Raw genomic sequence first — 144,179 nt, 5'->3', positions numbered from 1 at the left:
GTATATATAACATTCACAAAGATACATACATCACAATCATTCAATATATATTATTTAAAATAATAACTATTTACTCTTATTAAAAATTAATTTGCGGCCTCTATTAAAAGGCCTTATATACAATATATTTTAATTAAAATATATTGTATATTTGGATACCCCCCCCTCCCCGGAAGTGGAAATTTTGCCGACCACCCCGACGGCCATTAATTAACACCATTTAATAAAACATTTTAAAAATTTTACTTACTTTCGTTTATCGAACGCAAAAACGCTTGTACAATTGGTTCTTGCATTATTCTTTGAAAATTATTTGGCTGAACACCTTGTTCAGTACTCGATTAATTAATTATTTAATGTGGTATGAGTCGAAGGTGTTCGTAGACTCATTTTATTGTTTCTTGAGTCGAAGATGGTATGATATGGTCTAATTAATTAGTGTAGTTGAAGCCGAAGGTTTCTAGACTGATTTTATGTTTTTTTTTTTTTTTTTTTTAATTTTAGCAGCTGGTGAGCCGTTATTCTTCCCCCCACGCCGGCACATGCGTGCGCAAGTTGTCAGGCGCTCGGCAGGGAATTCTGGTCATCTTCATCCTTGTTTTATTTTTGCTACAGAGCCGTTCATCGTACATGGGACATCGTTTCAAAATAAATAAAACAAACTTAATTAGCAAAATTCCACTTATATTAATAAACAATTAATATACCAAGATATTAATATTGTTACAATATTGTTTCATTCTATTGTAAACATTTTCAAACAATTAATCCTAATCATAAAATCTGTTTTTATAGCAAAACAAAAAATATGTCACAATAGATTTGATAAACAACAGATTAAAACAGTTATAAAATAGTACAATTATTTCAATGTCAATTAAATATACAAAAATAAATAATATTTATGAAAATTAGAAAAATTATGGATTTTACATGGACTAAATAACTCACAGTAGCCAAATTAATTGTATATTTGTACTATAAATATTATTATTAATATTTTTAAATTAAATTAAGTTTAAAATTGAATTGAATTAGAATTTGAAAATTTTATTTAACACTTTTATTGTTTCTTTTCATTTAAAGAATAATTATTAAGAATATGTATATTTCAGAAAACACACTTATGGTGTTCCCCATGTCAAACCGTACTTTTCTTCAAAATATGTACGGTCGTAAACATCTTGCAATTCTGAAAGCGCGTCTACCATAGCTGTAGTAACTTCATTAAATGCTTTATGAGCATCGTTCACATCAGCATACATTTGAGTAGCCACTTCTTTTGTTTTATTACCCTTACCTGGTTCTTTGAAATCCAAACAACCGCGCAGTTGTTAAAAAGGCTGGTCCAATTTTCATATGATTCGCAAACGTATAATTCGTATAAGGAAACGAGTTTTCTTAGAAAATGGCGCCTCTACAACAGCTTTATTCAGAAACACGAACATTTGATTTCTAGACTCGACTAAAGTCCATTTGAATGTTCGAATCTTGTTCAAAACTTTTTATAAATCTGACTGTTTTTACCAATCAGCAGCTTCCAAAGCCTTAACACATATACTATAATTTTTGTGTAGTTCGTCACCTATTTGCGCTGGTTGGATGTTCAAAACGCTTAAATCAGGCAATAGTATTTGTTGATTTTGTGATGACGTTGGTGGATTTGATGGGTCTACTGAATTTGATCTTTTCTAAAAAATTGGTGTTCGAGATCTTTTTTCTTTTGTGTCTTCGACTCTTATTATTTAAAGTTTTACCGTATGTAATTTTGATGTAACAGAATTGGTAACAGAATGGTGGTGAATTCAATGCTTTAAAAGAGGAAGGCTGTTACCTAAGTTTACAAGTTGGAGTTCTAACGATGTTTTCAAATGGATTTAAATACACCGTTGAATCGCTATCACTACTAAAATGATCTGTAATGTTCATTTATAGTATTTACCCTTAAACTAAAACGGGCGTGAGTTAAATCGTTACAGATCAGATTGAAATGCAAATAATTTATTTATTTCTTAAATGCAACAAACGTTTTGAAGTCTTACGATCGTATTTGATTTTATCTTTCTTTCCTAAGCCGGTTTTTACGAAAATATCCTTGTTGTCCAAATAAACATCAACCTTTTCTTGTACATGATCAAAATAGTCCAACGTTGAGAAAAACTCCTGAGTTGCGACACTCAATGTTGCTATTTCACACTCGTCGCTTGTTTTGTACCTAAATTCAACAAATTTCAAAAAATTCGGTTTTAGAAAAATTAGTGGAGTCGTTTACAAAAATATACACTGTTTTAGTGAAATGAGCAGACGTTTTCTTAGCTAATGAAAAGTATACAGCCCCGCAGACTGTGTTATTGCATATACTTCAAATGTCTCAAAAACCGTTTATTTCAAATATTTGGATGCATTAATACTTTTAGTCAGCATGTTAGGCAAAGCATTTAACCGAAATATTTGGTTGCGTTTGAATTGTGCAAGATCCAATTCGGGAAAATCAGTTCTTTCAACTATGTCTCTTTTAGTCAAAGGTAATCTATTGTCTCTAATTTCTCAAAACAAAAGAATTATCAATTATAAAACAATACATAATTATAACAAAGACGACGGGGATGAAAAATCAATCAGCACATTATCAAAATATAAATAATATAAAGTCTAACTCAGATGATTAATCAATAAAAATTCCGATTAAAAAAATATATTTAAGAGCGTTTCACAATTCGTGTAATTTGTATTTGTTCGTAAAGTAGTGATAAGTGTTCAAAAAAACCTAAGATGACTGAATTTAATATTGAAAATTTTTTAAAAACAACATTAATTCCTGATATTTCAACGGCTACAAATTTGAAAATAAATGAAAGTTCATTTGAATTATTAAAAAGTGATACAATTGTTTTCACAGAATTCTATTTAGTGAACTTAAAATGTAAAACTAAAAACTTAAAAATTATATTAAAGTTTGCTCAATCAAATGGGTTAGTAGAAATTTTACCAATGAAAGAATTTTTCCAAAATGAAATAACTTTTTATAAAAAATATTTACCATACATCACAAAATTGGATTCGGAATTTCAAGAAATTGTACCAAAATTTTACAATGGCCAAGTTGATTGTATCACTTCTCCCGATTATATTGCAATTGAATTTTTAAGTGACTATCGTTTAACGGATGATACAGTATTTTTATCAAACGATCATATCGAAATGGTTTTACAAAAGTTAGGATACTTTCATGGCATGAATTATGTGATTAAAGAAACTGATTGTAGACAATTTGAAATGTTTCGTAAACAGTTTGTGGAAACACGTTTTAAGAAATTTTCATTTGATCGACGACGGATGTTATTTGAGTGGTACATTAATGCGGCTATGATGCGTGGTTTTCGGTATGTTCCAAATTTGAATCGATTTTCTGGGAAAATTATTGACATGCTCCAAAAAAAATTCCAGGTAATTTTTTAAAAATTGATTATTTTATTTTATTGGCAAATTTTCAGTTCAAATGGTAGTAGATGATAGGTTAGGTTAGGCTATATTGGCTGTCTACGAAGAACACATTTAGGCTATAGAGCCCATTGTGATACCATATATGTGTTTTACCACCTTTCCGCTGATAATTTCATTTATCAGCTCCTCAATTTCAAAGGCTGAGTGCACCTCCTTCATGCATATACCATGCACTACACCAGTCTATCACAACTATTAAATTAATATTGTTGCGACGGCGGGATTCGAACCCGCTACCCTATGCATACCGCGGACGGAATTGGTTACGCCTTAACCAACTGGGCTAATAGGGCGAGTAGACGATAGAACAGGTTAGCTTGAACGCAGAACAGTTCGAATTAGCCGTCGGTCAAACCTCACCCAAAAGTCAGTTCAAAAATACTTAGAATGGGTAAATTTGTTGATATCAATTTAATGTATCGATATTCATTGATGATACAATCACATTAGGATTTCACCTCGGAATAAGAGATAATAAGCTGTAAACTCGTATACACTTTCATTTTGGTGTATCTATTGAAAACTGTATTAACTCAACCCAACTAACAATTTATTGAGCTAGCTCGAATTAGACCTTTTTAAGTAGTTCGCATTAGAAGAGTCATATTTATAAAAAATTTGATATTTTCATTACCTCATAATTAATTCAATTCAAACGGTTTTCCACCAAATTTCGAGAATGGGGCTTTAAACAAAAAACAAAGTCTTGGCGAAGGAGCTGCGTTACCTAAGCAAATTCCCTTAGAGATTGAAAAATATAACATATTTGTTTTAAAATCGTATATTGCATTTTCAGTTTTGCAAGAATTTTTATTTCGTAAACTAAGCGTTTATCTAATTTAAGTTTGAGAGCGTTAATTTGGGGAAGTTATTAACATTAATTAAACACATTTTATTTGCTTAAAATCCACTTTATTTTGTGGATTTGTGGATAAAAAATAAAGTGGATTTTAAGCAAATAAAATGTTTTTAATTAAGCGTTTATCAGTCGATTTTTCTCATTAACGAACTTGAACTTTCAAATACCAAAACCCTTCTTGATACAAAATTTTATTCAAGTCGAATTTAAATTGCGACCGCTAGAGAGTTTACAGACAAACACACACACATATATTTGCAAAATTTAAATTGAAGTGGTCAAAACATTCCCATCGTTAACAATTCATTCCTAAACTGTTATCTTCAGTTCGTTTTTATCTCTGCATATCCACCTTCGTGTTACATACATGTAATTGTTCTTTTACAAAAATGTTTAAATACACTCCTACATATCTCGGGAGTGATTTCTTGAACCGTCTCCCTTATTATCTTTTCAAAATGGTATACATTTCTAAACGACCATTAACATTCCTATCAAACTTTCTCAATTTATAGACAGCCTGTATATTCGATGCCAAAAGTGAATAGCTGAATGTTAATATTTTTGAAGTTAGAGCTTTTTCAAAGAATAAATGATTTTCGTAAACCTTAAAATTAAAATTTTTTCAATATGTAGCCAATTTAGCTAGACACCCTGTATATTGTATAAATTTTAACGATAGTCATTTTTGACATCTATTAGATAGGATCGGTGAACATTTGAAGAAATTTTTGCGAAATTCCACCATCAGTACAAAAGCAACAATAGCTCCATTTCGGCAAAATCTAAAATTTATCATTCTATTAATTATTATTAGTATTAAGTATTATAGGAGCCAGGTTTAAAAAAATTCAGAAATGCTTTATGTACCTACAATGATGTAAAAATGTTAAAAACAAATAAAAAAATAGATTTTTTATTATCAATGAACAAGTCTTATTGTCATTGATCTTGTTTATAGTCGTGTCATTTTAGCATTTCAAAGAGAATTTTTTTGTACCTAAACCTATCGGGCCAGTTTTTTTTAATAAATATTCAGGAAGGTCCATATATTAATTGCTGTGGGCCAAATACTTCAATCATTAGAATTCATTTCTGAAGTGATTTTTGAAAATGTTCATAATCTTGAAAATATTCAACAAAATGGGCCATAAAAGAGTACTTGTGAATTTTCGGAGTCTCTGATCACTATTCCGAAGTCAGGATTTCGATATATTCCCTCCTCTTTGGGTAATTCGCCTCGCTGGTTCAAAATTGCAATATTTTGTAAATATTCAACAGAATGGAACAAAAAAGTATAGTCAAACGTTTTTGGGGTTAGTGATCACGATTCCGAAGTTAGAATGAGGATATACTCCCCCTACTAGGGTTATTCGCCCACCGCTGGTCCAAAACAGCAGCATTCTGTAAATATTCGACAAAAAGGTCAGAAAAGTATACTTGGAAGTTTTTAGGGTCATTAATTACGATTCCGTAGTTAGAATGGAGACTCCCCCCCTCTTGGGGCATTCGCCTTTCGTTGGTCCAACACAGCAATATTTTATTAATATTCCAAAAAATGGCTCAAAAAAGTATACTCGCGGATTTTTGGGATTACTGATCACGATTCCAAAGTTAAAATGGAGATATACTCCCACCTCTTAGGGTTATTCGCTCTTCGCTGAACCAACACAGCAATATTCTGTAAATATTCAACAAAATGGACCAAAAAAGTATACTCGAAAGTTTTGGGAGTTGCTGATGACGATTCTGAAATCAGAATTCCGATATCTCCCTCCTGGGGCAATTCGCCCTCACTCGTCCAAACAGAAAAATTCTGTAAATGTTCGACAAAATGGGTCAAAAAAGTATACTTGCATCGGGATTACAGTTTTGTAATACACACGTCACACTCTTTTATTTAATACCTCACTTGACTGTATTTGAAAATGTTCACACCCACTTCCACCCTTCCTCTCCCCATATTCTTTTGCACCGGGGTAACAGTTTTGTAATGTACAAGTCACGCTCTTTTATTTGATACCCCACTTGGCTATATTTGAAAATATTCGAGTCAAAAAATTATCGCGTTCTCATTTATAACACATAAAAAATCAAACGCACTTTTGCGTCTAACTTTTCTGAAGAAACTCATTTTTTTAATAATAAAGTTAAAATTACCATCTTTGACTTAGTTTTATGCTTGAGAACACGAATAAATCAAAAACGTTCGATAGTAGTAAAAAAAAATAGTGCCCTGGCTCCTGAATTAAACAGGATGTTCAAGTCTAGACTACAATGTAATCTATAATACTCATAAATACGATACTTTTGTTTACATTTTGTAAACAAATTTTCAATTTAAAAACTCTACAGATGATTCCACACAAACTTCAATCCCAATAAAATTTCACAGTTTTTGTCTACTAAAATTTTGAGTCTGTAAAAACTTTTTGTCCTCGATTTCAGTTTTCAATCCAAAAAATTTATATGCGAATATTCGTTTCAAACCATGTGCATTCTAAGGCTCGATCCTCACTATAATGCCGTTCACAGTTTGTTCTCGATACGATTTCGGTCTGGTAAAGTCGTATCATGTTCACATTTTACAATCTGACTCAGTTCAAATAATCAAAGTCGGATGTATTTGGCTCGTAGATAATTAATAATATTAGAATATTTGCAGTGAAAAATGTCATTGAACTTTTCGATTGAAGAATTAGCGATTATAGCTCTTCTTCTTGATGAAGAAGATAATATTATCAAGACAAGAAGAAAACATAAAGCCATGAGAAGAATGTGGGTGCATCCAAGTTTATTGCAACGAAAAAAAGAAGGAGAATATTACACTCTCTATCCCCATTTAATTAATGATGAAGAAAAATTCTTACAGTATTGTCGAATGGATTGGACTACGTTTATTTTTATCACTTAGGATTACTTTAACTACAATATAATTCAAATAGAATTAAAATTTAATTAAAAGTAAAATATACTTGAAGTATTGAAGTTAATTACATTTGATGTACTAATCGCTTCAGCGGGTAATAGCTGATTGAACCCGAAATAAAGAATATTCACACTATCGGTACATGTCGTGACAAGTTCGATCTCGCTCAAACAAAATATTCTTCGAACCTGATCGTGATTGGACTGGGATTCGAGCGAAACTTGACTGTTGCGGATAGTATGAATGTACACATATATTTTTTACTTTATAATATTTTATCAAACCGAGATTGAACCGAGAACGAACTGTGAACGGCATTATAGTGAGGATCGAGCCTAAAAAACATATCGATTTTATTGTACTCTGTATATGAAATAAATCAGAGTAGGATAGACCAGGATTTAAAATCATATTTTCATTCTTTTGCATTTTTAATGCAGTAGTCTTAGTATAGCATTGGCATTTATACATCAATGGACAGTGTATCTAATGTAGTTTAAAAATAAAAAATACATTTTTGGCTATAACATGTCCCATTAAGGAAGTATTACATTTTTGAGAAAAAAAGAAAAATGAGACCTTTATCCCCGTGTCAGGGATGGTTGTCAAAGTAACTGGTGTAGGTAGTCACATACTAAATAAAGCAAGGGAAATATATTTAAAAAAACGTGTATATAAATCAAATGAACAGGCCAAGCAAAATTCTTTTTCATCTCCGTCCTTGTAAACTGCTTTCAATTTAATCTGCTTTGCTTTAGAGAATTTTTTATTTTCTTTGTTGTCGTTCAACAAACTTCTACATAGTTTCTCGACTTCTTGTTCTTTTCAGAGTTCTGTCAGAGTTGCTGATTAACATTATCGTTTGTCAGCACGCTGTGACTTGCGTGGTGGAGCTGATATATTGCGTGGCTGAAAACTATGATGTTTAATTCCCAATTGAGGTTTATCAAAAAACTTTTGAAATTATGTGGACTTAAACTGGTGGCTCGAGCCACACTAGTAACTTTAGGTGTTCTAAAAGACAGAGTAGAATGGGGGCCAGCTAGTTTGCTTGATTTCCAAGACTTTGGAACTTTCAAGTCATTGGAAATAGCTTACTCGTACGCTATTTTTCGAATATGCTTGGGAGATATTCCGAAATAAATACTGGAAGCTAGAACTACGTATATTTCAAAATAAAAACCTATCGATTTCTTTGGTAGGCAATTTTTTTGTAAACTGCTTTCAATTTAATAGCTTTTTATTTTCTTTGTTGTCACGCAACAAACGCTTAAATAATTTCTTCGCTACTCGTTCTTTTCTTTTATGTGTCAGAATTGCTGATTTACATCTTCTTCTGTCAGGGTATTCAATCCGTGGTTTTAGTGAAATGTCCATCGTCTCGTATACAAAAACTAATTGTTGGAGAGTCTGAAGGTAAATTGAAACAAATCACAGCAGTGGCGCAACGAACATTAATTAGAGCATTTCATTGTAATGTTCATTTAAAAATTGTTACAACTGTATAAAATAAAAACTAACCATAATAGTAACTAACTGAGTTTATTGTTTATATACCTAGCAGTGTCAATAATGGGTGTTTCCATTCAGGGTTAATTTTGAAATAAGAAAATCAAACAGTTAAGTTTCTACATACTCGTACAAGGCACTATTTATCTTAATATTAAAATACAAATAAAAATCAAAGTTGTCTTATTGTCTAACAGCACGCCTAAGCACATTATTATTAGGAAGTTTACTGAATTCAAAATGCTTCAATGAACTTGTATCGTTTAAAGTGCATTCTAGTTGACCATTTTTCTCCAGTTCAGCACGAAGAAAAAGGTTAAAACATTGATTGCTTTTAATTGGATACTTGTTATCATTAAACTCTAAAATAAAAAAATTGATTAGATCTCGTAAATACTCAAAATCATAAAATTCATTATACAGGGTGATCATTTCAAAAGTATCCAGCTGTAATAACTCTGAACTTGCAATGTTTTTCTTGTTAGAACAATGTGGTGTCATCGTACGAACGTTGAGGTTAGAAATATCATTTTGTTCAGTGATTGCGATATCTTGTTCAAGTGCGATAATTAATTTGATAATCCTTCTCGGCAGGCATTAAAGATTTGCCATGATTTTGTACTTGTCTTGCAGCTCGTAGCACCAAAGCTGGTGAAACAGTCAGATGTTCTCTGTAATACCGTGGAACTTTATTATTACTATTTCTGAAACTATCAAAACTTCAAAAAGCCAACAACAAAAAGGCAGCTAATGGTGTTAGTTATCACATGTAACTACTAGCCCCCGACAATCTGAGACAACCTGCCCCAAAACACGTTTTAGAAAATAATCGATGCGTATTTATAAAAACAATATATCGATATAATGAGCATATATTTAGCATTATACATACATGAAAAGGGATATTCAAATGCCTTTAAGCAAGTTACAAGAATCGATACAGATGCACAAAAAAATACTAATACTGTGTGAAAAAAAGAATTCATTTTTCTCTGCCTTGGTCTTTCTGAGCGGACTGAACTGAGTAGAGAGATGGTTCTGTTCGTGATTCTTCGACACCGATGAATGTTCATATTTATATGTTCAGTTTTTTGTTATGAGCGGTGTGACAACCTACCCGTGAGACAACCATACCCGGTCTCCCCTAACCGCCGATTCATAAATTTATTAAAAATGTGTTACTGATTTTTTTTAGGATCCCCACAATATGTGTTGTGACTTAATTCAACCAAAAAATGATATTGCCGTATTATGTCATGGCGATTTCAACCGAAACAATTTAATGTTTAAATACACTGACAACAATAAACTTAAATCATTAAAAATAATTGATTTCCAAACAGTTCGTTACGCTTCACCAGCTACTGATTTATCATTATTTCTATCAATGAACGTCAACTATCAATTATTAGAACAAAATTTCGAAAGATTCTTTAAAATTTATCACAATGCAATAATGCAGACAATTAAAAAACATTCACCAAAAACAGATTTACGAAAATATTCACTTGAAGCATTTCTAAAAGATTATGCTGAACATGCGATCTATGGTTACCACATAATTGTATTTTTTATGGAAATTATGGATGATCCACAAAGTGATTTTACACGTGATCCAGAATATATGAAATGTGATACGATTGAAGAGATGCGTAATTATATGAATAGACGTCAAGTGAAAAAGAATATTTTAATACATCATGGACATATTTTAAATCATTGTTTAGAATTATATACAAAATATTGTTTTTAATAAATTTATTTGTAATTACGTTTATTTCATCAAATTATTTGTAACCCTCAAGAGAAGCATTTCAGCGGCTGTACGATTCAGAAGCACATAATGCCATACCCGTACATCTTTGACTATTAAGGATGTATGAGCACGGTAGTGCGATTTAAATGATTGGGGTGCCAATTGAATGTTATTGACACCTCAAATCAAAAGAAAAACATACCATTTAAAAAATTAACGATGGCAGCCGAATGTTAAGAAAAGTGTGTAATCTCACATCAATTTCAACAGTCTAGTACAACTACGACCTCAGTCCTACTCCCTACCCCTTCCCCAACTTTCCCCCTTCCCTAAACTTGAAGTTGGCTAATTTTAATTTAAGAAGTGCATTTTTAGATACCTTCACCCACATCAAATACTCTTACGTTGTACACACGATGTGATGTCAAGACTATTGTTTTGCTTTGCAGTTTCAACGTTTTCATTATTAATTTTTTTGCGATGCTCCCTTGAAATGAAATATTAAAATATATAAATGAGATTAAAGTCAACTTTTGTTATATCAGCAGCCAATTGCGGGCTTTCAAAAAAGCTTCTGCCTGTACTGTCATCATTGGTATTGCCGAAATTAGCTTTCGGAATGTCTACTGCTATGTAGTTGCCCTGGTTCCCAATTATTGGTGAACTGGTGTTGGAGTTTTGGGGTCCGTCACGTGTGAGGGTGTTAAATGTGGAATTTGTATGGGACACCCAATTTCCCAGAGGTCCTTTGAGGCTGGTTCACTAGCAAGCTTAGATGTTGACAAACCTGGGTTCATGCAGGCTGAACGAATTAGACATGAGTCCAAACGACGTCGACTAAATGTTGTTCAAATTTGGGTACGGTACTGTCCGTTTGATTCGCATATGGTTCAACTTATGTGAGTCCGACTTTACTTATTGACAGTTGTTAGTAATAAATTTCAGAAACTCAAATGTCAAAAAAATATGTGTACGATGAACGTGGAATTTATCGTTTGTATAATTCGACGTCGCGATTTGGATGAATGTCCAATCTGTTCTTGTGTTGGCGAAACTTTTAGGTGTGTTCGTATTAGTGGGATAATTACAATCAAATTTGGACTATGTTGGATAAAATTGTAGGTTATGTTTACCTGTAAAATGTTGAGTGTTCAATCTCTTGGAGCGTAGACTTGTCGAAAACCGTTGTATAATTGGAGTTTTAATTTAATATCCTCCAATTCTTGGATGACAAACTCCTAATTGAAACCCACGTGTTGGACGTATCTTCCACAGGTAATCTCGTATTTTGAATAATAAAAAAAGATGAATTTGTTTAAAGATAATTTATTTTGTTTTAGGTATTTATCCAGAAAGTACAAAATCGAAGCACAGTTGATTGAAACAATTTAAGTAATGCTACTCGATTGAAACAATTTAAGTAATTATTTTATGCGTGTCTTCACTACGAAGTTCAGATAATAATTGAGAAAACTGTAAGATCGTTGTTTTTCTGTTTTAGGATGTAGGTGGGGTTTTGGAGGCAAAATTGTCACCAACCAGTTGAACAAAAACATAACTATTATGTTTGTATGAAGTTATGTTATGCAGTGACTCTGATGAAATTTCCCTATAAATAAGGGTGAATCTACTAATGTATTTTTAGTAGATTCACTACATAACACTACCAACAATCCAGTTTCTAACCGAAATCTCTTAAATTTTTTTTTTTTTTTTTGTTTTGGCTTCTAACTCTTTTTCTTCTTCTTATCTCTCTTGTCTATGCTTTTTGACTGGTAATTTGTACGCCAGATGTAAAATACTTACAAAAAATCGAATCCTGGCGTGGAGTACAGACAGTCCAAATTCAAAAGCTTTGAAGCTTGTCTGTAATTTTTGAGTGAGATTGTTAAAATCTTTTGATGTGCCAGCGACCATTGTCATCTTAAATATTTGTTCAAAGATGAATTTGCTCTCATGCAATAGAACTTCTGTAAGCGTCAACTTTTTAATTGCATCGTCGACATAAGTTATTACCTCCTTTGTAACATCCATAGATTCTTTAACAAATCGAAACCTTATGGGTCTACAATATCTGAGCGATGACGGTGTAGAGTTTTGCCATATAATTTTTTTCCTTTCTTTTCCACAAGTTATTCTAAGTGGAACAAAAGAGCTGAGAAACATATTGGAGTCTGTGTCTGTGGCATTTTCGAATCTTTGCTTATATTTTGCCTGTTGAGATCCGTCACAACCCCACTAACAAATTATTTATAAGGAACTCCGTTCATTATTGTTAAGGGAACAGAGGATTTCTTCAAGCGCTATAGATAAGCGCGTAATTGTGTTATCAATAAGGCTTTGTAAATCGCTTTCCGCACAGGTGCTTGTGATCCTTATACAATCCTTGGGTGGGTAAAATTCTTTTTTTGCATTGACTAACAGGTCATAGCACGGGTTAAGTGATTTATTTGTGTTGCTAATAATTTCATATTGTCGCTTACTTAAATCCGCTTCAACAAACATTGATAGGGCTTGTTGTGGTATAAGACAAGAAAATTCTGCTTAATTTTATTCTGCTGTTTTATATGAGAATTCGTAATATCTCGAAGTATTTTCGAAGCGTTCCTTTTTCCTCGAGACTGTAGTGTAGTGTTTGCTGCGTGACCTATGGCGTCTTCACTGATATTAATAATCGTCGTATGTGCAGCCGATCAAAGGTAGACCAAGTTTCTCGGAATGTAAAAAAGTAGCAAAAAAACGAAGGTTTTGTCCCTATAACCATATTTATTAATATCAGATCGTCACGGAATTCATCCAAATCACCTTTACATAATATGCTCTTTGTTCTTGTGATGCCATATTGAATATTGTAGCTATGTTTCCTATCCCAAGTAACAATTTATATGCTATTTAGTTTTGTTCAGTTATTTTAAGGTTTTATTAAGGTTGTGAGCATGTAAAATGGTTGTATCCTGGATTTTTAACTTGCAAAGTTACCTTGAGAGTAATTGATTTTTTGAAACATTCTCCAAAGCATCTTACGTACCTAATAATAAACCCATGTTGCTGATACAGTCTTTTATTTTTAAATCAGTTTTGAAAGAGTCATTAATAAGCTGTTATAATACCATGATAAAACTGTTGTGTCTCAAATCGTTTTTAATGATATTTAGTTTTATGGTGGTAATATAATGTCTTATCTAGAACTATTATACAACCGTTATAAAACTTAAAGGTGTAGTTTTATTCAAGTTTTATAAGATAATCTTTAAAACTACTTCAAATCGAAGTAATACAATTCTTTGGTCTGAAGAACAAATTGACTCGGAATTATTCTTTATAAAACCTTCATTAAACCAATAGAAAAAAAAATTAAGATTCGAATATGAGATTACATCTGACAGTTGACATTTTGAAGTATTCGTGCATCGTAAATACGAATAAAATAACTTTCTAAAATTGTCAAGTAAAAAAAGTTGGGGAAGAATAAAACAAACGGGACATTTCAAGCGACAAGTAAAAATAAACTATTTCAATATTATAAACAGTAGACAATCAATTAAAAACACTTCTTTGGATAATGAACCTAGTACTAGTAGTGAAATCGTTGCAGATTCGTTATTAGTTAAAGAAAATGGATCAATTCCAGCAAGTGTTACTATCCCTTCTATGACTTTACAAGCTGCGGATACTATAATTTTGCCGAATCATTGGAGCATTGAATTAGAAGATGACAATGAAATACTTTACGATGAAAATAATGAGCAAGCGAAAAATGAAACATTACGAAACGAATTAAAAACATGGTCTAATAAATTCAATATTAAGCACAATGCTCTAAAGGAGCTTATGAAAATTCTAGACCAACGATTACCCAATATACTACCGTTAGACCCAAGAACATTTTTTAATACAGTGCGAACTATCACTCTTCATCAAATTGGAAACAGCGGACAGTATTGGCATCAAGGATTTCAATTTTGTATTCAGCGCATTTTGAATTGAATAAAAGAACCAATAAATATTTCTATCAATATTGGAATTGATGGTTTGCCTACGTATAAAAGTTCAAAAGATGAATTCTGGCCAATATTATTTAATATCCACGAAATGCCGGAAATTAATCCAATGATAATTGGTTTATACTGTGGAAAAAGTAAACCAGATGATTTGAATGCTTTTTTAAATCCTTTTGTCGAAGAAATGAAGATTACTCTTCATGAAGGAATTTATATAAACGGGTACAAAATAAGTGTTAAAATTAGATGTTTTATTTGCGATTCACCAGCTCGAGCATTTGTTAAAGGTAAACAAATTTATTTGAATTATATATTTATTTGAGATATTAAACATTTTGTAGGTGTAGCTTATTTCAATGGTCAGCACGGTTGCCAAAAATGTACCACTGTTGGAGAATACTCATATATTTCCCATACCAATTTTTTTCCCACATACACTGTGATAAAAGAACAGATGAAGGCTTCCGTTCAAAAATTTATGGATCTCATCATAAACAAGATTCACCTTTATTGCAACTGCCAATCGACATGGTTCTTGATTTTCCGATAGCAGATTCCCTTCATTTAATCGATCTTGGAATTATGAAAAGGTGTTTGTTGGGCTGGAGAGATGGGTCTTTAGGAAGTTACAAAAGAAAATGAAAAAAAATAATAAAAATAAAATATTATTTCTAAAATCCAATAGAGTATTTATTTAATTATTTCTTCATTTTCAATTTTATCCGCTATACAATTTTTGTATTTTAAGTTTTTAGGTCTATTTTTATGTGTTGAAATGATTTGGTTCTTCGAAGCCAGTCTTTGTTTACTGTTTTTTAAAATTCTTTTAAAAAACTGGTCACATTCTACTTCGTTAAAAACACTGTCTGCTTGCACAATAATTGTTAAAAAAAATTTTCTAAAATTAATATAAAATTTTAAAGGCACCTTATTTTCAGTTTCTTTTTTTGAATTTCCTGTCCATGAACAAGCAGTTAAAAACTCTCTATCTAGCAAATGATCTACTAAACTATAACAACAGTCTAGCCCTTTACATTTTCCGCTAGACCCGCAAATGTATGTGAAGTGTTTTACCAAATTGTTCATAAACCCATAAATAACCCTTTAATGCATGATTTTTTTTTTCATAAAAAAATTTATATCATTCGTAAAATTGACTGGTAATCACGAAAATAATAAAAAAAAATCTCTACCTTCAATAGTTTTGAGGAAAATTCAATTTTTCTACTTGATGCATATTTGCATCACTATGCATTGGGGACATAAAAAAAACTTGATAAGTATAAATGTTTTTTATTTTACACATAGTGAGTGAAATGTTTTAAAACAATTTTTATTTTTGTTTAGGCAAAGCGCGACATTACATTTTGCGCATTTGATTTTTGACTGACCTTTATAGTCGGGCATTTTACACCGAAGGCGCGTTTCACTGAAGTCCGGCCAATGTTGAATACTATCTGCCCGTACATCTTTTGGAGGGATATGTGCAGTATTCAATTTTCTTTTTTTTGCTTCCATTTCAGGGGTTTTTGGCGTCCCCCGTTTTGAAATTATAGAAGTGCCAAATTTGCATAAAGTTTCAGCCACATCCGTTTTAAATTCCGCCAATCCGACGTCGGGCACGATATTTTTCTCTTTCATCGTTCTTTTATAAAGAACCCACGCATTTACCATCGCCAAATCCACTAAGTGATAAAATATTCTCATATACGACTTCTTGGATCTTAGTTTAATCCTATAGCGGCCAATTAAGCTATCGCACAAGTCCACCCCTCCCATATGTTTATTATATTCCTTCACAACATTTGGGCAGTTAATGGTTTTCATTTGGTTTTCCTTTCTAAGAAATCTTTGTGTACTTTGCATTGGCATTTGACCGGCATATGTGAAAAGAAGTGTTACTAACTTATTATCCTTCCACACCAATGACGAAATATCCACATCGTCAATTCTCGTCGTAAATTCATGGGAAGATCCACGTTGTTCGTTTTTCATTTGTTTTTCGTTAGGGAGCTTACAGTTTGGTATTCTATTCCGGCGTACAGTGCCAACAAACAAGATTTGCTTCTTTGCCAACCACCAGAGGAACTGACGTATAATAGTTATCACAATATAATTTGTGATTTAACCCTGCTGATACATTTCGTGCAAGACGAATAATGACATTAGCACTTGCACCTAAATCTACCTCAGAGGCCAATCTTTCTTCTTCATTATTTTCTTGTCCAGTATAAATTTCGAAATTGTAAGTATACCCGGATACACTCGATAAAACAAATAATTTGTACCCCCATTTATGAGGTTTTGCGGGCAAATATTGTTTCAAATAGCTTCTGGCTTTTGTAGCACATATTTGCTCGTCTGCTGATAAGCGTTCTTCAAAATTTACTTTTTGAAAAATTTTAATTAATTTATCAATAAGTGGACGGATCTTATACAAGCGATCTTTATTAGTTGCTTGTAATTTTGAATTATCATTAAAATGTAAGTACTCTCTAATTTTTTCGTATTGATTACAGGTCATGGTATTCTGTATCAAAATATTTCCTACTATTTCTGACCAATAATTTCTAACATTGGGCAATTGCACAATAGATGTTAGAATTGAAATACCTAAAAATTTTCTTATGTCATTCTTTGTGACTATAAATGGCTTCGAAATATTTTTTTGGGAAGCATGTTTTTGAGTTTCTACAACAATATTGTCAATAATAACTTCGTCAAAAAAAATTAAAAAAATAATATGGTGTCCACAAATTTAGAATTTCTTCGGATAATTTTTCACTTCCTCTAAATTCTATATCTTCCGCATTGGGGGACAAATTATTTTTTTTTTTCCAAAATATCTTTTGGTACTTCATTTTTAGATTTTTCATCATAATTTTCTTTTCAACGTTTTGATCACCAAGTGTATTTGGCGCTTCTCCAGAACACACCGGACCTTCCTCAGCATCGATCAATTCATCATTATCTCAAGACTTATTGACTACTAATTCATCGTCGATAATTTCCATTTCGAAGTCAGAGTCTCCGTCGTATTCAAATTCATCTTCGCTGCAATCTTGTCAATTTTCCAAAATACTTTCCAATTCTTTGTTGGTTTCCATTATTCCAAATTGCTTCTAAATTATTTGCAAATATGCATTGCAGACTCAATTGGCTTCAAATATAGAATATTTCAAATAAATCGTTTTTATTTTTATATAAAATGATAATTTCGATATTATTTTATAAAATAATTATTACTTACATTTCAAATATTTACAAAAAACCACTTTTTCAACAAAATGTTATCGCACAATATCACCAGTAACTTCGTGTAACAAAACAGCTATAAACAAGTTCAAATTTGAACGTTATTGTCAAATTGATGTGCATAATGACATTTAGACACTTTAAAAAATATTATTTTAAATTTTTACCTTCAGAATTGGTTTGAAACCCATATTTATTTAATGTTTTGTTATGTGATTCAAATCTGCATCAGTATGCACTAAAGGGATAAATCAACCAAAAATATTGAGCTTAAATGTTTTTACGTATTGTGTATGTGCTTCTTTATTGTTCAGTAACAGTTGATTAAACTGCGTTAATGATTCAAAATTCTTGATAGCAAAGTCAGGCAAAACATTAAGAACAAGACTTGAAGACATTTGTGCAGAGCTTGGAGTTTCATTAGAATTGACGACCCAAAGTATAGTGTCTAATTGTCAAGACATTTGATCTAGCTTTAATCGACATGCAGCTGTTAATAATAAGTGAGACGTCTATGCCTTTCTAATTTATTGAAAAATAAATATTGTTTTGTAATTAAATATTGTTTATTTACTATTTTGCTTATTAAAAATTAACATAGCTCACATAAATAGGCTTTAAAAAAAATTTTCTCTTGGTACGATAAATTGAAAAAAAAAACGATAATTTTACGGCCATGAACACATAATCCTGTCGGCCAACTATGCTAACACTGGGCGCATCCAATCGTTTGGTAGTATTTTGTTTTTATCCCTCAGAACCAGGCTGAGTTCCATAATTGTTAGTAATCACCGTTTTTTCATCGTCATTCAGATTTATGACCTCATTAAGCATCTTGTCTTTAGAAGCAATGTCTGCTTGAGCTAAATTAATTATTGTTCTTGTTATCATCATTACTTCCATTATTTTGTTAATAAAAAAATGTTGTTGAGCTTGAGCAATTGTCAAACTTTTACCAGTTTTAGTAGGCACAAAGGGTAAATCTATATAGAAGCAAAATAATTATTAAATTTGGCATGATGAACTTTAAACATATAACAATGAGATTTGTGGAATACTTACCAACGGCTTCAACAGTAATCACCGATATCTTTTTATTATTCTCTTCGTCGTCTTTTAAATGATTGTTGTCTGAGTCGTCAAAAAAACTACCATAATTTAAGGGGTGAGTTTCTAACAAATCATCAGTATCGGCAACGACTTTAGTGGCCTTATAATAAAACTTGTTTTCAGGAAGGCTCTTATGACTGTGGTTATTATCATTAATTTGTAATTATTGTTATAATCGTATATTGTAAATAAATACTACACCTTCTTCATTATCGTCGTAATGACTCCTCGGAAACTATGTAATAATAAACATTTCTGCTCTTAAAACTTATTTTTACCCCACAAAACTTTATTCAAATCGCTTAAAATTTCTGTACCTTCTAAACTATATTTATAATATATTGCAATTCCCTCAGGATTTCTACCTCGATTGAATAACCTTTTCCCACATTTACAATACTATTAAATCAATTCCTACGGTTCAATTTCCTACGGTTTATCTTTTGCTGATCAAGTTTTAATCAAAACTAAAACATCAAATTTTTAAAATAACTTATATATACTATAATATCGTAATTGTTTAATTAAGAGAAAAGTCCTTCTATATTCCAAAAAACTAATTTATACTTATTAACTACATAGGGATAATTTGTTTTATTGCTTAATTTTTTCTAAATTTTGAAATACTTTGTCCTTCTCTGCTTTTCTTGTATTCAGGTTGAATTCCGTAAGTTTGACTATCTCCTTCTTATGAAAGTGTGATGATCTGGTTTATTTCTTTTCTTCTTTACATTTAATTGCTCTTTCAGTTTAGATCTTTCTTTTCCTAGTTTCATTCTTATTTATCGTGGTAGATCGTTGTTAATAAAAATTTTTGTTCCTTTCAGCATCCTGCGATTTTTACATATATCTTGCTTCGTCTTAAAACTTGTAAACTTTACTTTGATAGGAGCTTTTGGATCTTTTCCTAATCGAAAAACTTCATCAATATCTGTTTTGTTAATATTTACATTCAATTGGTCTTGGAAAAGAGTAATAACTTCTTCTTCCAGTGTCGTTTCATTTTTATTCTGCTTATCATGGCCAATAATAACTATGTTATTTTTGTTCATTTCCACTTGCATTTTAACAATTGTTCTATTTTGTTCCGCCAGCAAATTTTCTAATTCCTCATTCTTTTCTCTTACATATTTATTTTCATCTTTTATTTCTTTTAGCTGCGACATTATTTTGTTTCTCCTCGGATTTTGGTAACGCAAAGGTACTTTTCCCTCGCGCTTGGGTGGATTCTTCTCCTTATTATCAATATTAATAATAATAATAATATTTATTTATTCTTAAATTTTGTACAAAGTACATAGAACACGTCAAATACAAGATATATAGTTCAATGTGTACTATAAGCAAATTCATTCATCATAAACTCATCAAGGGTGTAATGGTTATTTATCAATAAAAAATTTTTTAGAACTTTTTTAAACAATGTTACGTTTAGTTTTCGTATTTCTTTGGGTATTTTGTTATATATACGTATACAGGTGTTCAGCACACCATTATCTATATATGCTTTTGAAGTTTGCATAACTACCATATTTTGCTTGTGTCTTGTGTCATGGGCATGTTCGAAATGGTGGCTCTCAAATAGATTCACATTATTTTTTACGAAGAGAGCGCTTTCTAAAATAAATGTGTCAATCACAGTCAAAATTTTCAGATTCTTAAAAATTGGCTTTGCATGTTCGCTTGGCTTAGCATTGACCATTATTCGCACACAACGCTTTTGTATTTTCAATATTTTGTCTATGTTAACCGAGTTTCCCCAAAACAATATTCCATACCTAATATTGGAGTGGATATACGCATAATAGGTTTGAAGTACAATTTTCAGTGGCACTATATCCCTTAATTTGTACAGTAGATAAGTTAATTTAGAAATTTTTTTCGCTAGATTATCTATATGTAGAGTATTGTTTAGGTTCTTATCTATGTACAAACCAAGAAATTTGGCATGATCTGATGCACTAATAGTTTTTGACATTTTGTCTAGGGTTACCTACCTGATGTTATTTCTCATAAACAACAGTCGTGTTTTATCAACGTTTAGTTTGAGTGAGTTGTCTTGGTACCAGTTGTCTAACAGATCAAATGTTCCATTCCATAAATGTTCCATATTTAATAAAAGACTATCCTCTGTCTTTTCGTGGAATAGTACGGTTGTATCGTCTGCAAAAAGGATCAGGATATTCACAAAGGATGTTTCATCACTAGTTGATTAGTTAATAGCAGCCATTTCTACTTGTCTTGCTACATCAAAGGTTTCTAAAAGAACCAAATTTTAAGTTAAGATAAAAAATCTGGGAATTAATAAATTTTGCTTTCAACATAGAGCTCAAAGTATTACATAATTGTTTTTAACATCGATTAGTTTTGTTAATTTTTCATAATAAACATTAATTTGCTACAATAATAGTGAACGTACTGTATGGTCCAAGCAGCCTTGTATATTTCTTCTGCAGCCAATTACTCTTGGTGTTCATTGCTTTTTTTAAGAGCAATTGTCGAATTTTCGTTTTTAGGGGGCCATTTGAATATTTTTGTACTGTCATCGACCAAACTTTCTGGTACCGTTGAGCACCTCACAAAAAACAAAGAAATACATCTTTAAAAAAAATTAAGTTACTAATAAAACTAAATGTTAGATTAGTTTTTCCTTTTTTTTTAACCTATGTGTGTTAAAACATAAAATATCTATGAGAATAAAATTGTAATATTAATTATCATGTGTTATCAGAATAAAATGTAAACAATCATTAAAAAAACTTTAAATTTACATTATTTTTCGTTAAAACATGAATGTATAGTTGTCAAAGATTTTTAGGTTCTGGAAATTACACATGGACCGATCAGAGAGAAACCTCTGAATCGATGTTTACTGGTACTTAAAAATAAACTTAGATGGCATGTCAGTAGTACAGTAGTACAGATTTTGGCACGCTTAAAATCGTTTGACACTCAGTCTATGTAATGTAATGTCAATGATATTTAAATAAGAGTGTTACAGTTCACAAATTAGTATGCCGTTTTAATTAAATGAAACAACATATATGTATTACCTTCCACTAAAAGTTTTAGTAATTCGTGATACTTCAAACTAAATCGAAATTTGGTTAAAATAAAGTATAATTCATATAATTATAAACATTTTTATAATTCAAAAAAATTTAAGGATATAATAATATATACATAACTTATAAAAAACAATAAAACAAATAAATAAATATTTAAATAAATAATATACATAATGTAATTTTAAAAAATTTCTTCATAATTCAGGCACCAACTTCATTGCTGCTTCTTGAAATGAAAACTTCTTGACCGCGTTAACTGACTTTTGGTAGAATTATAACTTATGCATTCGCGCCAGCTTGTAAGAGACATGCATACCACATTGAAAAAGTGTCTACAAAATAGCATTAAATATAATAGTTAGAATAGTAAAAGAGTATTCGATATAAACTTCTCTATCCTTCTCTAATAACTTGTTTAGATCTCTATCCAACTCTTATTACTTTGGGCATTTTTTTGAAAACTTACACTTTTGCTACAGCTACGCCATCCTTATTTAATGCTTTTCTGTGTACACTTTTTGGTATACTCAATTGGACAAAAAATGCATCAGATTACATATAATATTATATGTAAAAAGAGCATTTTTTGTGACATTAAGATACATTAAGATGGCCCTTCTTTACCTCCACATTTATGTAGTTATATGGATTAAAAGTTCGAGCAGTGAAACTTTGGGGTTTTTCTTTTAAAATCAAAATAAGTATTTTTTGAAATTTTTTACTTTCCCGGAGTGGTGCAATGTTTAAAAAACAAAATGGCGTCAAAAATGAAATTTTTTTCAGAAATTTTATCATTTTTATTTTATATTCGCAAAAGGAGACATCAGTGCATATCCAAATTTGGTAGGTTTGTAGTCAATGTTAAGAACTACTCCTCATATTTTGGTGGGGTTTCGTCCCTTCCCCTCCCAGTTATATATATATATGTATACATACACATGGTAAAACAGTTCATCAGAAAAAAAAATTGGAATGCAATTGTTTGTCATATGTCTGTTCGAAAGGCGTCCTTGTTTTGAAATCTCGAAATTGGTGAATTTTACAAAAAAATTCACTAGAGACCTTTTTAATGAAAAATAATCAGAAAATCTAGAAATACGTTTTTGGTTTAAAAATTATTAGAAGAAAATATCAAATGTTTTTAGAACGGAATTATGCAAAAAAATAAAATAAATTCAATCCGAAATTTTCCGACGATGAGTGCGACCTTAGGTAGGTACTACGCTATTCTAAGATTTGAATTGCCTGAAATTGAACTGATAAAATATTATATGAACAATACATACTTGGATCCTTGATATCGGCAATCAGTTTGCTTATCCATTTAGGTATATTTTTTAATTCTGCTAATATTTCATTTTCCGTTACTTCAAATCTTTCGTTCAAGTAAAATTTAAAGGCATCTAAAAAAAAAAAAAAATATATATATATATATACAGTAGAACCTCGATAAGTTAAAGTTCAAGGGAAACACAAAATATTTTAAGTTATAGAGGTTTTAAGTTATCAAGGGTCTATGTTAGGTAAAGGTTAATATAGAGGTATGTACATGTTTCTATGTACCCTAGTTAATATAGAGGTATGTACATGTTTCTATGTAGTTACTGAGGGCCTATACAGAGATTATTTATTTAAGTTATAGAGGTTGCGTCTTTTAAGTTATAGAGGTTTTGGGCTCTGATGGGAAGGGAACATAGTATTTTTTGAAGTAACAGAGGTTTTTATGTTACCGAGGTTCAAGTTATCGAGGTTCTACTGTATATATATATAATAACTACAAACAAATTAATTCATTGTTATCAAAAACGAGTAAAAATACCTGTTATTATTGCTAATTTCTTATCATCCAACCGCATCGGTTGAATATCCTTTTTTGAGCCATTGCTGGTCCTTCCAGAAAGGGTGCTGCTTCTTAGCACCTCTTCACCAAACACAATTCTAGTAATTTTTTTTACAAATTGTGCTGGCTTGTCTAGATTTAGCCAAGAAAAAATACCTGTTATTATTGCTAATTTCTTATCATCCAACCGCATCGGTTGAATATCCTTTTTTGAGCGATTGCTCGTCCTTCCAGAAAGGGTGCTGCTTCTTAGCACCTCTTCACCAAACACAATTCTAGTAATTTTTTTTACAAATTGTGCTGGCTTGGCTAGATTTAGCCAAGTAAAAATACCTGTTATTATTGCTAATTTCTTATCATCCAACCGCATCGGTTGAATATCCTTTTTTGAGCGATTGCTCGTCCTTCCAGAAAGGGTGCTGCTTCTTAGCACCTCTTCACCAAACACAATTCTAGTAATTTTTTTTACAAATTGTGCTGGCTTGGCTAGATTTAGCCAAGAAAAAATATCTGTTATTATTGCTAATTTCTTATCATCCAACCGCATCGGTTGAATATCCTTTTTTGAGCGATTGCTCGTCCTTCCAGAAAGGGTGCTGCTTCTTAGCACCTCTTCACCAAACACAATTCTAGTAATTTTTTTTACAAATTGTGCTGGCTTGGCTAGATTTAGCCAAGAAGCAAACACTTCCGCTATGGACACATTTTCACCCAAATAAATCTACAAGGGATTAAAAAATTAAATCAACAAAAATGATATATTTATTTGTAAGAGTAAAGAAAGATTTCGAATGTACTTTTTCAGCAACGGTTTTGACGGGTTGTAGCAAAGTTTGTTATTAATTAAATTTATTATTATAGGGCTAGAAAGTAGTTAAAATTTGATGGTATTCTTCTGGTTAGCTAGTGCTAGCGACAAATTTCTATTTGAATGTTATGCTTTATGGAAAAGCAAACTTACTAAATTCGGCTAAAATCGTTTGTAAAATTCTTATGTAACATTCTATTTCTGTCGAATTTATACGGAAAGTAGGTTCTCTATAAAGATTATAATTTAAATTTTGTTGTCCTGATATATAAATTCTCCAAACAGATAACAACGTATGCAATTATTTAGCCCTGTGTATAAGGTAACACCTATACATTAAAATTCTAATTCTGCATTTTGAATAGTCTTAATTTTGAGTACCGAAAAGGTAAAGCTGTATTATGTCAATTCATCTCCTATTTAAGATTGTTTGATTTATAGTATTAATTTTATTTACCTGGCCCGTGTCCTGGTCAAAACTGCCAACTTCTTTTTTAACAACTTTGGCAGCAACCGGCCTTATGTGCTTGTCTGAAAACAAATAATTTAATATTATTATTCAACAATTTAATATAAAGCAAAAAATGAAATAAATGAACAGCAGCCCCCCCCCCTTTTGACGACATCCATGCTTACTCTAATGTATTTATAAATAAAAATTGGAATTTTAAGTAATTACTAAACTGTAATTTGAATATATAAATATATTACTGTCAACTGTAACTGTAATACACAACACGTCTGTTCTTTTTGCCCCACTCTCCAACTTATTCAGAAATTTTGAAACCCGTTGTACATAGAAAAAAATTCGTATTTTTGCATGTATTGGGAAAAATAGACCGAAAATTTTATAGACCTGGAGTATTGTTGTGATTATTTTTTTTCTAAATCCCTTTTTGCAAGATATACTATACTGTGTGAATTTTCTATTGTGACTCTCTGCGGCTCATTAATTTACACTTTTTGTGTTTTATATTATTACACTAAATGTTATTATAAAATGGTAACTAAGCTATGTAATATAAAAGAAAAATGTATCCATTACCAACAATAAAATTTTTTCTACGTAACTCCTCTTCGAGCTTTTCGCATCGCTCTTCTAATTTGCGATACCGCTCTTCCAATTCTTGATATTTTCGTTTGGACTCAATGTTTTCAATGTTTTCGTTTGGACTCTAAGGAAAAAAAAAAACAAAAGTTATTAAGAACCCACATATTTAATTTTTATTTGCGTTATTAATTTTTTGAAATCAGTAAAAATTAGAAAGTGTTTGAATCGAATAATTTTCAAAATAAATATAAAAAAATTAAATAAAAGGTATAAAATAAAAATAAAATAAAGTATTAAGGCGGTTGACTTATTTTAAAATAAAGTACAGTTTTTAGTAAGCAAGTCGGTTTCAAAAAATTACGCTTTTTGAAAAAAGCAAGCACCGATTGTGAATTCACTTATTACATCAAAAATTAACATGTAGCGAACATTTTTACCAAATTTTGTATTAGTCCTCAAAATATTCAAATAATATCAGTGGCGTAGCGTGCCTTGTCGGGGCCCCGTATAAAAATTTTTTTGGAGGCCCTTATATGGAGGTAAAGATTTTTCACAAAAGAAAAAAAATATTGTGAGAAGTAATATTTATTTATCACATAATTTACCCATTTTACAAATAAAAATCGAATTTTAAATATTCACTCTCCTTGCCTTTTTATCGGCAAACTGATTTATTAAGTCATTTATGGCTGATGATGATTTTAGTTTTTCTAAAGATTCTGCCTCTATGGACAATAGTGAGATGTCTGACAGCCGTTCTTGTCCCATCGAAGTTCTTAAGTAATTTTTTATTAGTTTTAATTTTGAAAAACTTCTTTCTGCCATTGCGGTTGTAACTGGAAGGGTCAAGAATAAAAAGCATGCTGTGATTACCTCGGGAAAACTGGATGCAAGACTATTGAATTTTACTAGCAATAATTCAATGAGTTCTTTAATGGAATAAATTTTTTTAATTTCAGAATTTAAGCATGTTTTTAGAGCCTTTAATTGGTCACAAAGATTAAGTGAGATGTCTTTACTGTATTTAGCAGACAGTTTTCCGGAAGCGTTTAATATCTCTTCGCTTGAAGAAGATAGGAGTTTCTCCGGTTGTAATATGACACCTTCAGTCTGATCAGAAGATTTCGGATTCTTATAGCCAGTGGAACATCCCAACTCTCGTATTACAGTTAATTTTCCTTGGTCATATAATTTGCAATAATATTTCCATCTTTGATCAAAATATTCTGAATGCTGGGCTGAAGGCGGGAAAAAAAGGAATTGCTTTATAGAATTTTGTCATTTGTAAAATAAAATAAATTAGAAAGTTTTTATTCTTTTTCCTTACACACTTTGGGGGCCCCCGTGGTCCGGGGGCCCCGTATAATTGATACGGCAAATACGGCGGTAGCTACGCCCCTGAATAATATGTGTACAATATAAGTAATTAAGGAATAAATACTTACATCTTCTTCTAGAATTAATCTATTTTCTTCGGTGACAGCCTCAACATATCTCCGAGCATCAACCACATTTGTCATAGTTTCCTCGTCAATTTCATCGATCATTTCACCCTGAAAAATAGTATAAAATATATACTTATAAGTGAAGTCGCTTCTAATTATTAATAAATTTAAATAAATCAAATCAAACAATTTGGAATTGTGTAAATATATACCTATAATTTATATTAAGACATGGTGTTTCAGCAAAAATAGTAAATATTTTAGGTACGTATTCAGAGACTTAAAAAAGTTCCTATACAAATGATATCTGTACTATTCTCAAACGTTGCTTAAATAGAGCCTATAGAAGGTTGTTATTCCTATGAGTTTAAGAATAGGGTATGTCTTTATAATAGGTTGGCTGATAAGTCCCCGGTCTGACACATATATGGCGTCGCTAGTATTAAATGCATATTATTTTTATATAGTACCAACCTTCAAATGATTCGTGTCAAAATTTGACGTCTGTAAGTCAATTAGTTTGTGAGATAGAGCGTCTTTTGTGAAGCAACTTGTGTTATTGTGAAAAAAATGGAAAAAATGGAATTTCGTGTTTTGATATAATACTGTACAGTGTCCGAAATTTGTTGTTAAATTATACAAAAATTGTAATTTTAGTTAATATTTTAGGGAAACTATATGGTGAAAAATTTTATATTTTATTTTTAAAGATTTTTTTGTTTTGTTTTTTTTTTTTGAAAAAACGGTAACTCTCCTTTACTAGAAAAAATTAATTGCAAAGATCTCATGTTAGGAGTGTTAAATTGTCTTTAAATTTTAACAGCGTGTGTATTCTCAGGCTTTTAATTACTTATATTAAAATTTTGGAATATTTCTTAAGATTTTGCTTGAATGACCCAACCATGTAATCAATTATTTGCTTTATATTTATAAAATGTATGAAATGCATACCTGTGTGATGCTATCCATTTGGTGTTGTATCCACTCCTCACTCATGAACCCGTTACTGGTGGGTATTGGTGAGTTCGGCGTGTTGACACTTTGGTCGGTGTCACTCGACGCAGTTATTATTGTTTTTGCAGTGGGAATGCTTATCCTCTTCCCCGTATCAATTTTATTTTTAACATCAATTCTATTTTCTGAAAATGATTTTATAATTATCTTCTTTTTTACTGTGAAAATTTTTAGGATTACTTACCCCCTAAGAACAAAACAATCCCTTTAAGTACTTTCCTTCGTACTTGAAGCTTGTACTTTTTTTTTTTACTCCAAGATTCCTCTTTAAATTTATGAATGTAGCGCACCTCCATAGGGAATATTTTTTTGGACTCAATGATCTTTACACAAGCCCATAATTTTTTGCCTGGTGTGGCTAAAAAAGAATGAAGATTTAAACTAAACAGTTTTACTGATAACAAGGATATCAATAAGCCTAAAAACCCACTTTAGTTCTTTCTATGGTAATAAAAAGAAAGACATTATATGGAGAGCACAATCTACATGGAGAACTATTTTTAAGTGATCCTAGATTTTAATTTAATTTGCTCCCTTACGGGTAAATAGTGATGCTAACTAAAAACTGTTTCAAACAAAAGTTGTTTTATTTATAATATATAGTTATATGTTTTTAATTTTTAAGGGACATTTTTTTCTATTGCTATTTTCAAAATTTCGGGCAATAGACGTCTAGTTTTTTCACAGGTGGGATAAAATGGTTTTTTAAATTTTCACTGCATCAGTTTTCTATTACAATAAGAAAGAAACGAGCAATCGAAAATTTTATTATCTCTGTAAAAGAGAACTGAATAGAATTTTCGTAGAGAAAAAACTTTTAGAGGAAAAACCACGCGACGCGTCCTCCTTTTTCATGTCAAGATTTTGTATGGCGAATTTGATTACATTTTTACAATTCTCTTTTGAGTATTTTGTTCCCAGAAATTGATAGAAATTCAATGGATTTTAAATTAGAGATTGTCTTTAATATAGTGGTCTCATTTTTTTATCAATTCTCCTTAAATGGGACGATTTTATTACATCCTCATTTTATCTAATAACCGAAAAATACCCAAACATAAAAGATTTGTTAATTATTTACTTTTTAGTATGTTTGTACTGGTCATGCAACTTCTTCGCGATTTTATACAAGCTACTACTATTGAAAGGCAAAGATCTTAAATCTTTACCGGCCAATATACTATTAAATCCGTTAAAATAAGTGAACACAATCATCTTGCAAAAATTATGTACAATATTAAATTTCAACTTCGTAGAATGCTCGCATTCTTTGAAATTGAATTTTACGTTCTGAAAAACCATTTTCCTAATCACTTTTAACAAATGTTTTTTGTTTGGGTCATTTTTCAAAATAAATTTAGCGATATTATAAGCCTTAGTCATATTTAATAAAAATTGACTATTTATATAGTTAAGCCTAGTAGCAACGGCCCCCCCAAACTCTTTTTCGCGCACAAAATTTAAAAATACATTATCCTCCTCCTGCTGCAAAAACACATTATATTTACCCTCCTCACACTTTTTTATTTTAATGTTTTTTAAAATGCACCCCCCTACATAAGCAATAGCATTTTTCTCTAAATCATTTAAAATATGACTCAAAACTTCAGATGGAATCTCAACCGCTGTAATCTCCGCTTCTCCTCTCTCCTGATTTTCACTCTAATAAGAAAAAAAGAAACCATTAGTAAAAAATAAAAGTAATTTTTTGTAACTGTTTTCATAAAATTTTAAAATCGATAAAAATAACAATATTCTAACTATAATTTTTTAGAAACGTAGAAACATAATCAAGTTCTTAAATAAATTTAACAAAAGTTATCAACAATTGTTAATAATCAAAAGTTATTATTTACCTGTAAGATAAATGTTTGCAATGGAATCAGCAACTCCGACCCATCATCTTCACAATTCCCTCCCACAGAATGTTTACTAACTAAGTTAGTGACCAGAAGAGATTTGTAAAACGGTCCAAAAGCATGGCACGATGGATTCGACCACCGACTTCCTCGTTGACGAACTTTCCCGAAAAAATTCTCTAAGGGATCTTGGTTCAAAAACCTGGGAACCAACGTCTCAATTCCAAGATCCTTTAATGTATTCGTCGGTAAAATTAAATTTTCCAACGTAAATACCCAATTTTTGAAAGTCGGTGGGCGTGTGTCATTCGTCTTCCACTCGAGTCGAGGCATTCCATACTTTTGAAAATGGGGATAGCCTCTCTCCAAAACTTTACTTGTAAGCTATCCCCTTCCTTAAGATCTATCTGAGTTTTGAGTTTTTTTCCTCCTTCGTTGAAAGGTCCGCAACCATTGACGCTATCGAACACATCATCCATAAATTTTAAAAAAACTGCCGTTTCTGTAGCGCGCCTCTCCATTTTCGTTTCACCAATAGTGAATTCTGAAAAATAAACCTCATTTAAGCTTTGTTTTATATTTACACTTAATTGGCAATAAAAGTTTTACGCAAACACTTACACACTTTGCTAGTGATGGAATCATTAAATTGATTCCTGCCGCAACTGAACGACTAAAAATTTGGGCACAAACAGAAACTTTTTTTAAATTTTGGGATTGACATGATGCTCCGTCAACTTGTGCATTACTCTAAGATCGCCACTTGGAGAGTCCAATATCCAAGCCTTCAGGATATCGTTCCACTTCGCCACTTTTTTTTCACCGTCTTTCTGGAATAAAATATTTTTTGATATCAAATTATTTCTTATTCCTTTTAAGAGATGGGGAGTGTCAAAGAGAGGAATTATTGTTGATTCTCCAATTTCAAAAACTTGATGTCTGAGTTCCTCACCTCGGGCCAAATATTTTCCCCGCGTATCCTCTAGTATACGATGGATCGCGTTGATATTATTTGACCCTTGGTCACAAATAGTACCTACAACATTAAATCCAACATTTTGTGCAGCCAAAATAATTTCTTTAATGGCCTTTACTATTTGTGGCCCTTTTGCGGCTCCATTCACAAACTGGTATAGCACCGTCTGTTTCCAATTTTGTACAATTCCTCTTAACATAAAATATCATAAAAAAAATTATTATATAAGATTTTTAGAATAAATGAAGAGTTGTGGGTACAATGATTAAATTACAATAATATAAATCGGAATTTTTTGTCAACAAATTCGATCTATAAATATATTTTATTATATGAGTGAGTAACAAAAAAGATTAAAATGTATACAAATTACTAAATTACAACATAACCAACCCTTTGTAATTCTAAACAATTCGGTATTATTTGTACTGCCAAAAGCAATAAATATTTAATTACGATTCTTTGCTTTTAAGTTTTAATTTTACAAAATATTTTGTTATTACAGTTACCTTTCAAGTAGGCATAATTTTATTACTAAAAGTGATGACGATTGTTATGTTCGGGACGTGTTGTCTGAGCAACTGTTCTTTATTGAATAATTATTATTACAAAAACAAGTAATATTTATTAGGTAAATAACAAATAGATAATTCTAGAATAATTATATAATACTTAACACAACATCTTCCTTTTTTAATTAAACTTTTTTTTTTGACTCTTCATGAAATTTGAAAATCTAATTGAAATTCCAAATTCCTCTTTTTTATTTATTCATTCACTTAATTTATTTTACAAATTCATTCATTCATTCACTTAATCTATTTTTAATATTAACACAACAATTACTTTCAAAAGATTATACAAAACTTTTGGTTGTTTGTTTGTTTGCTTGTTAAATTCAAAAAATTATCATTATGTTCATAAAAAATAATCCTTGATAATTTTTCATAAAAATTAACCTTGCACTATTGATTAATTGTCATCATTTAATTGTTAACTTTTTCCAAGAATTTCAAAATAACGGTCACTAAAATAACTTACACTGTCTAAAAGTGTAATTTTTTTTTATCGTTGTTTTAAAATTCTTGGAAAAGTTCTTAATTATTTATTTATGTATGCAATCTGATACTTATTTAATCTAGATAAATAAATTTCTTAAAGAAGTTAATTATTTGTATTATTTACGCTTTTGACTCCAATCGAAGTGCGATTTACACTTTTACATTTTTCAGGAAAAATTGAAAAAAATGATACTAACAGACTTCTGAAAATGAAAAGCTGTTAATGATGAATGAATTTATGGAAAATACTAACATCAGCGATTGTGATGTAGCAGATTTCGAAAAATTTTATTCTTATTTATCGTCTACATTCATTAAGTTATAACAAAATTCATCATCACAACAAGTCTAAACTTTGCCTTGGCGCTCGTATTACCTTAAACATGCTAGGCAATGATTTTTTTTAACTGTGAAAACTGATAATATTATTCTCAAAAATTAACAAATGATTCTCAAAAGAATTTTTCAAAAATAATTAATTCGAATTATGAAAAAATTTCGGACACCTTTAAAAAATGAAAGTTTTAAAAAAATTCTTTTCTTCCTAGGTATGTACTTGTTCGATGAAACGCAAATAAATTCCGAAAATAAAAATTTTACTATTAAAATGGTCAAAATTAAAATCGAAAATAAGTTCAATTTGACTTCATGATTCATTTCCAAATTACAAGAAATTCACTATTAAAAATTGTAGCACTTGTCTTTGCCAGTATAAAAATAATTTGTCTGTTGGTAAAACAGTTTTTATTATACAAACTGAATTTTGAACTTATACTTAGACTGTGACTTTAATTGACGAGAAGGACATTCACAAAATATGTATACACCAGTTTCTATTTATTTTCATTGTGAAGCATACCAGAAACAGAATCAATACACCCAAATAGGTAGTCACATCGAAGTATTATACAATGATTAAGATAGACAAGGATAGACATAGACTATCAAGCCATCTATTGATGAGCTATTTAACTTTATTAAATAAATTACAGATTTCTGTAAGTTATTGCCATCTATTAACGAATAACTCTATTGTTGGTTACACTGTTACAGATTTCTGTTTGAGTTGAATTAGATGGTAATAGATGGCATTAATTTACAGAAATCTGTAATTTATTTAAAAAAGTTGAATAGATCATTAATAGATGGCTTAATAGTATATATCTATCCTTGTCTATCGTAGTTATTGTATAATGCCTAGAAGGTGACTTCTTATATGTTTGTGTTGATTCTGCTAGTCTAAGTATCATTTCAAAATTCAGTTTGTATAATAAAAACTGTTTTACCAACAGATAAATAAATTATTTTTATACTGTGAAAAAAAACCAAGTGTTACAATGAAAATAAATAGAAACTGACATATACATATTTTGTTAATACCTTTCTCGTCAATTAACCCTTTAGCTACTAGTGGTACTTATCAGTCCTGATTTTTACTACCTCTGAAACCCCAGCATGTGAAATAATGGAAATTTTTTGGTGCTGCTTGATGTTTTGATATCTCGAATAGTTTACGAATACGGATTTCTTTAAAAAATTCAAAAATTATTTACCAAACCGGAGATAAAATTTGGGTACTTCAAGGTACCACTAAGGGATTCATACAACAATAAAACTCAAATTATTTAAATTTCAAAAATAATTTAATATTTTCTTATTATAATCTTTAACAATCGAAATAATTACCAATAAATAAATTAATCCTGGTGGTAATGAAGGAAACAATTTTTTTCCTTGTTACAGCATAAAAAAATTCCACAAGCTGAGCACTTTGAAAAAGGTCTTGATTGTATTCCATAACAGCGGCACTGTTCACACCTTCCTCTTTGATTCCCAAATCGTGCCCAATGAGCACCTCTATTACTTAGTCGTAAGTCTTGAGATACCGAATAATTATATTTTCTCTTTTGCGGACGATTACCATAGCTGATGCGTGAATTTGACAATCTTGATGTAGAAGGTAAAGTAGCACCTTTTACTGCTAGTCCATTTGTGACAGCTCTACGAAACTCCAACACGCTCATTTTAGTTCGAGCTTGGCAATAAATTATATATGCATTTATCAAAGAAATTTCTATCATTCCAAAAAGTAAACGGTGCCACCATTTCTTAGATCTTCTGTCTAAATTATATAAACTGCGTAGATGATCGGCTCGATCGACACCACCCATAAATTTTCCATAATCGCATATTACTTCGGGACACTTTATTGGATGTTTTTCCCCTTTTTTATCTCTTCTTTCTACTGTAGTTTCTTTACTACCATTATAATTTGAGGCCAAGAGAACTGGTCGATTATCCATCCATTTACAGAATGTAATGCCTGTGTTACTTGTCTTGTGATCGAAATCGCCTCTTTTCATGTGCTTATCATTAATGGTAGGAGGAATACCTTTTCTATTTTGTCGTATAGTGCCGCAGGCGAAAGTTCCTTCAACTTTCAATTTTTCCAACAATCGTAACGATGTGAAGAAATTATCGAAATAAATAATTTTTTGTTTCCCCCAATGCTCTTCAGTCATTTCTAACACAACGCGTTCACCTAAATTGTAATTTTCAAATTTTTTGTCAACTTGACCGGTTTTCCCTTGATATACATCGAATTTCTTTACGAATCCACATTTATCCGCCAAGATCCATAACTTATAACCTCTTTTCACAGGTTTCATTGGATTATATTGTTTAATCGTGGATCTTCCTTTGAAAAGGATCATGGCTTCATCTACAGCCAGCTCTCTTGAACCATAGTAATAATGCTTAAATTGTTCGTTCAAAATGTCTATCAAAGGCCTTACTTTGTATAGTTTATCATTACTATTTGTTATAAATGTATTGTCGTTGATATGAATATTGGAAAGTATCGTTTCAAATCGCGTCCGTGTCATAATATTCCTTACAAACGGAACGTCATAATCTTTATCGGTTGACCAATAATTTTTAATGGAAGGTAATTGGTGATACCCCATAAAAAAATTCAATGCAAAGAACGATAAAAGTTCATCTTCGGTAAGTTTTAAGTTTTTATTTTTTTGGGTGGCATATAAATTCGATTGGAAAGTTATGTGTTTTATTGCAGGACCCATTACCTTTATAAAAAAATCAGTGGGTGTCTCACAATCGGAAATTTCGTCTAAATTTACACCTGCAAGAGAACAGAATTTCAATACATACTAAAATATTATGATGGTTACCGTATACCTTCTGGCAAATAATAAGGACCAATATTCTTATCTTCTTCAATTTTTTTCCAAGTCCTGCATTCATGTAAAATATTTGTAATATCTTGTAATGTAGATGGTACCGCAGGTCCCATTTCAATATCTAATTCTTCGTCTTCATTAAACATGTTATCTAAATTTCTTTCAAAAACATCCGTAAAGTGATCAGTATTATTATCCTCCTCCTGTTCAAAATCATCCTCTTCATCGGTTTGTTCAGATAAATCGAATGGAATATCTTCTTCAAGTATTCTTATTAACTCATCATCAGTCATAGCTCTATTTCTCGAACACATTTTCAATTACTGTACTAAAATCGATTTATTTCAAATACTATTTTATTGTTTCAAAATAATATCATAACAATGCTTACAAAAGCATTGTACTTACTTAATGGTACTTACGAGTCCAGTTTATATTTTTTGATATTTAAAGATGAACAATTTAATAAAATAAAACTATTTTATACAGGCACATTCAAAACACATTAATTATTAATAAAAATCCACATATTTAATTAAAAATTCAAAATTATACCTGAATTTTGTTCGATAATTTACACTAAAATACGCAATTATAACCTTTGACAAGAACTGAGTCTCAATTAGTGTAAACATGCTGTTATTGCAAGTTTTTTCAAGTTTTTGAATCATAATCCGTATAAGAATACATTAAACTTTAAAGTACCACCAAAATATCTAGAAATAAATATTGTTAATAAGTTTTACAGAGAATTCAAATAGTCGGTACACTGAAGTACCACTAGTAGCTTCCTAGAGAAACAGTGTCGGTAGTTAAGGGGTTAAAGTCACAGTCTAAGTATCATTTCAAAATTCAGTTTGTATAATAAAAACTGTTTTACCAACAGATAAATAAATTATTTTTATACTGTGAAAAAAAACCAAGTGTTACAACTTGTAATAGTCATTTTTTTGTAATTTGGAAATCACTCATGAAGTCAAATTGAAGTTATTTTTCGATTTTCGACTAATTAGTTATATAATTTCGACCATTTTGATAGTAAAATTCCTACTTTCGGAACTTTTTACGTTTCATCTAACAAAATACATACCCAGGAAAAAAAGATTTTTTTTTTTAATTTGAAAAAGCTCACTTTTTACTATTTTATAGCCAAAAGTAAGGGAAGAACTTCTGCATAATTATACCTTAAAAATGCAGTACTTATATTTTAAGTGCTTCGTATTACCTTGTCAAAGCCGCTAGAACATATTTTTTTATTTCACAGAACATACGTCATTATGGCTGATAACTTTCAAATAAAATAGGACAAATGTAGGGGAGGAGACAGAGATGATTTAAAAGAAACGGTATTTTTCTATCGCAATAACAGTAAAATAGTACAAACTCTAAAGTAAAACGATAATTAATTAGGGTTCCGTATCAAAAAATTAACGATTAAATAACTAGATACTGATCTGATAAAATAACTAGATGATTATACTGACTAGATAAAGATCTGATTTGATCTTTACAAGGGTTTAGTTTTCGAAATGAACAAGGCCCCTTTTACGGTAATTTTTTTTCTAATAATACATGGTGTCCCAAAAAAATGTACACACTTTGAGTAATTATAAAAACAGTGTATAGTTAGATAGATTGCAGATAAAAATTGCAATTTAAAGAAGATAAATTTGATAGAATTTGATTAGTCAGTGCAAATGTTCAAATTTATGCCCACTTTGATCCAAACATTGCTGAAAATGCGAAGCAATGGAATCGCAAACGTGGTGAATAATTTCATTAGGAATTTTGTTGCATTTTTTATGAATTGCCGACTTCAATTGATCGACTGTTGCGGTTTCGACAAATAAACCATTTCTATGATGAGTCCTCACAAAAAAAATCTAGTGAAAAGTCTGGAGAAGACTTGTTGAAAATAATAGTCGTCTTCATCCTCAAACTTCTCACGAATACTTGACATGATATTTTCGTTTTTGATAGCCTAGGCTCATAGCAGCCATTATTTTAAATGGATTAAAACTAGAAAAAAAATTTAAAATTAGAATAAATGAGGTATTGAAGTGTGTATACATTTTCATGGGACACTCCGTATTGATAGTCCTAGCTCTGAGGCTAAATTTAGCTGTGGATCTGTGAGGATGTCCGCTCTTTGGAAGTATATATTTAATATGTGCCCTAGGCACCTAGTTTTTGATTTGACCGAGTAACAGACATTTAAAGAAAAATAATTTCATGATTCATTTCCAAATTACAAGAAATTGACTATTGAAGTTAAATTCCATTTTTTTTTTTTTTTATGTTATTAAAACTGGCTCCAGCAAATCTGCATTAACCAAAAAAGTATAGTTACATAAATAAAAAATTCAGAAAAGAGAAAAAAATAAAAAATAATCTTCTGGATAAGTGAAATTTTTAGTAACTCATGTCTTTGACACTATAAAAATAATTTATCTGTTGGTACAACAGTTTTTATTATACAAACTGAATTTTGAAATGATACTTAGACTGTGACTTTAATTGACGAGAAAGGTATTAACAAAATATGTATATGTCAGTTTCTATTTATTTTCATTGCAGCATTGTTAAGTCTAGCAGAATCAACACAAACATATAAGAAGTCACCTTCTAGGCATTATACAATAACTACGATAGACAAGGATAGATATATACCATTAAGCCATCTATTAATGAGCTATTCAACCTTTTTAAATAAATTACAGATTTCTGTAAATTAATGCCATCTATTACCATCTAGCTCAACTCAAACAGAAATCTGTAACAGTGTAACCAACAATTGAGCTATTTGTTAATAGATGGCAATAATATACAGAAATCTGTAATTTATTTAATAAAGTTAAGTAGCTCATCAATAGATGGCCTGATACGTATATATCTATCCTTGTCTATCGTAGTTATTGTATAATGCTTAGAATGTGAATTCTTATATGGGTGTATTGATTCTGCTAGTTTTAACAATGAAAATAAATAGAAACTGGCGTTTACATATTTTGTGAATATATTTCTCGCCAATTAAAATCACAGTCTAAGTATCATTTACAAATTCAGTTTGTAACTTACAAACTGTCTTACCAACAAATAATTTATTTTTATACTGTCAAAGCATGTGCAAAGAATAATATTATAGCCTGACAATCTTGTAATTTGGGAATGAATCATGAAGTCAAATTGAAGTTATTTTTCGATTTTGGACTGGTTTGTTAATTAATTTTGAACATTTTAACAGTGAAATTCCTACTTTCGGAATTTTTTACGTTTCATCGAAATACCCAGGATTACCCAGAACATACCCAGGAATAGATCAAGTTTAAAAAAATTTAAAAAAAACTTAATTTTTCACTATTTTATAGCCAATAGTTAGTAAAGCTCCACTTTTGCATAGGTAGTTACCATAAAAAATGCAAAACTTATATTTTAAGTGTTTCGTATTATTGTCTAAATCGCAATAGGTAAGCGGTTGGAATTTTCACAGAACAAGTGTCATAATGGCTAATACTTTTAATTGAAAAAAGTTAATTGGGGAAGACGTAATTTTAAAGAATCGTTTTCTCTCCATCGCAATAATAGAAAACCTCAAACTTCATGTGATTATAGTGCAAGTTCTAAAGTAAAACGACAATAAATTAGGGTTCAGTATCCAAAAAATGATGCACTCAAATGACAATATAAAAAAGTAAAATACTTTCAAACTTTGCAGGGGTTTTTATTTTCAAATTGAACAATGCTTATTTTTACTGTAATTTCTTTCTAATAATATTGATAGTCCTAGCTTAGAAGATAAATCTAGCTGCAGTTCTGTGAGGATGTTCGCTTCTTTGGAAATGTATATTTAATATTGGCCCTAGGCACCTAGTTTTTTTGGAATTGAATAGTAAAATTTTCAATCCTGACTTATTATTGAAAGTTCGAATTTGTGAAGAATTAGAAGCCAACTTTTCCTATGAACCACTCGTTTGACATTAAAGTGCATAGACTGAGCATCGCCTATCTTTTCGTACAGTGAGAGATGTGCGAACATCTGAGGACATTAACCAAAAGAATATAAGGACATTTACCAAAAAAAAAATATGCATTGAATAAAGGAACATTTATCAAAAAACATACATCGAATGTCAAATTTTCATACCAAAAAATGTTTTACTTAAAACATCAAAATGTCGCTGAACTTTTTCGCTTTTTGACATAAAAAAATACTTATCACGTATCACTTTACATTTTTTTCTTACGAATCTACAATGACAAGTATGACAACAACACTTTGTTTTGACATTTCTACGCCGCCATGATGTATTTGACCTAAACAATTACCTCAGTTGTTGGTCACGCTTAAAATTGTTTGACGCTCAGTCTATGTAGCCTAATGGTCTAAGCTAAGGAACCACCTAAATATATTATTTGATTTTAGCGAGTTACAGACATTTAAAGTTCCAAGAGAGAGTCAGCAAGGGGGCACGGTTATGTTCTCGTTCTAAGCGTTAGAAGACTTTAGAAAAAATAATTTTCTGAAAAAATTGATACACATTTTGAGGTTGTTATGTATAATATATATTTATTAATTATTAATTTTGAAATATCCCGCCCAAACAATTCAGTTGATAAGTTTAAATGAGTTCTCAAATCAACTTTTGTAATAATTTTGATATAACATTCTTTTGAAATTCAGCCAATAAAACTTTATGTAGTCAAAATATTTATTCACAAAAATTTCACTTATTTTGCACATGTGTATTAACAACAAATTTAATGAATTATTTAACAAGATATATTTGTTTGCAATGAATGATTCTTTAAAAATATTTTGTACTTTTCATTTTATAATAATCATTTTCAATTTTAAAAATTTCAAATTCGAAGATATATTCTTTAACTCCACGGATCAAAGAGTAAACGTACTTTAAGCCGTTTTAAATAAATTGACTAAACTTCAGATCGATATTTAAACTGTTAATTTTACTATCTTAATCTGATTTCGCCACTAAAATTAAATAGAAATCAAAAAATTAACAGGTTAATAAATTTTGAAAATGTGGATATGTCTAAAATTTGAGAGGGAGAGGTTGGTACATAGAATAGTGGATATGATTAAAAATTATAATTGTTTTTAGAGAATAAAGGGACTTGATTCTAACAGTTTTTTGAACGGTTGCGTCAATAAGCAATAAAGAAAATAAAATTTTAAGAAATTAAGGATTATTTTATAAAAAATTTGGTGAATACAAGTTTGTTACATACATGAAAACGCACACGTTTTAAAATGGAACTATGGAGTGTAGAGTAAAAGGAGAACCATCTCTGTACATAAAAAGTGTCCGTCGTAAAGCATTAAATAAGAATAGCGCTGTTGTATCAAAAGTGTACATTTTATAACATGTGCTCAAAGTAATAAGGGTAGGATAGAGAACTAAACAAGTTATTAGAGTAGGATAGAGAAACTTACATCAAACACCCTTTTGCTACACAAGCGCCATTATAGCCACTTTATTTAATGCTTTTTTTTGTGGACACTATTTGGTCAAACAGTCATAAGAGATGATTCTCCTTTTACTCTACACTCCATAAATGGAACCTAATTTCCGATTTTAATAATTGAAAAAATAAATAAATAAAAGAAAAGTGATCACATTCAATTTCACTCTTAAGAAATCAAAAATTATTCCACGTAATAATTTGTTAAATTATGATTAAAAAAATAATTTGCTAACGTATTTAGAGTGGGTGATATAAGAAACAGTTTATTTTCCCCTAGACTTCTTAAATCATTCAATTTCCCAATATATTAAGCTCAAATAAAGGGGCATTTCAGCTTAATATAATTGCCATATTTAGTCACCCTCTTGACGCCCATGCACTGATCCAAAACCTTTTCCTCATACTTACATTGTGATTGATTTTGATCCACAGCCAAAAAGTATAACGCGACGTCTGATAAAGAATATCTAAAATTATTTAAAAAAAACTAATGAGTAGTACATCTCCACCACTCAAGTCATATTTCCCCCTCATTTTACTTTCTTTTTTCTAGATGCTTCGAATGAAATAAAAACCGTCAAAAAACATGGTAATTTTCAATAATTTTTATACGAAACTAATATCGATTAGGGACTTGGGAAGTTGATACCCGCAAAAGACACAAACTTAAGATACTTAACCAGTCTCTGTATCAATTTACAAAATATCGAAAAAGCACTTTTCCCTTGGGAATCTCCTCCAAATTTAGAAATTAAGCATCTCCAAAATCCTATACATCCCATCCCTCTCTGCTGACCTTCGATACAGTGTAAAAGTCTATATTTTTGGAGAAATATGCCTAATAGTTTCTGACCGAGCGATATATTTTTCTGAATTATTTTTAAGATAAAGTTTAAAGTTACATTAAAGTTAATTGATATTAAAAAATATTTAAAGATTTTATGCAAAACTTACCTTAAAAATTAAAGTTCTCTGGGCTTACTAAGAATATACGAAGATTATGGTTAGTACTCGGGGTGTTGAAAATCATGCTCCCACGATTCAAGGATGATATAGCCCAAACTGAAAAGCCTATTTATGAACATTTCGAAAATATTAATTAGTTTTCGAGCACAGAAGATTTTTAGGTAAAAAGATAATCTTGAAAATGGGCTCCTCTAACGTAACAGTTAAGGCAGCACGAAACTATCGGTTTTGTCTAAACGAATTCTCGACAAACGTCAATGTAAACCTTATATGAGTACCGGGTTATAAGGACATTCCAAGGAATTGTGGAGCCGATGATTTCGGTAGGAAAAGCACAAACCTAACTGACACAAGTATTCAGGACTACTTTTCGCCAACTGCAAACTGCTCCTCAATGAAATCATCTGAGACATTCTGAAGATATTTCACTTTCAAAGGTCTCAATAAGCAATGTTGTTGAAACTATCGCTGGGAAAAAGAATTCCGAAATCTGTTGACGTCAAAACACTCTTGCTGTTCTTAAACAACTTCAAGTGGTTCAGTATTGGCTGGGAATGATCCAGCCGTATTTATCGGATATCACAACTGTTCAATTAAAAATATAGGAGAAAAAATGCAAAATATATTTATTTTTTTTAAATTAGACTTATTTAACCATAAATTTATCTGAAAACAGCCGTGCTTCTAGAGTTAAATTTTGGGGTTTCACAGACACTGGAGTCCGGATTTATACTGATGGAAATCGTTTACCTAAAAATGTATTTTCCTGCTATTTCTTTTTTCCCCTTTCATCTAATGGGGGCCCTTCTATTTATGAAATGTATCAAAGTATATTAAGTTCAGTCCCAAGTTTGTAACGCTTAGATATATTGATACTACAAATAAAATTTTAATATAGATATTCGTAAAATTAACTTAATTAATCTATTTCCGTTTGTCTGTCCATCAACACAATAACTCAATAACGAAAAGAGATATCGAGCTGAAATTTGTCTATATCGTGCTCAGGACATAAAAAGTGAGTCTAAGTTCAAAAGCCCATTTGGTCTTGGATACGTAGGACCCACCTTGTAAACCATCAGAGATAGACAAGTGTCAGTGTAAAAAATGTTTCTAATAAAAAATTACACTTTTGTTTGAAATATTTTTTCGTAAATAACTTTGTTTTCCCCTGGGGGTCCAAATAAAAGCAAAAAATTTAGTTTCTCTTTTCTCAAAAACTATAAAAGATGGTGAGGTGAAAATTTGTAGGTAGCTTCATTGATTCAAATTTCATACTAAACCCATTCGATAATATTAAGAGGGTTAAAGGGGTCGATTTTTGGGAGAAAATTTTTTGTTTAAAAATAAGTGGAAGCTTTCAACCATTTTTTTGAATCTCTCGAGGGGGGCAGCTGCTACTATCTGCTCCCTTTGACGACGCCCATGGACCTTATAGTCCAAGTGTGTATCAATTTGAGACAGCTACTATAACCTAACCTCTATTGGCTCTAACCTCTAATTGGCTCTAATCATGTTTCTTGTTGGATGAGCCTTACACGCTTTAATTTGCTGAATCCAACAAGAGTTCTGTAAAACAGTGAGTAATTAATAACATAAAATGCTTGAAACAAGGCCGAATACCAGGCGTAATAAGTCTGGGATAATTTCCTTTTTTTTAAGAGAACAACTAAAAGTTTTTAAAACGTTCGTAAAATTGGTTCCATTTTAAAAAACAGTTTGCAAAATTATTATAAATAAAAAAACTAGAAATATAAACAAAAATAAAAGAAAAAAATTAATATATTAATTAACGTATATTATTAATAATTGCTTAATTAATGTTTTACTCTACAAGTAATTAATTATAGTTCTAATGATGTTTTTTTTAGACCTGCAGCTACTAACGAAAGAATATCAATCGAACTCGAAAAACTAGGGTATATAAGCTTAGTTTACACTAACCGAATATTCGGTTAAGTCAACGCGCTTGGTCGAATCGAATATCATCATCCAATCGCAAATCAGTACCTATCAAATAATAAAATGCTTCGTGGTTCGACTGACTCAAATTTTTGTTAATAGCTGCTGGTCTATTCCGTTAATAACTAAAAAAAAAATATTGTGTGAAAAAATTCTTATCAATCATACATATTTTCAATTTTTGTTTTTTTTTTTTTTTTTTTTTTTTTTTATACAGTCAAAATCGGTTATAACAACATTGCTTACAATGACGAATTGGAAAAAACTCAACTGAATTTATATCGTTTATAACATTTTCGGATAAAACGACATATCGGTTATAACGACCAATATCGGTTAAAAAAACCTATGGGTAGTATTAACTTCATTTTGAACCGTATTAACAGTGAGGCGTTAAATACAGGATCAACTAAGCTATCCGTCCTTGGGCACAAGAAGTTTGCTCTATCACAAGTCAAAATCATTATGAATTATTTATTAATAGCTTTTTCATTAAAAGCATTCTTCTCCGAGAAAAAGTTAAAGTCCGGTCTTTAAAACACAAGTTAGAACGCCAAAAGATCGAGATGGGCTACCAAACCCTACAGTAACGAACTTTTGGGATTTCAGCTTGTGTTTTGAAGACTGGGCTTTTTTTTTTGAAGAATGGTAATATTTAGGTGAAGTTTACCCAAACCAGCTTCTAGTGACATTCGAAAAAGATTTCGTTTATAACAACCATAGTTGTATGTCACTTCAATGTCGGTATAACCGATTTTGTTTATAATTATAATTTTCTGCTACCAGCACGCAATTATTGACATTTTTATTATACATTATTAACCTAAAAATTTAGCTTTTTTTTTTTATTTAACAATATTTTATTAACTATTTTCTTTTTTAATATCTAAAAATTTATCATAATTAAATAAACAATTTTCTTATTAGATAATTTTTTTTTTAAATTATAATTTTCCATACAGGAATGGTTAGAAAGTTCGACTTTTATTTTTGAAATTACTCGATTGTATTCCCATGCAATAACAAAAAAAGTGGAATTAACACGAGACGAGAAATCATTGTCGTGAATATCTAGAATCATGATTTAATATTGAAGCTATTTCGCATCCAAAAGTCGTTATTCAACAACTTTTAATATATTCACGATTAATTTATTCGTGAATTATCGCAAAAAATATACGAGTTACTAATTCCGAATGAAAGAAAATACGATGCATTTTTGTATATTGCTTCATTTTGGAGACAACTTATTATCTCTCTTTCCGAGATTGATCCCTAATTAGATTGGACTATAATTATATTTACAAATTTAAGAAATAATAAAAATTTGACACAAATCGTTAAACCAGAAGAAGCCATTTCGAAAATTATCAAACATAATTGATATTCTCATCAGTCTGCATTAGCTGTTTTCTACGACAATCGTGAATATTTCGAATCGTGAACACACGGAAAATTGCGATTAGTCGCGGGAAAAATCAATTTGGAGAGTCGTTATTCACAAATGTAATTATCAAACATATTTCCATAATTAATTCACACATCCCTAATTAATTAAATCCCCAAAATATGCAGTTTTTTTTCTCCCCAAAAATAAATATCGAATTTCGTAACCAATTATTGTATAAACTCTTAGCAATAATATTTAAATATGAAATGAAAAATATATATTTATAACTGTTCGAATATAATCGATTTCGAAACGAAATCGAAAACAACGAAATATATAACTGTACAAAAATTTTGGACATTTAAACAATTTACGCACAAAAAAAAAAAAATTGAATAAGCCTTTAAGGAACTATTTTTATAAAATTGTTTGGAATTGATTTTCAAAATTATTAAATGCTTTTATTTTTTAGATATGCAAATCAAAAAGATTCGTTCGACATTGATTAATAAGCCTTCATCAAATAATTGAAGTTGAATTCGATTATTAACGCTTTCCGAATAATTTCGAAATAACCTAGTGTTTAGATGCTTAATCTGGCGATTTCTTTTATAAAAAAAAAAACCCATAAATTTAAAATAAATTAATTGGAATAAAAGAATGCATACTTTTTAAAAAGAAACTTAAACTAATAAATGTTAGAAGCAAGGATACATTTGGAATTTAGAAGCACGAAAACAGGTAACTTAAGAAAATAACACTCTAGTGGGATACACAAATAACCAATCGCCTTGTAAGGTGACAAAAGGTTCATAATAATTAATGTGTTGGCGTGAATTATCAAAAAATGGAGTAATTTTATTAGCAGTATATTCCTAAAAGGAGGAACTTGATATTAACAACCCTTCAGAACAGTTGCGTAGAGATTCTCTCCTGCTTATTTTAAAACGCTTTTTATTTTATATATATATATATATTTTTTTTTTTTTTTTCAAAATTTCAAATGGTCAATGGTAATGATCACTTGAAAATTATTTTACCTTCACAAAATTTCATGCTTTACAGGAAAATAAACAAATGTTTTTTAAAAACTCTAAATATAAAACAAAAAACAAATATTTATTAACAGCTGTGCGAGTTTTTCTCATCACTTTAGTAAAGTAAATTTCCATAACGAACTCATACTGTGGTCCCAACAGTTTGAATTGAATTAACTCTATTAGTGGGACGAAGCAAACCTCTATATTTGGGGTTTGTTCTTTCGATTTTATCATCATAGTTACCTCTATAACTGAGACAATTTGAGTGAATTTTATACGCATGAACCTCTTTAACTGAGGAAACAACGTCTTATTTGTTAACTTACTTAATCTTATTATACTCACAAATTCTGCACTTAACTAATTCCGAGCCTCAATGCCGAAACGAAAGCTCAAATCGTTATCAGTACGTGAAAAACTGAAGTTAATATCCGTTTATGAAAGTGGGAAGGCACGTGATGAAGTCTGTGTCGAATTTAATGTGCCAAAATCTACTATTTGTAGAATAATTCAGAACAAAGATAAAGCTCAATCACAATGTTCTGAAGGACAAGGGAAACTAAAACACGTACGTTTATCAGAATATCCTTAACTTGAACAGTGTTTGCTAACATGGGTCAAGCATTTCTGTAACAAAAACGTTCCATAAGTGGACCGAAAGAAAAAGCACAAGATTTCGCGAGAAGGCTCAGTATTGATAATTTTTGTAGCAGCAATAATATTGATAATACGCTATTTTATTTAATAATCGCACATAACTGAAATAATCTGTATTCTGACCTCTATTAATGGAATCCTCTGTAAATGAGACAGATATTTATTTATACCTGGATACCTGAGACACTGAGTAAGTGGAATACCTCTATAAGTGAGACAAATTTGCAGGTTCCTTACAATGACACTATATCTATCCAGAACATTTAATAAATAAGTAAATTTAATATACTATTCTTTCATATGAATTAATGTATTTTCATACGTAAACATTTGCAATCTAAAAATCTGTATAACAGTAAATAAAGTTTGATATCTCGCTCTTGGCACTTGCGCAATAGTGTGAGATTTGCTCTCATCAAGAATAAAAGTTGTGAGCAGTCCAAAGGGTTAAACTGCATGGATATAAATATATACTTTATCCGACTATCTCCACGCCAGTACAACGCCGAGATATTTTGGATAACATTATGTAAATTGCTAATTAATAAAATATAAATAAAGCGATTCTGCAAAACAAATCCCTTGGTAACGTTAAGCGTACGTACTTTATAACATTCGAGCGTCTCGGTATTTCCCTAGGGCAATGTTCAAACACTTTAAGGCATGAGTAACATACCGGGCAAGCCGATTGTATCTTTGCTGGACCCGATACTCCTGAACATCGATGATGAATCAAGATTCGTATTCTGAAGTGGACGTCTCGTTTGTGAGTAGCAACCTTGCAAAAACTTGCAATATCCGTAATACGTGAGATTGGCTGCTATAAATATAAAATTTTGGCAAAATGTATCCTTTACGTTAAAAGAGTTTTCATTGAATTAAATGGGTACAAAAAACATCCTGTCGTAAATCCAAATCGCACTTATAAATGCACACTTCATAGCATAAAGTTTTACTTTTCATTTTGTATAAAGAAAATTATCATCAAGAAAACTACCCTTTGATGTAGCGATAATTTACCAAAATTAACAATTTTTGTTGGAAAAATCATTTTCGATTTGAACATACCTAAATTCAACAATTATTCCTCACAAAATACTGTTTGAAAAAGTGTAGAAAAAAGGCTTTGAAAATTGTTTTGTTGATTTAAATGTCCATTACAAAAAATGTTCCAAAATTTGAGAAAATGATCTCTCAATATAATTGGTGTTATTGTCATACTTAAAATTTAAAAAGAAAAATCATTTTGTGTTTGTATAATATTAGACAAATTATCTTCAAAAAAAATAAGGTACGAATAATCCAGGATTTTTAGGTCATATCCCCTCTTCCCAAAAAAAAAAAAAAAAAACATACTAACAATGTGTATAATTTTTTACAATTTGTGAAATTTTAACTAAATTTAGGAAGAGAGGAAAAGCGCTTGACTATGCTTTTATATAATTCTAATCAAAATTTTTCTTTTATCTCGATAACGGATAAAAAGATATACCAAATATCTGTTGTAATAGAATCCCAAAAATCATTTTACCATTTAAAAATTAAATCAGAATTTTCGATCATAAAAATTTCAAACTTTAACTGTTTTATGTCAGTTGTACTTGGAATTTCTATTGTTTTTTCTCGATTCTCTACCTCCTTGATATTCTATACATATAAATGATTAAGGATGTAGACAATCAATTATCGAAAAGCTTTTATACATAGTAAGTTTTCAAAAACTCTTAGAACAATGAAAATTTTTAAATAGTGAAATTGGTTTTTGGATTTTTTGTGTGTACGTACGTTTTGCTTCTTTTTGTTTTTGTTTTTTTTTTTTTTTTTAATATATACAAATGTGAAATTGAGAAAATTTGTCTAAATTTTAGTCTTAAATATTAAAATTGAGTGAACAAATTAAGCTTATAAGTAAATAATATAAGAAATAAATTCAAAATTGATAACAAAGTTAATGAATATAAAAACAAATAATTTTTTTTTTTTTTTTTGTAATTTCTGTAAATTATTACAGCGATTACCTGTACAACGCGCGACAGTTCCACTTCCGAAATGATTTTGGACGTTTTAAATTCTTTGGAAAAATTTCGAAAAGCAATCATTGCATTAAAACATACATTGGTGAAAAATATCAAATATTGACAAAGATGAATGATTCATCAAAAATTATTTGGATAAAACTGTGAAAAATGGTGAAATTATACAAATTAAACGATCATATAAATTACCAGAATATAAAAAAAGTCAAAGTAATAATAAAAGAAAATAGTGATAATACAGAAAAAGAATTTTCCCGTAACAACAATATTTAATGCATTATTAGAACAAAATGACTCGAATAATATAAATAACGACATATACATAAATACCATAAACTTTTCAGTAACAAAAAATGATAAAAAAGAAGGAAAAACCAAAAAAGAAGGAGGAAAAGTTAGCAAAGAAAATAAACCGCCATCGGTTAAGAAACATCGACAACTTTTGAGGAGCGTCCAAAATTTAAAAAGTTACAATATTTAAAAGGTGCAATTAAGTTTTTCGTCAAGTGTGAGATTGTATTTTACTATCTTTACATTAGAACATACTAAATAATTGAAAATTAGATGTTTAATTTTAATGATCATTTCCGCAGGGCGACATATCGGACGGGGTTTAGGGTAGCATCGAACCTAAACCCGCCTCGTATACAAGAAAATATTCTGCGCCACTTAAAATGGATAACTTGAAATAATCACTACCATTTTTTTTTTAAATTAAAATTTTGTCCCTTCAAACTTTTGTATTTTAGTTAAAAAAACTCTCTCGTTTTTAAGGTTCAATTAAATAACACTCCTAGAGAATATTTTTTAAGAGTTTCTTTTCTAAGGAGTCATAAGACAATATACAGGATGTTTCAAAACATTCGTCCTATTTCCAGATTTGGAAATATGAGATTGTGTGTAAGGGATTAATTGCGTTTTATGTGTACGCGAGTTTTACAAAATTAATACATTAAAAAAATTTTTCTCGTCTTAATATAAATAACTCAGCGGTAGCATTAGCATCGTGGCCAACGTACGTTTTACAGACGTTTTTAAGAATTACATCGTCTGTAAAACAGTCGAAATTGATGTAGATTGAACAAATATATTTAAAACAATGTATTGCCACAACGCACGTTAAAAACGTGCGTTCGTTTTAACTAGTGTGATTGCAGCCTTAAGGTTAAAAATTTAAAATATCTTAGACATGAATCGTCAATTAAGATTCTAATATTCAAATATATTTAAACCTTAATTGACGATTAAACCTTAAATCGCATTAAAACAAGAAAAACGTTTATATTTTATCATTAATTTTGTAAAACTCACGCATACACTGAATAAAGAGAAATTTGCACCACACATGTAAATATGAACTTTCATTTTTTCGCACCTAGAATTGTACCCTTAACTGTGCCCTTCTTGAGACAACTGAATCACTAGAGGATGTTCCATACACGCCCTAGATATAGGGTCATCTAATATTATTAAATTATGGAGACAGTTGGGGGTCAACCTGTATATATTTGATTTATGAGTCATTAGAAAAGAATCTGATTGTTGAAATGTTGAAATCGATTTTTTTTAATTAAACAAATTCGAAATTTGCCACTAGATAGAATTCCGTTGGAGAAAATTGTATGAAACGGAACGTACTTCGCGCGTTGTACAGGCATGCACTATATATTCTAATCCTAGAAAATTAAACACTAAATCTTAGAAAAAAAAACAATTAATGTTTTTTTACAACACAAATTAAAAAAAAAAATTAACAAAACGAAAATCAAAAAAGAAGTTTTTGTTTTTTCCAAAAAATTTTGGAAAAAATAAAAACGAATAATAAGTTTTTTGTGTGTTTCTCTTTCGTTCTTTCTCTCTCTCTCTCTAATATGTACAAAAAAAATATTTAATAACAGACTCAAAAATAATTATTAAGGATAGTTTTTTTTTTTTAATTAAGGGGAGGATTTGATTATACAATTATTTAAGTGCGCACAAAAGCGGACTGATTTAAAGAAGGTTTCTAAAATTTTTGGACTAGAAATAATGAGTTTAAATATTATAAATCGATATCTCAAGTAGAAACAAAGCTAAGTACATGCATACGAGAGGTGGTTTTCGAAGTGATATTTGGGCGAGTAACTGGACGAGAAAACTATCTTTGTAATATTAGATCAGACTAAAATACTTGATCCGATTTTTCAAAATATACATATTTTTGGAGATCTACACATAAGAATCGCCCTGTAAATTTTTTCTCAAATCAAAAAATTTACAACAATTTCAGTAAAACAGTATTTGTACTTTATTTTTGGCTCAAAACTTTTAGAAACCCGCCTTAATAAATTGGCACAGAACAAAGATTTCACAACAGACATTATTTTTTTTTACTAAATCGGTTGAATAGTCTCACAGCCTAAATACACAGAAATTTAGTATATTTTCTCGTTTATTTCTTCAATTTGAAGAAGCTTTTTTTTTTATACTACAATTAATTATTTTATTTCATAGAAAAATTGAATGCGCGCGAAATATTTTTCATTTTTCCCGGGAATTTTTCTCACGTGTATTTGATTTCTCAAAAAAAATTTGCGAAGCTTTTACTTATAAACTAAAATCCTTAATATCTAAATTCTTAATAGTACCAGTTTTTTTTTTTAGGTCTCTTTAAAAATTTTTATAATTTTTTTATTTATTTTTGTAATCTTACGTCTAGGAACTTGCGCAAATTTTCGAGAAAATCATTACGAAGAAATTCAAATCGCATTTGTGACACATCAAATTCTAAAGCTGAGTTTTTCATTACTTTAAATATCAAACCTGTATTAAGTACACATATGTAAAAAGAATCGATGATTATCATCGAGTAAGGTCGGATAAGTCCGGTATTTAATTCAACTACGAAAAATTTGTGATTATCTAAATTATTTTTTATAAAAAGGCAACGTTTTGGGATATATTTTTTTGAGCTTTTTTCAAATAAAAAAAAAGCACCCGTTTAAAAAATGCAAAAATATTTTACTTATTTCTACGGTTTTGTGTAAAACAATTTGAGGCACAAAGTCGTGTCCGTTATTGTATATGCGCAATAGATTATTGCGTACATACAAGACGCTTTTTCAAAAAATAATTGTTTTCATTTATATTGCTTTAAGTGTTTTAAAAATAAAAATTCATTAAAATGAATAAAAAAAAAATTACAAAAAAGCACCTCGAAAATGTTTCTCAAATGCACCTTAATTTGAGGGATTTTGGATGTTTCTCATACTTTTCACACTAATTTCTGGATGCAAGAAAATAAGTATAAAATCAATTTTGATGAAAAAATTAATGTGTGTTTTTTTCTAGAAAATACTCGAGCAGTCAATACTTAACAGAAGATGCTCGATTTATAATTTAGAAAATCGTTTTCAATTTTTATTTATTCTTTTGTCTTTTACAAGACTGGAAATCACAATAAAACGTAAGCTACCCGAAATTTCATCGTGATTTTGGGGAACTTAGCTTCGCGAAACTAACTTTATTGTAGGGAAAATTCGATAAATACATTTCATAACATCGGCCTTCAAAATTGTTTGGGTAAATCTCGTTAGATAATTAATTTTCCACTGAAATTTGTCAAGTTGCTAATCTAAATCAATAAACCAGAATCGAAGGGCAACTTGAAAACTAACATTCGTCGCGTCAATGTTGCTATACACACAGTCTTTGGAATAGTAATAAAAACTTGAAGCCAATGGAGATGTTTATGTATTCAAAAAATATATTTAAACACTAATGGCACGAAATTATCTTCCAAATAAAGTCAATACCAATATTTTTAAGTGTTTTAAAGTTATCGATTTTTGCCATGATCTTGTTTGACGCCTCGTTCAAGAAAACGTAAAAATTATTCGTTTTGATTGTTCCGTGCATGAGATTGATTGCAATTATTCATGCACATATCGCGATTTTTTCCATTTCGCATACCTTTCCGTCAAGTATTCCTTCCTTAGGAATAAAAATGTATCTGACATCAGACATATTGTTTCTTTTTATAAGAGACGTAAGGAGGGGAGCCTTTCTGTCCCAAGATATCACATAGAAAATCAAACTAAATGAGGAAGCATAGATAAATCCTACTTTCCTCGGGCGGGTTAAGCATTTTTTACAACTACTTAGAGATCTCGGAAAAAGACAAATTTCATGATACAGGGATATTAAAAAATAATAATTCTACATCACAGCGTTTCTATTCAGAAACGACATCAAAATTGCGTAGTACAGTAAACAATACTTAACCAGTGACGGTTTAAGCATTAGGCGGAGTAGACGACTGCCCAGGGGCCCCGGAAAAGACACATTTAGTGATACAGGTATTTTAAAAAATAGTAACTCTATATCACAGCGTTTCTACTCAGAAACGATAAAAAAATTGTGTAATACAGAAAACAGTACTTCATTTAATATACATATTTCCTCTGATTCAAATTCTACTACTTTTTCTATCATTTTATTTCGGGCCAAGGCTCGAGAAAAGCCATCTATATGTAGAGGTAAATTAAAGGCACTAATAATCAGAGAACGATAATGTTTGTTTGTGTTTTATATGTGAAATAGCATCCTTAGTCTTCTGATTTTTAATCTAATCTTCAAATATTCATTGTATCTCAGTGTGACAAAAAATGCAAGGATTACATATAGTATTATATGTAATCCGTGCATTTTTTGTGACACTGAGAATACTTGGGATAAATCAGAGGCACGGCTGCTAGAGACAGACACGTCTTTAGTCTCCTGCTTTCTAAATTACCTTTACAAAATATATATATATTTTTTCTATGTTTCTTATGTAGAAACATCCATAATTCCAGTGTCACAAATGCTTCGAAAGAGGTGCCTCTTGGATTTGTATTTGTGTGGTTTTTTTTTTGGTTAAATTATTTAACAACAACGAAAAAAATATATTAAAAAAAATAAAAGAAAATCACGCTTTGAAAAATATTCACATATAAGTTTTTCAGCTATTTACAAAGTTTTCAAATGACTAGAAAAGACTTTTTGAAATTTTCAGCAGAATGTTGCAAAATCTTTATAATAATATACAGACAAAATCAGTTATAACGACATCGCTTATAAAGACAAATCGATTATTACAACATGAATTGGCAAGGTTCTGATTGAATCAAAATATATTATTGAACCATGCCGTCTATAACATTATTGTTTTTTAAATCATTTCCCATACTACATCCATTAGTGTCGGAGAGTACATATACATTAAGCAATGTTTATAAGAAAAATATTATTATATGTTTTCTTGTATGTGTTTGTAGCTTTGCTCAGTTGCAGTTTGTTTTGAATTTTATGACTGACTAAAGCATTTTGTCTTTGAACAGTAGTAGATAGTTCAGTCAATATACTTTGTATGCGACACAAAATCCTCACTCTTCAGTACGATACACCTAGAAAACTATATAATAGTATCTTTCTTGTACAAATTGCTTAATGTATATATATGCCCTCACACTCATTGATGTAGTATGGAAAATGATTTAAAAAACAAATTGTATACTATTTTGAACCTTATTCACTTCATTTTGGCTTTATAAACTGTAAGGCCTTAACAACAAAACTAACTTCAACATTAGTTATGACTTAGGAGTTATTGTGTTACTAGGAGCTCATTTGGTGGCTCTCTCACTAAAAATCATCCTTTTTCGAAGAAAAATTAAAGCCTGGTCGTTATAAGACAAACTGAAACACCAAAGCTTGTAATCAGAGACGTTTGACGACTTGTAATGGTTTCAGGCTCTATGTTCTAGCTTGTATTTTGTCAACCGTACTTTCGTTTTTCTTCGCAGAAGGATAATTTTTAGTGAAGGAGCCACCAAATTATCTCCTAATGACATTTCTCCCTGGAAGAAAATTATTCAATTTAGATAAACGCACGCTATAATGATTTTTGGTTATAATGACCATGATTGTACGGTCCCTTCAATGTCGTTATAACCAGGTTTGACTGTAGTTTATCTCAAAATATGTGAATTTTTTTGTTTTTTTTGATAAAATTTTTTTTCAAAAAGAGTCTGTGTGTGTGTTTGGGTGTGTATTTGATTTATATAACCTTTTTATAAAAAAAAATGGCAGTATTTTTTTTATTTTTTTATAATAGTTAAGTTTTTTTTTTAGTTTTTGGTTTGTTGAGATGATTTTTGTTTATTATCACTACCACTAGCTGTCGCTGTTGTTGATGTTGTATTTGTAGTTGTGGGCGCAGTCGATGATGTGGAACCGGAACCAGTATTGTTACGCTTCTTTTTCGTTTTGGTACCAAGTGATGTATTTGATCCAAACGAGGAGGATGGACCTTTTTGTGAATTGTTAGCTGATGATGTTGATGCATCTGTTAAATATCAAATATGTAAAAATCACTCCCAAGGTCAGTCCTCCGATATGTATATGCCAACGTTATACATATTGTAATTTTCGTTAGCTTATAGTTACAAAAAACCCTCCAGCTAGCGCTAACTCACCACCTATTAATGAAAATAAAATCATTGCGTTATATTCACTTCGTCTGGGTCGAGTTAGCGCGGGTTGAGGTAGTTTCTGGCCCTATTTTTTTACAATCTGACGGAAATTACAATATTACGGTGACATCAAATCTTCAAATTTCGCACTGATTATAAAGAAACCTTTCTACATTTTTTAAATCCCTGAAGTAGATCCGTCCCTGTCAATTTTTATTATATTTAATTATCGCACTAAGGTACTGTAGTAAAAATTTGCCCGAAATAACGAAATAAACATAAAAATTATTCCGTTCGTGATTTAAGGATTAAAAAAATTACTAAATGACGTGAATTTTTGCGTTTTTTCGATCTTATTTACCTTAAAAATTTTAAAAACAATGACAGCAAAAATGTTGAATTCTTAGTATCATAAAATAGAAAAAATTAGGTATCAGTAAAATTAGAAAAATCAAAAACAGTTGGTTTGCGATTTGGTTAATAAATAATACTAATTAACAAAATTTTAATTTTTGTCTGTTGCCGCGAATTTTATGATGGTTTTGCTTTCCTTATGACATGTTATTTCCAAATAGAAAATAAAGGTAGTTTTCTCACTCCTGAAGCACTACAAAGAGTAACATTGAAAAAAAGTTTAAAAAATTCAAAATTTCACCTCGGAAATCGTCTCCTGGGGGTTTTTGGGGCTGATGATTATGAGTCCTAGGTAAAAAAGCAATTGAAGATGGTTGCAACCCCATTAAAACCACCCCTAGAAGTAACAGTGATTAAAAAAGTTTTAATTTAAAATTTCACCTCGAAAATGGCTTCTCGGTGGTTTTTGGGATCGCCGATTATTCGAGCAACTTTAAATGGTTGTTGCAACCCAATTAAAACCACCCACAGAAGTGACAATGGTATTTTTCGGCTTATTTACTGTATTATTAAGAGTTTTTGTTCGTTGATAACGTAGATATCGTAGATATCTGAAACTCAAAAACTAGAACTGATCGAAAGCAACAACAGCAAAAATTTCCCCGGCAACAAATACACTGTAAACTAGTGTAATAAATAAGGAATCAATCATAAAGTTGAGAAAATAGGGTTCATTTAAATTTGATGGTTTAAGTTTAAAAAATTTGTATTTACATACCATCCTTTGTTATTTTAATGGGTTGACGCCATGAATTAGTGCGTGAACGACTGAATCCATGGAAACCACCACCATGATAGCTACCACTTCCAGAACCCGCTGATGTACTGTACGAATATGAGTCATGTCTATGCATATAAATATTCAAAATTAGTTTAAATGTTACATTCCCAAAAAAATTATTATATAATGATATATTTCCAAATTTTAAACAATGATTTGAAAACACTTCTTTTACAGTTTCAAAGATGTGTTATAGATCTAATATCATTCGATTTTGATCGTTTCAAGAACTCGATATCACTTGTTAGGTGTAGAAAAATAACTTTCACTATCAATATTTTGTGAGCCACATTTTAATACTAAATATAATATAATTGTCGTGTCTAGGACCTCCACCCACTACCAGTTATGTAATAAATAGTAAGTAGAAGTATTGCCATCTGGTAATCTAAATCGGAACTACCAAAAACAAATAATTTTCCTATTTTAATTAGTCGAATTATAATCGCCAGTTGGCATGGTTGCAACTCCCAGTTGTCTAATAAATGATAAGTACAAATATTGATATCTGGAAGTCTTATTTGGAACTACTAAAACGAGTCAACTTCTTGTTTCAATTAGTACGAATTATTTTCTCTCTGATTGAAATAAATAGAACTATAAAACTTTTCAAATCATTATTTTTAAAAATGGAAATACAACTTTTGTTGACAAATAAGATTTTTATCCCAAAGAACGAGAACATGAAAGAAAAAGGAACAAAATAATTGAATCCAATATTTAAAAAATTTGCCGACCATAGACTTACAAAATATACGTTTCAAATACTGTACACAAAAAGCGTGCAAAATGTCATTATGAGATTTTCTTAGCAGAAAGAAATGCATTGATGCGCGCCGACTTTTCATTAATAATAAAAGTGATAGAGAAATTCAATATCTAGATTAATCTTTACGCGCTTTGGCGCATTTTTCTGCTAAGTAGATACACGAAAACATATAACAATGAATTTTTGTTGACTGAGTTGAGACATAGTCATCGTCAGTAGCTAAATGTATTCATATAACACATTACAAACATTCTTTACAAAGTTAAAAATAAATATGATTAGAAAGTGTATATTATTATTAGAAAGTGTATTGATTAGAAAGTGTGCTTCTACTATGCGCACGCCCGCACGTGCTTTGAAGTTCGCCCAAGCTAATTCTACTGAAAAATCATTCAATTTGAGAAAACAGTCCTAAAACTCACCGTTTTTGAGATACAAGTTATTTTAAAAAAATCTAAATTTGATGAAAATTTAATATTGTTGAAATTAACAGTTATTGTGGTATTTGGATCAAATTTTTGACTTTTGTTGTATTTCATATTTTTTAATGATTTTAAATAATTTTTCAAGTAAAATATTTGATCAAAATAATAAAATAACCGTTAATTTCGATAATATAAAAATTTTCATCAAAATTATGTTTTTTTTTCTCAAATCACTTGTATCTCAAAAACGGTGAGTTCTAGAAAAAATGACACGAGAACAAAAATGCTTAGAATACTCTAAAATATAATGACTGTTTTATCAAATTTGATGATTTTTCCGCAGAACTAGCTTGAATTTTTAAGAGTGCGCGTGCGTGCATATAGTAAAAGCACACTTTCTGATCAATATACACTCATCCGAACATTTTGAGCCGGGTCACATAAAGTCATATTGTTTCATAGAATTGCAACCTTAAATGCTTAGTTTCCTACAGTGTTGGAATTAATGGTATATTATAACCTTACTAATTTGCAAGTGTGTGTGGGGGGCCAGAAAGTACATCTATAACAAAAATGAATTAAAACTGTATATGTGAACTTTGTAAGTCTATGAACATATATTTTTGAAAAGTGTGTATGTAGAGAGATACTAACCTCTGATTTGATACTAACACCCGTCTCCTGTTAGCCTCTCCGCCGGATTGTGAAGGAAGCCTTAACCCATTAACGCTTATTGAATAAAATTTACAACATATTTTCCTTTTTTTTTTTTTAGTAAGCACTCTGCACGTATTTTTTAAGGATTAGTTAGTTTTGAATCAAATTGGATGCCATTATTATATGTTGTAGTTTCAATTGATCGAAAGTTTTCAATGATCACGGAACTCGAAAACTAATAGTTGTTGAGATACAGAGCATGAAAGGTAGAAAAATGTACAGCCAATGAACGAACCTTGTAACTGGAAGGTTGTGGGTTCGAACCACGAAAGCAACAGTTTATCAAATATGTTTTACAGGTTGGTTAATTTATAAAACAAAATAATTATTTAATATTATTTAATAATTTAAAATATCGTTTTCTGGTAAATATTTACCACTTTCATTAACAAATCGGTTACAATCGCAAAACCTTCCAATGTTCATAATTAGTTAAAAAGAACGAATATTGAAAAATATGTTTGTACTAATCCGATAATTTAGCCGTAAAAAATGTTTGGAAATTCGATTATAGCTCAATATGAAATTTATTCTTACACAAATTATGGATTTTGTCTGATCTCAAAAACTAAAAACCTCACACAATTCCGTGACCACTGTCGAATTCGAAAAGCTAATAAAAACTAAAATCTATTACAATAACATCGAATTTGATCGAGAAACAGTTATCCAGAATAAAAAACCGTACAAAATCCTTTAAATAATCAATTAAAAAATAATATCTCCAGCAAAAATGGGTTAAAAAGGCTATTAAAATTTTGTATTTGTTTTTAATTTTGTCGTACATAAATTAATAAAGGGCAACCCTAATCTTAAATGATTTTGTTATTCGAAAATTTGCAATTTTTGTTATTCATTTATTTGTAACTACACATTTCTACGTAATCTTGGGAATTTCTTAAATTTTATACTTTAAAGAGTATCTGTGGCTATATATATATTCTTTAAAACGCACACTTTTGAGATAACATGAAAATAAAATACTAACTCGTTCCACAATGCGGTATCCGTGGCTAAAAACAGGCTAGAGAAATAATTTATAAGTAATATACTCCTTTTTATTTATAGGCAATTTTATTACAAATATGATGTACAGGTTACAAAATGAACAAAATTAAATCTTAATATTACTTCTCTAGTCTGTTTTTTCGTAAGCGGTATATTATTAAACCGTGAAGCCAATTTTTGTCATTAGCCAGCACGATAAGCTTTAAAATGAGGAGTAAATCATGGAATTTGGTAAAGGATAAGGAGGATCCCGCGTGGACAGGAAAAAACAGACTAGAGAAATAATATTATAAGATGACTTTGTTCAAACCCAAACAATATAACATGAGTATCGAGACGGTTGGCTGCTCAATATCTCATAGCGTGCGAGAGCCTTAACGCAATTTAGAAAATTGCTTAAGTGGTAGAATATTAGCCTGCAAAACTGTGGGTTATGGATTCAATCCCCGCTAAGATGCATGTATGTATTTCTTCAAATTAGGTATTGAGGAAAAAATTTTCACAATTGCTTGGATCATTATTTAAATGTCGAAATTAGAAAAGACGCTATAGTACAATAAATTAACCTAGAATTTTTTTATTCTTACGAAAAAATTGTTTGCTAGGTTATTAAAGGGGTAGTATAGTGAACAAACAATAAATTTTCACAGTTAATTGATTGTCTGTACACAGTAACTTAGTCAGTTAAACGAAAAAAAAATTTTAAGAATTATTTACATGTAATGAAAACTTTTACTTTTTCCAAAGAAGAAATTTATTTGATTGTAGGTAATAGAATATTATCGAGATAAAATTACGTAGAAATATGTATGATTAGGAAACAGCCGTGTAATTTACATGTAGTTAATAAGCTTGGTTCCAACCGCTAATTTTGAACGATTACGCCGATATCTTATTTCTTGTAGAGAATTGAAATGTTAGCTTACATTCTTCTGTAATCCCTTGTAATATATCTTTGTATTAAAAATAAATGAATCCGTTCGGTTTTTCAACGAGATAATACACTTGCCAATGTGGGAATTCGTACTTTAGTCAATGTGGTTGCGATGGTAATCGGAAAAAATAGACAGAACATTTTATAGACCCAGAGTATTGTAATTGATAGTTGGTTGGGTTGAGATTATCGACTATAGAAAAGTTGGTTGGGTTCTGAAGTTTTTAGCCCTTGCGTTCAAAAATAGGATTCTGCTACAGATAGGACCACGGACACAATACATTGATTTTTGTTTCCGGTTAAAATTGTTTGAAAATTATGGATTAAGATAGTTTTGATCGTGCCTATCAAAAGTTCTTATGGGCTCAACCTCCAAAAACTCTCCCTTTCCGAGTTACGGCAATTCAAAGTTTATGCCTTCTTGAGATAACTATGGATTAAGATAGTTTTGTGGATTTAGATAGTTTTGATCATGTTGATCAAAATTTCTTATGGGCTCAACCCTCAAAAACCCTTCCCTTCCGAGACCTTCATGTAGGCATAACCTTTGAAGGGTCTTAGCTCAAAAGGGAAGTGTTTTTGAAGGTTGAATCCATTAGGAAACTACTTTAAGCCATAGTTTTCAAAAAATTGAAACTGAAACCAATAATCAATATCTCATGTAGGCATAACCTTTGAAGGGCTGTAGCTAAGAAGGGATGAGTTTTGGAGGGTTGAGCCCAGAAGAACTTTTGATCAGCATCAACTACTTGAATCCCAAGTTTTCATAAAATTTTAATCGAAATCAAAAAACACTGTATTGCGTCCAGGATCCTTTTCTTCGGTCTATTTTTTCTATAACAGTGCTTTATGTGCGTAGCTCACTAATCGTTATAAATTATGCAGATCAACTCACAACTGATTAATCAAATACTTGTAGTGTGCAACTTGCAATGCCCAATAGGAATGCAACGACAGTTTAATGGTTGCTCTTATAATCGAGCTAAATTATAGGTTGGAAGAAAGCTATAATTCCTCATAAACAATGCTTTTAAATTTAGATGCAAGACAATTTAAAATTGAATGTGGTATGTGCTAACTTTCGAATCTATCTAAATTAATTTTGTGATTATGTATGTGTGTATCTTGTTGGGTGAAAATAAGTGATTATTTGAAAAAGTATATAGAATGTTCGATTTACATCTAGGCATATAAATATCACGAGTATGACAGAAAACATGCGTTAAGCAATGCATCTAAGTGAGAGGTATTATATACATGTGTTGAAGCTTCGATATGCGTTGAGATAGTTGTAAGACGCTTCGAGAGTGGTAGTTTATTAGTTGAATAGATGAACTACAACAGATAAGCCACGATACAAGTCACTTTTGCAATTTCATATAACACCTATAATACCTCTTACTTAGATGTATTGCTTAACGCATGTATTCTGTCATACTCGTGATATTTATATGCCTAAATGTAAATCGAACATTGTATATTAATGATTTATTCTTTTAAATTGGATTCATGCATTTGCAAAAAAAAAAGAAATATTTATTGCAAGTTGTTAAAATTTGTTAACGAAAAAAAAAGAAGCAAAACAAGCCCACTTAAAAAAACGGTTATTATTAAACAGTTTCGTTAGAAAAACATATTATAGTGGAAAAGTTGAATTAGTGATGAATCAATAACGCTGCAAAAACGGTTGTTATACGTGAGACTTTCGAACTACTTGATTAATTTAAAAGTTATTCTCAAGGATGTACGAGCGCCAGGTCAATTTTGGATAAAAGACTTGATTTTTTTTATATGAAGTTGGATTAAGTCTAAATCAATTCTGAAAATTTTGGAGGAGGTTGTCCGATTATTTAAATAAAAACGGTAGATGAAGGATATGTTTGTATACATTTCTCTAAAACTAGTAGGTTGAAATTAAAAAAAAAAAAAAATTATTTAAATTAAAGTTAAAACCTTAATAAATTATTGAAAACAAAAAAAACTCGTTGTGTCCGACTAATTAAGGATGTATGAGTACGGTAGTGGGGGCACAAATTAAAAAAATATGTATTTCCAATTTTAATGGTGAATTATGGTATACCTTGACAATATAAGTCTAAAAGTCAGAATAAAATTTTTCGCAATAGAGACCAAATGCGTGGGTCGATTTTGATAATTCTTACGTCAATCAATTTCTCTTAACGTTGCTAGTGCTAAAGATATGGCAGTTTTGAAAATTAAATGTGGCGACCATCAGACGCCATATTGAGAAAAGAAAAAAAATGAAAGTCGGCGAACTATGTTGAGTAGGGTGTCGTTGGATAGACATTTGAAAATACTAACTAAAAAGGGTAAAATAAAAATAAAAATTATTTAAATAATCAAAAAACCCGACTGCGTAAAATATAAACTAAAAAGAATAAACTACGTCCAGCAGTTTACATAGAGACTTTTAACAGTCGGGAAAGATGACCAGCCTGAAGGGCTAATAAAGATTTAAGTCGGTCAAACTATCGACCTTAGGTTAATTGCAATTTCTTGTCCAATCTTGAGTCGTTCCAGGCATTAATTTGGATTGTCTATGAGAGGGGGCAGCGTTATTAAAATTCCATCACTACTTATGAAAAAAAACATTTATATGACACCATCGACACAAAAGAAGAGTGAAACACACACACTATTAAAGCGAGATGAATGTATACGTTTATTTTTTACTTTTTAGTATTTGTAAAACACAAACTAGTGTGTATTAACTAGTTGTCACACAAAAAAAGTCAAACGAAGCTGGTGATACTATTTTCTACATTTGAATAAAAAAATGTCTTTTTGGTTTCGTAATTTAATGTTTTTTTAAATTTTTATTTCAGCAAATTTATATTTACCTGTTACGAGTGTTCCGTTGGAAACCACTACCAGAATAACAACGTTCTCGATAACTGTTGCTGGCACCAGAACGATTTGATCGTGGTGGTGAATCAATTGCAATACTTTCAGAAACACTACGATTACGCCGTGCTAAATGACTACGTCGATTTCGTTCCAATTCTTCATTTATTTTTGGCTAAAAGTAAAAAAACGATCATTACTCATATTTATGTAGAAAATTAATGGAGAGGGCAGAGCCGAAAACTCCTCCTTTTTATATTATTGTTCCGTCTATTAATAAACCAGTCATATGCAATTCCAGCTCATTTGAACTGAAGGGGGTCGCTGGAGATTGCCGAATGAAAAAGAAAACGAATAGATAGGCGGATAAAAAGATTTTAAATGCATCCCAAACCCTCTCTCAGGGCTGAAACTATAATAGGGCAATTGAGGCAGTGCTTCGGGGAAAATTTTTTAAAAGCACGAAATTATTTGCTGTCGATACTGTAAATTAAACTTAAATTTAGTGCCCCTAGCGTTTGTTGTATCAATTACTTCAAACTTCATTTCAATTGATATACATCAAATATGTATCTAAATCTAAGCACATGAGAAAATTCTTATAATGATATAAGTAAAGTTTGTTAAATAAATATTTATAACATTAATATAACCGCGATTGTGAACTATTCTCGCGGAGAACAGTGATAGCAATCTCTTAGAGTGATATTATAGTTTCTACAAGTAGTATAAGATGTGAGTAACAATTTTTTGATCGACAAAATTCTGTTAGTTTTACTTTGCATTTCTACAATATTTTAGTAATTTGGAGGGAAATCTTGTGGAAAAACGCTTTTTCTCAAAAACTATAAAAAATGGTTAGTTGAAAATTTTTAGGTAGCTTCATTGATTCTAATTTCATACTAAACTCATTCGGTAACTGAAATTTTGAATTCAGTAGAATTTCACTTTTTTAAAGCAAGTGGGTGCTTTGAGCTATTTTTGTGAATCTTTAGAGCAGGGCAGCTGTCCATACTTCCCCACCCCCCTTGGCGACGCCCATGGTTAGTAGTCAATGAACGCTGATTATCTAAAGACGGTCCTAAAATAATATAAAACTGTAGATTACTTACTTCAACAACTTTAAAATCATCCAAAGTCTTAAATCGTGATAAATATTTTCGTAATGTTGCCTCAATCTCCAAATCAGACGCATGCTTGTAATAGAAATGAAAAGCGAAGAATTTCTCTAGACCATATAATTGTCCACTTTCATAATCACGTATTGTCTCATATTGAAAATCTTGATATAGCGATGGCCTAAATCGATTCTCCAAACCATACGAGTAAAATCTGAATAAACATTCAATACCATAACGATATCCAGCCTCTGAATCCTCTAGTGCAAGCGTTTTAAATTCATTGTACATAGATCTGTTGAAATGGTCACGTAAGAAAAATGACCAAAATCTGAATAATGTGTTCATCTCTTGTGAATGTCCAATACCAAGTCGTTTACGTTCTGAAAACAAACATTAATAAATTAGAGGAAGCTATTATTAGACGGTCCGACGATGGAAATCGTTAAAATTATGATAGCTCTAAGAACATGGGTTTTTGAAATATCGTCAATTCAAAGTGGTGATACCAACCCGGGGTGGGGATTCATGATAATCTACGCTCTACCTCTTTTTCCTTAATCTATTGCTTTTAGAAGATTTTTAGAAATTTTGATAATACAGTGGAACTTGATTAAATGGGACCTGGATAAGTGAGAAAGCTCTATAACTGGAACCCATGCTGAGGTCCCAACACTTTGGTAGTAAATTACCTATGTTAGTGGGGCGAAGCAAACCTCTATATCTGGGATTAGTTCGTTCGATTTTATCGTAATAGTGTCCTCTATAACTTAGACAACGAGTGAATTTTGTATACATTAACCTCTTTAATTAAGAAATGTGATAACATCGATTTGTTTGTTTACTTATTTATTTTCATTCTACCCGCAAATTCCGCACTTACTAATTTTGAGTCTCAATGACTTTCAGTTTTAGTTTTGCTTTACTATTATACAGATGTTTATTTGAAAAATGGCGAAACGAAGCCTAAAATCGTTATCAGTACGTGAAAAACTGAAGTTAATATTCTTTTATGAAAGTAGTAAGACACGCGATGAAGTCTGTGTCGAATTTAATGTGCCAAAATCTACTCTTTGTAGAATACCATGCCTCATCTTCTTTGTCACTGCTCAGCTTTTGCCATGAGGAGATGGACTTACTTGAGCCAACCTCTCTTTGACGACCTCTCCGATTTAAAAAAAAGTCCATCGACGTAAAAGCACTCCGCTGTTCTTAAACAGCTCCAAATGGTTCATGGGATAGTGGCTGGGGATGGGCCAACTCTTTTTCGGTATCACAACCGTATGGCCTAAGTGTATCCCACCCCAGGACAGCCACTCTAACCTAACCTAATTAAAGCTAGGTACTCATTAATGTGTCAATGAGCCTCTAACTATACCCCTTTCATGTACAGATCATCTTACCTTCAATACATCTTGAATGATATTTATGATAGGCTTCCTGAGTGAAATTATTTTCTTTAAGTAACAAGTGCGATGGATGTTGGAACGTGGGCAAAGAATTTGGTACACTTCCATAACTTGTGCTTAATTGTCCATCATTTGAATGGCTGAAACAAAATTTAAAAAATTTACAAATTGGTTTATGAAAATTATAATTATTGCCATTGATTCGTGATTTATGGTTCACCCTGTAAAAGAGTGAGACAAAGTAATGTTTGGCAATTAAAAATCGAAAAATATTTTTGATTTTTTTTTTAAATGCCAAAGCTGTGACATATTCCCAGACTCGAAGAGATGACAAATATAGATATTATTCGAGAAATATCGATTTTAATTTTAATAATGACAAAAAAGGCATCAAAATTCAGCCTTAGATTTACCGGCAGGGGGAGTTACTATTTCTATATATCGAATATCGATAAATTGATAAAGAAGTTATCTTTAGCCATTCCTTGTTGCCACAAAATCACAAGGATTACTTTTTTAACCATTATAGTACGGAATTTTAAAACAAAATCCTTACCTCATAGATGTAGTTCGTGGACGATGTTCTCGGCTATCCATAATCCAACCAACGTGACGTTCCACTGGTGGATTATTTGAGTGGCGAGTTTTTCGTTTTCTTGGGGTACGTGGATCAGGTCCTTCATCTTTGGTAACAGCATAAAATCTAGGTGCTGCTTTACGTCGTGCCGCTGATGTACTTGCACTAGGCTGCCGCTGCTAAACGAAATGAAATTAAATTAAAAAAAAAGTCGAACAATTTTATGGAAAATTGTTTTTGTGAAACTTACAGTGCTTTCTGTTTGTTGTAAAGATGGTGGAGGTGGTGGAGGAACTTCAGGGTTTGGTTTTTTGGGTACTTTCGGTGCCATTTTTTCAAAATCTTCACGTGTTATTAAGTTTACTGTTTTGTAGCTACTTGAAATTCGGGCATCCTAAAAAATATAATTTTATTGTTAGAAATTCCATTCACAGCTCAGGCCTAGAAACATATGAAAAACTTGATCCTTCCTAGACAGGACAGAATTTTCTCGGAATCTTCCAAGAAGAGTTTGCATCAGTCTGAACAAAAATATATTAACGGCTACGAACGGGTTTTCTTGCAGATCATTTCAAACTCGACGAACATTTGCAAAAACTGTGTTTAGATCAGAACTTTTGTTTACAGAGTAGAGTACCTTGTGACACATAATAATCGGAAGATTATTAGAAGTTTGTAAGTAGACTACAGATCCTTTAATTTCTAAGGGAAGCGAATACTCCCTAGCTGAAAAACTTTACGCCCAGCATTAGATCGAGAACGGTCTACGGTTCTCGGTTTTCTATGTCGTAGTCGCAGATAACACCCCTTACAGTTCATCCATTCAATTATAGCTAAAAAATATATTCTGGAAACCTGAATTGCCCAAAATTAAGAGATACTCTAAGAATGTTGAGTAGTCTCATCTGTAAATTTGGCAGTAAACAATTCATTCCTGTCCTCGTTTCAGGCGTAAATTATACGATTGCATACTTAAGCACTTCTTGAAATTCAATGAAAATCGGGAACTTTGACATGGAATACTTTCCCTATTTATGGCGACATTTGTCTGAAAGCCATTTTCCATATACAGTGGTCCAGAGTCCTTTATTAGGACAGGCCACCGGATGGTTCGTGGTATTTGGGGTCCTGAAGCGATCCACGACCCTTCTGCATAGCTCGAGATGACTCCAAATAGATAGAAGTAAAAACAATTGGAACGGGTGACAATCGAATGAAGTTACGATTGCCTGAAAGTTCATATAATAGTTTATTCGTATCCAATTTTCGATTGTTTTTAAAAGCTTTCTGTATTGCAAAATTATTTTCTTAAATTCTAACTACTAGCGGCTCATCTCCTATTCATGAGACGAAAATCCTAAACCTTAGCAAACTCGTTGAAATTCCCAAAGTTCAGGAATACATTATTAGTTAATACATTAGTGGGAAAAATTTCTTTCTGACACCCTATTCAATGCAGGTATTAATCGATTGTTCCCCAATTTGTGGTGATGCACTTTATTAGCCGGTTTTTGACAAGTAACCTAGATTAATTTTTTAAAGGCAATATTCTACTTACATTTTTAATCCATAAATCTTCTTCATAGTAATAAAGACCATCGTTAATGGCCTGTTCTAAGTCTTGAGAAATTTTCACACGTGTCAACCAATTTCCCGTGCGATCATATCCTTCATGTTTTGGAGGTCGTGTCGTCGTCGATGATATTCGTAATTCATCGACATCAGCTCCACCAGCTTGCGTTACAATCAACAGCTTATTAATATCACCATCGCTTAACTCATCATCATCCTCATCTGACCACTTAGAGAACGTATTCACACGACCTTGTGGCGGAGCATCTAGCTCTTCATCAAGAGCAAACTCCAATTCTTCGACATGAAGTTTATTATTACTATTAGAATTTGAATTATGATTTGATGATTTGTTATCGCGTCCAGAAGTTTTATTGGGACGTCGACGGACTTCACACCATTGTTCATCATCTTTATCCGATGACAACGAGGAACTACTATCAGTTTTCTTTTTGGATTCATCGCTACTTTGTTGGGAATTTGTACCATTATTATCAGGGACAAATTCAGGAACATTTGGGTTTAAATTATCTGAATGTATTTCAGTATCATTGGTAGATTTGCTACCACCAAGAACCGGTGGGGGTCTTGGCACTTCCGTTAATCGATTCGATCGTAAATCAATTGGTGGCGGTGTAATCACCTCTTCTTGTGCAACTCCCCCACGATATCGACGCATAGCATCTTGAAATCCTTGTGGAGGTACGAAACCAATTGGTAAAGCAGGACCACGTCCGTCTTCGCTTGGTGGTTTCACTTCAGCGGAATTCGGATCATCCATGGGATTACCTAAATGATCCAATATGGGCCATTGTGTGGGATTCTGTCGTGTACGAACCATTGTATTTAAAGAGGCTAATTCTAAACCTTTGGATTCTTGAATTGCTTCAATGATTAAGGGCAGTTCGGTGGTTAAGGATTGGACACGATGAAAGGATGCTATTAAGGTTACTGGTAAAAATCCATCACGATTCATTTTTCGTCGCATGAAAAAATCACGAGTTAGATTTTCAGCACTGAAATAATATTCACTGAAACACAAAAAATTTTTTTAAATATAAATTCATTATATTTATTAAATCCTGAACATAAATTTTTTCGGCCATCTTACTCTAATTATTAAAGAAACGGTTACAAAAAAATATTTAAATGTCTTGGTTTTCTTAAATTCGTAGTCAATTTCATTTTCTGACAATTTTCAAAACTATTAACCCGTCAGCAGTCGCGTCAATCGTTCGGTAGTTTCTAGTCACGTGCTGAGAGATTTTCTTATGCGTTCGGCGCATGTGTCAAATATTATTTTAATTTGTAAATCATAACCTCTACATATAAAGTATAAAGTGACTTGATTCAGGTCAATTATGAATACAAAACTTTTGAAAAATGTATATTTGATTCCATAAGCGAAAACTAAGAGTTATTTTTTAACAACTTCAAAAAAAAAGCAGAATAGTAACTCTGGCTCAAAAAAAAAATAATAATAATACAAAATTCTTACATTTGCTTTCGAATATATTCTTTTAAAGTTGGCATATCGATTGAATTAAAAATTCCGCCACAATAGAAAGTTCCCATATATGGCATAAGAAAATTACCATCAGGATTCACCTGCAATTTGAGAAAAAATTTTTCCAATTCAGAATTTTCATTCATCAACAGCAAAGAAAAAAAAGGAAATTACCTGAGAATAATCTGGCGGATAATCTGAATATTCAATTGGTAACGCAAATCGAACATTAGGTCGATTAAAATAATTGGAACGTCCGCCAGCGACTGTATTACGACCACTATTTTTCGCATTACGACTATTACGATGTCCACCATTTGAACGTCCCCCAGCACCAGCTGATCTTGGTCGACCATAATTTTTATTATGTGTATCGTTGTTGCTCGAACGTCTCCAATTTTCACCATTCCGCTCTTCTGGATCACAATTTTCATCTATGTAATTCAAATAAGATAATCGAACATAATTATAAATATGTTAAATATTACAAATTTATGACGATTTATGATTCAGTTTCCGTATGATTCAAAAATACGACTTGGAATTGAACAAATGCAAAACAAAGCAGTCAAAAACAACATTGAAATTAGATAATACTCGGTTTTATTTACTTACAAATTACTAAATTATTTTGGGTTAGTTTTTAACTATTCATTCTATATTTTTAGATTATACTTCTAATTGGCGCAGCCGGTAGGTATACACATAAATACATATAACACTTGTATTAACACAGATTGTCTAGTTGAAACTGTAGAAAAAAATTTAGGAAAGGACGGTGAAAAACGTTCCAGTAACACATCCACGCATTATGTAAAGTTATAAAACTCAAATAGATTTGATTCGGGAAACGAATTTATGTCGCCAAAGAACCCCGGACCACTGTATATGATAATTGGCTTTCGATCAAATGTCGACAGAATTTGGGAAAATATTATTCTTTTTATTCTGAATAAATGTCTCAATGACAAATCTCGTCAACTTATTTCAAGATATTCCATGTCAAAGTTCCTGGTTTTTATTGAATTTCAAGAGGTTCTATATCAAATGCAATCTCATAATTTATCCTTAAAACGATGACAGGAATAAATCGGTTTCTGCCAAAGTATCAGATGAAATTACTCAATATTCCTCGAGTGGATTTTTTCCGATTTTTGTCGAGCTTCCAGTTTTGAGTTATAGCAACCTGAACTGCCTAAAATTAAGAGATACGCTAAGAGTGTTGACGTCCTCGTTTTAACTTGGAATGTCTCTAAAATGGCATGTTGGCGAGAATTACAAGAAGGATGTTTTCATCCTAGCGATATTAATCCGATAGCCATTTTCCATATACAGTGGTACAGGGTCTTTACTAGGACAGGCAACCAGATGGCTGCTGATATTTGGGGTCCTGAAGCGATTCACGATTCCTTTGAATAGCTCGAGTTAACTCCAAATAGATAGGATTAAAAAAAATTGGAAAGCGTGGCAATCAAATAAAGTTTTGATTGCTTGAAAGTTCATATAATAGTTTATTGTAATGAAGTTTTCCGCGATTGTGAATTGCTAAGTACTTTAAATTTATACGTTTAATATTCGTCTCCAATTTTCGATCGTTTTTAAAAGCTATCTGTATTAGAAAATGATTTTCTAAAGTTCCAACTACATCCCTGAAGTGTAATGTATCGCCTTTGCTAACTATTCGATACAAATAATTTAAATTCGAATTTCCACATTTTTTTTTTACTTAATTGATATACAACTTTCACGATGTAAAAGTATTTGTTGTTAATTTTTATAAGTGACTGAGACTCTTTCAGGTCTTTGAGCATCTTTCACGCATTTGAGTCAAAACTCTATCTCCGTTCGCAGTAAAAGATGAATTTTCTTTCAAAAGCCGATATCTAACAGATAAGGGGTCGTATAGAAGATAAAAATATGCCAGAGTTAAGCTAAAGAATCAGGCTAAGCTAAATTTTGTCAATTTTTCTTCACGCTATTTTCGAGTATTGTGGTCCGAGACGCTTTATCTGTAATCCGAGGTATGATTAAAAATTTCATACGAAGATTTAAAAAAAAAAAAAAAACATGGAATTTCAAATTGTTATAATGAAACTTACCCCTTGTTCTCCGAAAGGCTGGCATTAAAATTGATACAAAAAATTTAAATCAACTCAAAACTATTATAAAAAAATTTTGCTACTATTTTTAATTTTAAGCTCAAAATTTCCAAAAAAATAGATTTTGTATGTAAAATATGTGTTTCGTATGTTTTTTTTGTTTAGATTGTGAACTTACCGTAATTATTGGCGAATTTTGGTGAGCGTTCACGCTTTGTCGATGTTTTGTTCAGATCGATTTCAAGAGGGACCCATTTCTTTTTGGAAACTGTGAATATTTAAAGTACTAGTTTGAAATGGTACGTTTTTTGTGGCATTATCGTAGTACCCCATTCCATGCCAGGAAATAAAATTATTTGTTAATTTAAAAAATAAAATTAAAAAAAGGATGCAAAATAAGGTCAGGCAATAATGTTAGAATTTGATATTTTTTTTTTAGTTGGCAATTAATACATAATGAAAAATACAGGGTGATTCATTATTTTATAATAAAATTATTTTTTTCAAATTCTCATAATTTTCAATTTAAGATATCTATGTAAATAAAATAGTAATAATAAGTTGTTTCGAGAATAGGAGAGCAGGCGATCATCGTGGTAAATGATGTATCATTTACTTTTAAAATTTCGTAAACAAAAATTTCAAGTATAATTTTGCCAACTGACTAGAGTAAAATTAGTTTTTAATATTAGGCCTCAATTTGTGTTTAGAATGTTTATGTATCTATAAACGGAAATAAAGAAATAAGTTAATATCAATTTAACGGATTTTAATGAAACTTTTTTTTTTTTTAAATATTCCCGAAATCGTAAGGGTACATTTTACCAATAGTCAAAGAAATAACAACAGTATCGATTTCAAAAATTATTTTTTCTACGTATTCCATAGATTCTCAAACTTATTTTCGGTACTATCGCCCACTTCGATAGTCAATTATTTTTCAGCGCCCCCTATATATAATTTTACCCGATATTTTATGTTTTAATGTGTGCAAATATATTAATATTAAATTAAAAATTAGCCTCTTATCGCTTCCTGTAGACCTCTAGCGCTACAAGGGGGTAATACCATTAGAAACATTAACATCAACACTAACCTCTGCATTCTTAGGTCGCCCTATTAGCTCAGTTGGTTAAGGCTTAACCAATTCCGTCCGCGGTATGCTTAGGGTAGCCAGTTCGAAAACCGCCGTCGCAACAAAATAAATTTAATTAATAGTTGTGATGGGCTGGTGTAGTGCATGGTATATGCATGAATGAGGTGCACTCTGCCTCTGAAATTGAGGAGCTGATAAATGAAATTATCAGCGGAAAGGTGGTAAAACACATATATGGTATCACAATGGGTTCTATAGCCTAAGTGTGTCTTTCACGGACAGTCAATATAACCTAACCTAACCTCAGCATTAATTAATTTTTAAGTTAAATAATTTTTCAAATTTTTATAATGTTTCTGCTGTTAAAACTTCAGAGAAGAAAACGAGCTGAATTTTTAGTAGCAAATTCAAGAGTTAACAAGTGAAGAAAAAAGAAAAGTTTAAATTTAAAAAAATGTTTCTTTGTAGAAAATAATTTTTTGAGAACTCAATAGGTTTTAAAAGCTCTGATTACTGACTATTTTTGAAACTCTGATATCAAATCTGCTAATCAAATTAGCTTATGTAGAACATATAAACTTTCTAAATGTTGTAATGGCATACGAGGGCGAAAAATTTTAGGGTGAACTTTCCTTTTCGTTGAATTTTTTGTGGTGCAATTTCTGTTACTTAAGTCAAAATTTTTTCCTAAATTAAGAAATTGAGATGAGACTAGGTTAGGACACACTTAGACCATAGAGTCCGTTGTGATACCGAAAAAGGGTTGGCTCATCCCCGCCCACTTCTCCATGAACCATTTGGAGCTGTTTAAGAACAGCAGGAGTGCTTTGACGTCGACGGACTCTAGGTCGGAAAGGTCGTCAAAGACAGGTTGGCTCAAGTAAGTCAATCTCCTCATGGTAAGAGCTGGGCAGTGGCAGAAAATGAAACAATTATCTCCCCCCCTCACCACTGTGACAGCTCCTGCAGTAGTCGTGATACACTGCCAGGCCCAGGCTTTCAGCATACCTGCCGCCCAATCAGTGTCCTGTAGTAGCCGCAACAACTTTGCGAACAGAGGCCCTTGGAAGTGATATATGAAACTAGAACACGCGTAAATTTTTTTCCACGTTTCGGATCGATGAGGACTTTTTAGTTTTTATTTATGACGGTGTTTTGATCAATTCTAACAAATTTCAGAAGGGTACGAATTTTTATACCTTCAAATGCTTAAATTGACCGGATAACATGGGCTTTTTTGTCCCATAAACTTTTGATTCAACTTTAGGACCGTCTCGGTTTCAGCTCTTACTGTAGTTTGCTACTAAGGCAAGTGTAGCAAAATCGACTTATTTTGAGCTGTAATATATCTGGCAGAGTGTTGTACAGATCTTTTAGAAACACCTTCATACTTTAACAAAACTTGATACGATGATCTCCTGCGTTAAGGTTGTTATAAAAGAAATGCTATTTAATGACAAACTGTACAAAAATTTACAATCAATTAATTATTATTCATATAATAAGGAAAGTTTAGACTAAATATGAAGTCATTCCTGTTCTGGGTTTTCGTGAAAAACGATGTTAAAAGTTATTGATTTAAGACAGATTATTAAATTATTTACAAGGGAAACGACGCACTGAGAAAAATTTATGAAATCGTGTCAACTCCGCGCGGAGTTTGACAAATTCGAAGTTTAGTCAATGGAATTTTCACATAAGTCTGTCGGAATCAAAGTAACTAGGTCGCTTCTTTTAAACTAACAGCGCGAGGATATTGAAGTTGAGTCCACTAAATTTGAATTAGATGAATGGCATTTTTTTTGATACAACAAAATAAATAGTACAATAAAAAAATCTTCAATAATTGACCTGGAACTTTTTACATTTCAATCAATTTATTTTAAAATTTATTTAAAATATTGAAAGATTTTTTCCAAATTTTTACGAGGGATTGTTTGAAAAATATTATCAATGAACATAAATGAAAATATATTTTGATTTAAAAGAAGAAAAATAGCAATAATTTCTGCAGTTTAATTGACTTATAGTACTGACTTGTATAGAGAAATATATTCCGCATAGACGCTTACTCGAGGGGGCGTAGTTACCGCGGCTGATATGGCGGTAACTACGGCCCTGGTCACAATGTAACTTCTTTTAAATACATAAAAATATATTTTTAATCATTAAACTCTTCCAAATAATTAAATATAGAAGCTAATAATTAAAAAATATTATTTTAATAAAAAAAAAAGAAAAAGTAAATAAAATAAATTTTTTTAAATTAAAAAATTGTTTTTTAGTTAAAGTTGGCAACAGATACTTTGTTCTATGCATTTTGCATGGGACAGAGTGAGAAGAACAATACGATCCCTTCCACTTTCATAACAACCTTAAAATGTTAGGAACATAAAATTTATTATACAAGCTTATGAAGCATATTGAAATCACCCTGTACTTTTAAAAAATAAATAAAAAATAAACAAAATGAAAAGCAAAGCAAATCTACGAGAAACAAAACTTAAAAAAAAAATAACAACATAAAAATTGTATTTTTCACAATGAAAATTACCTCGTTTCCGTTTATCATTTTCCGTATTATCCATATTATTTAAGTCTTGTTGAGTGCTGGTACTGGATTGTCCACTAGTATTTGACGATGTAGAACTCTCCTGTTTTAGTTGGTTCTGTGATGAGTTGTCGGAGATTGTATTAGGAACAGTATTATTCTTTTCACCAGAATTGTCTGGTTCATTTGTGGTATTATTTTGTTGTGTATTGGTATTACTATTTGATACAGTTCCTAGGGGAGTATTAGATTTTCTCTAAAATTATAATTTAAATTTTATTAATTATTTTTCATTATTTTTTGTATCAGTGGCGTATTTAGAAATTATCTAGTAGTACAGGAAAAATAGCAAACCTTGGTGAAAAAATATGTACCTTAATCAAACTTTGTTAGTTGACTTTATGTTGGCACTAGAAATGAAGATCTGCCTAAATGAGTCCTACCAAAATTTAGGCATCATACCTGCTCTCAGGGGTTAAGAGAAGGGAGGAAATTTAAAAAAATTACAAAGAACTCAGCATCAAATAAGTTCAAATAAGATATCAAGCTGATTTAAGGTAGTATGGGTTGTCAACAGACATTCTTTTTTATAAAAATTTTAAATAGAGTAAAAAATTTAATACACACATAACCATAATTTATCATAATAATTAAACTGATTTTATAACAATTAATAATACATAAAATTATATTACAAAAATAAATAAATAATATTTTGACCATTCATTTGATTAGGTATTGTAGTTATAATTCCTATATTATCGACATATTATACTCTAGAAATCTTCTGTATCATAATGAAAATAATAGATTTGGCAACGTTACAACGGTTTAAAGCGCCGAATTATGGTTCTTTAAAATTTTCGGAGTCGATTGTCTATTTTATAAAAACAATTTTGTATGACATATTAATTAAACTTGTCAACCGATGTCAACGATATCTGTTCATGATTTTTAAAGTTATCATACTCATAATGAAACATACGAAAATTACAATGTCAATTACGATTAATCGTAATTATTTTTTGATAATGATCGATAACATGTATTTTTTGATGTATATATAAATTCTTTAAACTTGAAGCTTTTTTTTGGTGCATTATTATGTAAACACATTTTTTTTGGAAATATGATAATTGTGGTATTGTATAAAGAATAGCGCACGGAATCCCTTTGAGTCAATGTAAAAACTGCGATTTTGAATTTTCAATATTTCACTAAAAAAATCGATAAGGCATTCTCAAACTTGAATAAAACATTATTTAGATGCTTATCTTTAATATAATAAAAGGCTAACTGTTCTATGTTTATTTTTATATTTTACCCATTCTTCTTATCTGATTGTATCCTTTTTATTTTAAATTTTTTACCGGGAAAAATGAAATAATAAACAGTGTTCCATTTAAAAAATACAACTTCGATACATTCCGCGTTTCCGGTCATTATGTATATTACGAAAATAGTTTTAAAATGTACAGTCAATAACTCTCTATCTATTCCTGAAAGAAAATTTTGTTTAAATCAAGTCGTTTAACCATAATCTTATGTATGTTACAAATAACCGAAAATTAGATGAGGAACTTTGTGTACCCAGGCTAAAGTCACCATAAGTAAGATTACTTCTATGCCCCCGTCTTTCTAGATACGTCACTGATAATACAATCGTTTTAGGTTCAGTAATTAGTATAATTAACTTTGAAATAATATATTATTTTAATTGATTGAATGAAACTATACATCTTGAGGAATAATCATACGTATAATCAAATCTGAACTTCCTTTCAGCTATACAGTTTCTCAAATATTTTACGAAAATTTTACTTACATTTTCAATATTATCGCCTAATGTAGGCCAATCGCCAATATCACTAAAATCAGATGCCTGGAAAAGATAGAAAAAAGAATTTAATAAATGGTACAGAAAGAAACATTCACTTAAAATTCTAAAATATATATATATATAAAATGCTAATTTTAGTACGTGAAGACAGGGTTTTCTCTATAACCATCAATTCCAATCATTCCTGTTGGGGCGGTAAATACCCCTTGGTCTCCTGGTGAAAGTAAGGGAGTTTGATTGCGGTGGATAGAAGTGGATGGCAAAAATTTGAAAAAATATATATCTGTCCTTTTCTTACTCATGTGAATTTTCGAAAATGTTTAGAACAAATTTCTGGAATGATCTAGAAAGTACCAAAATGTGTGTAACGGTCAAAAACGATTCGAAATTTTCTAGAAAATTCTAGAAAGTTTGTTTAAACCGACAACTATAATCATGACCAACTTGAAACTGACCGCCGAGAGCTGTTGGCGCCATCTCTCGACCACCAGTAGAACTATCAAGTCGGAACCGGACACGAACTTTCTGGACCTTCTTCCGAAATTTAACTCTTTTGATTTCAACCAAGTTTAGCGTTTTTTCAAGAGTTTTATCGTTAAAAGTAAGTTATTTATATTAAAATATTCTGTCTGGATATAAATTTTATTAAATTAAACGATTTTCTAACAAGAAAAAGGACAATAGAAGCTAATAGAATAAAGTAAAACCCTTCTGTCGAACATCCTTTTAACAAGAAACCTCTAGAACAACCTTAGGGTGTAAAAGGAGGCTCTCACATAAATTTTCCCTTTACTAACGGGTTTTCTATTTTAACTCATTATTATTTTAATTCTTTAATTAGTTAATTAATTTGATATACTCTATATATGTTTAATGGTCGAATAAGTTTCTCAATATCTAAGATAGAAATCTATAATATTTACGTTAAAAAATGGATACTTGAATATTATTTATACCATTTAACATGCGATGTATTTAAATCCGAGCAACGACGGGTTTGGCTGCTAGTTATAACTATACATTCACTACAACAAAACATACAAAAAGAAAGCAATTTAGTGAAAAGCTTTTTGGCCAAAAAATTAAATTTTACGATTTTCAGGAAATGGTTGATATTGGCGCCGGAAGTGGCGCTATTAAAAAAAAACCATATTTTTGGCCATATATTTTTTCCTCACCTCGGGGATAAAATTACTTCTTAGAAAAGTATTTGACCGGGCTAATAGACTGCATTTCACAAATAGAATGTACAAAATATGTCGAACCGACATAAGGTTCATTTTCTTCCTTAGTTTGTAGAACATCCCTAAGTTCATGCGCAAATTTTGCAACAAGAGTTTTTTATTACGTACGAAATAAAACTTTCAGTCGAAAATCTTTATGTCAGAATGTCATTTAATGCTAATCTAAGTAGATTTATCTGCATTTCGAAATGAAAACAAGTTATTAATTGACTAAGTTAATTATTGAAATACCATGTACCGACAGAGAACTAAGCACGCTATAAATATTTCAGCTTGATATCTCTTTTCGTTTTTGAGTAATCGTGATGACAAACGGACAGACAGACAACCGGGAATGGATTAATTTTATGAACACTTATACCAAAATTTTGTTCATAGTATCAATATTTTTAAGCGTTTAAAAACTTGGGATTAAACTTAGTATACCTTGGGAAGCTAGATTGTCACGAGTTTGCTAGATAATTATATAATATTTGAATGCGTTTGACAATAAAAAATTTCTATGGAAAATTCCCAAAGCACCTGTGATTACATGGTCAGAAAACACAATACATGTATACCACATACATATGTTAGGTATAAATTTCAAGGCTAGTCTATCGAAAACAATTTTGTGCTTGCAATAATATAGTTTTTTTTTTTTTTTTTTTTTGTTATTAGGAAATAATTGTTTTAACTATAAAAATTAAAAAATAGAATTTTTAAACTAATTAAATATCAAAAACATGATTTCAGATTTACAGGGTGGGCCATTTTAATCTATACCCTTAAATATTTCGTTTTGTAGTTAACCAATCAAAAAATAACTTTAATAAAAGTTGTAAAGTTTGATGGGCGATATCATGTTCTGGCATGAAATTGAACCTAGTTCTTCGGAATTCTTTAATAGCCAATTTAGATTCTAAATGGTAAGAGATATAATGACACAAAAATAATAACAATTTTTTCGAAAACGTTAGCTTTGGATGAAATATGACTTAAAAATGCTTTAGCAAAAGTTGTCAAGGGCAATAGAGGACATTCGCCCCTGTCTATGACTTTGTCGATAAACTTAAAGAGTATTTTCTTTCGATTAAATGCAATAAATGCAAATAGGATCCAAACTTGGTTTTTATGGATTAGTTTTTATAATAATATAAGTAGCCAAATAGAGTTTTTTTGTAGTAATTTTGCATTTAGGTCACCCCTCCCGCTGTGATAAAACACATCCTCTATAAATAAGTTAATTATCTCGTAAATAAGGCCTCAGATTCAAATTTAGTAAAGAACATTTTCTTCTGTTTTTTTTTGTATCTTATTCAGGAAGCGAAACACATTTATTCAAAAAACGTTAGCTTTCGGAAGAAATACGACTTAAAAATATGTCATTATCGCATTTAATCAAAAGAAAACACGATAATTACGGAAAAAACTTTAGCCAAAAGTTGTCAAGAGCAATAAAGGACATTCGTCTGTGTCCATGACTTTGACCTACAATTCTCGATAAACTTTAAGTGTATTTTCTTTCAATTAAATGCAATAATGACATGTTTTTAAGCCGTATTTCTTCCGAAATCTAACGTTTTTGGAACAAATGTTTTAAAGAAAAATTGTTAATTTTTTTGTAAAGATCAATTTTCTAATTAAAAAATGTTATTCGATTTTTTACCGTTTTGGATCTAAATTGGCTATTAAAGCAACCCGAAGTTCAATCTGATGTCAGAACATGATGTCCTCCCATTAAACTCTGCAATTTTCGTTTAAAGCAACCCGAAGTTCAATCTGATGTCAGAACATGATGTCCCCCCATTAAACTCTGCAACTTTCGTTTAAGCTATTTTTTGATTGGTTAACTACAAAACGAAATATTTAGGTGTATAGATTAAAATGGCCACTCAGTATATTAGCTTGCATTAAAAAATTTTTTCACGGGAAATTTTTCATAATTTAAGTGAATTTTTTTAAAAAACGACAATTTTTTTAATGTTTTCTATTTAATTATTGTATGTAGTCGAATTGTTTGCAACCCACAAATGATAAAAAAAATTGATAAGTCGTTTCAAACAAAAATTTTTCTAAAGAAAAAATTCGATAAAATTAAGCATTGCAAATTTCCTTGTTAGCTGAAACAATGGATCAATATGTTTTTTTTTGTTTTACACATAAAAATTTATTATTAATTAAGCTCGAAATTACTTTAGCTTCTCTCAATATTCATTGTGTGCGTAGTCATGGTAGGGGCAATAAAATCGACGCCAGTGAAAAATTTTGGCGATAAAGGAGGCTGTTATGACTAATTTGCAGTTCTTTACATGTTAATGTTATAGAAAATGTCAAATTATAATTATTGAAAACACTAATTAATTAAACTTAATGCATTAAAAATTGTGAAAATAAGAAATCAAATTGCACAAATATAATTTTTCAAATGTAAATTATCAAAATTATTTTTTTAAATTTGTGAGACAATAATATTAAATTTTCAATGTAAGTCATAAATGCAATCCATTTAATTATATATGCATCCATACAATTCTATAATTAAAGTAGTGTATCGTTACCATGGAACCGCCTCCAATAGAACTCACGCACGGTGCGAATAGCGAGTAAGTCTATTTTTTCGAGGAAAATATGACTTAGTATATAAAATTGGAGTTGATAGAAAAATTGTCTCTATATATATGTCACCGTAATATGTAATTTCCGTCAGATTGTAATTTAACTATTGAAAAAATAAATTAATATTTTGTGGATGTAAATTTTACTTCCACAAAGAAACGCCAAAAATCACCCCAATTCCTGCTAACTTAACCCAGACTAAGTAAACATAACGCAATGAGTTGTTTGATTTTCGTTAATAGGTGTTAAGTTAGCGATAATTGGAGGGGTTTTGTACGCAGTTTACAATCCGGCGGCAATTAGAATATTACACTGAGAAAAATAAAAAGCCACCGAAAATTTACTTTCTTGCCAAAAATTTAAATTAAATTTTAAACCTTTTTTAAACTGTCAAAAACGCGGGCATTCAATTTGGTGACGTAATATCGGTATCATTATACGAAATAACACAGATAAGTTTGACAGATATATTCATAGACAACTAATCATAATAAATATAAATACTTTTTATCTATGGATATATTATACTCAGCTGTCTACACTGTACTAACTGATGGTCTATGGTTCATACCGATATGACATCACATGAGGGCTTGCCCGGGTTTTAGGTCACGTGATATACAGTTTAAAAATTACGCTTTTTAATTTTAATATTATAAAAGAAAAATGTGCTTTTATGACTCGAAATCAGAATATTTATTTATATTTTTACATAAATTTTAACTTTTTTCAAATATAATTTATTTTTCACTACCGAAAGTACCCTATTATTAGGATCAACTGCCAATGACGTATTTCAATTACTTATGGAATTGACAACATTGACCTGCCAACTCCATCAGAAAATTCTCCATATCCAACTCCGCCGCGCAGTTGGGACAACAGAAAATCATTTGACTCAAAATATCATTTTTCTCAGTGTAGATTAACATATGCATAATCAAATTTATAACATATTGTGATAAGAAATTGAAAATTTTTAAAAGTAGTTTTATTCAAAACTACGATCAATTAACCGTCTCGAATTTCAAAAAAGAGCTATAAATATAGTATTTAATTTTATCACTGAAGTGTTAAATTATTTAAATTTAACATTTAAATAAATAGCGTTTAATTTTATAATTGGCGAAAAATTTCATATTTCTATACAAAAAAAGGGCATGTCTTCAAGGATTTTGCAGAAAATTTTGAATTTAGCACAATTCTCAACATCTACTATTTTTAAAATTTATTCAAAATTTTATTTCATTCTGTAAAAAAGTGAGTTTACGGACATTCTACCTTATTTCTTTAAATACTCTGTATATACTGAAACATGTGTAGTTCATTTTCTTGTGTCTCTTAAAAAAATGAATAATTGTCTTTGAAAGGTGCTTCTACTCAAAATTTTATTTCATTCTGTAAAAAAAGTGGGTTTACGGACATTCCTCCTTAATTATCTAAATACTCTGTATATATTGACGCATGTATAGTTAACGTTTTTATTTTATTTTTTGAAAAAAGGAACAATTGCCTTTGAAAGAAGCTCCTAATCAAAAATTTATTTCATTCTGAAAAAAGTGAACTTACGGACATTCTACCTTAATTCTTTAAATACTTTGGATATACTGAAGCATGTGTAGTTTACGTTCTTGCGTCTCTTAAAAAAAGATACAATTGCCTTTGAATTTATCTTCTAGCCTTAGAATTTTAAGAGATTGATTTTTTAATTTCTTCTTATATAACTGGATGAACGCCTATTTTTGAATTAAACTTATAATGCCCTTACATTACATTTATGACAGGTTAATTATAATAAACATAATTATTATAATGGTACCGCAAACGGGTCCCTTGTAGACCAAGGGATTCTCTGTCTTTAAGAACAACTTGTAACCCAAACGCGAGACGTCTCCGGGTAAGACGTGCTATTATAAGCAGAGGTAGCTATAGAATTCTGATACCTCACAGAAAGTCTCTCTACCGGAATTGTTGATAGATCCAAGGTTTTTAACCCAAACATCCTATGCTACAGATATCTGCAAGAGTAAATAACATGTAGGTCGTCTTCCATACAGGCTCTTCAAGTGGGATTGCCGGAGATCCCCAAGTTATGGAAGTGATCTTACCTGATGCAAGGGGCGTCTGCAGAAACCTAGGAGGCGCAAGCCTTATACAAATAGAATGCGTAACCTGTTAGTTTTGAAAATTACCTAACTAACATTTATTTTATCCATAAAAATATAGTCCAGTACCCCTATCAGCAAAAAAACGAAATTAGCTTTCACAGGGGTTTCAGATTTTATAACCATGGGGGATGGGTTAATATATTAAAAACAAAAATTCAAAAAAGTTGCACAAGTTGCCCCGGAACAATCTTGTTTGGCGGTTTTTTTGAAAAAAAAGTGGTTTTTGGAAATACTGTTGATTTTCGCTGATAACATTAAAGGAGAAAGCTGAAGATAATTTAAAAATACGTATTTGAGCTAAGACTCGACCCTGTATCTTCTTCTTTCAACCCGTTCTCTAGTTATACGCAATTGAAGTTTTGGTATTGACCAATTTTTTTCCTCGGTAACGGTGAGGGTGGGGGAGGATAGTAATATTACTAAAGGTAGTACTTTTTTGTATTATTTATGACATTTTCGAATTGGTATTAATAATAGAAACGTGACTATACCTGTTTTTTTGAAAATTGATAGACCGCCACTGAAAATTGAGGGGGTAAGCGATCGAAATGAACCCCTCAGGTCGAAGTATGACTAAATATCTACAAAATATCAAAATCAACTTTTTATGTTAACCTGGCTGGCAGTATTTGCAGAATTTTTTAAAATTATTAAAAAAAAAATTGCTTTTGACGAGGCTTGAACCCGCTACCCTTTGAGAGCTATTTTTATACTTATTTGTTGAAAACTGATTCTAGATAACCAGCGCTTAATTTCTTGATCAAACAAATAAAAAATTTCGCAACATGAATAAACAATTCTAAAGACTTTAAAAAATTTTAGGTAGGGCTAAATGCTTTAAAAAATTTTGAATTTCTTAAATATCTGTTGATAAGCCAGTAAATTTTTGAGTCCAAAAATTACGTACAATTTCAGAAAGGGCCAAAAATACAAAAATTGATATCTCGGGTTCTAATGGCCCCATCGAGTCTTGGCTAATTTTAAAGTTCATCAAAAATGCACCAAATTTCTTTTCCATCCGAGACTAGGAGGTGCTGTAATTAATTTTTTAAAAATGCCCAAAATATGAATTCTGCAATTACTGCCAGGTAAGTCAATAGAAAAACTTTGTTTTTTTAATATTTTGTAGATACTTAGTCGTACTTTGACACACTCACCGTTTCCAAGAAAAAAATTTGTCAATTTCAAAAATTCAATTACTTATATCTCGATAAGATACAGGGTCAAGTTTTACTAAAAATACGTATTTTTTAATTACCTTCAACCTTTCTATTTAATACTTTCAGCGAAAATCAATAGCTTATTAATCAATTTAACACTTTGTGTGACAGTAACAGAAGGTAAAAAGTATTTTTCAAAATTGAAATGAAAATAAAAAAAAGTTATTTATGGTCAACCATGACCCAAGAAGATTGACAAATTTTCCAAAGTAGAAGCATCGAAAGTAGATTACAAAACAGATGGTATCATTAAAACTTTTGCCAACTTAAAAACCAGAAAAATTGAATTTGATGTTTAAAAATATACTTTATTTTAGAGCATTAAATAAAATAAAAATGGATAATAAACAAGTGAAAACAAACAATGAACTGAGTTAGTTGTTGAAATACCATGTATAGACAGTGTTGATTACGCAATCGTTTGGTTTTTCACGGCATATAAGTAACGAAAGATAGCCAAACAAACATGCATACATGTCACACACACTTAACTGATATTCCCATATAATACATACTATATAATTTGCGAGTAATTTGCACCCTCACGAGTAAACAGTGATATTTACGAAAAAATGTTTCAAACAAAATTGTTGTTTATTTCTTTATAAGGAACATTTTTTACAATTAAACTTTTGTTCTACCTCCAACGGTTTACAAGATGGATCCTACGGACCCAAGACCCAATTGACCTATGTTGCTCATTTACGAACTCGACCTTACTTTTTACGTCCTGGGTCCGCTGTAAAAATTTTCGTTTGATATCTCTTTTCGTTTTTGAGAAATCGTGATGACAGACGAACAGACAGACAACCGGAAATGGAATAATTAGGGGTTTTATGAACACCTGTACCAAAATTTTGTGGGTAGCATTACTATTTTCAAGCGTATACCTTGGTATATTTCATATACATATGGTATAAAAGGTACATTTTTTTTGAAATACACAAGGTTGAGTAGCACAGGTTGAGTTTTGCATCCCGGCGCCTAATACCATTAAAAAATAATTTACTCTTAGGGGAAAATGTATCAAAAATATTATATAAAAAAAAAACAAGACACAAACCATTGTGGAAACTTTGAAAAATTTCAAAAAAGAATAAATTTCACTAAAAAATTGTTAAACCATAATTTCACTATTTTTTTAAACAAAAAATCAGCGCACAATTTAAAAAAAAAAAAAACTATTTTTAAAAAAGAAAATTCACTCAAATTTTAAACAAAACAAAAAAACCATATTGTTGCTATCTCGCATTTAAGTTTTCCAGGAAAAATTTTCATTCACATTGAAAACATATTGTTAAAAAAAAAAAATTTATAGATAAATTTTAATTATTGTAGGTTAAATAAAACATATTGCGATGGAAAATTATTTGATAAAAATCACTAATGGAAAAATGATCACTCGAACATAACGAGCTCCCTGTGTTCGAGAACTTGATTACACAAAATTTTAAATGAAAATAATAAACAAAAACTCAAATAAAATAAAAATACGCTAAGCATATTATGTACAAAATTTATATAATTATTTAAATGATTAGGCAACCGGTTTAACAACACATGTTCGATTCAAGATCATAATAATGTATAGACCAGGAGTTCATTGCATAAATTTATACATTATTTTGTTTTTATTTGAAAACTAAATATATAGGCCAGTCACCTGCTGTTAATTTTTTTGTTTTGTTAATTTTTTTTGCGAATGGCTGAAAATATCCTTCTAAGAGGTAATTTTGTACACAAAATCACGAAGTATTGGAACATATTGCTCCCCGAGGTGAGAGTAAAAATGCTTTGAACCGAGGGGTCAGATCAAAAAAGTTTTTAGACAAAATTTGTTCCTAGAGTACAAACGAACAATTTTCCGCTCACTAAAACTTCATGACCTTCAGATTGTATATAAATATTATCGAAGATAATAAATGAGAACTCTAGGATATGTCGAAATAAATTTCGATTTTTGCCCCAATTCCTAGATCAGTTTTTTGTATTTTTAAAATACGTATTTTCGACTACCAAGCTCTTTGCTAATTTGGTGGCGGACTGCACACTGTTACTTTCGTGTTTTTACAATTTACAATACAAAAAACTGATCTAGGAATTGGGGCAAAAATCGAAATTTATTACTTCAGGTCTTATACCCATTTTTATCGTTTTTTGAATATTTTATTTTAGAGTTGGAGATAGACTGTAAAATTAAAATGTGTGCCGGGAAAGATAGTGGGTTTTATGCTGTTTCACCTATCTTTTGATTTTTTTGAATATCGCCTCTTAGCGAAACTATCGCACTTTTTTCTCAAAGTGCTGTATAATTTTTTTACTGATAGCTAGGAGTTCGCGAAAAAATTCTTTCAAAAAGACGGTAAAACAAGGGCATATTTGGGGTGCATGACCTTTAGTGGGCGGAAAATTGTGCGTATGTACTCTAGGTACAACTTTTGTCTGAAAAATATTGGATCAGAACCCATCTGTTCCAAGCTAAACACGTGAAAACCGAAATTTCCATGTTCAATTCGAATTTCGAGCTTAAAAATGGTCATATCTTTTTTCTTCGTCCCGGAGAAGCGAAATGACCCAAAAATTCATGATTAGCGCACAAAATTTCCCCTTAGAAAAGTACATTCATCCATTCGCATTTTTTTTGAAATAAGCTCGATTTTGACTACCAGGAGACTGGCTTAATACTGAACTTTCAATAACCAATGTTATATTTGATATAAAAAGGGGGAGGTAACGAAGAACTTCCCGCCCACTCTTACTGTACATCCTTGTTCAAAAGCATAAATTTTAATAGTGTGCCAAGTTTACTCTAATAATTATTCATGTTGTTTCGATGCTCAAGAAAATATCGATGGCTGTTTCTGAATGAAAAATTACCTTATGATTTAATTAAGGGGTTAAGCCACGAGGTGGAATTAAAAATTTTATCTGTTTACCTTCATAACTTTATATAAGCAATTTTTTTGCGTGCTAAAAAATAATATTAATTTCTAGTTAATCGCACATTTTTATACTAATTAGTGCTATTATTCAAAAATTTCTGTAATTTGAACATTACAGTGGAACTTGGATAAGTGGGACCTGGATAAGTGAGAAACCTCTATAACTGGAACTCATGCTGAGATCCCAACAGTTACCACTGAATTACATCCGATAGGGGGGCGAAGCAAACCTTTATATCTGGAGTTCGTTCTGTCAATTTTCTCGTCATAGTTACCTCTATAACTATTAGCTCAGTTGGTTAAGGCGAAACCAATTCCGTGCGTGGTATGCTTAGGGTAGCGGGTTCGATACCCTACACAACAAAATTAATTTAATCAGGACTTTGAAAATTGCCTATACGTACGTAATGTAAGAATGAACTCTTCAAGACCTTTCATTTGATACCTAAAACTTTTTGATAAATAGTGGTTGTTCTCTAATATATTTTAAAAAAAAGTAAATTTTTGTAAAAAAAACGCGTTTTAATTATATCTCAAAAATTTAATTTCATCTATCATCACTTAGCTAATCAATCTTGTATATACGAGCGTAGTTGGGGCGCTCCAATCCGATCCTTTGGTATTACAATTAGACTTTTGACTATCGAGCTTTCATTTTTTTCGGAGAAGGGCGATTTTTAGTGACATTTATCCTCAAACATAATTAATACAGATAGATAAAAATACATAAATCGTTTATAACGACTACCAAATATAACGAATATAATTGAGAATTTGGAAATAGTCACACACAAAAAATCGTAGTTTATAATATCAAATGCATAATTTTGGTCAAATGACCTTTTGATCTAATTCAAACTGTTTTATTGGAAATGGTTTTTTTTTTTTTTGAAACTTTGAAAAAAGTTATCAAAGAAATTATTATTTATTTCAAATATACTTTTTACTGAGAATCGAAATTCTACGAACATGGATTTTAACGAACGTTTTTTCGATCGTAAATATCTCTAACGTGCGTTTATTAGAGCATTTAACATATAATTTTACTTTCTGGGAGATTCTATAATATTCTGAAACTTTTTAAGTATATAGAACATTCTGCAAAGAGTATTCAAAAACATTATAGACAATCTCGAAAAATACCTGATAAAAAAATAAACAACTATTGTTTGAAAATTTTTTTTCGTAAACATCACTGTTTACGCATGAAGGCGCAAATTAGAATAAAATTTTGGTGTCCATTTTCCCTAAAACTATAAAAGATAGGAAGTTGAAACTTTGCAGGTAGCTTCAACTAGTAGTCTTGTGGAACATTATCGAAAAACGAAAAAAAAAATCTAGAAATTATTTTCGAAATCCAAATAAATGACTCTAATTTACAAAAAAAAAAAAAAAAAAATAATGCAAGCACTGACATTCAACACTTTCTATATAGAGTATTTCAACAATTAAGTGAGTTGATTGTTTATTTTTACACAATTACTTAAAAATATTTTAATGATATAGTTTGAAACTAGTTTCAAACACAACCATATAAAAAATAATTAGTTGAGTTCATGTTATGATGAATAAATAATTTTAACAAAATTTGTATAAAAACAATTATATTTCACCTTGTCAAAAGTCTTATCACAATTTTGATAAATCGAGGCGTGTTTATATTTATACGTTTTTCAAATAGATTGAACAATTGATTTGATTCATTTAATTCATATCATAATTCTTTTTTGATTCTTAACTCTCTCTAAAATCAGGCTCATTTATTTATTTACTATGGCTCTGTGCGTAGTCATGGTAAGGACAATCAGATCGACGAACGCGCTATCGCGGATAATTTTGGCGTAAAGAAAGGCTGTTAAGACTAATTTTCAATTGTTTACATATAAATGGTATAAAAAATATTAAATTAAAATTATTGAAAAATAATAATTAATTAAATTTGTTGCATTATAAATTGTGAAAGTAAGAAACGAAATTGCATAATTAATATTTTCATACCCTGTATGAAAATATGTAATAATAATGTGCGCCCACACGGGTAAACAGTGATGTTTACAAAAAATGTTTTAAACAAAAGTTGTTTATTTTTTTTATAATGATCATTTTTTACATTTAAACTTTTGTTCTATTTCTAACGGTTTACAAGACGAATTTAAAGAAGATTGAATTTAAAATATGAATTCATTGATACAAAATCACAGAAGTTAAACAAAATCATTACTTCTGTAAACGAGATCGATTTTAGTTTTTAAATCATGCATTTTATTGATAGAAAATACAATTGTACTTAGTTGGGATATATAATCGTTTAAATAAAGTGAATAGACGAATTAAAAGAACATTTCTTTGCGTTTGCTTTAAATATAGGATTTGGTTACTACGAGCACATACGTGTCATGTCTAACCAATGTGTGGATTTGTCAACTTGAAGATTGTTGTTACCAATTTACACAGAGTTTGAAATAAACTGATTGATCATTTTTATAATATATAACATATTTTTAAATATATAACAACCATCAGTAGCTCAGTTGGAACAGCGGTGGACTAAGCAAAAAAAAACACTAAAATCAATAGTATTCCATAGGCCGCGGGTTCAAAACCTAACCTAATTTCTATTCCGAGAATAGAAACATAACCTAAGTTGTCCCGGTCTGCTCATGCGGTTATGTAAATCACATCTCTATTTTGTTATAATATTTATAAATGGTAGAGCCAATTAAAAAAAGATTATTTAAATCTATGTTGAAAACTATCTTCTATAGTTTTGGAGAAAATGGACACCAAAGTTTTGTCTTAATGTGCGCCCACACGGGTAAACAGTGATGTTTAAAAAATGTTTTAAACAAAAATTGTTTATTTCAATTTTACTTTATTTCATTACGAAACGTCAAACTTCGGGATGAAAGTTGTTATTATTTTATTTAATTTTTTTTCAGTGCATCTAACAGTAAGAAACATTAAATTAGGGGGAAATATAACTCAACTGATGGAGTAACTCTACTGCTCCCCAGTGCCGGATTAGCCACGTAGCAAGAGTAGCAAATGCTACAGGCCCCACGAATTTGGCGAGCCTCGCGCTCCAGCGTCTGCCTGACCGTAATAAAAAATATTAATTTAAATAGGAGCGTAAATTATCTTAAATGCGAAGCGCTTAGGCTATGCTTCAATTCCACTTGAAAAGTTTAATTATAATCGATATATTTAGAATCTATATCACATTTCTATCCTTCAAGCGGCTAGATTTTAATTTTTTTATATTGATCTACATTTATTTTGCGAGTTTACGTAGCCGAGATTGTACTTTTTTAATCGATTTTAATATAATATCGATTCTAAGTATTTCGAGAAAACAGGCGAACTATTTAAATTTTATTGACTCAGTCTATGCTCCAATCTACTGTAGTTGCTTTTATAAAATATAGATGTGGCTACTGTTATTGACAGCGAGAAACAGGTGCTTCTGGAACAGTAATTTTATAAACTTTTATTAAATAATTCTTTAGAATCGTGCTTCCCAAACTTAGAAATTGCCTTGCGCATTAACTTGCTTCTCATGATCACTAACTGCAGTGGTGAACATTCTTTTTCAACATTAAAACGTATTAAAAATGAATAAAAGAACACGATGGGCCAAGAACGTCTTTATACCATGTATATACGAAATATACATAGTATATTAAGTTTAGTCCCAATTTTGTAACGCTTAAAAATATTGATACTACGAAAAAAAATTTTGGTCAATTGGATCTTGGGTGAACAACTTTTGTTTGAAACATTTTTTTGTAAACATCACTGTTTACTCACTGCTTGCCCCTTGACAGAATTTCTGCAGGCCCCGTGCTGGCTTAATCCGGCACTGCTGATTCCGATTTGCTCTACTTTGCAATAATGTCTGATAAAGACTAAACGAAATTATTTAATTTGTAATCATAAATATTATTTAATTTGACATAGTTTAGATTAGATTATAAATTTATATAAACTGGAATTTTGATAAAAATTAAAATTGTTAGGAAGATTGTAAAATGCTAAAATGCAATTGTTATATCGTCAAGACTATTAAATTTTCATATTAGTGAACATAGTTCTAATCCATTTAGTTAAAAAAAGTGAAAACAAACAATTGACTAAGTTACTTGTTGAAATACCATGCATAATCAGTGTTGATTTCTTTAACACATAACACATACATGCATGTGACACATAGATACATAACTGATTCAAGTATAGTACATACTATAAAACTTCTACCTAATTGGCGCCCTCACGGGTAAACAGTGATGTTTACGAAAAAATGTTTCAAATAAAAGTTGTTTATTTTGTGATTGGAAAATTTTTTACATTTAAACTTTTGTTCTATCTCTTACGGTTTACAAGATGGGTACTACGGACCCAAGACCCAATTGACCTATGATGATCATTTACGAGCTCGACTTCACTTTTTGAATTATCGTGTCCACAGACGGACGGACGGACAACCGGAAATGGACTAAAGGTGATTCCATGAACACCTATAGCAAAATTTTGTGCGTAGCATCAATATTTTTAAGCGTTACAAACTTGGGACTAAACTTAGTATACCTTGCATATAACATATATGCATGGTATAAAAACGCCAAATATTGTACTTAAAAAATAAACAAATTTAATAAACAGTGTTAATTGTTCAAATACCTTGAATAGACATTTTTGAATGTCGTTGCATTAATCAGGATAAGTTTAAGGATGTTCTATACTTAAATATTCATTAATGGGGAAACAAATTTATAAAGAAAAGGGATTTTAACCGTTACACACATTTTGGAACTTTCTAGATCATTCCAGAAATTTGTTCTAAAGAAAGTTCGAAAGTTCACATTAACGAGTAAGAAAAGGACAGATATATATTTTTTCACATTTTTGCCAACCCACTTCCACCCACCGCAACCAAACTCCCTTACTTTCACCAGGAGACCAAGGGTTATTTACCGCCCCAACGGGAAGTTGATTGGAGTTGGTGGTCATAGAGAAAACCCTGTCTTCACGTACTAACATTAGCTTCAATCTGAAGGCAGAACATGATGTCCCCCACCAAACTCTGCAACTTTTTTCTAAGTTGTTTTTTTATTGGTTAACTAAAAAGAGATATTTAAGTGTATATATTAAAATGGCCACTCTGTATATATAATTTGAAAATGAAAGTAAAGACATACACTATTCATACAGCACAAATACTTTTTATCCAAAATGTTATCCTAATCAATAATCAAGGAATGGAAGCCCCTCTTTCCAAAACATTCGACTTCGTTGATAATCTATTACAAAAGATAAGGAATAAACCTAGTCAACGTGAGTTGGACTGGCGCATCAAAGATTCCGTACAATTCAGAAACTGTTGACATTAGATTTAACTGTTCGAGAAACATAAGAAAACTTTGTATTTTGTGGGTAGCTGAATCGAAACTTCCAAATTTCCAACACGAAATGTATTCCAGTTATTTGTCTTGCGAATAATTTTATGTTGCGTATTCATATGAGGAGAGCCTTTCAAACTACTCCTTGCGCTAACGAGGGTTCCGTGATCATGAAGGGGTTGTCAAGAGATTTAGATCATTTTCAATGTTTTTTGAACCATAAGATGCGATTTTTAATAGTTTCAGACTTGGCCGCCTGGTCAATTTACCCTCTGCTTGTTTTGAGAGATTGCAAAATTACTGTTCATTAACCCAAAAATTCACATATGTAATCTGTGTTAGTTAAATCAAAAGTTCCCAGAAGTTTTTTTTTAAAATTAAATTGAACATTTTTCGAGATATCACCTCCCAAAACTTAAAACAATTTTTTGTTTATTAATTCTAAACAGTTAAAACCTCAGAAGTAGATGACTCTGTCCAGGCAGAATTTTCTAAGCCAAATGAAAAAGTTCGCAATTAGGAATCTCTCCCCTATTTTAAGGAAGTACGAGCGCCAACGCAAAATTTGAATTGTAGTTGAAATTATTTGTACCTTATTTTCAACTTTGAAGATGAATTATGTAATAATTTCATGAATGTAGACGAAAAATAAGAATAAAATTTTTTGATATCTGCTTTGATTTACGAAATACCGAAAGCTAAATAATTAAACAAAATTTTCAATTTTCGATATTTTGAAAATTACTCCAGATATCGAAAAACTTTTTACTTTACCTCTTTTATATTGTCAAGTTACAACATAATTCACCATCAAAATTGAGAATATATATATTTTTTAATTTGTGTCCCCTCTACCGTGCTCATACATTCTAATAATTCAATAGTCTGGTAAACTGATATAGACTTAGTACAACTTCATATAAGAAAAAACAAGCTTCTTATCCAAAATTGTCCTGGCGTTCGTACATCCTTAATAGTTAAAATTGACTAATTTAGTACCAAGTAACGCAAGGAGGTATTCAAAATTTTCCAACGCTACGGAATCCTAAAAAATGACTTCAGTAAAATCAAATCAAATAGAAATTTGAATTAAATATATTCAAAGTCAAAAATATATTTTTCTATTTTTAAATGAAATATATATTTTCTTTTTTTAAATGAATGCATATAAGTTTTTATTAGTAATAAATAACAAAATTTTTCTTATCTCGATTTTGTTTTGTCACGTTGATAATGACATACAAGTTACTATATATTTATGGTACAGGAGCTCGCAACGTCGGCAAAAAAAGAATTTTATATTGCTGATTTTATGATATGTTGTCCCCTTGCTCTTTCTGTTAGAGCTTGGGCCATCTGGCTGCCGGAAGTGGTTGCGTTTAGTTCTGCGCAGTCTAAATGTACAGGTCATAATACTAAATTTTAAAAGAATTTTATTATGTCTGTAATTTTAATATTATGTTACTTAAGTATACAAAAACCTAAAATTAATTTGCCAGACGTTAATTCGGTTGCTAAACCTTGAAAAAAAGCGAAAAAGTTATGAAAAATAAATGACATTTGTTAAAAATATATCATATGTTATGTTTTATTCAATTGTGGTAAATGGCTGTGGTTGTTGAAGCGCTAGCATTTAGTATTAATTTTAGTGATTAAGATTTCCGAGTTCGAATCCAGCAGCAGTCACCATTTTTTTTTTCAATTATCTTATTTAAGTTTTTTAATTTATTTAATTTTTATTGTATGGAACGTTTCATATTTTATTTTGTGATAACTCTGTATCGTCTTAGTTACGTAGGTTTAATTATTGGGTTGAATTTGTTCAATAGAGGAGTTGGTTGAATTTAGAAGTTTTTACCCTTTGCGTTCAGTAATGGGACACAATGATTTTTTAAAGAAAGAAGAACGGGTCGATTTTTATTGTTATTATTATTATTAATTATATATATATATATATTAATTTTATATCACAATTTCAAGTGAATGGCCTTAAAAATTTAACTCGTAATTAAAACCGTACAGAGTTATCAAAAATAAAATAAGAAACTTTCAATATAAGAAAAATTAAAGAAATTAAAATAATTCAATAGAAATAATATAATAAATTTACAAAAAAAAAAAAAAAAAATGGTGACTGCCGCTGGACTCGAACTCGGAACTAGTAATCACTAAAATAATTAATAGCTAGCGCTTTAACGGCCACAGGCATTTATCACACTTGGCAAAAAGACATAACATAAGATATATATTCAACAAATTTCATTTATTTTTCATAACTTTTACGCTGCGCAGTACTAAACGCAACCACTTCCGGCAGCCAGATGGCCCAGGCTCTAACAGAAAGAGCAAGGGGAACAACATATCATAAAATCAGCAATAATAAAATTCTCTCTCGAAAACGTTGCGAGCTCCTATACTATTAGCTCATAGAACAATTTCCTTTACCATATTGCTTCTCAATCCCCTCTCGGATAACCGTGCTCCTAGTATCATCAACACGAGACTATGATAAGTTATATATTTTTACGACAGTAAAAGCGACACTGTTATCAGATAGTATTTCATTTGTAAGTGTCACAGATAGAGGACACTAGTTTTAGGTTTGACAATATTATATCGCACAGGGTGTAATAGCACATGAGTAAGGAAAATTTTAAAACGAAATTTTTTTGTGTTTTCTTAAGGACGTTCTCAAAAAAGACGTTTTCTTAGGAGCACCTTTAAATCGTGTATAAACATTTTCATTAATATCCTTTACAAGCAGGTAAATTTTTTAATACCCCTTACGGTGTTAAATTTATAGATTTGAACTATTCAAGTTCAAGTGTTTTTAAAATCCTAAATTGAAGTGTTTTTATAGGTATACTTTTATTATGTAATAAGGTAAATTTCCTTAAGGTTAATTTGGAAAACTAATATTCATTAGTGAAAAGCATGACAAATATTTTCCTATAAAGATAATTTTAACATAATAATTTTTTTCCGGCTAAGTGGCTAGTTGCTAGTTCTGGTTAAAAAAACTATTGGATTTTATATTTCGGACGATTCGAAATTCTATAGTGTGCTTGCCTGCTTAATGGGATTTAGCCGAGTGCATACCTTGGTGGTGCTTACTTCAAGATGTGAAATTTTTGCACGGGTCATCTAGTTAAATAAAAAATAATCCACAATAAGTAATTAGCAAATAAATTATTATACATACCTTTTTGTTGTAACGACGTTTATCGGAGGGTGCAGTAATTACTGTGGGAGTAGGTGCTTCATTATTACTACGCGACTTAAAACCTGAAAGCAAGGAAAAACGAAAATCAGCATTTTATCATATATATATATATAAACCATCAAGGCATCGATAGCAATAATAGAGCTGTATAGCAGGCATGGGCGAGTTATTTTAAGTCGAAGTCACCATTGTTATAACTTTATTGAGAACTTTATATACCTATCTCAATATCTCTAATAGTAATGAAAAAAATTGTTGCCTCTCTGTCTTACTCGTATTTTAGGTTGTCACAGGTCACTAGAAAAAATATTCTGAAAAAAATTTGCTAAGCATAAAATTTCCAATTGGTCTGTATTTTTTGATTTTTCTAAATCTTTCGCATTTTCGGAAAAATCGACATATACAAAAATTTTATTTTTAATTTTCGACTAATTTTCATACACGTATATTTGTGGGAAAGTCCTTAAATAATTAATTTATAAATAAATTTTATCAACACAAAACGTACAATAACTTACATCAATATCATAAAATTTCAACAACAAACAAATTAGAAATAGTTATCACACTATGCAAATTTTCTGATTAAATAATTGCAGCCTAAATTTGCATAGATTTAAACGTTCAAAGAACTCACAAAATATATACTATTTTTAATTACTAAAGTACACGTAATTGAAAAGCAATATTAATGAGTCAATTTTTATGGCTCAGGAGGCCACTGTACCAGAAGGATCCTTCCACACAACATATTTTTAAGTGGCAAGTAAGAATCAAGGTTTATCTTTGATGTAGTCCTTTTCATTGTAGTACAGGCAAGCAGTGGCGTCCATTACATGTAGACAGAAAGACACTGCCTTCTGATATCTAATACTATTTATCTACGATGACTATAAATAAACACAAAATCTTAACGGGTATTATCTATAGTTCTATCCAGTAAACAGTACAGATTATGCCAGTTCATTCATTGAATTTTATGTAACTTCGCATTGCGCTGCACTAACGCTGTTGAGTGCCTCCAAAAAATACCTCGAGAAAGACACGAACTACTTTTGCCTAAATGCTGATATGTGAGCACTCATAGTCATACGTGTGTGCGTTCGTATAAATACAATAAAATACCACACATACGAACGTATAGAAAGACAGTGTCTTTTACAACACGACAAATTACGACATTTACCGAAGTAGCTTCGTTTCTTATTCATTTAAATACACCCACACTTCAAGTTTGAATGATCAGATCCGTTGATCTCCATAATTCATATAACGATTATTGATTTACGCACATAAAGCACTATTACATTTTTTCGTCTTCTTGTTTTTATAATGAGTCGAGTCACCATTATTGATTGTTTTGGTTTATTTATGGTTATATTATCAGGTTATATTATCAGGTGTTTAAGATTTTAACGTTGATAATAGAGAAAAATTGGTAATATTTCACTGCCAAAATTTTTCAGATGGTATGTGTATAGAAAAAATAATACGTTTTCAAAACTATCTTTCGATGACAAAAAGCAAGTGCTCGTTTGTCCAAAACCCAATAGTTAAGGAGCTGGGTACACTATTAAATTTAACCAATATAAAATAAAGGCATTGATGAGTAAAGTAGTTAAACGTTTAATTAATTAAAAAATTTTGTATTGCTAAATAAATTTTATATGATGGCCTCCTGATCTATTAATTAATAACATTCATCAAATATTTCGATAATAAATATTTATTATAAACTATTATTTATATTTTTAATTAATATGGTCTTCTATTGCAAAAATTTGTTTTAGATTATTTTTGGTAAAATACCTTAATTAGGCAAAATGATAAATTATAATATATAAATTTTGTATTTATAGATAAGTTTTTTAATATAAGCAATTTCCTTTACAACAAAACACAATTGACTGAGTTAATTGTTGAAATACCATGTACAGACTGTGTTGATTACTATGTCACATTACACATACATATATGTCACACATATATAACTGATATACCACATATTTTTAAAAGGAACATTTTTTATATTTAAATTTTTGTTCTATCTCTAACGGTTTACGAGATGATTCCTACGGGCCCAAGACCCAATTGACCTATGTTCCTCATTTACGAACTTGACCTCACTTTTTATGTACTCAGCACGCTATAAAAATTTCAGCTTGATATCTCTTTTCGTTTTTGAGTATTCGCGATTACAGACGGACGGCCATACGAAAGACAGGCAATCGGAAATTTACTAATTAGGTGATTTTATGAACGCCAATTCCAAAATTTTGTTCATGGTATCAATATTTTTAAGCGTTACAAACTTGGGACTAACCTTAATATACCTTCGTATATTTCATATACGTGGTATAAAAATATTAGTTGCAGAAACGAAGCAATATGAAGTTCGACAAATTTGAACAGTAAGTCGGATTTGAAATCGATATTCGGCATTCGTTAGAGCATCAAGAAATTTTGTGACCGAAATTGATTTATAAAAAATTCAAAAGTATGCAATTAGCATAAATAATATACATTTTACAATTACATTTTAAATTAACCGTAAATATATTAAATTCACAATTCGGTTAAGAAAGCTGGAAATGATTCCAAACTTGTTACTCGGAGGTTGAACACGAATATCAGTAAGAATTGGAGTTTTAGGGAAATTCGTTTTATAATCCGTCCAAACTCCTTAGTCGGAAGTTTTTGTCCAGGTTACTTCGGGTAACCTTTTATTCCGTCGCGATATGCGTGTTCAGCGACCCCAAAAATCCCCGAGTAACGAGTTTGAACCGATTATATAATAAATTTCTCGAAAACTCCAGGAGACGACGAGGATACCGTTTATCTTGAGCACCAGATATTTCAGAGATCAATTCCGATGGGATATTCGTGTTCAGCGACCCAAAAAACCCCCGTTGGTGGAACATTAAATTTTACACAGACTTCATTGCGTGTCTTCTCCCTTTCATAAACGGATATTAACTTCAGTTTTTCACGTACTGGTAACGATTAGAGCTTTCGCTTCGGCATTTTTCAAATAAACATGATAGTAAATCAAAACGAAAACTGAGGGTCATTGCGGCTCAAAATTAGTTAAGTGCGAAATTTGCGAATAGAATAAAAATAAGTATGTAAAGAAATAAAATGATGTTATCTCATTTCTCAGTTACAGAGGTTAGTGCATTTAAAATGCACTCGCTGTCTCAGTTATAGAGGTAAATGAGGAAAAAATCGAAAGAACGAATCCCGGATATAAAGGTTTGCTTCGTCCCACTAACAGAGGTAATTCATTGCAGAAGTGTTGGAACCTCAGCATGAGTTCCAGTTATAGAGGTTTCTCATTTATCCAGGTCCCACTTAACCAAGTTTAAAAATAATAAATAACTAATTTGCTCGGGCTAGTACTAATTTACTGATTACATTAATTTTCTGATTACACAAAATAATGAAATACACGATAATTAACTGATACTGTTAAAATCGGATTTTAATTGTATCAAATGAGATTCATTTAACCTTAAAATTTATTTTCATGTTTAGGACACAAGGATCGCATCGTAGTTTATTGAAATTAAATTTTTCATTGCCATGATTAAACAAAACTATAATGTTAAATTTTATTTCTAGGTATTAGGTATATATTAATATTTGAAACACGCGTGAGCAACAGATCACCATCACTTAATTCATATTCCCCCCTTATTTAATGTTTTAGTACCTGGATGATCGAGCTTTGCTTGGTATTTTTTGAATTAAAATGACACAAATTTTATCACTAATATAAAAACCATTTAAAATGTCTCCACACAAATACAAACTTGAATATCCCGGTAATGTACTTTATTTCGTCGCCAATAGATGTCAGGAACAGTCATATTTTTCTGTCAATATTTCAGTTTTTCGGAAAATATTTCACCACAAAAAACCCCTGCATACTAATTTTCGAGCAAAATGTTGGAGCCGTTTCCGAAATTGCTGATGTATATAAATATACAGTAATTGCTCGTTTAAATATGTAAGATAAGATACGCTGAGAAAAAATATATTTTGAGTCAATAGATTTTCTGTTGTCTAAACTGCGCGGCTGTATTGGATACGGCGAAGCCCGCATAGACATTTATAAAATTTCCTGACGCAGTTAGCAGGTCTATATTGTCAATTCCGTAAGTAATTGAGATACGTCATTAGGAATTCATCCTACTAATTATTAATTTAATTTGATTATTATTTTTATTGATTCAAAAATTAAATAATATAATTGGTTTAACGAAGGAAATTAGTACTGAAAAAAAAAATTAAAATAATGATAACCTCATCTCGAAGTTGGCAGTTTCATATTGAAATAAAGTAAAAATATAATGGGATTGAATTAAAAATATGAGTTCATTGATACAAAATCACTGAAGTTAAATAAACAAAACCATTACTTCTATCGAAGTCATGCATTTTATTGATGGAAAATAAAATTGTACTTAGTTGGAATATATAATCCAGTAAATAAAAAGCGAATCGATGAATTAAAAGAAAATTTCTTTGAGTTTGCTTTAAATAGAGTATTTGGTTATTACGATCGCCATATCTTTCATTTCTAGTCCATATGTGATTCAGCCAACTTCATTAAGATTGTTGTTACCAGTTAACAGAGAGTTTGAAATAAACTTATTAATCATTTTTATAATATATAACATATTTTTTGTTATATATATAACAAGCACCGATAGCGCAGTTGGTTAAGCTGTGGACCTGGGACACTAAAATCAATAGTAATCCATATGTCGCTGGTTTAAATCCGACTTGAAGAAATCTATTTTTTTTAAATAAACCTATTAGCAGGTATAAACCTTTTATTTTCTTACCTGCTCGTGTAGTTGTGACAATCACATCACTATTTTGCTATAATATTTATTAGTGGTAGAACCAATAAAAAAAGATTTTTTAAAACTGTTGCATTTCAAAACAACAATATTTGAAATTTATTAGACAGTATTTTACTTTCATACAAACAACTCAAGCGTTTGTGTCAACTTCATCACTCAACCCCGTACGATAGTTGTATCAGATTCGCACCATTCGCCATTTATGATTTCGCTGTTGGGACAACCTCATATCGGTTGGTATTAACAATGTTCAGTGTGTTTAATTAAAACTGTTTAGTTTTGCAACAATATACAAAAATTGTTTATCAACCGTTGATAGCTGTGACTTAGAAGCGAAAGCATTTGATGTAAATTCAATTCGATTTTAATATCAACTCTCTGAATTCTATCTTTTATTTCTTTAATTATTTTTTTACAATTGGAGAGGATATGGAAGTGTGCAAAGCCTAAAAAACCGAGAAAAAATGGTTTTATGGTAAAAAAAAGGGAAAGAATGAGCTGCGGCGATGTTGGCAAACCCAAAAGAAACAATTCTCAGTCATAACCTCCAGAACAACACCCCAACATACGTATCCATTTTCAACCTTCTTCATCTTTCAACTCAATTTGGACAAACTGTACTGAAATGCAAATCTATAAAAATGTCCAAAACAACTGTTGGAAATCTCCTTCAAATTTCTAAATGAGATCCCGATTTTATATTTGAACAAGAGCATCAGAGATTGAAGGAAAACAGGTTAGGAGTGTGATATTTTAATCAGAACCCCCAGAACACAATTTACCTCTAAAACCACGTAAATTTTTTTATATTGACCCTGAAACGGATTTATCCCGATCCTTTCATTTGGCCTTCGATTACAGTTCATAGGTTTATATTTTCGGGGAGACTATGAGTAAAAAAATTTTTAAATCATTATTTAAACAGTTGTGCTATGCTGCTCATTAATATGGAAATTTTAGTAAATATTTGTATTTATTTAATTTTAATGACGTTATCAATCTTATTGTACTCACAATGTAGTCCAAAGTGTGACATACTAATGCAGGTGTACAAAAATTCAATTATAATTTATTCATATCAATTAAATCGTAACTCGTTTCATGGCTCTGTGGATATGATGCAAAAGCTACTGAGTTTTACCACGTTTTTCGCTAATTAATAGGTTGGCTGATAAGTCCCCGGTCTGACACATATATGGCGTCGCTAGTATTAAATGTATATTATTTTTATATAGTACCAACCTTCAAATGATTCGTGTCAAAATTTGACGTCTATAAGTCAATTAGTTTGTGAGATAGAGCGTCTTTTGTGAAGCAACTTTTGTTATTGTGAAAAAAAGGAAAAAAAGGAATTTCGTGTTTTGATAAAATACTGTTTTCTGAAGGGAAAAAATACAGTGGAAGCAAAAACTTGGCTTGATAATGAGTTTCCGGACTCTGTATTTTTTCCCTTCAGAAAACAGTATTTTATCAAAACACGAAATTCCATTTTTTCCATTTTTTTCACAATAACAAAAGTTGCTTCACAAAAGACGCTCTATCTCACAAAGTAATTGACTTACAGACGTCAAATTTTGACACGAATCATTTGAAGGTTGGTACTATATAAAAATAATATACATTTAATACTAGCGACGCCATATATGTGTCAGACCGGGGACTTATCAGCCAACCTGTTATATATCAGCTATCAAGTAAACTGCGCCAATTTATTAACCCTTAATTGGTCGCGTGGGGTGTCATGCACCCCAGAGCAGATTTTCAGGCTCACAACTTTTTAAAATTTGAATTTAGCGCGCTGGGCTTCTAGGTAGCTTCGTAAACACGTAAAACGTACACGATTCAGTTGCGAGCGGCGCTCTGTTGTGGACGACTGGGGTCGGAGAGAGTGTTTGGGGTGCACGACACCCCAGGTGATTATTTGTGTGGTCTAAATTCCGAGGTAGTGGATGATTGTTTTTCATTATTTCCGTTTTAAAATATTGTAATTTGACAAGTAATAAATGTTAAAAGTGTTCAATTATAATACAGTAGAACTCCAATTATCCGAACTCCGACTATCCGAATCGCCGATTATCCGAATCACTTTCAGAAAAAAATTTGTCCAAAAAAAGTCTAAGTGCGCTATTATTCTTCCCCCCGCGAAGCCAGTGTAGGCACAACACGTGGTATGAATTATGTCATTGTTTGTTTTGATTGTAGTCAGTGTGCTATTGACATTGCTCGAGGACGTTACTCTTGTGTGTGTATCTGTCTGTCTGCCTACTTGGGCATTGTAGCGCCTATGTGAAAATTCATATCATGTTTCTTTCATTTAATTCAATAAAAAAATACTGCAATATCAAAACGTAGCTTTTTTTCTCTCCAATGGCAATTTTTTTTAAAAAACTCCGATTATCCGAATATTTGATTATCCGAATGGGTCCCGGTCCCCATTAATTCGGATAATTGGAGTTCTACTGTACTTCCACATTTTTGAGGTTATAATATGAGATTATAATTAACCTCATATATGAGGAAGAAATGTTACCATGGACAACAGGTTCACTAGTGTTCCACTGGCCAAATCGCTTTTAGATGAACATACGCTTACCATGGTGGGCACACTGAGAAAAAAACAAGCCCGAAATACCAAAGTGTTTCTTACCGGATAAAACACGAGAGGCGACTTCTAGCATATTTCGTTTCCAAAAAGATATGACTTTGTGCTCATATGTACCGAAACCAAGAAAAGCAGTTCTGCTTTTATCGACAATGCATCACGATGATAATGTTGAGGGTGAGAAAAGAAAGCCCGAAATTATTCATTTTTATAATAAAACGAAAGGGGGGTTGATAAGAACGGCCAAATGTGCGCCAGTTATAATGTAGGAAGACGTACTAAAAGATGGGCGATGGTGATATTTTTTCATATTTTCAATATCACAGGCATCAATTCCTATGTTATATACAAATCTAAAATTGACTCTAATATATCCCGAAAAGTATTTTTAAAGCGACTGTTGACTGGCTGTTGATTTAGTCAAACCTCACCAAATATCAAGAGCCAGTATACCCACACTACCACGACCGCTGCAAAAACGACCAAAAACACAACATGGAATTCAGGACCAAGAATCTATTTCTGAAGCAGGCCGATCGCAATCATACGAAAGGTGCCATGTATGTCCAAGAAATAAGGACAGGAAAACAAAGACTGAATGTTCGAAATGCCAAAAACATGTGCGCAATGACCATATGAATATAGTCTGTCAAAATTGTGACGATTAAAACTAGAATATGTAAAAAAAAATATTTTTCATATTAAAAAAAAAGTTAATTATGTTAAAAATACGTTTAAAAGTTGATTAATATGTAAGTTCAAATGTTCTAATTAATAAAAGTCTGATTTTGCATGTATTTCGTATTTTATTTTTATCGTTTAAAATATTGGAAAGCTTGTTTAATTTTCTGGAACATGACGTATAAAAATTCCCGCACGAGCTTTTTGGACAAAGATATTTGCTTCCCACAGAAAATTGACACTTCTGTGTTTAAAATTCTCCACCTTTTGAAATAATCACCGGACTGAAATTTTTCGTTCGAAAACCTAAACTACTTCCTTTTAAGCACTGGCTTATTATTTTGTAAAAACTGTCATAACTCCCCCAATAGATTCCAAAACTAGAAAGTACAATAAGTTTTCTAATGAGCATGATAAAATTTTAGATAACGCCATTTTTTATTAGATGGATAAACCCATTCTTGAACCCAGGTGACATTTGAATTTAAACTTCGAGCGTTTGTTGTGCATTATGAATACCTTCCGCCCGGCCAAACAGTCAACAAGGAATATTATTTGAACTAAAAAAAGCCTATAAAAGCCGGAATTGTGGAAAGACAATTCATGGTTTTTACACCACGATAATGCACCATTCCATACCGCACTGATAATTCGTCAAAAACTCAACCCATATCGTTCTGTAACCACCGTATTCATCTGATCTGGCGCCGTGCGACTTCTGGCTGTTCAGCAAACTCAAAAGACCACTCCGGGGACATCGTTTTGATACGATAGAGGAGATTCAAGCCGCAGCGAAGACGGAACTGAAGACTATCCCGGAAAGTGGCTATAACCAGTGTTTCGAAGATTGGAAAATCCGTTGGCATAAGTACTTTGCATCGGGAGGGGATTATTTTGATGGGGATGAAGTTGATTTGGAAGAATAAATAAAGAATTTTCAAAATAAATACAATGTCAACTTATTTTTTGGGCACAGTAGTATAAAGATATCTTAAATTGTGTATACAGAGGTAACGATTACAATGAATATGTATTACCTATTTAATTTATTTTGGGGTCAATAAGATCCCATACAAGTAAATGTAACACATGCAAGTACATAAGCAATTAAGCCTTAAAGTGTGCATATTTTCATGAAAGCTATTTGCATGTCAACTTTCATATTACTTTCTTAAAACACATGGAATCATATTTGTAACAAATTAACAAATAAAACCGCATACTACTTTAAATGCCAATTTAATTAAAATGTGGATGACCTCTGGCTAATTAAGTACCTCAAAATTTTTATTTCAAATAAATTGCATAATAATAAACATAAATTAAGTAATATATTACACCTAAATAAATTTGTATATTTTTAAGAAAAAGTGGTGTACGAAACTCACATGACCTCTATATACGAGTATACAATGTATGCTTGTTTTTATAAAAAGCTTTTATTTAACTTGCAATATATGTATGCATGTTACGGTGGATTCTTTGAATTCAATTTTGAAGTAGATATCTTCAACCGATTGAGCTGAAATTTTGCATGCACATTTAGTTTTAATGACAATGCATGGTAAGGTTGCGTCGTCCTGATTTTACCATCATTTCCACCTTATTTTATATAAATGCATTTTTTTGGTCTAAAATGAAAAATTTTTATAAAAAATACTTCTCAAGGGACAAGCTTTTATGGTACTAAAAAGTAGAAAATAATTTTATCTATAAATCACTCATACCCGACTATTTTTAAAAGCTTGAGGCCCTTAATATCAAGGATGAATCGAAAAGTAATTAAGCATGTGGAGTAGATGAGGCGTTCCGATTCATTTTTGATATTTTAAATTAACCGCCTCAAGCTTTTACAAATAGTCGGGTCACTTATAGATAAAAATATGTTCTACTTTTTAGTACAATAAAAGCTTGTCCCTTAAAAAGTATTTTTTACTAAAATTTTTTTAAGATGTCATATCAGCGTTCTGTAAATGTGAATAACATCGTTCGCTAACATATTTTAGCATATTTTTATTAACTCCGTAAAAACGAAAAGGGGGCGTAAAAGATGAAGAAAACGCTTTTTAGGGTTCGGATGGAATTTTTTAATTGAGATCAAACTAACTTCCCAATGAACTAGAGACTTGAAATTTGGACCATAGCTCATAAGTAAAAGACAATGCATTTTCATATAACTCCAAAAATTAAAAAAATTATTAATGTACTAAGTTTTATAACGGACTAAAAATTTTAAAACTTTTTATTTATAGAGATTTGTTATTGGGTGTGAAACTGACTTTAGAGTAACCACAAATTGAAGATCAAATTCAAGTTTACACAGAAAATATCCATTTTTAAACATCAATATTTATACTCCAGAATCACCTTAAAAATACTTGAATATGAGGAACTTATTCGAATAAAGTTATAACTACCTAATCAAAATCCAAAATAATTAACTAATTTTGAACTTTATATATGGAAGTAAATAAAAACTAGTTTTTGCAACAAAAAAAAATTTAATATCTTAAATACTTTATTTACTAAATTAATGCAAATAATGATTAATATTCAAAAACGGGTACACTTGTTTTTAAAAATTTTGGACCATTGAACTATGGAGATCAATATTTTTGATAATAATTTTTGATTAATGAATTTTTGATAATATTACTACAGGCGAGTCGGGTAAACTTTTTTCTCCGTCAAAAAATTGTTGAGACAAATTTATTGACAATTTTAAAAAAAAAAAATTACGATGAACACAATGGCGACAAAAAAATTGTTGTTAAAAATGATGCTTTTTATTGGTAACTTATCGACTTTTTTTTTTTCGACTTTTTAAAAAAAGTGATGCGTCGGATAAAAAAAAATCATAAGAAAATACTTTCATCGTTCAATTGTTACTACCTAGATAATCGACCTTACTATTTATTTTTTGAGTTAAAAAGACATAAATTTTATCAATAATATAAGAACCCCTTCAAATGTCTCCACACAAATATCAATTTGAATATTCCGATTATGTACTTTATTTCCTCGCCAATAGATGTCAGGACGAGTAATATTTCGCAGTCAATCTTTCAGTTTTATCTGAAAACACGGATAAAACGACGTTTTCTAAAAATGAAACCTAGACAGATGTAAATATTTAATAAAAATTAACAACTGCACAAAAACATGGAAAATTTGAAATACGACAAAAAGTTCATATATACAAATCGATTGGAAATTTTAAGCCCGATAACTTTGGACCGAACTATTTTTTCTCTAAAATGTATAGTTTTCAAGTAAATTGCAAAAAATTGTGGAAAATCGTCGATTTTTCCGTTTTTTTTTCTGTGCATATGAAAATTTTTATGCTACAGGAAAAAAAACTAAAACTTAATAGCATATGTTCTCATAGTTAGCATTACCACCTCCAAAACTACAGTAAATCATATGAAATTTCATCTAATTTGATGGGAATATTATATATTATTACTCTAGCAAGTTTTTCCCTGTCCTATTCTTACCTTCCTTATTCCTTTAACAAATTCCATGACTCACTCTTCATTTTCAAGCTTATTATGTATAGGTTGGGCGAAAAATATACTACTCATGGTCAAAAAATGTACCGCTTAAGACATAACACGCTAGACAAATAATTTGAACGAAGTAATATCATAAATTTAAATAATAAGTTTATTAGGCAAACATGTTAGCATATAATTGCTATTTTAATACATGATTCTCCTAATAATTTAAGGACTTTTGACTTTTTTCATCACTTTTTTACGAAATTTGTGATTTTTTGTTTTTAGCCATGGGTACAGCGTATCCACGGGTTACTGTAACTACGGGAGCGGAATTCCGCACGTGTCGAGCAAGTGTAATAATATTATCAGATAGTATTTGTATAAATTTAGGCACTATACGCAGCTCAAAGACACGTGCCAATTATCAACTTTCTATCTCTTATAGTTTTCTTAGAAAATCTCTGGAAATTTCTTAGTGTACGGTGTCTCGGCAGTTAACAATTTTTTACGTTTGCTACGTACCCTAAAACGTAAAACACCAAAATTTGAGGGTAAGATAATTATTATTCTTTAGATATGTGATTATAATTATTAAAAATCAAATGGAAATTTTAAATTCATCCAAAAAATACGAAAAAACAAGTGAAAACAAACAATTGACTGAGTTAATTGTTCAAATACCATGCATAGTCAGTGTTGATTTCTTTATCACATTACACATACAAACATGTGACAAATACATAATCAAGTATAGTACATTTTATAAAATTTTCGCCTAATTGGCGCCCTCACGGGTAAACAGTGATGTTACGAAAAAATGTTTCAAACAAAAGTTGTTTAATTTTTGATAAGAAACATTTTAAATCTTTTTCTATCCCTAACGGTTTACAAGATGGACCCTACGGACCCAACACCCAATTGACCTATGATGCTCATTTACGAACTCGACCTCACTTTTTACGTCCTGAGTACGCTGTAAAAATTTCAGATCGATATCTTTTTTCGTTTTTGAGTTATCGTGTCACACAGACGGACGGACGGACAACCGAAAATGGACTAATTAGGTGATTCTATGAACACCTATAGCAAAATTTTTTTCATAGCATCAATATTTTTAAGCGTTACAAACTTGGGACTAATTTTAGTATACCTTGCATATTACATATATGCATGGTATAATAAAAATATTGAGTATTTGTCAATTTGACAAGCAATTAATTTCAAAGAGGACATATTTTGGTTCCCAAAACAATTTTTGCATGTGTACTAAAATGAATAGAAGGAAATAAACGCGTGTCACTCATGAGAAGATTGAAAAGGTTGCATTATGAATAGGGGGTTTCGTAGAAAAAAGAAAAATTGTTTTTAGGAGGACCTTAATTCAAACAAAGCGACAGGTTTCGGAAATCTAGAAATGATAGATTGAATAACTTTATTATAACACAGGAAATAAAAACTCTATCTCGAAATTCTTCGTTTTTGGTAAAGATATCAACTACCTTCCCTTAGTTCTTAATTCCGTGGTTCAAATTTACACAGATAAAAATTTGTTGCATTGATTTTAAAAATTTAACATACTAAATTGTGGATAATAAATCAGATATCGAAAATAATACTATTTAATATTAATGTCAATAAATTTTGTTCTCAATCTCAAATGAAACGGATCCACGAAGTTAGAAAATTTATCTACCCGAAATTTCGGAAATCAAATACAAAACGCAGAGCCACTGAGATTTTAATTGGATCATTTAAGCAGGTTATAATTTTAATAATACAATATTTAATTTAACTATAATAAAAATTATATGATTTCTCGAAAAGCAAAAAGGATATCGGAAGGTTTCAAAAAGTATTTTAAAGGAAGAGGGGAGTACAAGAGAGGCTCTCAATTTCCATGAGAAAAGAATTACATAGTGATGTTACGGAGTAACACTGTTCGAATATAACCCAAAAACGGATTATTCCCTTGTTGAGGTAAAAATATTTCGAAAACTTTATGTATTGGAGATATTCTGAATGCGATTTCGAGTTTAGCATCCAAAAAAATATAAGAAATGTTCTATCACATCAAAGTAACAAAAAACAAATCAAATTTTGATGACCAATGTTATTATAATCAAGCTTTGATAACTGGAAAACTAACGAAGAATTTCAGTAAAGTATTTCTAAATAATTTAAGTCGAATTCCAATAGTTCTAATCGTCAAAAATTGTCATCCATTAAATAATAATCGAGTAATAATTTCGGTTAATAATTAACTTAAACATTTATTTTCGATACAAAATTAAATTAGTAAATATTGTTGTAAATTGTTTTTTTGTCTACTGAACCCTAAAGATAAACAAATTTTATTAAATAATAGTATTAAATAATATAAATAACATATTGCCCTCTATAACCAAATATAAACAATTAACAACAATTTATCCAAGACAAAAACCACAAATAAAGTCCACGTGTTCGAACATGTATAACACTCATGTATGCAGCAAGGAGTATTTAAAAGGACTTCGAAACAAAAATTTTCAAAACATCGAAGAAAAAAAAACAACTTTCGAACTTACCATCACGTGAAGCATGTGATGATTTATTGCCTTGTGATTGTCTTTGAGGTTGAAGAACCGCACGATTTGTTGGATTCGCACGTACTTGCCATGCATTAACCTTTGGTGGAGGTGCAGCTACAAAAACTTTTTTTCCTGATTTATCTGTATCATTTGTTTCATTCTGTTCAGTCGCAACTTTTTCTGAGTTATTTAAATTTGGTTCAACAACACCTGCTGGTTTCACGACTTCATGGGGCGCTTGTTGTTGTGGTTGAACTCGGGGTTGTTGAGTTCGAGGTCCGTGATGTTTATCATCTTTATGACGATCTTTTTTATTACGTTCTGTACGCCGTACAACGGTGGTAAAATTCGATGAATCTTCCACCGAATTCGATACCTCAACAACAGGCACAGGTTCTTTTGTCACTACGGTTTGAACATGCATTTCAACTTGAATTTGATTTTCCTTGTTACTTTCATTTTTCATATTAAGGACCGCATTTGCATACGACGGTCCTTGACTATTATTTGTATCCGATTTTTGTGATACAATTTGTGCGGCCATATTGTACGGATAGACCACCACAAAAACTTAACCAAAAAATCTTACAAAATATTTTTTATAAAAAAAAAAAATTTTTTTTATTTGATTAATTTTAATTACGCTACCGATACATTTAAATTATGTAATTAATTTATGTAATATTTATCAAAAAAATTAACACAATTTTCATTAAAATCGCACATTTAACAATATGGAATCAGTGTCGAACGCATGGTCTTATTTTTTTTTTGTATTACAAACACTCTGTTCTGGACATAAACATTACAACTTATTTTATTTAAACTTAATATTATTAATTATTTTTTATGAAACTTATTTATTTATTATTGTTATTATTATTTATAAATTTTCATTCAACTAATGTCACATAAATTTATTTAAAATCCACTTAATTTATTTTTAGTAAATAGTATATATTTTTCCTAAGCGCACATTAATATCTGCGTAATGTTTAAGAATTTATTCAACAACTATAGAATTCTTCATAAATATTGGGATCTGTATTATCGACTTGTTTTTTATGGTTATCAAAATCGAAGGGTACATAATAAAATATGGAATGTCATGTTTTTCATTTTACTTTCATGTTTTCATTTGGCTGACAACAATATTCATATGTGTTCTTTAAAAAAAAAAACTGTACTAGATTGTAATTAAAAAAAAGAATGCCTTAACATCCATTGAAATTAATTTTTTTTTCTTATAATCTCTTGGGGGGTAAAGTTAAATAACCTTTTAGACATTATAAATTCTCCTATTTTTGGGTGCCATAAGAAATTAGGAATGAAACCCAAAAACTATTATTATTAAATTGCTTTTCCACTGCTACCCCCTTCCCTTGTCTACTGACACTGGACTGACGAAGAATATCACACCGTATACGATTTTCATCGATATCTCAGAAACTACTCGTTCAGTTGTCAATTGAATGAAATTTGTGTAGGATACACACTCTATTATCAAAACACGGCAAATTTATCGATTCTAAATTTCTAACCTCCTTATAATTAACATTTAATCTGGTAGTGAACATACATGAAGATTTTCGAAAAGAATCGTGTTCGGTCTATGTATTTGAACCTTAAATTTATTTTTTCAACATATGGTCTATCTTTGATTTTTTCGATACCCTTCAACTTTTTAAAATTTATTTATTTAAAATTTCCCACCTAAAATAACTTCACAATTAAAAAAATTCATTTAAATTAAATTAAATTACAATTATTACACACTGGTATTTAATAAAAGGGATTTTTTTTTTTTTTCAAAAAAAAAAAAAAAATTGATTCACCTTGAAAATCAATTCACAAACTTTTTTAAAAGATATATACGTTTGTTTTGAAATGTTTTGTTTTTATTTTTTCACAGTTAAAAATAACTTTTGAAACTATGTAACGATTTCGAATCGTTAACTTTATTAAGGTCGTTACTATGGTTCAACTATTATACCTCTCAGTAAACAAAGAAAGTTAATAGAAATGATAAATGTTATCATTTTAAAATTAATACCCTGTATCTCAAAAATTTTATCCACTTAATACAACAATAAAAATTTTTATTTGGAAAAAGAGATTCCCGCTTTAGGTTTTAGTGGTATTTGGATCTGAAAAATTTGTGTACCATCCAAAAATAAAGTCAAAACCATTTTAACGACGAAACTGAAAGATCCCGACCGAATAACTATATAAACACAATTATGGATATATGGACTATTAAAATTATTAGCTGACAAAGACCAACGCATCTACATACAAACTTTTTTAGTTAAACAATACAACATCATAGATTTTGAACATTATAAATTTTATTTTGACAATATTAACTTTATTTTATAATTTATTATTAACGACCAAAATGTGCACATATGCATAAAATTTCACAAGTATACGCGCTTTCACTCATGGCCTGATCCAGAAGGGGGGACAAGCCAGGCGACCGCCCGGGACGGCAAATTCTTAAAATTTGGCGGCGATATAGAATAATCTCGATAAATGGGACTCAATAAAACTAGGGCTATTCCGAAAACTGGAATTATTTGGAAAAATTTATTATAATTTATAATTAAAATAAATCACTGAAAAAACATCATTGGAATCCAGATATTTAAGCGAAACTGTACAAATAATACGTAAACCCTGTATACAGGATGCATTTTTAAGTTGATATATGCTTGAAACTCAAAAAATAACTTTTATCGATAAAAATACTTAACAGTGAAAAATGCTGGGTGTGTAATGCTGCCTGCACATCTTACGCAGACATTAAACGTGATTTAGGTTTTCAAGCTCACTCTACTCCATAACTGGTAATCGATAGATGAACATTTTGAATTAGAAAGTTGTTATTGATTAAAAAAGTAACATTTTTTGTTCGAATTGTTATTTCGTGTAATTGTTTCCAAAAATTGTAATACAATAAAAGTGATTCGTTTTTCTATTAAGACCATTTTAGTTCAAATGGAATGAACAAATGCACAAGAAGCAAGATTTTTGCTATCAATTACTGTCTAAGATATTCGGTTTACAAAAAATGTTTGCGTATATATAAAGAACTACTTCTTTATTTAAAGCTTTAATGGAATATGTTTATCAACTATGAATCAGAGTGAGGTTTTAATTGAACCTGAAAACTTAGGCCGAATTCGATGTCGGTATAAGATGTGTACTTTCAAAACTAATATTTTTCTTTTGAAAAATTTTCCTCGTTTAAATTTATTTACCGAGTTTCAAGCATGAGTCAATTTAAAAAAGGAAGACATCCTTGTATATGATATGAGTGTAAAGGGCGGCAAATATTATTTTTGCCCGGAGCAGCAAAATAGCTGAATCGGACCCAGGTATCGCTTATAACAACCATAATCGTTGATCCGTTCAATGCCGTTGTTAAGTTTTAACCGATTTTGACAGACAACTCTTTTGCTAATAGTAGCTTATTTTGGACAATGAAACACTTATTGGTGAGTTGCGTTCCATTGCGACGGTAACATTTTTACTGTAGCAGCTTCGCTCCATCTTGGAGACGCTATAATCAAAGCATGAATATGACATCGACATATCGTATAGGAGAGAGAGATATCAAATGTAGCGGCATCTTTTTAATATTTTTCAAACATATTTTGGACCAAATATGGCGGAACAATTCACATCTACGAAGTGTTCTGACTTTTACATAATGTATAGCCGCGTTTTTAGCAAAATTATTATTAAAGTATCAAAAACTGACCAGAATGTTCTGGAACACAGAAGTCATGAATGGGAAGGGAGAGGGCTGGTACTATAAGAAAAGAACGCATCCTGTGAGTGAAAACGCATTTTATTTCTTATAAATATGGAGTCGAGAATGATTTGAGCGTGTCAGAGAGTAATAGCGAGATATAAGAATTGTAAAGTTTTAGAATTATCTGGAATATTTTCAGAATTTACGAAATTTTCCAAGTATATTTGAAATGTTCGAAAAGGATCCAATATGTTCTAGAATAGTCAAAAATGTTAGAAAGTTCTACAACATTCCAGAATGTCCTGGAATTTTCCAACATGGAAAGACATTTAGAAATGTCCAACAAAGCTGGTATTTCCTTAGGGTCCGATGTGATTCCAAAAAGTGAATTGGGATATCTCCGGCAGCTAATCCAGGATTTGGAGCTGTTTAAGAACAGCAAGAGTGCTTTGACGTCAATGGACCTTAGATCAGAGAAATCGTAACAAAGAATAAACTGTCAAAAAATTAGTCCACCTCTTCATAACAAGAACTGGACAATGAAAGAGCAAATGAGATATTGTCTCGCCTCCTCCCCGCCAAAAAATATATAATAAAATACTTCACCCTTTGACTTAATCAAGTTTTCATCCCATTTCTGTTGGCCGACTTTTAAAACTACCTAATTTTGAGGCCAAAAATTTTGTTTATATTTTGATTGAATAATGAATATGATCCGTGGTTCTAAAATTAGAATCAATAATAATTTTTATAATTATTGTGCGTCGTCTACTATTTAAAAAGAAAAAGTTGGCGCGTAAACAATTGTTTAACATGAAATGATAACTAATTTGTAAGCTATTTTTAACACGACAAATAACGAGCACGTTCAGCTTTAGCTCGAAATCGTGTATGTGGGTTTATATTTACTATTATGCAAACAAAACGTTATCTATTTGTAAAAAAATTTGTAATTAAAAAAAAAATATTCAACAAAAGATGTTGGATTTATTTAAATACCATGTATATATTGAGTTTATTTACAATATTTCAGGTGATTATTTAATAGAGTTGTCTTAACCAATGGCATCGCCAGCCGATAGCAAAGCGGAAGGCAAGTTGCTTTATGGAGAATGGGAAAAGTATGAATTGCAGGTAAAAGCAGGAAAAAATAATGGAGATAAAACGCGAAAAATTTATGTTTATTTTGAAATTAGACTTATTTTACCATTAATTTACTTGAAAACAGGCGTGGATCTGGAGTTAAATTTTACGGAATCACAGAGACTGGAATCCGAATTTATAACGGTGAGAACCGTAGACATTTTTGTCTCTCGTGTTTGGGACTTCCCTAAAAATCTCTTTTTCTACTATTCCTTTTTATCTCTTTCATCGTATAAGCATCTTTTTGCTAAAAACTTGCTGTCAAAAATGATTTTATTAAATTTTTGTACCCTAATATGAAATATAGCAGAGTATGTTAAGTTTAACAACCCTTTGGGTCTTGTAAACAGCAAGATAAACACAAAAGTTAAATGTAAAATTGTTACATATACAAAAGTAAACAAGTTTTGTTTGAAACATTTTTTCGTAAATAACTTGGTTTTCCCGTTAAAGTCTAAATAAGGGCATCAGCTCACTTCCTAGGCAAATACCTCCTCCAGTGCACTCGATTCCTTATTATTTAGTTAATATCTACTTCAATGTCTATCCGCAAAAGCAGCGATTTTGTCTCTCCATTTACATATCGGGCTCTTTTTCTCTTTGGTTTGAAGTGATTCGAGAGGACCAATTATCTGGTTATTTACCGGTAAGTTATTTGGTTAATTAACCGGTAAAATAAATTTCTGAATGATATTATCCAAACATTTTTATACTTAGTTTTTAGTTTAATATTTACACACCCCACTTTCCACGCTATGCTTAATAGCCCCAGTAATTGGTTAATTGTTCGATAATTCGCAGTTTATTGGTAAATGAAGTAAAACATATATTTTACTGATAAACTCGCACCCCTATATGGTTGTTTGGTGTCCATAACTTACATCTTGAAATTGTAACGATCATCTTTTATTCAACCAAAATGTTATGTCGAAAGTGCCTTTTAGACTTTTGTCCAAAACCCAATAGTTAAGGAGTTATGGGCACTATTGAAGTTAACCAACAAAGACAAAGACAATGTTGAGTAAAATAGTTATTAATAAAAAATTTTAAATCATACAAAATAGCTAGCTGACATAATTCTGCACATATTCAAAAAATACGTAAATCGGATTTAAAAAAAACCGAAAGATTTCCGTAGTTGACAATTTCATTAGCGGCTTAAGAAATATCGTATGAATTCGTATTCGCTCCGTGCGTGAGTTTCGTTTCCATGGTAACGATACACTACTTTAATTATAGAATTGTATGGATGCATATATAATTGTATGGATTGCATTTAAGACTTACATTTAAAATTTAATATTCTTGTCTCACAAATTTTAATAAATAATTATGATAATTTACATTTGAAAAATAATATTTGTACAATTTGATTTCTTATTTTCACAATTTTTAATGCATTAAGTTTAATTAATTCGTGTTTTTCAATAATTTTAATTTGACATTTCTATTACATTAACATGTAAAGAATTGCAAATTAGTCATAACAGCCCCCTTTAACTCCAAAATTTTTCACTTAAAGCGCTGGCATCGATTTTATTGTCCCTACCATGACTACGCACACAACGAATACAGAAACAATATATTTCGGAAAGTATATATGAAATATATCAAAATATACTAAGTTTAGTCCCAAGTTTGTAACGCTTAAAAATATTGATGCTACGAACAAAATTTTGGTATAGGTGTTCATAAAAGCACCTACTTAGTCCATTTCCGATTGTCTGTCCGTGATCACGTTAACTCAAAAACGAAAAAAATATCAAGCTGAAATTTTTAAAGCGTGCTCAGAATGTAAAAAGTCAGGTTGAATTCGTAAATGAGCAACATAGGCCAATTGGAAATTGTAAATCAGTTACGTATGTCTGATACCACAGTCGTGTTATATACACGACTGTGACTATCTGAGAGTGGCTATCGTTTTTTACTTGCATGATGTAAAAAAAAGAAACGATTACGTAATCAAACTATATATCTATACATGGCATTTAAACAATCAATTCACTTAATTGTTTGTTTTCAATTTTTTTTCAAGGTTTGAATTTTTGGCAATATGGAAAAAAATTTAATATAGCACAAAAATGGTTTTTAATGATGTTTGGTAATCAAAATGCAAAATAAATGAAAATTTGACCGTTTAAATTTTGATTCACCTAAGCCATTTAAAAGTTATTATACTTTTTAAAAACAGTAATTTTACATGTGTTTTTATGGAGATTTGTTCAGTCAATAGATTCAATTACCATAAAAAAGCTACGAAGCGTTTCTTCTATTCGCATATAAATTGCACAAAATCTTGTTTATAAAACTATTTATTTACTTTGTGACATATGCTACAAAACGTATACCATTTGAAAGCATCTCGTCAGCCATTATCATATATGAAGTAAGTTTTTATGGACGTTCTTATGTATAAGACAAAGAAACAGACAATTTATTGCGTGTGATGACTTAAGTTGCCTGTCATCATATATACACAAACAACTAATTAATGATATGATTGTACGCGCAGTACACACAATAAATTGTCTGTTTCTTTGTCTTATACATAAGAACGTCCATAAAAACCTTTCTTACTTCTTATATTATTATGGCTAACGAAATGTTTTACAAACAGTATATTCACAAATTGCAAGATTACAGTACTTCTGTCTCCGATTGTACGTCCCAAACGTCCTTAATCTGTTTGTATTAATCGCAAGACTTCACAAGAAAGCAAAGGAAGATTATCCATAAGGCAAAGGCCTACGCTCGTGGGGCTACGTGCATCGAAGTTTTTAAACATAAAATTAAGAGTGTAAGTATGCAAAAAATTAGTCCGTTGATATTGACAAAGAATATGAAAAGGACGCAAGGACGTACGGAAGAGAAAGCTCACAGCAGATGAATCTGCTGAAGATATTAGTTCCTCATTATGTCTTGAAACATTCAGATTGACAGTATACCTAGTAATTATAGACAGACTTGTGGCTGACTTCAAAAGAGGTGAGAATTGTACAGTAATTTTTACAGTAAATTTCCATTTTTTAGCAATTTTGATCAATTTGAACACTGAAGAAGTTCGAAATGGAGGTAATATGTTGCTAAAGATGTATTCTAGTAATTTAGAAAAATGTTTTTTTGGTGAATGTATCCATCTATGTTCTTATTTAGCCATGATAGATCGAGCCAGAGAACTGCCAGACGCAACAAACACGATTTCACAGGTTCTAAGAAATAAAGAACTTGAAACTAAAGAAATGAAAAATTTCTTTATTCATAGATTTTTATTACGGGGGGAGCTAATTTTTGAAACTATACCTACGAGCGAATAATTTCTTAATCCGCCTCTGCTAGAAAGTAATACCATGACAACTGTCTGTTAATTGTAAAGCCTAATACATTTTTGTGTCTTTTTGATCGAAGTTTTATATATTAAAGGACCCCGCAATATTAGACAGGAAAATGGCTTTCTGTGAAACATTTCCATACCACTCCCAAAATGTTCTTCGGGTCGTTCTGATCAAAAGCTCTCACAGCCACAAAATTTTTTAACGAGTAGTTTTCGAGCTACGGGCTATATAACTATAAGGTACGTGTAGTTTTCATTTCCCGTAACTCGAAAACTATCTGTTAAAAAATTTTGTGGGCGTGAGACCTTTTGATCATGCAGAACGATCCGGAGAACATTTTGGGGTAGTCGTATAGGTACTATAAATATAATATATGTGCATCTTTGATCATCCGTAGATCGAAAACTACTCGTTAAAATTTTATGTGGCCGTCAGAGATTTTTGGTGCTTCAGGTGAAGAATTCTCTCTGCATGAACAGAAAAGTGAAGTTTTTGAAAATCTTGAGAAGTACGCAAAATATGAATGTTTAAAACTCCTAACTAAGAAAAGAGGAAGATACTTTAAAAGTGACTTCATTGTTGAGTATCGCCATAGATTACATACAAAACTCTGCTTTGAAGATTATTTTAGATTTTGCTGAAATGGCCCAACTATCTTAATTCAATAAAAAATATATAGTACAAATTCGAAATATAATCAATTAAGTATACCTAAAAGGGCGCCAAATGCATGGTAGAGCACATCTTCTACTTGACTTCTTAAGCCTTGTAATGAGACCAAAAGCAGCGCAAAAGGACCAAGGATAACAAAGTTACATGCCTGCAAATATCTGTTAAAAACTACTGTGTATTTTTAACTAAAAAAAAGTCGTGCTTTTTTTGTTTGTTGTAAGTTAACTATCCATCGAACAGACATACACACACACACATATATGGTGGTTCTCTCTCATTAGATGTCCCATTTTTTGCATAACTCTCATCAGTACTATGTAGTAAAATAGAATTTAAATAGATGATATTAAAAATTTAATTCGTGGATATGGGCTGGATCATCGATATGGTTTAAGTTCAGTTAATTTTTCTGCATTTCTATTAATTTACCAAGTCATATATTTTTTATATGCAATAATTTTTGAAATAGCCCTGTTATTAATAATAGGGCTCTTAAATTTAATCAAAAATACTGTTCTTGAGTGTAATAACTACACTGTCAATATCATTTTCTTCTGAGGACCACCCAAAGAAGAAAATGATTGAAGTTACTTACTTAGTTTCAACTCCTTATCTTTTATAGTTTTGGAAGAAATGGACATCAAAGTTCTCTCCTAAATTGTGTCTTCACGAGTAAACATTGATGTTTACGAAAACATTTTTTTAACAAAAATTGTTTATTTTTATATACGGAAAATTTTTATACCATGTATAATTTATTTATATACATATAAAATATATCCGGCTCAGTGGTTGTGCGATTTAAATCGTCTTTTAAACGTTCGGCTACTGACTGGCAGGTAGTGAATCAAGGCAGCAACAGAGTGAGCAATTATAATTAATGGGGCGGTATTATATGAAATATTTCAACGTATACTAAATTTAGTCCCAAGTTTGTTGCTACGAACAAAATTTTGGTATTCGCGATCGCAAGATACGGTGGCGCCGCGCAGCGAGGATTAGTGAAACTATTATAGAGGATTTTGAGTTTTGACAGCTTCACAAGTGCTGAATGTTTTTGTTGTTGAGATGGAAATTATCAAAAATGAAAAACGTTGTGGTGTTCCCCAGTGTGGGAAAACAAGATCTACAGGCGTCAGTTGTCGCACAATGTCGCAAAAACAGGCTTGCACTTGCTTCCCGCGCCCGCTTTGCAAGAACAATAGCATTCGATTTTTTTGTTGTCATTGGCTACAAACACTTTGATTTAGATCTCATGAGGTTTCTCGGTGATGTTCGACGTTTGCAAACATGAAGATTTGATTAATAAACAATTATTTTGCTTCGATTGGATACCACAGAAAAACAAGTTTTTGGAACGAGAAAGCGCCTCTCCTTCCATCAACGGCCTTACTGATCCACCAAGTAGATAAAATATATCACCAATATTAATATCCAGGGCTTTCTCCATGTTAAAAAAACAAATAAACAAAAAAAAATGCAAAAATTTATTTTGACAACTTGAACGAAAATCCTCTATATCGGCCATGTTGCATTCACACCAGAGCCATCTCTAGGTAATTTCGTTCGCCAATAGGAGGTGTTCATGAAATCACCTAATTAGTCAATTTTCGGTTGTCTGCCCGTCTATCTGACAACACGATAATTCAAAGACGCAAAAAGATATCAAGCTGAAATTTTTATAGCGTGTTCAGGACGTAAAAATTGAGATCGAGTTCGTACACGGCCAACATAGGTCAATTGGTTCTTGGATCCGTATGATCCATCTTGTAAACCGTTGGAGATAGAACAAAAGTTCGAGTGTAAAAAATGTTCCTTATAAATAAACAACTTTTGTTTGAAACAGTTTTTCGTAACCATCATTGCTTACTCGTGATGGTGCAAATTAAGTTAAGAAACATTATTTATTATATATACAGGTATCTGTATATTGACTAAGTGAGAGGGAGGATACGCTTATAAGTTTGTGTGTAAGAGTGACTATCTTTCTTTACTTACATGACGTAAAAAAAACCATTACGTTGTTAACACTATCTATACATAGTATTTCAATAATTAACTCAATCAATTGTTTGTTTTCACTTTTTTTTATTTTAACTTTTGTTCTACCAAGATGAACTTTTACCAAAAATCGTGTAGCTTGAAAAAAAGACAAAATTTGAAAAGCTGTATCTCCGAAACTTTCGGCCCTATAAAAACTTATTCATTTGTTCGAACTTTACTTAATGGAAGTTTATTTTTAAATAAAACAAAAATATATCACTGTATATTTTAATAAATTTATTTGCAAGCAAGAGACGGGCAACATTCTTTGAATGCTTATAACTTCTCCTCTTTTTTAAATCATTTTTAATTTAACTTTCAAATTCTGTGATGGTATCAAGTCTGCTTTTACATTTTTACGGGTAATCTGACAAATCCGATATTAGTCATCTACCTAATTGGTATTTGGGCACATTTGTTTTCAACGGCTGCTTTTAGTTTATTTATTTTAGTGGGACTTATACAATAACCATTGTGCTTGGACATGTCATCACAAAAAATAAGCCGTCTAAAACTTGATCACTTCAAACTTCTAAAATGAAATTTTAGAAAATTTACAGGTTAAGGTAGCCCGGGTGTTTAAGCAAGTACGGTGAATGTCCATTTTTTTTGCGGTAGATGATAGCCCTTGATCACAATAAACACAGTTTTGGCGCCTCTTGCGGGGCAAAATTGTGAATTATTTCATTTTCAAATTGAGATTTTTAACACAGCACCTTATGGCAGAACTCACAATAATGTTAATTGTACAAAAATTAAATCGGTGATTGAGCTTCAAAAAGTATTTATCATCAAGAAAATTTATCACAGATTCTGTTTATGCCAAAAAAACTTTGGTTTTTGACGCTTTTACGATATTTTTAGAGCATTTTATTATATTTACGTCATAAAAATTGCATAGTTGACCACTCACGTGACGGCCGGACTACTTTAACCTCATGATAACCAGCCACTTAGTTCATTTTTACATCACTTGATAACTTTTGTCTCAAATATGGGACATTCATTTTTAATTTTAAATGACGAAAAATCACTATGATATTGTATGTACCATGTACGGGAAATTTTGAAAAACTATTAGTTTAAATTTGCAGCTCAAAATTTAAGAAAAACCAAATTTTTTCCATCTGTTAATTATGATCAACGATTGTAGAATATTTTGTCCCATATATGGGACAAAAGTTATCACGAGGTTAAAAAAATCAATTTACATAGAAATTTACGATAAAATTCATTTATTTTCAAATATATAAAATATACAAAAGAATAATTTAAATAACTTATGTTTTTAGTTTTTTAGCTTGTGGTTCACCTGAATCTTCTTGTACACTTTCATTAGTATTATCAGCATTTTCATCTTCCATATTTAAATCGGTTAGCTCATTTCGTATTGTTGGGAAATATGTGGCCGTCGTTAAGTATCCAGAATGACCTGTTTGAGTTTCAGGCATTGGAACATGTATTAACATTTTGGTCGTATTATGACTCTAAAAAAAGAGAAACATTTGTTAAGTCTGGTTTGATTTTCCCCGCATTTTTTTTGCTTTTAGTGGTTAAAAACTCTTAGTATAGGTCAAGTAAGACTAAATATGACAGTTTGGCGTTAAAATATGTACCACAATGAAACTTTGTTCATTAACTTTATCTTGGCACTAGAAATGAAGATCTGCCGAGTCCTAACAAAATTTAGGTGTGCTACCCCCTCCCAAGGGTAGCAAGGGCTTGCTGAAACCCTTTAATGATTCCTATTTTTCTTGTGAGATTGGTAGATGATCGTGATCTCCTATTCCTCAAATTTATGTGGCAAATGAGTAATTGTAAGTCGCGAGTACATTTCGTTGGAACTTTATCATTGTATACATATTTTCGGGACACTGTTTTTCTGCGTAAACTGTAATTATTGTTAGAAATTTTTTGTATTGAATAGGTCTAGATGCATTTTTAAATATTAAATCTTAAATGATCCAAGGCGAATTACGCGGTAAAATGTATGCTTTCTGAAATATACCCAAATACCTTGAATTTTGTTAATCGTTTTCAACATAGCTCGCTCAAATTCAAAGTATGTTTAATAAGTCTAAATGAAAAACAATTTACGACGAATATTTACCTGTTCAGAGAATTTTTCATTTTTAGCTGTTTTGAAATCTTTTCTATTTTTATTATGATTTTCTTTACTTTTATTAGCATTTTCTTTCTCTTTACTAGCAGCTTCTTTCTCTTTATTGTCATTTTCCTTACTTTCTTCAACTTTTTCTTCGCCAATCTCCTAAAAAAAATATGATAGGTCAATTATTTGTAAGTCATCGGATGCGTGAACAGTGGCTTAAAAAATCCTCCGAGAGGAATTTTTGCAACAAAATGTTTATACAGTGGAACTTCGTTAAGTCAGACCTGGATAAGAGAGAAACTTCCATAACTGGAACTCATGCTAAGGTCCCAACACTTCTGAAGGCACTAAATTACCTATGTTAGTGGAACGAAGCAAACCTCTATACCTGGAATTCGTTCTTTCTATTTTATCATCATAATTACCTATATAACTGAGACAGCGAATCAATTTTATGTACATTAACCTCTGTAACTGAGAACTGAGGTAACATCGTTTTGTTTGTTTACCTACTTATTCTTATTCTATCCGCAAATTCCACACTTAACTAATTTTGAGACTCAATTACCTTCAATTTTGCTTTATTATAAGGCTCATATCGTTGAAAGTGTGTGAAAAACTGAAGTTAATATTCGTTTATGAAAGTGGAAAGACACCCGATAAAATCTGTGTCGAATTTAATGTGCCAAAATCTACTCTTTGTAGAATAATTCAGAAATAAGACAAAATTCAACCACAATGTTCTGAAGGACAAGGAAAGCTAAAATGTGTACGTTTATCAGAATATCCTGAACTTGAACAGTGTTTGCTAACATGGGTCAACCAACTACGTAACAAAAACGTTCCGGTAAGTGACCCGATAATTAAAAAAGCGCACAAGATTTCGCGCGAAGGCTGGGTATTTATAATGTTTGCAGCAGCAATGATATCGAAATTTATGATTTTGGTCCAAAATTTGATTTTAAAACCACATGACTTTATATTTTGGACAATTATAAAGACTTTTTGACTTTTGACAATTTTTTTTCTTGCTTCTTGCTTCTTGTTTTTCGATATACAAACGTTTAAAAAAACACATCTTTAAGCCTTCATTTAAGCTATACGTCAAAAAAAAAATATTTTTAATTATTTTATTTTATTTTTTCAAACGTTTTTATATCGAAAACAGTGAGATAAGATACAAATTGTCAAAAGTCAAAAAGTCTTTATAATTGTCCAAAATATAAAGTCATGTGGTTTTCAAATCAAATTTTTGACCAAAATCACAAAATAATATTTATATTCGTCAATAACTGCAAAAACGCGTTTTTCTTTCCTTTAAACGCTCGTATTTCAAAAACGGTAAGATAAAGTAAAAAATATCAAAAGTAAAAAAGTGTTTAGAATTTTTCAAAATAATATGTCGTATAATTTTCACACCAAATGTTTACTTTATTCTTTTTTAAACGCTTATATATCGAAATAGTGAGGTTTCATGAAAATTGACACGAGTCAAAAAATACTTAGAATCATCTAAAATATAATAGCTAATTGGTTTCAAATTAAATTTTTCATCGGCACCACAAAGTAATCTTTATTTTCCACAATAACGAGTTTTCGTCAAAAATCCGCATTTTATTTTTTCAAATGCTTATATTTCGAAAACGGTGAGGCTAGATAAAAAATGTTAAGAATAAAAAAATACTGGGAATTGTTTATTATATAGAACAGTACACTCAGGCAAACATTCTCCACCTGCTCCCATAAAAATCTACTAATTAGGAGTCTTTTGCTTGGCCAAATGCTTTATTTCCTACAGTAGATTAAAACTTACCATTTTAGTAGAACTTTCAACTTCTGGTTTCTTTTGCTGAAATAAAAAAAAAGGTCTTATTTTAATATCTTGAATTGTAATTTATTACGATCACCATTTTACTTACCTTTAAAATTTCTAAATTCATTTCATCGAAATGTCGATTATACACATTGTACGTTGTTTGAACTAATTCAATTGTTTCAACGTTATGGAAGCCTAACTCCCTTAATAATTTTGCTGTAGTTTGTACTTGTTCAATGCATGGACTGAAACAACATATACGTCCTCCTGTAGTCAAAATGAGAAAATATTTCAAAATATTTATAAACAAAATGCGCCTCAATCACACATTGAATTTCTTTTATTTGAAGTATAGTCCCGGCTATAGTTAAAATTCGTCATTGAGTATAATTAATTTTCGCATGGAAATTTTATGCAGAATTTCGTTTAAAACATGCTCCTGACCTAAACAAGTGCAGGTTGCCGGTGGGTAGCTCGGTAAAATATTGTTTTAATTATTTTTAACAAATAAGTGATAATAAACGAATCGCTTTGGAAAAAATTGTATCATATAGTTAGGGTCAAAAGTAACAGAAAATTTTATGTTATGTTTTTAGACATTTTTCTCTAAGCCCTCCAGTTTCCGAATAAAAAAGTCGTAAAATTTTGAAAATACGCGATTTTTACAATTTTCATCCTTCAAAAAATCAGATTTTTTATATGTATAAAATTTTTATTTGTAGTGTAAAGATTACTCAACAACATCCCCAAAATTTTTTGGCCTAGTTACATTTTAAGTGCTCGATTGTTAATTGTTAAGAGAGCGCAACGAATCTTTTACTCGAAAACTGGAGAGTTAAACGCATATTTAAGCCTCAATATCAGCTATAAATAAAAAAGATATAATTTTTAATATTTTATTTCATTTTTTCAAACGCCTCTATATCGAAAACGGTGAGGTAAGGTAAAAAATGTCAAGAGTCAAAAAGTGTTTCGAATAGTCCAAAATGTAATATCATATGGTTTTAAAGTCAAATTTTTGACACCGACCACAAAATAATCTTGATTTTTGTCAAAAACAAATTTTCGGAAAAAAACACTATTTTTTTTTCAAACGCTGAGATATTGAAAACGGTGAGGTAATGTGAAGATTGTAATAAGTCAAAAAATACTTACAATTGTCCAAAATATAATATCTAATGGCTTTCAAATTAAATTTTTAACCGGAACCAGAAAATAAACTTTAGTTTCGTCAATAACGAATTTTCGGCGAAATTTCCGCATTCTTTTTTTCAAATGCTTTCATCTCGATAACGCCGAGGTTAAATAAAAATGTTTAGGATAAAAAAATGCTAAGCATTGTCCAAAATATATACTTCAATAGTTTTTTTAAATGTTAAATAAAGAGAATATGGTGTCCGGGAGTAGGGAATTTCTACCCCACCCCATGGGCGTAAATCGAAAATACGCAGGTTCTCATGAATATAATTTTGTTGAAGAGACTCAGACAAACATTTTCCACAAGCTCCCATAAAAATCAGGTGATTCGTTTCCTACATTTGTTCATTAATGGAATTTTTTATCATTTTTTCTAGCCGGTATGTTGTTACATGACACTTATTCACAATACACTAAAATGGCAGTACATTTAGAAATAACATCGAGAGTGTAACACCCTATACTTCGAGTTCCTTCAAATCGCTATGACCCAGTACCCAGATCACCCTGAATAAAACTATCGTAACATAAAAATATTGATTATAAAAACTTACCCTTATCTTTAAGTACTTTCATTGTAAACGGTAACACAAGCCATGGTTTTGGTAAATCTAAAAATACTGCATCTACTCTTAAACCTTCTGGTAAATCGGTAAAGCCATCAGCATACACATCAGATTGCCGTGATTGTACCCATTCAGATAATCCATGTTGTTCGAATTCTTCAGCCGCAACTTTTACACGATTTGCATGATAATCATATGTGTACAATTTTCCAGTTGGTTTCACTGTATTAATAAATGCATGCGATAAAGATCCACTTCCGGTTCCTGAAATAAATAAGATTTTTTTCATATAATTATCTATTCTCTCCCGGAGAAATTTCTTCCCAGAAAGGACCCCGGACACATTACATTAATTTTCAATTTCGGTTAAAATTTTTTGAAAACTATGGATTTAGGTAGTTTTGATCATGCTTATCAAAAGTTTTAAGGGCTCAATTGTTTTGATTATGCAGAACCCTTCATGTAGGCATAGCCTTTGAAGGGCCGTAGCTCGAAAGGTAAGGGTTTTTGAGGGTTGAGTCATTAAGAACTTTTGATCAGCATTATCAAAACTACCTTAAACCATAGTTTTCAAAAAATACTAACCGAAACCAAAAATCAATATGGCATGTAGGCATAACCTTTGAAAGGCTGTAAGGCATAACCCATGCGAGCTTTTGACCAGCATGATAAAAACTAATTTAATCCATAGTTTTCAAAAAATTTTAAACGAAACCAAAAATTATTGTATTTTGTCCGGGGTCCTTTGCCGTTCGATCGAAAAAGAAAACAAATTTTTTATCTATGGATTATTCAGACTAATTATAATCCAAAAAATTAACTCATTTGACGATGAAATGAGTATTCTTACAAACATCTTGTTGTATCATTTTGTTTATAATTTTGAGTAATATCTCATAAACGATTTACCCACTCGTTAAATGAATCCGCCTTTTGTATTTTATAAGTCAAAATCACCAAATATATAATATAGCTAGACATATAAGGACGAATTCTTGTTGACTTCGAGTTAAGACATACATTCGAGTATCGTGGTATTTATTTCAATAACTAGTTAGACATTTTTTCGTAAACATCTTCGTTTAGCCGAGAGCGCTCAAATTAGGGCAGAACGCCAGGGCAGAATCCAAGGCTTTGTTTGTTATTGATTCTTATTTCATACCTGTCGGATAATATGCTAAAAGGGGCAAATAGAAAATTTTTTTTAAGGTCAATCAGGATTGGTACTCTCTAATTGAGTAGATATGAAAGGAATACCGTTTTTTTCTGCCAATACCTTAACACGGTGTTTTAACATTTTCTTTGGATTTAAACTAGTCGTATTTATAAAAAAGAAAAAGAAAAAAGAAGCAATTTACCTGCTTCAATAACAGTTGATCCAGGTTTTAATTCCAACAAAGTTAAGATCATACTTATATCAGGTCCATAAATAATCTGTGTACGATGCGGTAAACATTTTGTCCAAACATCTGAAGTCGGTTGTAAAATATATCCCCAACCTTTTGTCAATTGAATCAGCGTACCATACTTTTTACCCAACAGAGTAAACGGTTTAATTGCACCGTATTTTGTTTGATAAATATTCTCAACAATTTTCGTACCATCTTTTGATTTTCGAGTTTTGGTTATTTCTAGTTTCATCATGTTATCAATACCAAAATATAATATAACCACATCACCTTCTTCCACTATAGTTTTATAATTTTTAAAGCTCATTTTCTTTCAATTTTTATTGATTAGTAAGTCGATTCGTAAACTTTATAGCAGGTTAAAAACACGTGTTTTGATACATTTCTGTCAAAATATGTTTGTATTAAACCGGGGTTTTTGGAGGAGCCACTAAACAAACACTCATATTTTTATGAAGGTTCGTTTACACTTTATACATTGCAACGTTGACATATATATCTATCGAATTATTTTTCTTAAGGAGTAAACCCTTTGGCGTCACATAACGCATCAGTGGAGTTGAACCCGATGAATTGTTGAAAATCTTAATTTTTAAAATAAAAAATAAGGTGGAAGCATACTTTGTAAGCTTAATGTCTTATAAAAAATGGGAATCATTTTTTAAATTACACTTTTTAGGCGCGTTATGAAAAAAATTATGAGAGAGAATTTTTATGACGCTAAAATTACATATTGAAGTTAGTTATGTATTATTTTTTTACATTATTTATAAATTGTTATATTTGCTATTACCAGAGAAATATAACTTCTTACGCACGAACATAATTATACAATTCTTTTTTTAACTTTTACGTTCTAATTCAAAGAAATTTAGAATTAGAAGGTAATCAAATTTAAATTTACATTTCACTTTCTGTATATTCGAGGTTTACTCAATTACACCTCGTGAGCTATGAATAAAGATGAAAATCTGAATTTTAAAAAACAAAAGAAAGATAAAACTAGTATTTGAAAATTACTTTTACTTGAGCAAATTTTATTTTGAATAAATTGAGCTGCTCATACGAACATCAATTTTAATAATTGTTATGCACTATTTAACATCGTGTAATTCTTATCAACTTCTGCTTGAATCAAACCCATCGTGCGTTTATGTTGACGTCTATGTGACCGCAGCCTTATTTTTTTTTTAAATATTTTTCTATTGCCCTAAAAAAACAAGGTTACGAGTGTTGTCTCCGTATAATATTATAAAAATGTTTTGGGCTATTTTGCTCGGTAATATTAGTATATTATTTATAACTCTAATGTACAACGCGACGTATTCTCGAAATAAATATTGTGTATCAAATCTGTGTTAATGTAGATATTTCTCTTCACTACCAATACTTTAACTATAATTTTTGCTGTCCAACAATAACATTGATTATTATTCCAATAATGAAACGCTCAATACTTTTGTTTTTTTCTAAAATAAAAAAACTTGTTAAAAACCCAACCTCTCTTATACTCTCTATGTTAATTATCCGAACTTTAATTAAAATCTCGAGTTAGAGACGGTCAATCAAATTCAGATTTGTATGGTGATTGTATTATAATATAAATTATAGGTATAAACAAATTTAGAATTTTCTGATACTATGCCCACAGTGAGACAACAGCTTTAACATGAAAAATTAAATTTTGACGTCAACATTGAGCGTCCAGAAGACTTAAGTGTAAAACAGGCTTTTATGTAACGTAGAAAAAAAGCGAATGGATGTTACTGAATCGAATTCATTCATACCATCACTATTTTAAAATAACAAATCCACCTACAAGATATTTCGTCTGTCATAACAAAACATGGGTATTTAAAATAATGGGATGATGTTACTACATAAAATTAAGCGCGATTTTTATTAAAATATTTTTTTGATAATATACATTTACGACTGTGAAAAATGGGTAGTTTATATAATATATCGTTAGTGCCTCAAGATATGCGTCGTGAAGATACAATTATCCAAATTGCTGATACATTAGAATATTTGGAGAATATTGTTGATGGAATATTCAGTCGAATTGAAGTCAAAATCAACGAAAATAAGCAACGTGTTGATGCATTATCAAAACGAATAAGTGTAGCTCAAAATAGGGTGACAATTTTATCAAATACCAAAAAAGCAACAGCTGTATTTTCATGTACAAAATATCCAGCTGGTGATCAGAATCAAACATTCCCAGTAACATTTTCAACATCTTGTAAAACCAAGCTAAAACCAGTGAAATCAACACGATTTTTACAAAAGCATAGTTCAAAACCAACTCGAAATACGATCGAACGTAATCCAGTGGAAAAATTACATTTTTTCCATGTCAAAGTTAACGAACAGCCAAAACGTGATGCTGATAAAAAAATGCAACCAATTCCGAATAAAGTATCATCGATATGTGATTTGTTGTTCTTTAATTCACCAAAAAATCCGTACTATGTGCAGTTAAATCCGTATTATCAGCAAAAACAGAAGGCGTTATTTGATATTAAAAAACAAGAAGGTAATAATTGGGCGAATATGGATGCACCACCTCAATCGATAGCGTCTCGAGAAACGTTAATGCGACCACAGGATAAGAACTATTTTTATTCACCGGATTTAGGAGATGTACCCACAATTGATGTACCAATCGATTTACCCGATTTGCCGGGAATCGCAGACGGTTTACGATATAACCTCGAATCTGGGCCAGCAATTGCACCCTCGGTTATAACATCCCCAGTGTTGCCGGATTTACCGCTAGTGGAAGAACATCCACCTCCAGTTCCGGATGTTTTAATCAATTCAGTTACCGTTACAGAACCAAAAATTCCACCCCCTCCTCCAATGATTTCTCCAACGGTTATTGATGCACCTAAACCACCACCTCCTCCTCCTCCGCCAATACCGGCTCCAGAACCTCCAGAACCTGAGGAAGAGAAAACAATGGCAAGTGAAACAAAAGCTGCGCCTCCTCCGCCAGTAGCAAATGAAATGAGGGCAAGTTTAATGGAAGCGATCCGCGCGGCTGGGGGTGCAAAGAAATTAAAACCAAGATCAACAACAAGTAAACCGCCACCAGAGAAAAAATCTGCCCCACCATCCACAGGAAATCTAATGGATGATTTACATGCGAAATTATCGATGCGTCGAAAAGGTATTTCTGGATCGAAGAATGTTAATAATGACGTTGGAAGTGGTAATCCAATGAATACTGCTCTTAATCGATTATCGGCCATGATTCCACCTCCGCCAAAAGTTTCTGGGGATGCACCGGATACATCGAATACTGAAAACGAAGATGACTGGGACGATTGAAATATTTTTGGTTGGTTCTTTAATTTTTCAATGTTTATATGATTTTAAAGTTTTTATAATCTAAGGGTATGTTGTCATGCAACAATAAATCGTTGCAATGTTACTCCGTTTATGCTATTTTTCGGATATTTTTATCGTTGAAGCCAATCACGACTTAGATTTTTCGGAGCATGTTGATTTTTCGACCAAATCTCGAGAATTGTGGCTGCTTACGAATTTTCAATTTTTCTGAATTTCAAAGATCTACAAGAGGCGAATATGGCGCTATAACGAATATTTATCGAATTACAGATGCGTAAATCTGGCAAAAATTAGCCTTTTATCTACTCTCGAACATACTTCTGTTTTCTACGTTTGTGTGTCGGAAACGACACATACTTTTTTGATACCTTTTCCGAAAAATGGGGGCAAATTTTAAGATAATAGGAATACATTCTGATATGCAGTTTGTTTGCAGGATAACTTTGTTCTCTTGTGATTTTTCTAAACCCAAATATTCGATTAGTTGAGTAGACAAGTAATTACACGCGAAGTTTAATTTAAGTTTCCCGAAAACAGCAAATTTGTCAAAAACTATTTATTTTAAGGTAATTTGGTACCCAAATCACTTAGTCAAATTCGCAATTATTTTTGAATTATTTTTTACAAGTAATGATACAAAGAAAATTTAATTTATAATGTTATTTTATTGGCCAAATTGTAAAACATTTTTAACAAGTGAAAACAAACAATTGACTGAGTTAATTGTTGAAATATCCTGTATAGAAAGTGTGGAAGTATTTATTTGGTTTTCGAAAGTATTTTCCAGAATTTTTTTCGTTTCATTTCGAGAATGTTTCACAAGGATACTAGTTGAAGCTACCTGCAAATTTTCAACTCCTGTTTTTCTATAGTTTAGGAAAAAATGAACACCAAAGATGTTTCAAACAAAAATTGTTAATTTTTTTACAAGGAACATTTTTTATATTTAAACTTTTGTTCTATCTCTAACAGTTTACAAGATAGGTCCTACGGACCCATGTCCAGAGCACGCTATAAAAATGTTGATGCATTTAAGTATAATCTTTCGAATAAATATTTTTTAAAAGGGGGTTAAGTTTAAGTGATTTGGGTAATTCCTATCAGATTGTACCCTCTTTATTTAAAATTTTTTCCCTAATTTCCGAGAAAAAGTTTGTATCATTTTAGACATACGATGGTAGTAACGTAAGTTTTTAAATAACTTTTCTCATTTGAAATAAAATATTGTCCATAAATGATAAAAGAAACGAATCCATGAAGTTTCATGACAGCAAATTTTTTAAAGAATCTGAAATATGTGGTTTTCATACAAGAGTAGATAAAAGGTTAAACAGTTTTCAGAGATATTTCAAAAAAGTTTATAATACCTCGAAAAATTCGAGTATTCATAATCCGAATAGCATTTGGTGTATTCCCTGATCCCCGCTTATATATGTATGTTACAAATAACCAAAAATTAAACGTGGAACTTTGTGTGCCCAGACTTAACTAATGTACCTGGCTAAAGTCATCATAAGTAAAATTTTGAGTTCAAGTGTTTCATTACTTTTGAATCGTATAAACGTTCGGCTAATTCGTAATTGGAAATAAATCGTTAATTTATTTAATGCACTATTTTTAACAAACTTTGTTAATAAATAAATATCGTCGAGAAAATTTATATACACTTTAAAACTTTTTGTTAAGTCTAAACTAATATGAGTTTTATCCTTATACAGAGTGTTTCCAAATTGCGCAACACTATTTAAGGAGTGTGTTCTTTAGGTCTAAATAAGAAAAAAACTTATATAAACATACATATGCCCTAAAATAATTTATTAGCGAGATACAGAAGATTAAAGTTTTTGATCTAATATAGTGTTTTTCAAAGTGTGGATCCCGACCCCCTGGGGGGTTGCAAAGCTTCTACAAGGAGGTCGGGGTTGATTGCGAAGACTTAGTTAAAAGAAATAAAGTTCAAAAAAATCATCATACAGATTTTTTGGTTTTGTTTCTGTTAGTGCCGCACGGCGGCACCTCCTTGAGTACATAGGATAATGATTCCTACTGTCGCCGTTAGAGCGCCGTTTTAATTGTCTACCGATCAAACGCATTTTAATTCAAATCACAACAGTGTTTTTTAAATTTTGGGTCGCGACCTCCTGGAGGGTTGCAAAGCTTCTATAAAGTAGTCGGGATTGATCGCGAAAACACAGAAAAGAGAAATCAAGTTTAAAAAAAGCATCATGCAGGCTTTTTGGATTTGTTTCTGTTAACGCCGCATGGCGCTACCTCCTTAAGAAAATAGGATAATGATCACTATTGTCGCCGTTAGAGCGCCGTTTTAAATGTCTACCGATCAAACGCATTTTAATTCAAATAGCAACAGTGTGTTTCAAATTGTAGGTTGCGACCCCTTGGAGGGTCGCAAAGTTTCTTTAAGGAGGTCGGGGTTAATCGCAAATACTCAGTGAAAAGAAATAAAGTTGAAAAAAATCATCATACAGAATTTTTGTCTTTGGTTTCGTTTCTGTTAACGATTTCATTTCATTTTTCATTTAGCGTTACGATTTTATTTCCAATCGCGAATTGCATTTATGTTACTGATTACTGATTTTTAATTTACAAAAGAAGTTTTAGATTATTTTCATATAATTGTATATAATAAGAATAATATATTAAATATGAATGTAAATTATTCAAACTTATTATTAGTCCGAGATAATTAGTTATTTATTATTAGTTGATTTTAGCTAAATTTTGAAACGAGCAGTTTTTCAACATAAAGTTAGAACTTTGATGTTAATATCATCTTAAATATCGAATACAAAAATTAAATTATAAAATGAAAATAAATATGTAGTTCAAATATTATTTTAATTAAAAAATGCCAGTAAAACCCTCAAAATGGTTTTTTAAGCTCTGATACAGCTTATGTAGGGCTCTAAAAAGGACCTGGACACAATACATTGATTTTTGGTTTCGGTTATACTGATCAATAGTTATGGGATCAATCCTCAAAAACCCTTCCCTTCCGAGCTACTGCCCTTCAAAGGTTATGTCTACCATACAATTTATGCATGCATAACCTTTAAAGGATCGTAACTTGAGAGGAAAGTGTTTTTGAGGATTGAGCTCATAAGAAATTTTGATCAGCATGATCAACACTACTTTAATCCATAATTTTCAAAAAATTTTAATCTAAACCAAAAATCAATGTCTCATACAGGTATAACCTTTGAAGGGCTGTAGCTCAGAAGGGAAGGGGTTTTGTGGATTGAGTTCATTAAAACTTTCGATCAGTATCATCAAAGCTACCTTAATCCATAGTTTTCAAAAAATTTTAACCGAATCCAAAAATCAATGTATTGTGTCCGGGGTTCTTTGAGAAACTTAATATTTTCTACCACTTTTAACATATTTGAGTAAAAAAATTGCCTACATTAAAAAACTTTTTGATTCTCTATAAAAAAAATTCTCTATATATACAAAATTTATAGGACTTGTTGAGGCTTTTACTGACATTTAGTGGTTCAATATATCAATTTCTTTCCGAAATTTTTTTTTTGAGTTCGATATTTAAAATATAAACATAAAAATCCTAAAAAAATTGCGAAAATCAATACATATGTATAATTTAATAGGTGATGGGATAATACGAGTCTCAAAAAACCGCTTTACAAATTAAAAATCTATAAATTTAAGTTGAGAAACTGCTCGTTTCAGAAATGATCGAACAAAATTTCTAATTGCCCGGACTAGATGGTGTTTTTCTGATAAGTTGAATATTTATTTAAAATAAATGGAAGAGATTATATAAATGTTTATATTTTAAAATTGATTGTTTTTTTTTCGATGTTCCAAAACAGGGGCGTAACGTAAATTTTTTGGAGCTCTGGGCTAACACTACTTATGAGGTTGTTACTCAACTAATTGCCATTTTGTCAAAAAACTGTTGTTGTTGTTGCTATTAGAAAACAAAGTATACGTTCTTAAAGAAAAAAACAAGTGAAAACAAACAATTAACTGAGTTAACTGTTGAAATACCATGTATAGACAGTGTTCATTACGGAATCGTTTGTTTTTTGTAATGTCAGTAAAGAGAGATAGCCAGTCATACATACATGTCACACACACACACATGAATAATATCCCCATATAATACATACTATACAATATTTTTTAAATAGATAGGTTTTTTCAGATCTAGAACTTTCCAATTTACTTTTTTTGCATTGGTCGTCAACTTTTTTTTTAATCGCAAGAAAACCGCTTTTTTGACTTTTACAAATTTTTTGCGTTAACTTAGCCATTGATTAGCCGTAAAAAACGCTATGTTTCTTGGCTTGTTTTATTCTATAACAACGTGTTTTTTGTTTTCTGATACCAATTTTGTCAAATTTAACAATGGGGCTCCGTAGATTAATTGGATTAGTTTTCTATAGTGATGTAGGTATACGGTAGGTATAGGAAAAAAATAGGACAATCAAATATTTTATTTATATAAAACCATAGTTCAGTTTTGAAATTGAAATACAGAGCCATCTATTGAATCCTTACACAAGATAAAAATAAGATTGTTATAGAACTTAGAGATGAATTCAACCCTTACTCTATAAAAATCCTTTAACTCGCAATACAAAAATCAATCATCATACAAAATTTCATTGAAATTGGTTTGAGTTGTCTCAGAACTTGGCGTAAATGAACATCGTGACACGGAATTTTTATATATTAAGATGGCTTAGTGTTTGTATACATCTTTTTTCTTATAAATTTTAGATAATTTTTTTCACGTCTATTATTTTCAATGAACAATTGGACCCTTTGTATCCACAGGATTCTGAAGTGCAACCCAAAAAGCCCTTAAGATGATCCGCCCCAGCCGACAAACACTTCAGGTAGAGAGGACCCTTAAATATCGTAGATACGAATCCTTTTCAGATGTGTACTGGCTGTAAAATAGTTGTGACATCAGAAGTCTTCACGAATAACTTTTGTCAAAATGGGTTAGAAAAATTGTAATTAGTTGCAGAAACAAAACACTAAAAAGCGTCAAAATTCGGAAAATTTGACCATTAAGTTGGATTTGAATGCGTTTTTCGGCATTCGATTCGTTAGAGCGTCAGGAGATTTTGCGACTTAAATTGATTTATAAGAAATTATAAATATGCATTTTAAGTTAACCGTAAATATACTAAATTCACAATTCAGTTAATAGTGATCAAAATGATAATGAAACGAATATTGCGATTATAATATACCGATTATATAACAAATTTTCCGAAAACTCTAGGAGACGGTGGGGATACCGTTTATCCTTGGCACCAAGAATATCTCGGTCCCAATTCTGATTCGATATTCGAGTTTAGCGACCCCAAAAACCCCCGATTAACAAGTTTGGAATCATTTTCATCCCTATTAACCGAATCGGAAATTTAGTATATTTACGGGTAATTTAAAATGCACTTATTAAATGCATATTACTTATAAAAATTGTTTCTGTAGATAGCAATTATAGACAGCTAGCTGGAAGTTCTTATTATAATTGTAGTTAAATTTATGACAAAATAGATTTCTGCGTTTTTCTCTAACAAATAACGGAAAAAGATCACTTTAAAATCAAAAGTGTCTGTCAATTTCACTTTGACAGTTAATTATTCGCTTAAAAAAGCTAGCAAGTTTGCTAGCGCAGGGCTGAGGTGATTGTTACTCACCTCAGCCTACTACTTGAAATTCATTCTGCATTAAATTTGAAAAGCGAAGCTTTCAAAATGTATTCTGGCTTTCTAGAATTGAATTATCTAGAATTCTGGGTGGCTACGGCCTGGCTACGTGCTGGTAAGCTTGCCAACAAATAATATGAAAATTTATCTCGGAAACCAAATGTAGTTTTGTTTGAAGATATTCCATATTTTTGATAAAATACAAAAATTCCATTTCAATAAAAAGCATCTAAATGAGGGAAAAATATGACTTACGTGATGAAGCTCTAAAAAACCCCAAACTGAAGAGATGGTAACCTTAGATACTTACTTTGTGGAGGAGAAAATTGTCACGATTTACCGCGTCTCTGAATCTGTGCTTAATGAAACTTCTAATATTTAAAGCTCCTAAAATAACAAGTGAAAAAAAAAATTGACTGAGTTAATTGTTTAAATACCATGTATAGACAGTGTTGATTACTCTATCACATTTCACATATACCTATATGTCACAGATACATAACTAATAATCCCATATTAATACACCCTATTAAATTTGCATCTAATATATGCCCTCATATTTTATGGTAACAAAAATTTTTTACATTTAAACTTCTGTTCTATCTCTAACGGTTTACAAGATCCAATTGACCTATGTTGCTCATTTACGAACTCGACCTCACTTTTTACGTTTTGAGTGCGTTGTAAATTTCAGCTTGATATCTTTTTTTGTTTTTGAGTTATCGTGTTCACAGACGAACGGACAACCGAAAATGGACTAATAAGATGATTCTTTTCGATTCGATTCTATTCCAAGATTTTTTTCGTAACATCAATATTTTTAAGCGTTACAAACTTGGGATTAAACTTAATATAGTATGTATATATTTCATATATACATGGTATAAAAATTTCAATCTTATTGGGTCTAAATAAATGTTCTTTATTGTAATCGATCTAATATTTAAAATTCTTCCCACAAGTTTTCCACAAATATTTTTAGATTTTACCTCATTTTATAAAATTAAATATTCTGATCATAAAATTAAAAGTTGGTTGGGTACTTTGAATGTATAAAATGCGGGTCGGGTGTATGTTCTACATTCATGGATACAGAATACAGATACTACTTATTAAGAAAGTGATTGGTTTTGTGAATGGTAATAAGAAGTTGAATCACACCTTCAAGTTCCTTGAACGTACCTATGCCTAGGACAAATACATTCTCTTCAAATATTTTCAATAAACATAGGCGTACAAAACCTTCTTTAGACCTTATGTACATTTAAACAAGTCAAAAAAAACAATTGACTGAGTTAATTGTTGAAATACCCTGTATATAAAGTGTTCACTTTTAGTGCTTGCATTATTATACATTATTTCATATATTGTATATATGAAATACTAGCTGATTCCCGCCCGCTTCGCTGAGCACACTATCCATTTAGATATGAATCTATACTTCTTTTATTAACGAAATGTTTAATTTCGATTTGATATTTATTGTAAATTTTTTAAATAGGAAAATATAGTGCCAGTCAGTGAATACGCAGATTTCCACATCACCCATGATGTACTGTGTATTGGGATGCGTTTTCGTTATTTATTGTGGCGGGATTCCCAGTAAGCCTACACCACGAAAAAATTGCCACTATAAAACTAAGGAAAAATTTTGCAAGATTTTTTTTATAAAAAAAAACCGTTGGGACAGGAATTCCGTAAAATCCGGACTCTTAGTGGACGTCTATGTCACGAAAGAGGTAAGTATGTGAAATTTGAAGTTAATCAGACCGATAGTTTTGGATATATATAGATTTCATATATTGTATATATGAAATACATCATAGTATATTAAGTTTAGTCCTAAGTTTGTAACGCTTAAAAATATTGATGCTACGAACAAAATTTGGATATAGGTGTTCATAAAATTCATCTCCAATTGTCCTTTCGTCTGTCCGTCTGTCTGTCAACACAATAACTGAAAAACGAAACGCTGCGTTCTCAGAATGTAAAAAGGATGGCTTAGTTCGAAAATGGCCAACATAGGTCAAGGACTTGGGTCCGTAGAACCCATCTTGTAAACCATTAGAGGTAGAACAAAAGTTTAAATGTATAAAATGGTTCTTATAAAAAATAAAACACTTTTGGTTAAAACATTTTTTCGTAAACATCACTGTTTACCCGTGAGGGTGCAAATTAGTTTAGAAACATTATAAAGTATGTATATACAGGTACCTATTCTTTGAATTTTAAAATTATACGTGACATATATTATGTATATGTTTGTTTGTGTAAGTTTCGTCACTTACATGACGTAAACAAACAAACGAATACGTAATTAACTGTCTATACATAGTATTTCAACAATTACCTCAGTCAATTGTTTGTTTTCACTTGTTTTTAATAAATTAGAATTTATTTGGTTTTCGAAAAAGCAACATTTTTTACATTTAAACTTTATCATCCTTGCCGCTTTTTATGGAGGGTTGAAGGTATGAGAAATGTTATCCCGGTTAATCGATTCGAAATTTTCTAGAAAATTCTAGAAAGTTTGTTTAAATCGACAACTATAATCATGATCAATTTTAAACTCACCGCCAAGAGCTGTTAGCTCCATCTCTCGACGACCAGTTATTCTCTCTTCTTCCGAAATTTAAATCTTTTAATTTCAATCAAGTTTAGTGTTTTTTCAAGGGTTTTATTGTTAAAAGTAAGTTATTTATATTAAAATATTCTGTCTGGTTATAAATTTTACTAAATTAAACGATTTTCTAACAAGAAAAAGGACAATAGAAGCTAATAGAATAGAATAAAACCCTTCTCTCAAACATTCTTTTAACCAGAAGCCTCTAGAACAACCCCAGGGTATAAAAGGAGGCTCTCTCGGCCACCTTTATACCATTCGATTTCTCTAATTTATACCATTAAACATGCGATGTATTTCAATTCGAGCAACGCCGGGTTTGGCTGCTAGTTATTACTAAATTTCATTAATTTTTGGATAATTTATGTTAGTTATCTCAAAAACTAAAAACAGGAACGTTTTGTAAATCGGTACAGTAGTATATTTAAGCCTTTAATAAATACTTTTTTAGTTTTTTGCGAAGCGATTATTTCTGGGTTCACCTATAATACAATGTTTTAATAACCCGTCTTGAACTATAGCAACTTTAACAGCATTTTTCACGAAAACCAGGAACAGGAATGACTTTATATTTTGGTTTGTCTTTTCTTATTATATAAATAATTGACTGTAAATTTTTGGAACGTTTATCATTGAATAGCATTTTTTTCATAACTACCTTAAACGATCATCAATGTTTAAGTGTTTCTTAACCACCCGTATAAATTGGACTAAAATAAACTCTAGCGACAATCATGGCTATTTTTAGCTCAAAGCATGCTATTTTAGTGAACCAAATTTAAAAAAATGTAAGTATTTTTAGATATTGAATCATACTGATCTGTTTAATTAGCAAATCTAATTTTTAAACTGATTACAACCTATTAAAACCGAATTTCAGAATACTTTGTTTAATGGTGGATGTACGAGAAGAAAAATGAGACATGTTGAATATAAGAGGGGGTGTAAGATGCTAGTAATTTCAGAAAATGAAAATTCTTAATATATTAGAAGTAATATTTTCCATTCAAAAATTAAATGAAGTTTTTAATGGGTTTTTAGGTCACGTTCCCTGATTTCCGAAATAACATTTTTAGCCTTATTGTATTGTAATCGAAGTTTTAAACTCAACTGAAAAATCTTTGTAATTTGTTTAAGTTGTAATTTCATTATTTTACCCTTAAACAAGTGAAAACAAACAATTGACTGAGTTAACTGTTGAAATACTCTGTACAGAAAGTGGAGAATGTCAGTGTTTGCATTATTTTTAATAAATTAGACATGTGGCTCATTTACGAACTCAAAGTCACTTTTTACGTCCTGAGCACGCTATAAAACTTTCAGCTTGATATTTCTTTTCGTTTTTGAGTTAGCGATGACGAAAGGACCGGACAACCGGAAACGGGCTGATTAGGTGATTTTATGAACACCTATACCAAAATTTTGTTCGTAGCATCAATATTTTTAAGCGTTACAAACTTGGAACTAAACTTAGTAAACTTTGATAAATATTCCATGTATGCAGGCTATAAAAATTATGATTGTTAAACTAACCCCATTTTCTTTGCTTCTCGATACGTCCCCCTAATTTGGTAGTAAAATCAGATTTTTTGCAACATGCGTATGGCAACAATTTATGATATAGCATTTTTTGAGTTGGGGAGTCTTTTTAACCTCTTTTTTACAATGTATATATGTAATATACGTCAAGGTATATTAAGGTAAGTCCTAAGTTTGTAACGATTAAAAATAAAATCACCTAATCAGTCCCTTTCCGGTTGTCTGTCTATCCGTCTGTGAACACGATAACTCAAAAACGAAAAAGGATATTAAGCTGAAATTTTTATAGCGTGCTCAGGACATAAAAAGTGAGGCCGAGTTCGTAAATGAGCAACATAAGTCGATTGGGTCTTGGGTCCGAAGGACTCATCTTATAAACCGTTAGAGATAGAACAAAAGTTTAAATGTAAAAAATGTTCCTTATAAATAAAATTGTTTGAAACATTTTTTTGTAAATAGCACTGGATACTCATGAGGGCGCGAATTGTATAGTATGTATTATATGAGAATATTAATTATGAATGTATGTGTAATGTGACAATGTAATCAATTACACTGTCTATACTTGGTATTTCAACAGTTAACTCAGTCAATTGTTTGTTTTCACTTGTTTCCATTTAAATTTCTTAACATTCCTTCATCCAGAGGTAAATCCAAGATCGATGGATAGAATTTTTTTTTAAATTTCCTTATTTGTACAACACCAATAGCTAAATATTATTTTTTTTAATTCACAAAAAAATATGCGTATCCTTAGATTTAAAAAATATTTTTAATGTTACGCCTCCCCTCCCTTTTGATATAAAATTATTTAATAATAAAATAAAATCAAAAAACAAATCACAATATTTCAATAGAAATAAAATAGACAATAATTATAAACTATAAAAACATTTTTTTTATAATAAATTCAATGTAAACGTCCGGCAATAAAAGGTCAATGGTATCAATTATTTAACAACAACAAAAAGTTTGTTTAAATCATTTGTAACGCCACTGATTCCAAAATACAAAAAAAAAAACCATCCAAATGCAATTGAAAAAACAACATGCACTAATTTTTAATAAGAATACTTTTTATTAATTACTTAAAAAACAATTACAAAAATATTATTTGAACTTTATAAAAATAATCAATAAAATAAAATTGAAAACTCTCCAAATATGTCGATTTCTTGTATTGAAAAAATTATTAACTTCATGGATTATTTAAGACTATTTTATTACAAATAGGTAGGTATTCCTTTTTGAGTGAGATCTTTAAAAAGGCACACCTGTTCTGTGTGGAATAATTTATTTTATAGTAAAATGTGTGAGCGATAGTGTTAGAATATGATATTCAATTTAAATGGTATGCAGGTTATCTTTGTCAAATGAACGCCATCTAAATATGTACATGTAGGGTGCATGTGTTATTAGATGGACATCACCCAAAGCATTTAATTTTATAATTTGCAAGTTATACCATGATCGAAGTAACTTAGGGGCTGTACTTAAATTACGTAACGCATTTAGAAAGACTTTTGAACTCCTACCCCCCTATGTAACAGATTGTAACAAATTATTGAACCCCCCTCCCCTTGTTTTGTACGCAATTTTTGTATTCTTTGAATTTTAGAGTATTATTTTATTATTATAAAACCTTTTTATGATTGAAAAAGAATTTCTGTGTATTGAGTAATCTCTTAATACCAAAAACGGCCGCTAAACACTACTTTCAAAATATTAAAAGCTAGCTACATTCAAATCAAGCGCGAAATTTTTTTAAATTTTGATAATTACGGACAAGCGTTGATGGACCACCCTCCTCCCCCTAAAAATGTTACGTAATTTAAGTACAGCCCCTTACACACAAGGGTGAAATTTGTTTCACTTCACTCTTGAAAGTTAATAAAGAAATCAGCTGGTTAACAATTCAGAGATAATACAATCTTTCAGTTTAGAACAGAGAAAAGTGGACCGAATAGACAAAGAGCTTCCCTGATAGACGTCCTACTGTGAATTATGGATGAATCAAAGCTAAAAGGTGGTTAATCAAGAGCTGAAGTAAACATTGAATATAGGGACGTAAGATCTAGTTTTTCACTGAGTTGATTTGCCACTGTTTTTCATCAAAAGAAAAATTTATGAAATAAAGATAAAATGACGTTTTCTCTGGTTTTTAAATGGAAACAGTTACTCATGTGAGAACAAAGTTTGATAAATATGATTTATGAAAATTGAGAACCACAGAATTGCGTGGTTTTATATTTTTTTAAATTTTGATGAATGGCTAAAAATAGTTTAGAGAAAACTCATTTGAAAATATCGATCCAAAATTCCTTATATAGATGGATTTTACACAAACAAAATTTTGATATGCAAAGCACATAGCTTGTTAAATCCTAAAATGGGCATATGATAGTAACACAATACATCGCGTAGGACTTATTCACTTACATTTCTTAAATTTAAAAACGATAAATTTCACTTTTTACGATTTCCTTTTAAAAATGATTCCCATTGTAAAATAATAAAATTATATGTTCATTTTCTTACAGAAATATAAGCCGCAGGACCAGATTAACACATGTTGGGGTCTATAGGCAATGGAATTCTCCGCGAATTCGAGATAATGTGACAATTAGCCGCGGTTTCCTTTTTTTAGTCTTCGTGAATCAATTTGGCTCCCCCTTTCCGTAAAAATTTGTCTTTCCTTCCTATTTTCTATCTTTTTATTTTATTCTTTGTAAATCAACTTGGTGCCTTTGTCCTATAAATTTGTTTCTTCCTCTTTCTCTCCTCCTAGTGGTTAATCCGTCTCTGCAGAAACCTCTTTTACTTAAAATACCAAAACCGTTTAAATAATCGGGTAAATAAGGCTTACTTTTAACAAATTTCTTAATTTTTTTCTTAACTGAATAACTAATCCATATGATATTTGAACCAAACTC

At 30.7% G+C, this 144,179-nt stretch overlaps 6 protein-coding genes and 1 long non-coding RNA gene across 12 annotated transcripts; 3 read left to right on the top strand and 4 right to left on the bottom strand.

Moving 5' to 3' along the window:
* Positions 1–2,968: 2,968 nt before the first annotated feature.
* Positions 2,969–11,582, top strand: LOC123302988. Its single transcript, XM_044886083.1, has 4 exons — positions 2,969–2,972; positions 3,074–3,447; positions 9,997–10,453; positions 11,503–11,582. The coding sequence occupies exons 1-4, from the start codon at positions 2,969–2,971 to the stop codon at positions 11,580–11,582; spliced, it is 915 nt and encodes a 304-aa protein (XP_044742018.1).
* A 101-nt stretch (positions 11,583–11,683) lies between these two features.
* On the top strand, positions 11,684–12,222 carry LOC123302802. The gene is made up of 3 exons (XR_006535559.1): positions 11,684–11,832; positions 11,898–11,977; positions 12,059–12,222. It is a non-coding gene; the product is annotated as an uncharacterized LOC123302802 (long non-coding RNA).
* An 11,788-nt stretch (positions 12,223–24,010) lies between these two features.
* Positions 24,011–30,647, bottom strand: LOC123302987. The gene is made up of 10 exons (XM_044886081.1): positions 30,630–30,647; positions 30,006–30,552; positions 29,658–29,811; positions 28,334–28,507; positions 28,087–28,274; positions 27,136–27,243; positions 25,685–25,814; positions 25,097–25,170; positions 24,165–24,552; positions 24,011–24,087 (listed from the first exon to the last, which is right to left on the bottom strand). Exons 2-10 carry the CDS (start codon positions 30,339–30,341, stop codon positions 24,011–24,013), a joined length of 1,629 nt encoding a protein of 542 aa, XP_044742016.1. The 5' UTR covers positions 30,342–30,552; positions 30,630–30,647.
* A 2,935-nt stretch (positions 30,648–33,582) lies between these two features.
* On the bottom strand, positions 33,583–35,039 carry LOC123302175 (piggyBac transposable element-derived protein 3-like). The gene has a single exon (XM_044885004.1). The coding sequence runs from the start codon at positions 35,009–35,011 to the stop codon at positions 33,743–33,745; it is 1,269 nt and encodes a 422-aa protein (XP_044740939.1). The 5' UTR covers positions 35,012–35,039; the 3' UTR covers positions 33,583–33,742.
* Positions 35,040–53,957: 18,918 nt separating this feature from the next.
* On the bottom strand, positions 53,958–110,539 carry LOC123302568 (la-related protein 1B). 6 transcript variants are annotated; one of them, XM_044885540.1, is made up of 16 exons: positions 109,972–110,539; positions 95,730–95,812; positions 76,945–77,001; positions 75,123–75,375; positions 71,651–71,740; positions 69,548–69,807; positions 69,365–69,474; positions 67,853–68,897; positions 66,545–66,688; positions 66,274–66,473; positions 65,712–65,857; positions 64,303–64,691; positions 63,187–63,365; positions 58,321–58,395; positions 56,410–56,537; positions 53,958–55,150 (listed from the first exon to the last, which is right to left on the bottom strand). In XM_044885540.1, the coding sequence occupies exons 1-16, from the start codon at positions 110,516–110,518 to the stop codon at positions 54,933–54,935; spliced, it is 3,924 nt and encodes a 1,307-aa protein (XP_044741475.1). In that variant the 5' UTR covers positions 110,519–110,539; the 3' UTR covers positions 53,958–54,932. The 6 variants fall into 6 exon arrangements, with proteins under 6 accessions (XP_044741475.1, XP_044741477.1, XP_044741476.1 ...); XM_044885542.1 differs by having other exon boundaries at positions 58,321–58,380; XM_044885541.1 differs by having other exon boundaries at positions 66,274–66,470.
* An 11,603-nt stretch (positions 110,540–122,142) lies between these two features.
* Positions 122,143–128,404, bottom strand: LOC123302986 (tRNA (adenine(58)-N(1))-methyltransferase catalytic subunit TRMT61A). The gene is made up of 6 exons (XM_044886080.1): positions 127,972–128,404; positions 126,602–126,877; positions 124,954–125,117; positions 124,848–124,883; positions 123,035–123,193; positions 122,143–122,411 (listed from the first exon to the last, which is right to left on the bottom strand). The coding sequence occupies exons 1-6, from the start codon at positions 128,327–128,329 to the stop codon at positions 122,205–122,207; spliced, it is 1,200 nt and encodes a 399-aa protein (XP_044742015.1). The 5' UTR covers positions 128,330–128,404; the 3' UTR covers positions 122,143–122,204.
* A 1,505-nt stretch (positions 128,405–129,909) lies between these two features.
* Positions 129,910–131,993, top strand: LOC123302141 (WASH complex subunit 1-like). Its single transcript, XM_044884946.1, has one exon. It carries the CDS (start codon positions 129,967–129,969, stop codon positions 131,356–131,358), a length of 1,392 nt encoding a protein of 463 aa, XP_044740881.1. The 5' UTR covers positions 129,910–129,966; the 3' UTR covers positions 131,359–131,993.
* The last annotated feature ends 12,186 nt before the right edge of the window (positions 131,994–144,179 follow it).

Source organism: Chrysoperla carnea, chromosome X, assembly GCF_905475395.1.
Source record: "Chrysoperla carnea chromosome X, inChrCarn1.1, whole genome shotgun sequence".
Classification (NCBI taxonomy): domain Eukaryota; kingdom Metazoa; phylum Arthropoda; class Insecta; order Neuroptera; family Chrysopidae; genus Chrysoperla; species Chrysoperla carnea.
This window is presented reverse-complemented; position numbering and strand designations above follow the sequence as displayed.

What these genes read in the sequence shown, in the direction of transcription:
- LOC123302988 (XM_044886083.1), top strand. An exon ending in TGCTCCAAAAAAAATTCCAG is followed by an intron (nt 3,448 to 9,996) that starts GTAATTTTTTAA and finishes GATTTTTTTTAG; the next exon opens with GATCCCCACAATATGTGTTG. An exon ending in TGATACGATTGAAGAGATGC is followed by an intron (nt 10,454 to 11,502) that starts GTAATTATATGA and finishes AATAAATTTCAG; the next exon opens with AAACTCAAATGTCAAAAAAA.
- LOC123302987 (XM_044886081.1), bottom strand. Translation starts at nt 30,341, where the DNA reads ATGCCTCGACTCGAGTGGAAGACGAATGACACACGCCCACCGACTTTC. An exon ending in AATAAAAAAGTGTGAGGAGG is followed by an intron (nt 28,508 to 29,657) that starts GTAAATATAATG and finishes ATTCTTTTTTAG; the next exon opens with CCACACCAGGCAAAAAATTA. An exon ending in TTGACCAGGACACGGGCCAG is followed by an intron (nt 24,553 to 25,096) that starts GTAAATAAAATT and finishes AATCCCTTGTAG; the next exon opens with ATTTATTTGGGTGAAAATGT.
- LOC123302568 (XM_044885540.1), bottom strand. Translation starts at nt 110,518, where the DNA reads ATGGCCGCACAAATTGTATCACAAAAATCGGATACAAATAATAGTCAA. An exon ending in TAGGCGATAATATTGAAAAT is followed by an intron (nt 75,376 to 76,944) that starts GTAAGTAAAATT and finishes TTATAATTTTAG; the next exon opens with AGAAAATCTAATACTCCCCT. An exon ending in CCACGAACTACATCTATGAG is followed by an intron (nt 65,858 to 66,273) that starts GTAAGGATTTTG and finishes ATTTTGTTTCAG; the next exon opens with CCATTCAAATGATGGACAAT.
- LOC123302141 (XM_044884946.1), top strand. Translation starts at nt 129,967, where the DNA reads ATGGGTAGTTTATATAATATATCGTTAGTGCCTCAAGATATGCGTCGT.
- LOC123302986 (XM_044886080.1), bottom strand. Translation starts at nt 128,329, where the DNA reads ATGAGCTTTAAAAATTATAAAACTATAGTGGAAGAAGGTGATGTGGTT. An exon ending in GAAAGTACTTAAAGATAAGG is followed by an intron (nt 125,118 to 126,601) that starts GTAAGTTTTTAT and finishes TTTTGACTACAG; the next exon opens with GAGGACGTATATGTTGTTTC. An exon ending in TTGAAAGTTCTACTAAAATG is followed by an intron (nt 123,194 to 124,847) that starts GTAAGTTTTAAT and finishes TATTTTTTTTAG; the next exon opens with GAGATTGGCGAAGAAAAAGT.
- LOC123302175 (XM_044885004.1), bottom strand. Translation starts at nt 35,011, where the DNA reads ATGGGGTATCACCAATTACCTTCCATTAAAAATTATTGGTCAACCGAT.